Here is a 144,179-nt window from a genome sequence, read left to right on the forward strand (position 1 = left end):
CCAAGACATGTCTTGAGATCTCTCTTAATCTCCGACTTGTCATAGTTGTCATTAGCCAAATATTGTTCTATTAAATGTTGTATATTGTATTATTTGTATCCAGACATGTACCTCTAACATGTATTCAATAATATCGTTACTATTATATATATATTAGTTAAATTCCAATTGATTTTTCTCCTTTATATAAATAGAAATTTTATGGGAAGCAATCAAATGGAAGAAATTTATTTAGTAGAAAGTTGTACTACTGATGAAATTTTCTAGGAGCAAATATATTTTCACACTCTGAAATGTGAAAATGCTATAACTATTTCCAAATACGATGCATTTACTGTGGATTTGGATCGAGCCATAATTATTCTCCCTATGGATACATACTTAGTGATCATGGATACACTCTTGTATCCTGATTCAATCGTATCTTTCTCAGTTATAAAGATATCAGTCTAAATGGTTTTCATATGCCTAACTGAGAACAATAATAATATTTATTTCTCACCAAATCCAATGGTTATGACAAGCTAACACTTGAGAAAATTTCTTCCTTATCATCTTGATTGTATCATACATACATCAATCCCGTAACACATATTATGTATACAATAATTTTTCTGCATCTTAATAAATTCAACATTTGGCATGCTTTCCTTAGCTATCCTGGTTTAGGGATGATGACGAGAAATTATTGTCAAGTTTTTTTATGACGACATAAATGTTACAAAATCATTAGATTTGATGCCTTTTTGTGCCATATGAAAATCAATTCTGAGTCCCTCTTACCTTAAATTAAACACGAGCAACTTATTTTCTATGACCACATTCAAGGTGATATATGTGGTCCCATTCAGCTATTATCTGGACTATTTATAGTACTTTATGATGCTCCACTAAAGCATCTACAAGATGGCTACATGTGTATCTATCCTCCATGATAAATTATGCTTGTGCCAAAATTAATTGCTCTAATTATTAAATTAAGAGCAAAATATCCTGGACGCGGGATAAACTCCATTCAATTGGATAATGCCATGAAATTTCCTTCACGGACATTCAATACCTCTTGTATGGCTCTAGATATCAATCTAGAGCATTATATGCCTTATGTCCATACTCAATTGATCTCGCCGAATCTCTTATCAAGAGAGTTAAATTAATTGCACGATTACTCCTAACAGAATTAAAATTTACCAACCTCTTGTCGAAATCATACGTTATTGCACATACCAACCTCTTGTTGGACTCATGCGTTATTACACGCTATTGATTTGATCTAAATCCGACCAACTGCATATCATGCAATTTCCCCATTGTAGTTAGTATGTGAAATCAATCAAGTATTTCTCATATGCAAAAATCCGTTACGCTTTCTACATACCGATATCACCACCATAGGGTATATCTACGAGTCCCTACAGGAAATTTGGAATATGAGTGAGGAATAAATCTCCGTCAATGATATAATACCTCAAACTCCTAACATGAGACTTAGATACAACCAGGTATGATGATTATATTTTGATACAAACAATTATTCTGGTATTAGGGGAGATATGTATCACAAAGAATGCCTTCAAACTTAGATCCACGTACTAAAGAATCTAAACAAAAAATTTAAAGGATTATAAATTTGCAATACTTTGCAAATACTTTGCTAATTGCATTTACTATTTACAAGGGTGTCATGAATCTCTGCAATGCACCAAAAATAGTAGAGGTCCTTATAAAATCACTCATCTCACAAATGAAAATAAGGGGGGAATCTAGGCACAAATAATGCTTCTCAAGAAGCCGCAGAAGCAAATGAAGATATTTTCTAAATTAGTATATTAAATTCAAACTGTTGTTGAAAGACACCTAATGTTGTTCTACATCTAGTACCTAACACAAATGTGCACACAAACTTATATGCTGGGACATTGGAACACCTAACTACATTGTTGTGGGAAATCACAAGGAGTTAGAAGGGTATGAAATATCCACAAACTATATAGAATTCCCTTGAATCATACAATAGAAAAACTACAATTGTTGACATTATATTTCACCTCGAAATTTGCCACTTTCAACTGGACCTACGCCAAAGTCTATGGCCATGATAGAGTGCCTATAATACTCAGACTAGACCAAATAGAAGGATGCAATTGAGGTAGAATTACACTCGCTTAACAAAAGAGAGACATTTATACCTGCAATACCTATAGTTCATTAAGACTTCCAACTGGAAGCAAAATGGGTACATTTATTCAAAAGAATAAGGTGGTGAGATACAAAACGAGGTTTGTAGCGTAAGGGTTAATGCAGAGATCCAACATCGATTTTCAATGAATACATAACCTCAATTTATGTGTGTAATTAAGTTTTGATACCAAATGTTTTGGCAGTATAAATGGATTTATCCATGCAGTTGAAGTAGTGACCACATACTCTTATGAGTCACTAGATTCAGATATCTATATGAAAATGTCCCTGAATGGCTTAAAATTTTAAATCCAAAGTAAATCACAACATGTATTGTATATAATTAGAAAGATACTCTATGACTTCAATTAGTCAGATAAAATGTGGTACAACTAACTGGATAAGTTTCTTCTACTGAAGGGTTATTCAAATGATGATTGCCCATTTATGTTCATTAAGAAATTACTGGATTTTCTCACTACACAAGATATATAAGAGGCAAACAATCATTTTAAGACAGAGTTTGAGATGAAATACTTGGTCAACACCAAGTTTTACTTAGGTCTACAACTGAAGTACATTCTATCATTAATCCCATCTAAAACACCTATGATCATTCAATCTCTTGACATGGAATAATGTCAATTCAAACCTAGAGGTGATGATGAGGTGATATTAGAACCTGAAGTTCCATATCTTAGTATGATTAAAGTACTAAGATATCTTGCAAATTGCATTTGACCCAACTGTGCATTTGCAGTCGAGTTATTAGCTAGACACAATATAGCTCCAACAAAAGGACATATGATTGGCTTATGGAATATCCTCAAATATCTTCAATGTACAAAGGATCTTGATTTATTCTATCAGAATATTAAGACATGGTCATGATATGACATACCAATGATGGCTTATTGTCTGGTTGGTTTCATTTTCCTATATGGTAGTACAATCTTATGATTGAAGTCATCAAAAGCAAACTCTAGTTGCTACTTCCAATAATTATTTTAAAATAATTACATTATATGAAGCATCGCGTGTGAGTGTATTATATCGTGGAATGATTAATCATATTCTAGGATCATGTGGTATATATTTATTAGAATATCCCACAATTATCTACCAAGATAATACTGCTTGTATTGCTTAAATACAACCTGTTATATAAAGTGCAATATCACAAATCATATTGCCACAAGATATCTAGCAAATGAAATCATGTGAAAATCTAGCAAATTTATTCACTAAGTCATTGCCCACTTCGATACTCCAGAAATGTATTCATGGAATTGGCATGCAAAGACTTGGAGAATTGCAAAGTTTAGGGAGTTAATTCCTAATTTATAACATGTTCATGATCATCATATATATATATATATATATATATATATATATATATATATATATATTGCACTCTTTTTTCTTTTATGAGTTTTGTTCACTAATTTTCTCATATAAGATTTTTAATAAGGCAATATCAATACAAGCATATATGCCATATGATTTTCTCCTAAGATTTTTCCTTACTAGGTTTTTCAAAGAGTTTTTGAATTGCATATTGCAATCAATATTTTTCTCCTCATATTTTTTCCACATGGTTTTTGGAGAAGTTATTCATTGATCAATATACAAAGGATGAATCAATCAAGGGAAGGTGTTGTGGATTGATCTACTACCAACTGTTCATGGCAGTTGCTATGTCCATTCCTGAATAGATCTCCTCAACAGAGAGACACCCATTCAACATGTATATATGTACATGAAATCAATGAATGAAAAAATAAACACATTTCGATCTCTCTTTGCTTCAACATGAACAAAAGAGCTTTAGCTTCTCTGAAACTGACGCCAAGATTCGAAAGATCGATCATACTCGGAGCTAACAATTGCATGTTGAACTGTCGTCGCATCCATTTCAAGAATCCTTGTACCCATGCCTGCATCACACACATCAAATTATTGTGAACATGCTTCTGCCTCTACTTGAAAAGCATTCTATAAGTTCTGATTATTACTAGCCCCAGCTAGGGGTGGTAGTGGGCTGGGTCACGTCAGGGCCCCACGTGTTTCAAACCTAGTGAGGGCTTGTAAAAACCGCCCTACGGAGCCATCGGGTCAAGGCCCTGACCTGAGTCGGGTTCGGATTCGAGATTAGTTATTCACTCGTGGGTGCCCCACAGACCCCAAAATCCTAAGGCCCAATACCACACTTATGACCCATTTGTGACATTCCCAGGCTCCCAGTGCTTACGACCCACACTTATGGCCTTATCACTATGGCGCCACACGTAGTCACGCACTATCACTCACACTCACCCACCTACCTGGCCACAGGCCACCCCTCATGAACCCTCACCCTAGGTGGCGGACTGGCTCCTACATACGGCGCGACAGTGGTGGCTACGTGTGACGCAACGTGGCTACTACATGCGACAGTAGCAGCTACGTGTGGACTACTAAGCTCCTCGATGGTGCCCCCCCAACCGGCAACCGGGGCGTGCTCGACCTCGCCTTCATTGGTGCACCCACCCACATCGCCAAGTACGCGCACTGCCTCACCTCCATCGACAAGATGAGATCTCTTGTGGCTCAAAAAGCTCTCGGGTTTTAGGTTGCCCCTCCAGGGCCAGGGGCGGCGGTGGTTTTGCACTTGGGATTGATTTCGGGGCCAGGCCGGGTTTGAAGATTTGGGTTTTGGGTCAAGTGCGCTCTTGCTCCACCCGACCTCGACCTGACCCGTTGCCATCCCTAGTCCCAGCTCATATTTTTTTTTTATACTAGCTAAGTGATTGTACGTTGCAATAAAAACATAAATATTGGACATGATAGCATCAAGCACAAACTCAAAGTGGAAGATGTGGATGTGTTATGGGAGTACTACTGAATGAATACATCAAGAGCTATGACATAATTTGATTTTAGATGGTATCTGAAAAAGCAAGAGATTATTTTCTAATTTCCCACCTAATGTTTTATTATTTTGTTAGTAAATAGGTACCATATCCATAGCTGTTAATAAGACAAGGAGGCTAGAGGATGAAGATTGATGACAAAAATGAGTAAATTATTCGAATTTTAGGATTTTCAATAGATGGAAAGAGAGTAAGGAGCAAAACTGATCTAAAAATCAACTCGTGTTTTATACGGGACATATAACTTTCAAAAGGTCTTTTATGAATGGGCCTAGTGAAGAGTCGGCCCAGCCCAATTCAGTTTAGTAAAAAACCCAAAATGGGCATCCTAAAATCCAATTCGGCCCACATGAGCAAAACAGAAGAACCCCCCCCCCCCCCCTAGGGCTTCACTACATATAACCCCCTCCATGCACACGCCCTGTCTCTCCCACCGCCGCATCCCTCCCGCCCTCCCGCGCCGCCGCCGCAGCAAGCAGCCGGCCTACCGCAGCCATGGCGGACACGAAGGCCTCCACGGCGGTGACCCTCCGCACGCGCAAGTTCATGACCAACCGCCTTCTCTCCCGCCGGCAGTTCGTGCTCGAGGTCATCCACCCCGGCCGCGCCAACGTCTCCAAGGTCAGGGATATCCTCTCGTCCCGTCGTCGTCCTCCTCGTTTCTCGGTTCCTGGATCTTGAGGGTTCGGCATTGTGCGTTTCTGTTGGTTCGCAGGCCGAGCTGAAGGAGAGGCTGGCGAAGCTGTACGAGGTGAAGGACGCCAACTGCATCTTCGTCTTCAAGTTCCGCACCCACTTCGGAGGCGGCAAGTCCACCGGCTTCGGACTCATCTACGACAACCTCGAGGCCGCCAAGAAGTTCGAGCCCAAGTACCGCCTCATCAGGGTACGCAAAAATACACTATTTTCCCATTACGCCGCGTTGCGTTGCACTTTGCGACTTACCATGCATCCTCTAATCCAATCCGGCGCTTGAATTCCGTTACGTCTGTATCCTAATGTAGTTTAATGTGTAGTTGATCGATTTTAGTATCCCAGTGACTTTTAGCTGCTCCTTCAGCGTTAAAAATTAAAATGGCACAAGCTTTTACCAAGATTGTGCTTTGTGCTGCGCCCTGTTTCAATGTTATTTGTGGATGCGAGGCTGTATGCCGAACTGGCGATAGGAGCAGCTAGTATTGACCGATGCTGCCTGCTATGAGTTTTGTTCATTCGGTGCGAAAATTTTAAGAGCACGCTTTTCTTTATGAAATTTGAGTCAGTCATGCCACTGATTTAGCGGATGCCCTTTTAATGTCAATAAGTGGTTGTTGTATCCTTATCGAGGTGACTCCATTTCCGGCCTCCGGCTCCAGTTCAAAGTGAGCTGACACAGTATTGCCAGTCATCACCTGTGAGTGTGTGACACTCTCCCCCTTTTGAGAGGCTGCTTGCCCCCAAGCAGCTGCACTTGGAAACCGGTTCTTCAGTGCATAATAATCCTCCCAAGTAGCTAATGTAGCTGGCAGATTGTTCCACTTGACAAGAATTTGAGTTGCTGCTGCATTTCCTCTTTTAATCAAACATCTGTCTAGGATGGCTTCAGGTTCTACAGTAGATGTATCCAATTCAGGCAGATTTGGAATCTCATTGAGCGTGGGGGTAAAATTTAGAACGAATGCATTCAACTGAGAAACATGGAATACTGGATGGACTTTATTGCCAACAGGGAGTTCCAATTTGTAAGCTGCAGATCCAATCTTGGCAGAGAAGGGCCAAAATATTTCAGTGCCAATTTAGGGAAGGGATGATTGACAACTGAAGATTGTGCATGAGGTTGGAGCTTAAGAAAAACTTGATCTCCAACTTGAAACTGTCTTGCTGTTCTCTTCTCATCTACAGCTGTTTTCATTTTATTTTGAGCTCTACCAAGCTGCTCTTTAAGCAATTCAGTAAATAGTTGTCTTTCAAGCAAAGTTTCAGAAACTTCAGCGTTTTCAGAGTGTGCCAACTGCACCATATGAGGGCTCTACACCATACAGAGCTTTGAACGGAGTACATTTGAGGGCAGTGTGAAAGGAAGTGTTATACCAGAATTCTGCAAGGGAAAGCTATTTAGCCCATTTAGTTGGTGTAGCATGAATAGAACACCTGAGGAACATTTCAACACATTGATTAACCCGCTCAGTTTGGCTATCTGATTGTGGATGATAAGCTGAACTTAATTGCAGCTTGCTATCCAGTAGTTTGAACAACTCTTGCCAAAATGAACTTGTAAAGACATTGTCCCTGTCCGAAACAATTGACCGAGGGACACCATGAAGTTTGACCACATTGTTCAAAAAAACTTGTGCGACCTGAGCAGCAGTGAAAGGATGTTTGAGGGGCATGAAATGGGAATATTTGGTGAACCGGTCCACCACCACTAGAATCACCGAATAGCTATCGGATTTAGGTAGGCCTTCAATAAAGTCCATGGAGATATCTTGCCAAGAATTGTTAGGAATGGGCAAAGGTTGCAAGAGCTCTGGACTTTTGCAGTTTTCATGCTTGGCCTGTTGGCAAGTTTGACATTGTTTCACAAAAGATTCAACATCTGCCTTTATGCCAGTCCAGTGAAATACCTTCTTCAATCTATGATATGTGGCGTGTATACTAAAGTGACCCCCAATAGCTGAAGAGTGAAATGCTGTGATGATTTTTGTGTCCAGAGCAGTGTTGTCAGTTGTCACCAACCCAAACTGCTTTTTTAAACCTGATGAGACCCTCATGTAAGGAGTAGCCTTGAGCATTTGGATTCACAATAGCCAATTCAGCTAATAGTTGTTGAGCTTTGGGATCAGTTGCATATGTATTCAACACTTCTTGAATCCAAAGTTCCAAACCGGTATGCTTGCAGAGACAGCAATGACTTGAAAATATTGCCCTACCCTGGAAAGGGCATCAGCCACTTTGTTTTCAGAACCCTTTTTGTACTGAAACTTAAACTGTAAACCAGCTAGTTTAGTCATTGATTTTCGCTGTAACTCAGTAGAAATTGATCTTGTAAATGGCATAGACTCTTGTAGTCAGTTCTAATAATGAATAGGCCTCTTTGTAAATAGCTCCTCCATTTATCAACTTCCATAAAAACTGATAGGAATTCTTTCTCATAGGTTGGCAGTTTCTGATTTGATATGCTGAGAGCTTTGCTATAGAAAGCAATAGGATGGTCATTTTGAGATAGGACTGCTCCAACACCTTTGTCACATGCATCAGTATCTAGTTCAAATTGTTGTTTGAAATCTGGTAGGGCCAACACAGGTGTAGTGACCATAGCTTGTTTGAGTTTGTAAAAAGTCAATTGAGCATCTTCAGACTACTGAAATTTTTTGAGTTGAAGGAGAGCAGTGAGTGGTTTGGCTAGAATGCCATAATGTTTGACAAACTTCTGCCCAGTCAAACCTAGGAACCCTCGTAATTCAGAGACATTCTGTGGAACAGGCCAGTCCAACATCTGATGTAGCTTATTGTTTAGGACTTTATTTAAGCTTTGGAACTAGTTTAATCTTTGATAATGTGGCTTATTGTTCCGAATGTGCTCTCTATATCATTATTATATAACTTAACTTCCAAGTACAATTGGATATTTAGACCTAGCCTCTTATAGTATTATCAGCATTGACTATTTTTCCTAGGTAGTTCAAATGCTGCTTGCTATCTAAACAAGCAGTGTTCTAGTATTATGTTAAAAAAATGTTAATATATATTATTATGGAAACATCTGATGACAGTTTTATTATGATCATTTTCATGGGACCAACTAGATACTTGCTTGCATACTGGTGACAGTTTGCTGCATAAGTACTAATACTATTGCTATTTGATAGTTGCTACCGAAGCTTTGTTGTGCCTAACTGTTTTGACTTACATGTTCATGATACCATTTTACTGTTTGCCTTTAGCCTTCTATGAAAGAGCAGGGTTAATGTACTCGCGTGTTTGTAGTTGCTAACATTTTTTTTTTTTTTGGCAGAATGGTCTTGCTACTAAGGTAGAGAAGTCACGTAAGCAGATGAAGGAGCGGAAGAATAGAGCAAAGAAGATCCGTGGTGTGAAGAAGGTTAGTATCAATCCACCATTGCTAACATTTATCTTGTTATTGTTATTCCAACTGCTTTGGTACTTACCACATAACCGATACTATTTGCTGCGCTAATTTTGCAGACAAAGGCTGGAGATGCTGGCAAGAAGAAGTGAGGGACGATCCTCGCCTTGCTGCTGTCTTTGTCTTATCAACATATGTTTTGTTTAGGATGGTCTCCTTGTGGCGTTGCTGAATGTTTAATTAGAACTAGAAAAGATTTTGCCAGTTATGTCATCATGAATGTTGAGGCGCTCGTAGGACCTTGTGGTCAGTTTTGAGGAACATTGTCAGACACTAGCATATATTCTTGGTTGTCACGGCTCGTTCTGTTGTCTTGATTGTGATTTTGTTTGGACACTCTGTGCTCCAAAGGTAGATGGCATGCCCCGGTGGCACTGAACTTAGCATCTTGCTCTCGTACCAGGTTATTTTTGTTAGCATAAAATGACATTTTTCTTTCCAATTAATGGCATTTTTTTTGTTTTTAATTTTCTCAGAGAAATGACTGTTCTTTCTACAGCGAAATGTACGAGACCAAAGAGCTTCAGCCCTGTTTTATTATATTCAAAGCAAAATGTCACTTCAGCCCTGTTTTATTATTATTCAAAGCAAAATGTCAACTGGGGATGCTAATTTTACATGATAAGTACGAGGTTCATCACACCCATAAAACAAAGTCAACTGAACTGAAACTAAGCAGCCAAAATATTGTTTGAACACTTGTAACATTCAAGATCATTTATCAGCATCGGTTGACTTGTCGCAGGCACTTGCTCACGCAAAGCAATTGCCACAGGAGAAGTTACCAGCTTGTTCTGAAACGCGAAGTTCATCGTCTTGCAGAGTGCGCAACACACCCTGGGTAACAAGAGCAAGGTAAATTTGTTCTTTTCACGGAAGCACATTAAGTTATCGATGAAATCGTGTGAAATCCTCCTCGGTTCTTGGTCAAATGAAAGCATCTCTGATTCAACACTAAACAATGATAGAGATTGACACCAGAGTCTGCATGATGATTGATGTGGTCGTAAGTCTCATCTCCTAGACAAGCCCTTAAGCATTTGTTCTGTAGCCTGCAATGTGTCATGAAGCAACTCATCACCCACAAGAAAGTATGTATTTCTCTGCCATGAATCTCAAAAAACAAAACGAAAGTCTGTATTTTTTGAGGTAGTACCCTGGAAGTCCAAATACCTCCACCCTCATGTCCACAACTCTAGTTAAAGTCATAATTCTATACATGAGGGATTCGTTGCTTGCCTCAATCTTTCTTCCACTTTGATAGCGGGATATATAATACTAGTGCAATACACACTTTTATGACCATGAAAAATTTCTCACGATGTCGTCTGACCAAAGTTAGAGTACTAATCGAAGGTTGCATCACACATGTGACGACTACTGCTCCTAGAATCTTAGTCCTAAACTATATAAACCAATTCGATTGGGCACTACTTCTGACTTTGAACACCCTGGGTGTGTTAGCTATATTTCTTACGCACAACCACGTTCTATGTTCGAATATAGCTCCAACTCCTAGATTCATGCAGGATCTAGAGTTTGTAAGCTAAACTAAAAGGTTTAAGCCTTCAATTTTTGTCTACAATGTGAACAAGATGACTGACTCAAATATCCTCAGTCTACCTACAGTTTCAGCTCTAAGAATTTTTTGAGTTGAAGCTCTGCAAAACATGTTGTATATGCATGTTATGCCACGCATAGTGTTAATAGGAAATATAACCGTAAGGCCGACCTCAGAGGACCAATATGGCAATGCTATTCTACAGTCTCCACCCAAAATTACTGGAGGGCTTGGATTTACTGAAACGTAATGACTACATCGACTATCAGTAATTTTCTTACCAACTGACCAACAAATGTTGTGAAAGACAAACTCAGAAGCCCGAGCTACTTGATATTTCATACCTGTGATTGAGCAAAGGGATCAGAACTCCTCATCAGATGCATCTTGCAAGGGATGGAAACAGCATCATGCGGCAACAAGGCCAAGCTATGTTAAACATAACAACCGCTCCTTTTCATTGCTGAGAAAACCATAGACTTGTTTCAAGTTTCCTCTAGATGGCCGTGCATTTACAGCAAATTTGCAAATGAATACTAGCCTCTTCCTCATCTCCAACTTTGTGATGTCTCTTTTCACAAAAGAACTGCCGTAGTCAAAGCACCCTTGAAAGAAACAATTAGTTAATAATTCACAATGCAAACCATACTTGACATAGTTAAAGTACAGATAAAAAGTGGGACATGTTCCTGCAACAAAAAGAATGGGGGACATGGTAATCTTCATATTCATGATTATGCTTACCGCTGTCATCGAATAACAGTGTCACTATTGCCAATGCCACACAAATGCTTATATCTTCTCCTGAAGGGAAGTAAAACAACAAATCAGAGCTCAATTAACCACAAAAAGAAATGCAGGAAAGCACGTCCATTCTTATTTGTCGCGCAAGAAAAATAGATGAAACGACCATTTCTTTTGGTTCGGTGAACTTTGTTAACTTACCATTTTGGCAGCATACTAGTATTTTTCTCCCAGCAATCAAGTTCCTCTTTGCAAAGTCAACTGCTTTTGGAAGGTTTTTCATCAATGAAAATCGATCCTCCTTTGAGCCCTACCAACATTACCAGCATGAAAATAACAAATATCAGGAAATCTTACATAAAGGAAAACACAAAAGGTCATAGAAACTTAGAAAGGTGTCACTTACCACAATAGGTAGCTCGAGGTAAGAATTTTCTGATGAATTAGAAGGTAACTTTGACGTGCTGTCACAGTTCAGTATGCAGTCCACACCTACTAAGGTGTCTGCAACTAAATAAAGAAACATAAGGGGAATAACTATCATCGATTAAGGAGCATAGATAATTAACTATCATCAAGGACTTTGCCTTCATAATAGTAAACTTAGTTTCCTAACAGAACTAATCGAAGTGCAGAACAATTCCAAGGAGGTGACTGCTTGCCACATGATTACAAAGAATTGCATATCAGAAAGTGAGCATCAAGACATAATATTTGCAGTCACGTATGAAAAAACGCATTACATGCACAAAATAAAGACAACCGTACCATTTTAAGGTAAAAAAGATCTCCAAAAGATTAACTCAGCACATGACAAATAATTGACAAGAAAACAAAATATGCTATAAGAAAACTTGCAAGGGTCCAATAATCATCATACCTTGGAGAGTAGATGATACTGCAAGGTTTGATGTTCCAATCCAGAAAAGTAGACGGCCATTATTAGAATATTGTGCATCTGTTGTACTGGTACAAGGGTCCGAGTTCATAGGCCATACGTAGGTTATATGATCATCATTGTACTTGGGGCCATCATGGCTCTTCAGAGGCTTAACTGTAATTTGAGGAGAATGTTCACCTCTCTGTGCACGATGAACCCTATCTTTTTCAACGATGTCAACAACTAAATGATTACAAAGATCTGGTCCAGCGTCAAGAAGGTCGTATGAATGTTTCCAGAATAAGGTAGGAGTTAGACCACGTGCCCAACTCTCTTCATCATCCCCTGCTCCGGGAATATAGTGCCAGCTGAATTCTGAAGACATCCTTTGTGTAGCTACTGCATTAGATGCAGATGCCGAAATTAATATAATAGGAGTGAAATCCCATGACTCATGCTCTGGCACTTCATTTAACCATATGCGTGTCCTTTGTGATATCCATAGTGGACGTAATGGCTTTTGCAAACGTAATGCAAGAGAATTAATGTCTGCACCACATGATTCAAATTGGTCTGTCCATTCCTCGACATGTCCCTCTATAGCATTTTTCTCGGTATCTAGAACCCATACAGGAAGATGCACTGAGCTATCCCAATTAGATGACCCGGAGTTTTTTTCAGTATCCCCATTCCACATAGCAGGTGACTAACAGAAAAAAAATTATGAAACATAAATAAGTACGAGTGAACAAATAAATCATGTAATTCTTACTTCAAACAAAAACATCAGATTATGTTAATGATCAAATATGAGCAACAGAGATAGAAGATCAGAACATAAAAGGAGGATGTGTCATATAAATGTATAATCTATTAACCCAAGCACCCAACTACTAGCAAAAGGTACTATGATATCCAAAATAATATTATTGGTCTTTACTAACAGCAATGCGAATGATATGCTCCTAATTCCTGAATTTAAGCTTGACCTGAGGATAATAGTAAACACAATATGATTCTTTGACATAATGTATACTGTGCAAAATTTTAGAAGAATGTAGAATAAGCATTTCATACACCAACCACTTCAGAATTCACTGTGCTGCCATTGTTGATAGCCTGCTGCCGTTGCCTCTCAATAGCTCGGTTCAAGACACAACACCAAATGGGTATGGTCTTCGACATACTATCAGGGAATCGCTTCCCTCTCCTTGTTGAATCAACTATTATGCACCCACCTCTCTCCCCTGCCCGAAGGAAACAAACAACATAAACTGAGGTCATTCAAGCCACCCCTCCTAAGTTCAGGTCTTTTGCATTCCCTAGATCAACATTTTCAGCCCCAAAAATAGCGATAAGGTGATCAGGATATCCACACTTATATTCACTCAAATATTCGAACATTTTAGCGATGGATATATGCACTTCAATTCACTCCAAGCATGCAAAATTTGAGCATGGAGAAACCAACGAAGCAGACTTTCTCCAACGTCTTGGACAGGGAAAAGGACAACAATGCCAAACCCTGAACCTTGGTTCAAGATTCCTGAAATACCTGAACATATGAACATATGCTAAACCCTAAACCCTACTTCGAGATTCCCGATATACTTTAACATATAGCACAGCATAGAATTATTGCAAAGTTCAAAACGCCCCCAATTTACTATTCAATGCACCTAAAAGGGAAAACTTCCCAGATCAATTTGAGCAACCAAACCAATATTTTTCCAATACAGGGGATGCGAATATTGATGCCCCTCCCCCCGGTGTGCGCAACTGGTTCGCAAAGAAGAAGAGAAAAGAAGCGTACCGGCGAGGAGTGCGAGGTGGAGGTTGAGGCGGGATGTGGAGAAGGACCAGTTGCCGGCGTGGCCGTCGGTGGACTTGAAGTAGCAGGTGGCAGCGAAGGCGCGGGGCGGCGCGTACCAGAGGCCGCAGCGGAGGTTGGCCACCAGCGGCAGCGCCGGCCACAGCGCCGCGACCTCCGCCACGAAGGCCGCGTCCTCCGCCACGCTCCGCAGCGCGTTGTACAGCGTGCTGTCCCGCCGCTTGATGCGCCGCGCGGCCTTGTAAATACTCAGCGTCGCCGCCGCCGCTGCCGCTGATGCTGCAGCGGGCTCGGGCTCGGGCTCCGGCGCCGCCGCCGCCGCCGCCATGGAGGAAGATGCGGGCTGCGGTTGCGATCAAGCAGAGAAGAGCCACCAAACTGGCCAAACGAAGGGAGAAGAGCCACCAAATCGATGAGGAGCACGGAGGAACGGCGGCGCGGAGTGGATTGCGGAGATGGAAGAGCGTCGACGGCGGGGGCCAACGATGCGCGAGAGAAGTAGCGTGAGGGGAAGAGTCAAAAGACAAACGGGCCGGAGTCAGTCTTATTCTTTTGAGATGGGCCGGAATTAGTTGCATCTATCTATAGATCGATGGTGCAACCGGCCCGTGATTAGTCGTAACATTGCTGATTTGCTGTATTCGGATCGAAAATAAACCACTTACAGTAATACTACATCGTTTCTCTTTTACCTATCGTTTAAGATATCTATATAATCTCTAATAAATATATTTAATTATTACTTTTGACAACTACCTTTTAATAAAAATTAGATAATATTAAAGTATTTTTTATGATAAATTCATTACTATCATTTTAATGTGTCAAATTCTAATAGTTGTATATTAGTGATCAAAGTTTCTAAATTTAACTATATGTATTTTAGAATAATATCTATTTTAAAATGAAGGTAGTATGATGTGAGTCGAACATGTAGATAAATCAAAGTTAACGAGTGGTGTTTCATCGTGTCCACAGGGGAAACTTAAAATAATGGATATTCAAAAGTGGACTCTCTTTGTTTTTTGTACTACGTTCTAAGGGTGGGATGCCATTATTTTTTCCCCGCTTTGCATAAGATGGTGTGTAGGCGTGCAGCCCAAGAACACCCAGTAGCTGTTTGGAATAATAACATCGTCCTAAGCCAATGAGGCCAGAACAGGTCTACTAGGCATAGGCATGTACACTCTGGTTTATCTGGATCACGAAGATGACTAGTGACTACCGCACATATATATGTTCTCAACTCTCAACAGTTCCTCCCTACGTTTCAGACTTGTGGATACAAATCCAAACAATCAGTATAGGGCCACGAAGTCCGAACCGTAGGAAGGGGCTTCGAAGGCTAGAGAGGATCTAACATAATATAAAGAGAATGCATATATTGAGTGTACCACTTAGAGAATAAAATATTTATTATAATTAAGATTGAAAGTATTTATAGTTCATACCTAACCACTCATGAATTTTTACCAGAATACTCTTATATGGAGGCATATTTCAGAGGTACAATAATCTTTTGTAGAATTAACATTAAAAACTAGTTATAGGACAATTACATAGTATGGAATGTGGTTTGGCCCCATCGGCACATGTTCCGATGGGTGGGGCCTAAATTGTTCTAGGATCTCTTTTGAGGAATTCCTTTGCACCTTTGTCACCTAGAGCTATGTAAAAAAACTCATCTCATCCTTTTGTGTGAAATATGTCCTCGCCTCACTCGGTGCTTCCGGTTCTACATGTTGTTCTATCTTTTGGGCTTCGTACTTTATACAAATTTCATCGACTCTTAGTCGCATGGGAGGCGAGGTACTGACACCCCAATATAATTGTTTGTTCCTCTCGAGTCAAAGGTTTCTTCATCTTTCATCTTCTTTTTTTTAAGTGCACAATAAGAGAGTTACCATTGATGTACTAATAGAAGGAGAAAAGGAACATAATATTTACCAAACAAGCCCCGAGATAGGAGAGACGCAAAAATGACTACACCACAACCATGCAAAGGCAACACAAATGAAAAAACAGCCCCCTCCCCCTGCAATAACTTCCTAGGAGCCTACAAACATTAGTCCAACCTCCCACAATAAGGGAAACACTAAATTTGGAAAGGCAGCTAAGCCCACGCGAGGTTTCTCTGATCAATGTCTTCTTTAATCAATCTTGCAACTGACTCCGATCCAGGGCTTTTCCTTAGAAAACCCGATGATTTCGTTCTTTCCACACATGCCAGTAGAAATAGATCACCCTTTGTTGAATTCTTTGTGCTTTTCTTTGCTAACTTTGTGTTGTGCTTCTTGCTACCACTTCTTTACCATGGCCCACAGTCAAAAGTCTGGCACATGGCTCCACCCTAGCCAATGCGATATATGCTGCCAAAACTGTCTAGTAAAGGTGCAATCTTTGGCCAGGTGCCTGCAATCTTCATCTGCCACGTTACATAGCTTGCAAACTTTATCATGAGGCCAGTTTTTCTTAGCAAGGTTTTCCACCGTAAGAATCTTCCTTTGTATGAGGAGATAAGCAAATATTTTGCACTTAGGATCAGTCTTTGTCATCCAAATTGGCGTCATGTTGTATCTCTTCGAAACCCCCGGCAAACTGAATGTTGTAGGCACTCTTCATGGTGTAGATCCCATCTGGTGTCCACCTCCATCTGATCGAGTCTTCTATTTCAGGTTGCAGGTGGATCTCCTGGAGCGCATTCCATAAGTCAACAAACTAATGTAGCCCTTCTGTTGTGGTCAGCGGCCTTAAGTTTCAAATCCAGTCCTTGTTATGTAATTCCCTGCAGGCTATTATGTTCTTTCGCCTAGCCAGCTTGTATAGGTTAGGTGCAACCACCCTTTGCGCCATTTCGTTCAACCAGCTATCATTCCAAAACTTAGTTTTGTTTCCATTTCCTATTGAGACCTTAGTGGACACCATGAACAAGTCTTTGCCGATGGGATCGCATGGCAGCGATAGGTTAGCACGTGATCTCTTTGAATTAGTCCACTAACGAATACGAAATGCTGTGGCAAATCTTTTGATGTATAGAATTCCCAGCTCGCTAAGCTCCTTTGGCCTTGCAGTGGAGTTATAGTTGATTAGGGAGTGTACACCGTTGACCTTCTCAGGCTCCTCTCCTCTCCAAAGGAAGGCCCTTCGATACGATCAATTTGATTCACGAGCCATTTTTGCAGCGGGAAAACCATCAAGTGATAAGTGGGCTAGGATAAAAGCACTGACTTGACAAGCATTTTCCTACCTGCAAGCGAGAATAGACAACCCTTCCAACCTGGCAATCTTCCTCCCAACTTGTCTAGTAGAGGCTGATGATCAATCTTCTTCAGCTTTCTTATATGAAGAGGAAGACCGAGGTACTTTCAATGGAAGGATTTGATATTTCTGGGAAACTTAGTGCCGACCTCTTGTAGGTCTAAGCCCTAGCATCTAATTGGATATATCTCCGTCTTTGACAAGTTTGTCAACAACCCGGTGCACTTACCAAAAGCCAGGAGGATAAGGTTCAAAGCTCACATTTCTTCCTTATCGGGGTTAGTAATGATGGTAGCATTGTCCGCATATACGGAGCACTGGAGTTTAGCCTTGGTTGGGAGAATAGGACTTAGGATGCCTTGTTCCTCGACCATTCGTACAAGTCGTTGCAATGGGTCAATGGCTAAGATGAACAACATTGGGGAGAGTGGATCTCCTTGACGAAGTCCACGCGCGTGGTTAAATAATTGTCTCGGATCCCCATTAAGCAACACACGAGAAGACGCCAATGCAAGGAGTTGCGAAATCCAGTCACGCCATCTTTGGCCAAAGCCGAGGGTAGTCATAACTTCGAGCAGATAAGCCCAGCTGACTAAATCGAACGCTTTTGATAGTCTAATTTCACAGAGGGATGGCATGTTCTTCCTTTGTAATTCTCTGACAACGCTTTGGATGTAAACAAAATTGTCATTGATGCATCGTCTTTTGATAAAGGAACTTTGGCTCCTTGACACAAGATCATTTAGGTGGGGGCGAGCCGATTGGCCAAAAGTTTTGAAATGATCTTTGAGAAGCTGTTAATAAGGCTTATTGGCCTGTAATCAGCTACCCTAGTCGTGCCCCTCTTTTTTGGGATCAACACTGCATTTGCGTCATTCAGGTAGTGTAGGTTCTTGCATCGTAGATCTTAGAAGGCTTGGATCTCTTGCATCAAAACCTCCTTGATAAAACTCCAGCATTTCCTGTAGAACAAGTTGATATAGCCATTGGGCCCCAGTGATTTTTCTAGCGGTATCGAATTTGATGGTGGTGAGTACCTCTTCCTCATCAAAAGGATCTTCCAGGCCGTGTAGGTCGGTATGCTGATAATTCAACACCTCCCAACTTGATGCCAACTCTCATGGTTTGGCCGTGCCGATGTGGTCCTTGAAGAAGGTGTATAGTTCCGATGCCTTATCCTCATGCGTGGTGATGAGGCCACTTTCTATTTCCAAAGATTGTATATGGTTTTTTCTCCTTCTTGAGTAGGCTTTCAACTGAAAGAACTTTGAGTTAACATCACCTTTTTATATCCATGTAAGCTGTGAATGTTGTCTAAGCCAGGTTCACTCAATGGCCGTCAGCCCAATGTTTTGTTTTTAAGGTGCTTCCTGAACTCAATCTCGTATGTGCTCAATGGCCCTTTTCTTCTGCTTGATCAAGCCGCAGAAACATGTCTTGCGTAATGGCTAGTCATAGTCTTATGTCTCCTATCGATCTCTACTTCCATACACACAAATCTTTCTGCAGTCGTATCATCTTGAAGTGAAACTTTTTCATTGTGTCGGTCATATCTCCCAGCTTGTTCCAACTCGCTTGCACCGTATCCATGAACCCTGGCATGTTGACCTAGAACGATTCGATCAAAAGGAGGTGTGCTTCTGGACAGCTCATTTCCTTCGATCAGGAGCGGTGGTCTGATCCGTTTGATGACATCGCGTGCATGATGGTGTTTGGAAACATCAGTTCTCAGTCCATGGTGTGGAAAGCTCTATGGATGCGGGTGAGCACTGGGTTTTCCTATTGGTTGGACCGCGTGTAGCATCTCCCATTTATTTTTAGTTCTCGTAGCTGCATATTATCTTTAGCCTCTCTAAATTTGTGCGTTAGTCTTCTAGTGAGCCTTCTGTTATTTCTTCTATTGAGCCTTCCGTTATTTTTATCTTCGGATTTGTATATCAGGTTGAAATCACCGTAAATCAACTAGCAAGGCCTCATGCGTTGTCTGAGGTCCTGTAATTCTTGTAGGAAAATAGTCTTCTCTAAGTCCCCTTGTGGCTCGTAGACCACCGTTAGCGACCAGCAGCAATTGTCATTCAACATGAAGATAGTGGACGAGATAGAGTGATCGGACATTTTGTATGTCCCCTTGTGGCCCATAGACCACCATTAGCGACCATCAGCGATTGTCAGAAATAGAGAAAAATGAGTCAGAGCAAGCAAGCAGTATGGCACCGGCGGCCTCATTAGTAGGTAAGAAAGCGCAGTGCTGGGTGAAACGGGGGCCAAGAGTTTCTATCACCAGTTGTTGAGTCCAGGCCGAGATTTTAGTTTCCTGGAGACATGCGATGGTCACACCTGACGTCTCAACCACTAAGCGGACATTAGCTCTCTTCGCTACTGCATTTAGCCCACGAACGTTCCAACATATCAGGCCGCAACTATCTTGCGATATTGGCAACGGTTTGGTTCGACTTAGTGCATATGTGGACTGCACCCTCATACATTACAACCTGCCCATATAGACGCTTGCGATCATGGTTACGGACTCTGTACCGGGGATGACACTTGATGTTACTAAAGACTTGATTCTAAATGCAACTTGACCTTCTACTAGGTGGGTTTGAGGTAGGATCTTGCTCAGCAAGATCATCACGGCAATGCCTCCCACAACGTGTGCCGTCGGAAAGACAACACGCCATGGCTTTGCTTTCCATGGTGATGGTTGGTTGACCAAAGTTCTAGACCCAGTACGATACATTGAGACTACTTATTGAGCGACTATAGCGAAACACATGGCAGGGGCAATTAGGCTAGCTCCAACCTCTCCTGGGTGGCCCGGACGATGCGCATATTCTTCTTCTTTGGTTGCTTGGTGCCTTTGTCCACCAGGGATGTGATCACCACCATTGTTGATCTGTCCAGCAGTTTCTTGAACTTCCGCATGTATTCCTGCATCAATTTTGATCATTAGTAGCATGGGGTGAGAGGTCTTCTGGTTTCTTTTCTAGAACTTCGGTAGCATGTTGCATAGCAGTTTTCCCTTGGCTGTTTCTGGGTTTTAGGCGCTCACTGCTTCTAGTAGGTGTGGCCACTGCTTTCGTGGTTTCTATCGGTCTTGCCATGGATGGCTTTGGGCTGCTAGCAGGGGAATGATTGGCTCATCAGGTTGACGTGTGACATGTTAGATGAAGGACGAGCAGTCTTGTACCTTGCCGATTGCGTTGGCGTTGCTGAGGCTCAATGGTGGATCCTGCACGGCTGATGATGGGCAGTCCGCCGGGGGGCAGGGCATTTGATCCAGCATCATCTCCACATCTCCATCTGGCTGGTCAATCTGCAGCAACAGCACCATGGGGGTGTAGGACAGTGAGGCCGCCATTGGGCTGTCCATTGTCGGTCTGGATCCTCTAGTACATGCAGCGTCACAGATAATGTGGCACTCATCTAGCATTGGGTCGTGCTATCGGCCCAATGTGTAGTCCACCGGTGCACCTAGAGTAAAAGGGAAAAGATCAACATAAGACAACGTTTTCTTCAGACCACTTGTGGCCACATGCGGTGCAGGATTGTCGACAGTGGTCTTGCGTCCATCCTTGATGCAAGGATGGGTTTGGGCTTTCACCTTCAGTATCTTAACTCTGCACAATATCCTGCTCAAGCTTTCTGGATCATTTATGAGTCAGTAAATGTCAGGAGTTATCTATCTTCTCATTCTTTCTGCAGCAATAATTTTTTCCAGCAGAAAACGATCAGGATCCTCACTGTCATGTGGTGTATCAGCTTGCGACTCCTGGGTATCGCCGGTATGTCTGTTTCACGAACTCGACTTCGACGTGGTTTATGTGCTTAAAAATGGAATTTTCCCTTGTATGTGGTTGTACCAATTTGGTTCTCCCCATACTATTGTGACGTCTAACCAAATTCAAGACGCTGCTGAATGACACATTCTCTTGAACTCGTATGCGTATATATATTGATCATTGTGCTGGACTATATATGACAAAATGCATTTTCTTGACTTATATGCATATATTGACCGTTGTCTTGGAGCATGACAAAATGGTTCATCCTTTTATCGTGCGCACTCCCCGAAGTTTTTTTTTTAAAAGAACTACTACCCAAGAATACACGTACACAACAAATGTCCAAAGAGGCCAGATATGAAAAGGTCGTAGCATCCACAAGAAACAACATAAGCAGCGCACTAAAGTTTATATTATTTAATACCAGTCCGTGTGTTTCTTAAGCCTTGATCGATCCGCGCTTGTCAAAAAAGCTTCAAAAGATGTGCTTAATGCCAATCCGCATGCACATCAAGACAATTAAGCAGTGAGGTGATGATCTGTCTGGGCTTGTGTTCCTATTTTGTTCATATAAATGCAATATCTTTCGTAAGCCAGAGACGGTATTTTGTTCATTTAATGCCCACTTCACACGTTTCTAGCGATTTATGTGGCATCATCAAATGATATAAGCTTTGGATAATATTCGATCTGGTTTAACAACGGCTACCTAATATCCGGGATCCCTTTTCGGAGCCCATATGTGTTTCTGTATGCATGTACAGCACACTATTCATATACTTTAGTATGGCCAAGCTAGTTAAGAATTAAGAACATCCACAAAGGTAGCACTACTGGCCTGACCATATTCAAGAATTAAGAACATGGAGTGGACTCCACATCTTGTTGTATTCGGCGTCCCGGAGCCTCGCAAATCCGGCCAGATCAATCAGTCGCCCGATCAATGATGCTTCACAGAGAGGTTGCAACTCCTACAGAGCCCTACAATCATTCGCCATCCTGGAAGTACTTTTTTACTGGGCTCATCGACGATGTCGAGAGATCACTGGCAAACGGGTGTAGCTCTACCTTTTTTTCCTAAAAAGAAAAAAAGAAAAAGTCTATATCATCCTACGTCCGGGTCCACTTGTCAGTGGCTTATTCGAGGGAAAAAAACTATTTTCACTTGCAAGAGCACTAAACTAATCTAACCTGATGCGTGTCCCGATTTGATGCTAATCGTCCCGATGAATTCTGTCGCTTTTAGCAGTTAACAGGTGTGTGTCCCGGATTTGCTGTGCCTGTGTCCACCCGCGCCCTGCCATCCTGTACAGTTAACAGGTCGTGCGTTTTAGCGATAGCACTCCACAAGCCAGGCAGTGGCGTTGGTGGTAGCAACAATTGTACCCGCAATAACGGTAGTGGAGTACAAACGCTACCGATATGAGTTAGCGCTTGTAAGATCGTTTTAGCGGTCGCTATTTACTTATATAGTAGTTTATTACAAACGCATTATTTTTTAAAAAAATTAAACTTTTGTTGTCTTATTATTTTGTTATAGTTATAAGTTATGCTCTCAATTCTAAGTTTTAATTGACTAGTCTATTTTATAGAAGACAAAAATTTCACATACCTATGTATACACAGGGCTTTATCAGGATCATTTATTTGTTTTGAGATTCGTGTTATAGATAGGTAGAAAGAATTAAAGGTAGGTGAGAAAAATCAATGGATATATGAATATATAATAGAGAGGTAGGTAAAAGGAATTAAATGTATGTGAGAAAATTCAATGGATATATGAAGATATAATATTGGATGTCGGTAGTAAGCCATATGTACATATGGACATGTGGAAATGTAGACTTTTATGATGGGAGAAATCCATAATATATACTGTGGAGATTCTGGTACATTTAAATTCAGTGAAGGAAACAAATGAATAATCAAAACGTGGATTCAACAAAGGAGATTCCTTTCGCTGGCTCAGTACACATTTGATTCTGAGCCGCATTTTGACTGCCCATGCACGTGGGCAGCAGCCCGAACCCAAAGCCTTCCAGAGGTGGACGCGCATCATCTAACTCATCAAAATACAGAGTAATATAAGTGTACGTAAATATCACCATACCATTATCTATTATAGCAAATTACTGTTGTAAAATAATGTATCAATTCTACTGTTTATAGAGGCACTGTAGTAGATAATCTGATACGTTCGTTCCAGATTTAACAGTTCAGAAAAGTTAATGTCACGGCATTGTTCATCCTCTAACTTTGCTAAGTTAGAGGATACGATTCCTCCCGAGGTCGATCGGACACGCGCTTTTTAAACTGCTTTGAGGGGTGAAGCCGATACGATACGACCACCGTACCTCGGCGTGCCCCTCCTCTCACCTTGCCCGCGTCTCGTCCATAGAACAACCGGCCGTGGGGCTCTTTGTCTCGGCGTGCGGTTCTCTCCCCTTGTAACCGGCCGATCAACTTGTCCCAATCCCAATATTTGTGGCAGAGATGACGCAGGACCTTGAGATGGCGACAAGATACGGGAGCGACGCCGGCAGCGGGCCATACCTCCCTCTGCCGCGGGACGGCAGCCTCGACGACGACGGCAAGAAGAAGCGCACCGGTAAGCGAGCAACTCCAAACCCTCCGTTCTCTCTCTCTCTCAAAACGCAGCAGTGAGTGGCGTTCTCTTCTTGCGCTGAACTCGAAAGCAGTAGTAACAGCAAGCCGGTTGGTTCCCACGGAGGAGTTCGGGTGACCATTCTCCTGCGGGGTTTGCTAGTGGATTCTTCTTACTCCACACCAACCTCCGGTAACATTGAGTGCAGCTCGATCAGGGTTGGGCTTGCCTTTGGGTTTCACAACATTACAAGGTGAGGTGTCAATGCTCCAAGACTGCGACGTCAGATGGAGATCTTGATATGTGCATCTATAATGCATAGTATCTTAATGTTATTTTTTAAGTACCTAGGATAATTAGTTGTTTGCATACTCTATGAGTAATTACGTCATACCATATATTACATGGTTTCTTAGTTTTGGATTTTGTGCCCAAGCGATACTCCCTCCGTCCCATTTTATAAGGCGTGCACTTATTTCAAGATTCAAACCATATAATCTTTAACCAATAATTAGCCTTATATAATGTAAATTTTGTTATAGAAAATGATATCATTAGATTGACATTTTAAAATAGATTCCGATGATTATGATTTTGTTGCCACAAAGATTATAACATAGGATAAATTAAAAGTTAAAGTTGAGTTTTGAAGACTATGCCAAGTCAAACCGCGCCTTATATTTTGAGATGAAGGGAGTATTTGCCTTTGGTTTCACAACAGAACGAGGTGCGGTGTGTTTTCCCGACGTGGGTGCATCATCCATCCCCTAATGTGCACGCTCCAACCAATGCCTTTTTTTTTTTGTCTCGAGACGGATGCTGCTGCATTGCCGCCTCCGCTCCTCACTGACACCACGCCACGTTGCCCCCCCTCCAAGCCGACGAGCACCACGATGAGCTTCCCCTTCACCTGTAGATCCTCGCGCGCACCATCATTTGGCCTCGGCCCTTTGCCGGCGCGCTGCTTGTCATGCTCTCGAGCGCCGCCCTCCTCGTCGTCGATCGTGCTCTGGCCGAGCCTGTCAGTCGAGGGGCCCCTAGCCGAGTTTGTCTCATCGAGTTGTAGCTTTTGGCGCAGTTGGCTAGCTAATGCCATCTTCTCCCCCTCTGGTGCCATCTTCTCCCCCTTTGGTGCTGATGAGAGGAGGGTGGAGAGAGAGAGTCTGTAGGGGAGGAGAAGAGAGAGAGGAGAGATTCTAATAATCTGGTGCTATTTGTTTTAGATTGTATAATTTAGACTCTAACAATCTAGATTCTAAATTGTAAGAATTAAAATTTAAATTGTTAGAATCATAATAAAAAATAAATATACCCTTAAAAGCACTCCAAATAGCGTTGTGGACCTTAGTACATGTGCGTTTCTGACCTTAGTAGTATATTTGAACCTGAGACTAGGATTTCAATTTTGTTTTACAATTTTTCGTTCACCGGCAAAAAGACCAATATTTTTCGTTCACCGGCAAAAAGACCAAAATTTGTGGAATTTAGCTGAAATTTCAGTCAATTTTTTGTTGTCTGTCCTGTTGGTCTTATATGTCAGTGACTTATTCTTCAAAATTAGGTATGCAAGTTTCTGACATGTGCGTTCTACTTTATATATAGATTCCTTCTTCTGCACCTGCACGTGGTGGGAAAAAAATGTACCGTCGTGCTTTTTGACACGAAATGTTTAGCACTTACCTTTACGCTATCAGGGTCTGCGACCAACAGTCAGCCTGGATGAGGTCATGATGTTGGGCATTTGTGCTGCAAGGGGGGCAAAGTTTCAACAAATCATTCCGGCCTGAAAGCCCCCCTTTGGCTGGTCTTCCTGGTGGTTTCTTATCGAGTAGAATATGCATCTTTGACGGGAGATATATGGAATAGGAGTAGCATCAGATACGGGCATTGCCGGCGGCTTCTGTGCAAGTGTCGTTGTGCCTACGACCCAGTAACCCAGAAGAAGAAGAAAATGGCCACAGCCACATCTTTTCATCCGAGCTGGTCAGGGAGAAGATACCAGCAGGCAAGAGCCTCCGGCGATGAGCTCACAACTCAAGATTAGAGGCGCCGTAGGCCTGCCGTCTCTGAACTTGCGGCACACACCCCTACAAAAGCACCGGTACCTTTGCGCCCCTCTGTTTTCAGTTTTCATGGAAAATTTTGTTGCACAAATCTCTGTCCATTTTAACAACTTAGGATTGTGTTTTCGAAATTTAAAAGGGTAGTTTTTTTTTCAAGTTTAACATTAATTGTGCAGTGATTAGGTGTAGCATTTGTCATCATTTTCTTTTTAAATTTAGCAGTGCTACCCAGCTACAGCAAACAAGGATCAGTGTCTGAAACGCCAAATAAACGAGAGTAATGCTAATGCTTAGCATGGTTGGGCACTTGGGTGCATATACTTGGTCATTTGCTAGAGTAGCTAGGATGAGGTAGCCTTTCTGTGAGTCAGAGTTTTTTTTTTTTTTTTTGAGTCAGATGTTTTAGCACACCGGACCAAACGCAAATCAAGGGACCTTTGTTTTCTGTTGACCAAGGGGCGCCTTTTGTTGTTGACTTGTGCTGTGAACAGGCCCAGCCCGAGATTAAAAATAAGATTTTATTATTAAATATAAATCGTTCAGATCTAATTTTTCAGTTTGCTTTTGAACCGATATACATAGTATATATATATATATATATATGGGACCTTTGAATTTTAAGGGTCTGGAGCGGTCGCACCACTCGACCCCCTCCGGACCGACCCTGGCTGTGAAAGGGTAACGTAGGTGTCTAGTGTGTGTGGGTGTGGGGGGGGGGGGGCTGGGTCAATGATTCAATTATACTTGTCTGTGTGACTGTATCTGCTGTGAGTGTGTCTGGCCATAGAAGGGACTAGGGAGTGACATGGATACTGGATAAGCATTAAAATTCTGTCTAAATTTCCTAGAGGAACAAAATATCTAATTTTGGAAAAAAAAATTACTGATATATAGGTTGGCAAAATTTCAGGAATTTTGATTTTTTTTTCACCGATAAAAAAAATTATAAAACGAAATTGAAATCTGTTTCCGCGATCATCTCCGAACGCGTGCACGTGCCTATCCATTTTTGTTTCAGGTTAAAGCAGCAGGTCAAATTATTGCTTATTTATTAGTAACGTGATCCTACACGTACAAACATGATTCCGTGTTTGGCGTACTCTGACTGTGCTCTGCTTGTCGTTTTACTCCAGTTTAGGGACTGATTGTATCTGTAATCTGTGCTTGCCTCTCCCCTGCATGTTCACACGGCAAAAATTAAAAACATGAACATAAACATTCGAAGCAAATTTCGACGATGGGATGACAACAGTTTCAGAATGGTTTATGGAAAACTTACAGCCTGTGCAATTTGTTGCTGGTCTCAGGAACGGTATGGACGGCGAGCGCGCACATCATCACGGCGGTCATCGGCTCCGGCGTGCTCTCCCTCGCCTGGTCGACGGCGCAGCTCGGCTGGATCGTCGGGCCGGTGACCCTGATGATCTTCTCGGCCGTCACCTACTACACCTCCAGCCTTCTCGCCGACTGCTACCGCACCGGCGATCAGGTCACCGGGAAGAGGAACTACACCTACATGGACGCCGTCGCCTCATACCTCGGTACTTCGTCCTGTTCCTAGCTACCTGAAGTAGAACCAACGCATCATTTCAGAATCCAGACATGGAAGATGACATATGTATCGATCTGCTATGTATATGCAGGTGGCTGGCAAGTCTGGTCCTGCGGTGTTTTCCAGTACGTCAACTTGGTTGGAACCGCCGTTGGGTACACGATTACGGCGTCGATCAGCGCGGCGTGAGTAATTCACGCAGCCTCGGTTCATTCACTGTGTGATTTTTCTCGATTCGATCTCATCTTCTGAGAACTTTTCTTGGTTGGATGATGGTGAGCAGGGCCGTGCACAAGTCCAACTGCTTCCACAAGAAGGGCCACGCGGCCGACTAAGGCGTCTACGACACCATGTACATGGTGGTCTTTGGGGCCGTGCAGATCTTCTTCTCCCAGCTCCAAAATTTCGCCGACCTGTCGTGGCTGTCCATCCTCGCCGCCATCATGTCCTTCTCCTACTCGTCCATCGCCGTCGGCATCTCTTTGTCGCGAACCATTTCAGGTATAAGCCCATAAGCTTCATCAAGAAGGTGGTCTCGCAGTGTGTATGCTGTCCGATCATCCTCTGATACCACATTGTGTGCCGTGATATGTTCTCACAGGTCGTACTGGTAAGACCACTCTGACTGGCACTGAGGTCGGAGTAGACGTTGATTCAGCCCAGAAAATCTGGCTCGCGTTCCAAGCTCTCGGCAACATCGCCTTCGCGTACTCCTACTCCATGATTCTTATTGAAATCCAAGTAAGCATTACATAAAAATGTTCAGAGTTTAGCAATATGAACACCAGTCGGTCACTGAACTCTGGGCCTGAAACTGAAACTTCAGGACACGGTGAAGTCCCCTCCGGCCGAGAACAAGACGATGAAGAAGGCGACCATGCTCGGCGTGACGACCACCACGGCGTTCTACATGCTCTCCGGCTGCCTCGGCTACGCGGCGTTCGGGAACGCCACGCCGGGGAACATCCTGACCGGGTTCGGCTTCTACGAGCCCTACTGGCTGATCGACTTCGCCAACGTCTGCATCGTGGTACACCTGGTCGGCGCCTACCAGGTGTTCAGCCAGCCCATCTTCGCCGCCGTCGAGACGCGGGCAGCCGCGCGCTGGCCGAACGCGAAGTTCATCACCCGCGAGCACCCGGTCGCGTCCGGCAAGTTCAGCTTCAACGTGCTCAGGCTGACGTGGCGGACGGCGTTCGTGATGGTGAGCACGGTCCTCGCCATCGTCATGCCCTTCTTCAACGACATCCTGGGCTTCCTCGGGGCCGTCGGGTTCTGGCCGCTCACCGTGTACTACCCGGTGGAAATGTACATCCGGCAGCGGCGGATACAGAAGTACACCACCAGGTGGGTGGCGCTGCAGGTCCTCAGCTTCCTCTGCTTCCTGGTGTCGCTCGCCGCGGCGGTCGGGTCCATCGAGGGCGTCGCCGAGTCGCTCAAGCACTATGTCCCCTTCAAGACCAAGTCATGATGAGCAGATGACCGAGGTTTTCCATGTCACAAAAGGGTAAGAATTGTATACGGCCATGGGCCATGCAATAGCTCAGAGGCTAGCAGTTTACGAAGCCGTCGCTACGGCGTCGTCGAGTAGTTGTTCTGGAAAGAGAGGGGGAGAGAGATATCTCCGGTTGTGTTTGTGTAGCTTGTTGAAGTAAATTGTACAATGGACAAAAGAGAGTAAGTTCAAGTTTTTTTTAATTGCACATATGTTTGATTTATATAGAATGAAGGGATAAGTTCAAGTTTTTTGGGGGAGCCATCTTTTCTTAATAGGTGTCTAATTTATTATTAAGATTTGTTTCATAACACTCATTTTGATCAATTTGATCATCTGCATATAATGCAATGAAATCTCCTCTAAAACTCTGTTGAAAAAATATGAGAAATAATCATAATATGCTATCGAAAACTCCTTAAAAACCCAGTGAAAAAAATTAGGAAAAAATGACGTGGCATATATAAATGCTTGTATTAATATTGTCTCATTAAAACCCTTATATGAGAAATCTTGATAGAAAAAAAACTTATAAAAGAGAAGAGTGCAATATTTATGATACGATGATCATTAACAAAATATATTTTAGGAGTTTACTACATCTGAACTTTGCAACACTTGAAGTCGTCTCTTAACAATTTCATAAATAGAATAAATATGTTGGTTAAGATTTTGTAAATAAATCCATAAGACTATCATATGATATTGTTTGCAAAGTATCTATCTCCCTATTTTTCTGTAATTCATGTGGATAAAATAATTTTAGGCAATATGCTATGTGGTATTGCACTTTTATAACATATATACATTTGAACAATACAAATAATATTATCATCATAGATAATAGAAGATGACTCTGATGAATCAATACAACACGATTCTTGTATGTGGTTAATCATTCTGTGAAGGTATACACATTCACGTGATGCTTATATAATTGTAATTATTTCAAAATGATTAGTCAAAGTAGCCACGAGAGTCTGTTTTATTGACTTCTATGAAAATATTATTCCACCATAAGTAGAAGTTTGAGTTCCTAAAAAGCACTTTTGGCCGTGGGGGTCCAGACGAAGACAACATGCTTCTTGAGTAATTCGGTCAGAGATTTGCAGATCAACCCAAAATCTCTGACGAACTTCCGATAATAGCCATTGAGCCTGATAAAACTGCGCAATTCTTTGACATTTATTGGTGCTCGCCATGTCATTATGTCTTTGATCTTATCACCATGTGCAACTCCATGCACCGAGATAGTGTGACCAAGATAAGAAATTTGTTGCTGAACAAAAAGTACATTTATTGAACTTCACTTTCATGCCATGTTGTCGTAACAACGAGAACACATGTTGTAACAGTTGCTAATGCTCATCTAGAGTGTGACTGTATATTAGTATATCATCGATGAATACCAAAACAACCTTCCTCAGCAGTGAAGCTAGAATTTCATTCATCGCAGTTTGAAACATAGCCAGAGCGATGCACAGTCCATACATCATAATGTGAAATTCAAAATGGTCATCTGAAAAGCAATTTTCACTTCATTTTCTTCTCTCAGTCGGAACTGATGATAGCCCGCCTCATGTCCAAAAACCATGCGGTACTGGCCAATTCATCAAATAGCTCCTCGATAATAGGCAGCTGATATTTGTACTTCACTGTCAATGTGTTCAAATGAAGAAAATCAATACAAAAATGCCACGTACCTTCTTTCTTCTTGACTAATAATATTGGCGATGAGAAGGGACTGGTCCTAGGTTTAATCAATCCCTCCTGTGGCATTTCCGAGACCTACTTCTCTATATCCTCCTTCTGCTCAGGTGTATCCGTGTATATCAATAAGGTCGAATACTAACTGGATTATCCCCGGCATAAGAACAATTTGGTGATCCCAAAACCTATGTGGCGGCAGTGACTTGGGCTCTTCAAAGATGTTTGAGAATTCTTGAATCAGTGACTTCACTGTAGATGGTAAAGTGGTGTCACTTGCAGTGTCAACAATTTAAACCAAAAAGACAATATACTCCACCGAGTTATGCTGCAGTAACTGCTCCAATTGAAGCACTGACAGTGAGTTGCGGTGGTCCAATTTGGGAACAATGCCTTGCAATGATATCATCTTCCCCTTTGACTGAAGATATCATAACAGCCTAATGGTAGCACTCTGAAGTCAGTGAGAAAAGAATGTCCATGCACCCACCACTCACATTGAGGTAGCATAGAATTGCAGGAAATATATCCCCCATTTGCAATTTTTACTTTCATCTCACTCACTGGCACTGATTTATGAATGATTCTGGCAGCAGTGCGGGCATTAACAAAACTATGAGAGCTACCCGGGTCTACCAATATCAACAACTCTTGATTCTCAATCAACCCCACAAGTTGGATTGTGCGAGCACAATCAGCTCCAGTCACTGCCACCAAAGATATTGCCATCAGACTCCTTATCCATACTGACAGGTTCCTCCACATTATCTCGATCTTGAAGCAACTCAAGCAATTCTTCTACCACATGAATTTAGACTGTGGGTGCACATTTATGCTGCTGATGCCACTTCTCGCCACATTTAAAACACAAACCATGAGCACAACGGTAAGAATGGAGTGTCGTAAACTTATTTTCGGCCTCACAATGATCCAGCACGCGAGCCTTGTCCAAACCCCGCCTATCGCTTGCCGATCCATCGGTCACATCTCACCCTTGACATCCGATGGTTCAAATGATGTTCTCCCATCTGGTCATTTCTACCACGGGAGGGTGCTCCAATGTTTTTCTACAAGGAGGCCAAAGCATACGCAGTATCCAAGTCCTTTGGGCGGTGAAGAACGATCATGTTACGAATGTCATCCTGGAGCCCATCCACAAACCTGGTGGTGAAGAACACTGGGTTGAACGCAGTGTTATGCGTGAGGATGGAGTGCATCACCGGCTAAAATCGAGTCATATAGTCTTCACTACTTCAAAAAATGCTGAGATATATGTTATTGGGAACAGTAAAAAATAAGAATAATTGGCTGACTGACAAAATCTTTCCAAGAGGCTATACGTTTTCGCAACTGAGAGACTGACAACGAAAAATTATGAAACCAATGGTTTACTCAACTATAGGAACAAATTGGTAAGAATGGTAAGAAAGGCATCCCTTCCCTTCTCCGAATACTTTTGATACAATTCAATATTTCTTTGACCATTCTCTATCTGTTTCTTTTTCTATAAAATAGATTATTTCTCTTAATAATAACAGCTAAATTATCATTTTTAGAATCAAACGTAAATGATTCTTATTTATAGATAGCAAATGCATGGTTAGGTTATAACGGAATCAGCAGACAATACTTCCAAAAACACCTAGTGCGGTATCTTTAGCAGGCAGTTAAGATCTAAAAAATTAGTAGTCTAATGCAAGAGAATCTGTCACTGGTTGTAAGATTTAACATGGTTTCAACATATGAAGCTGGTGAACGCAACATATAAAGTCGTCTGAGTAAGCAACTCATTCACCAGCTAATATGATCAGCTGCCTGGAACATGTATCTAAGGAAAAAAAAAACTGAGCGCCTTTAATACACAAACCAAAATAATAAACAACTTGATCAAAGAAAGCCATGAAATTATCTGAACAAACAGAACCTAATTTGAATTCATGGAACTTTATAAGAAAACATATTCCAAAATTACTTGCATGTGAGCTGGCCTCGAATTGGCATCTTCTTTGTAGTCCTATCTAAATGGAGCTAAAGCTTTCTCAGTGAAGAAAGCAAAGGAAGGCAAAAATTGCATAGCAGGTTTATCTTAGATGTGTGGGTCTAAATTCTAAAATATCATAACATAAATAGAATAATTGGTCCTGCATGTTACGTATGCATACATACAATATGTCAATTTTTTACCACAAATAATGTCTTTCATGTCTCAGAAGTTCGATTGAATTAAATGTCAGCTTAATGCTTTACGAAACTATCATATAATATTGAGAGTAGGTTCAATATATCATATTGAGACGTGAATTCCACGTGCACGTGCACGCTCACTATAACTCTAAATAAGCATCAAACTGAAAAGCAAAAGCATGGTTAGGCCAGCTCCAACGGGAGCTGCAAAACGCCCCGTATCACTGTGCTGATTACCACGTTCGTCCTTTTACCGATCAAAAGCAGAGTAAAGCTCTCCAATAGTGTCTGTATCTACCGGCACAGGGATATAGGCACGAGGCCCTGACTGGCAAATTTGCGGAAGCAAAAGTGAGTCTGTATCACTGTAGCTAGAGGATGACGATAGGTTCGAGGAAGGATAGAAAGTAATGGAAGGTAGGAAATATGGTAGCTGCTGAAGATGATAAAAATAGAGGATGCTATAATAGTATTATAGAGAATGAATTTTTAAAGTATCTGCTAGAGATGACCATAAAATGTAACGGAATCAACAAACAAATGCTAGCATTTGGACGTGCAGCTGCTGCAGCTAGCAAACAGAAAGCAGAGCATGGCTGCCTCAACACTCTGACTAGGGATGCAAGTTTTTTTTCCCAATCCAAATCCACTAATTAAACTAAAAATGTACTTCCACCTAATAGCTTGTTCATTTTCTATTTTAATTTAGAGGCTAAATGAATTAGAATGGTGTCAACGATTGGTGAATCGCCGATCTTACGAATTTATATGAAGGATAGGGATATTTTGAGTAGATGAATCATACAGTACACACATGATCTTATACAGTTTCAGACCTCCCTCAGAATAATAGTCCTACATCATGTTGGTCTTGTATTATACTTTGAGACTGTTTATAGGGGATACTTGGCTAATGTAGATGGATCTAAACCTAGTCAGAGGGTTTCGTTGTATGTAGTCGGGGAGAGTAGCTAATACAGATCTAAGTTACGGAGGGTTTGAGAGCGCAGATCTTTCGTAGGCTTGAATGGCATCAATGAAGTTGTGTTGACTTCTAATGACTTGCCCTCCGCAGGGTCCCCTAGCCCCGTATATAGGGGGTCGTCATACAGCCTCTGAAGTCCTTCCTTCTTACTCTTGGAGATAAACTTCCCTATTTACTGAATGTCTTGAGCATATGCAGGTAGTTTACATGCATCCAAAGATCCCCTTCCAAGGGTAAAGATATACCCTAAGAATGATGGAAAACTCTAGGGTGTCTGGATATGGTAGTTCTATACTACTCATCGTCAAATGGTAACCCAAAGTATCTATTGACTATTCACTTGCATCCCTAAGACTCGACTGTCATGTGGAAAAATATCGTGCTTCCAAGATCTCGGCTGCGCCATCGCCGCTGGATTAGTGCATGAAGCAGAGGCGAGTTGATTGTGTATAACAACAGAGCGCCATAACCAGATGTGGTCTTTTACAATAATGAAGATGAAGATTGTTGAAACGCCATTAGGTTGTCATGACTCAAAAGTCAATCTATATATCTAACTCATACATAGGTTTTCATGCTCGATTATCAACTCTCGGCATCCCTCTAAGGGGCGGCGCGAGGGGCACTATGACACCCCACCCAACCACCATCGTAGCTCAACCCTAGCTGGCGGCGGCTAGTGGCAGAGCCAAAGGGCTTTCATCTGCATCCTCCTTCCCCTCCTTCTCCTTTTGCTCGCTCCTCATCTAGATCTGGTGGTGTTCATGATGGCTATGGGAGTGATGGTGCGGGCGACAATGTGGTAGCAGTCAATCTATGTTGTGATAGTTGGATCGGCATGGGGGTGACCAATTTGTGTGATCACCTTGCCTCGATGACGTCCAATCTTGGTGGTGGCGGCTGGATGCTCGTCACAGTAGTAGCCCATGGGGCTCCAACTCAAACCACGCCATGTGGGGGTCGTGACGCTAGCTACGTTTCATGCGTGCGTCGGTGCCACATTATGCCCCTCTATGATGGATCTGTTTGTCTGCTACGGTGGCGACTGAGATTTGGGCTTGGCACGTAGCCACTTGTCAGGCCATGCCTCCTTGCCGAAACTAGCAGCATGCTATGTGGACAGGGCCTACGCCTAGCCATGGCCATGGATTGTGGGTTGGCTTCATCTTCTGCCGTGGTGGAATAAGGAGGGGTGTGTGATGCCAATCTCAGGTGAAAACCCTTGATCTAACTCCCTATTCAGATCTGGCGACGATGACGCCTTTGGACGTCTCTCCCCTTGTTGGAAGCGTTGTCTTGAGATGTGGCTTCGTAGTACTTTTAAGGTTCTATTGTGGGGTGTTGTTTCCTGTATTAGAAATGACATCTTTTATAGTGTCGTATCCCTACTTGGAGGCATTGTTTCGATGCCACGGACCTCCTCCTTTTCATCATTAAGACAGTTTATGGTGTATGGATGTGGATACTTGTATGTGTTTTTTGGCGGTGTAATCGTTTATTCCTGTGGAGATAGTTGGATCTTGGATTTTCTTTGGCCAACTGGCAATAAGGCCCGCGTCATCTTCAAGTTGGTTGGCATTAGCATGGTGCCCTATTCTCTCCCCCCATTAGTGATGTGGATGGTTCAGAATTTTGGAATGTCACTTAATCTGTAGAGCAAGAAAATGGATGTTACGCATGGAATAGCAAGCAACATCTGGGCATCGAGGAATACATAGTGATGGTGAGCTAGAAGACGGATGCACTCTTATAAGACTAGACAAATCACAGTGATGTGTCAACTAGAAAGTATAACAAAAACAATAGAACCAGTGTTACCTAGACACATCTATCTACTTTTTTTTGTCAAATCAAACACCTCGAATTCGATACGGATTCTGACATCCGTGTTGGATCCTGAGTTATATTTTGCGTGTGTCTTTACCTAATACCTATATCCAAATCGGATTCCAATACTATACCTATATTCAGGCAACAATGAATAGAACAAATGTAGTGCAAGGATACAGTTGTAAATAGATGCAAGAGAGTCCCAAAAGTGGATGAACGTTGGTTTCCACCCAAACAGTCAGCCCGTATAGGCCCAAAAAGGGACGCATGACCCAATTAATTAATTTTATGTATTCTTGTTTATTTTTCATTCCTTTTCTAATCCCTATAGATTACTAAGAGAAATGCTAAGCTAATCTCCGTGATTTAGATTTGTGTTATTTTCGCCCAAACGGTGGATGAACGTTGGTGTCCACCCAAAAACTTGATTCACGGATTAGTGAGCGCATGCTCAACAATTAATGTGATTTATTTAAACAATATATTCGAATTGTTGGGTCTTGTAAAACAAAATATATTCGATATGGATATAATTGTTTTTAATATGGATCTTACTATGTTGGTTGCTGTATTAATTAACCGTAAACAATCTCATGGTTGAAATGATTTTTTTAAGACTTACCGATCGATCAGAATCCTAATCTGACAAGACTACTGCTGCTTCATCGGTTTATACATGCAAGTCGAAGCAAGTTGTGGTTTCGCATTGACACCCAAATTTTACGCGCGTCTCGACTCGACCCGCGCCGCTGCCTCATTTCCGTCGATAGCGTGGCGCTCGACGGCAAGCCGGCCTCCTGACCTATATATAGCGACGGCATTCATTGGCCCTCCCCTATTCCCTCTCCAGACCCACCACCGAATTCGCCATCGGAGGAGCGAGCGAGCACGGCAGAGAGGGAGCGAGCGTACCAGTTCATACGTTGAGAGAGAGAGAGAGAGAGAGAGATGCGCGGCGGAACAATGGACATCGACGCCCGCCAGGCCACCCTGCCCCGCGTCCGCGGCGACATCGACGACGACGGCAAGGCGAGGAGGACAGGTAAACACTCATCGCTCACGACACCGGCCGCCTCGCCGGCATGCATGCATTAATACCTGCTTTTGTCTGTTCATCTTTTGCGCCTCTCTCGCTCTCTCTCCCTTGTCCATGTGAAGAACTTTGAATCCTGATTAGTATCGGTGGACGTCGATGGCGAAACGTGAGGGTAATCGAACATGCAGATATTTTTCAATTCTTTTTCTTGGGACTGCGGCCGTCGCGTTCTGTGAATCGCGGCGTGCAGATATTTGTACGGCACTAAATTGAAAGCCGATTCGAATTCCCAGGGAATTAAAGCATGCAGGAGTATCATCTGAGTATCTGATGTCCTATATAATTAATTACTATCTCTTTTTTTACTTATCGTTTTAGAATCTCGGTCATCTTCCATGCATGTATTTGACCATTGTTATTTCTAAGTATTATTATACAAAGTTATTAAAAATATAATAATTTGAAAATACTTTTATTATAAATCTACTAATATTATTTTCATGTAACAAATCTTAATATTTTTTATATGTTAGTGATAAAATTTCTGAAGTTTGATGTACATATCCCTAAATATAATGTTATCTATTGGATCATTGATCCTTGTGGCTTGGATCTTTTTTTTTCTCTTTTTTGCTATGGAATCTAGGATTTATAAATGACTAATTAAATTTGCCAACATGTTATGATTCTTTTTAAAAAAAAAAGTGGTACAAGTCCTGACAGTCGCTAGAGAATGAAATGAACATTAGTAGTATCTGTTCTAGGACTCCGAACTCAAGTGGACGAGCAGTCTCCTAACACAAGACGATTGGGATATAGCCCCTCCTGATAGGACGATTTTAATTTGTAGAATCTTTTGTTTTAAAAAATATTTTGTAGAATCTTCATGCATTGAAATCTCCTTAAACGACAATGGTAATATCTTACTGAATCAAATATGTTAGAAAGGAAATAATGATCGGGTGCCTGACTCACTGGCTCCCTGCATGCGTGAAGCACAAACCAGCACATCACGTGTTGAGGTAATTTGAAGCTACCAAAAACAGGAGCAAAAGCTAGAAATGTGGTTCGTGTTTCCACTTACACTAGCCCTTTCCTAATTCCTATTATTTTCGTGTATGAACTGAAAATTTCCGCCTTTTATCTGCGAGAATATTCCTTTTCACATAAATGTACAATCCTTACTGCAAAAAGTGTCTCGTTTTCTACCTTTAGATTGATGCAAGGAAAATCCTTCAGCTTAGAAAAAAGAAGATCCACTCTCACCGGGTGTGTGACCTTCTGAGAGGTTTCTATGGGTACTATATGCTCTTTAGGAGGTCTTAATTTTTTTGTTTAACTAAACATCCTATTTTCCAATAAGTTTCTTTGTAATGCTTACCATGTCCAATCATGAAGAATCCCTTTGAATTACCATCTTACCGTGAGAGCAGTGGAAGCATGATTTCCCTTTGTCTGCTTGGCTAGTTCATTCTGTACATCCAACACTTGTGGCTTCTCTCGATCGAGTCCAGCTTTCAGACAGAGGCGGAGCTAGGTAGAGCTGGTTCTGTATTCATCTTGGTTACATTGAGATATTTCTACACTAAATGCCAGAGTTGCGCGTACACCTTTTCGATCCCTACCTATCCATATAGGAGTATCCATGGAACTGGCACGACTTCCAAGAGCAGTCACCCCATGGCCCAAGGAAGAAGAAGCAGTAGGCTACTACGGGCTACCAGTAGGCTTTGTAGATCAGACAGGGAGAAGAAAGAACGGTGGATGCAGAAGCTGCATGCAAAGATGGCCGGCTTCTCGAGCTTTCAATGGATGTCGCGCCAAATCCTGCGGCGGCGGCGGCGGCGGCGGCGCTACACGTTGACTTATCACGATCGTCGTCTATCTGTCGTCGTAGCGTACGTAGCTGCCATGCATGCATCCTTTTGATCTCTGCGATGGTTTCCAGTAGCTTTCTCGCAGATCCTTGCCCTATGGCTCACGCACGCTGGTCCCTGCCCCCTGCAGCCATGCTATCGTGAGTAGGAAGAGGTGTATGTGGTTGCTGATCTGCTTTTGGCATGGCACTCGCCGAAAGGGAAAGGGTGTGAGAAGGCTCCATCTTGCTTTCGTTTTCTTTCGTTCCGTTTGTCATTTGTCTACTGTGATTCTGTTATGAATCGGTTTGATGTATGCGTCGGCGACCCGACGATGGCGACGACGGTCTTGTTCGCATCTTGATCGCGTGCACGTACAGACAGATTCCTTTTCTTTTAGGGTATAAGATTCTTATACGGCATTGTTACAAATCTGCAAGCACCTTTGGACCCATCTTAGCAGGTAACGGTGTAGGTAAAAAGTGCAGTTTTCTGATAAATTTGTTCAAAGTATGTGTAGTCGTGTGCTAAGGGTGTAAATAAGTGTGGTTTTGTGATAGTTTTCTCACATGAGTGTGTGTTTTTTTAAAATTTAATACAATTCCTTGTTGATCTATAAAATACCGCTTTAGAGAAATGACCAGACTGTTTCCTCCAGCTAGAAATTGACAAGTGAAAACCAAAATTGTATAATGAATTTGTAGGGTAAGTGAAGAAATTTACGAGGAAACAGTTCAAATACCGATAGTTGACCTTGCAGCATATGTGAATTTTTTGTTTGAACTGTTGAGGACAATAACTCTCTAGTTACTCAATTGTGCCTTCCACCAACATTCAACATTTTTTTCTCAACCCTTGTGCATCAGAAAACCGAAGAATGGAAAGAAAAAAAAAACTCATCCATTCAACATGCAACAAAAGGCTTTGATAAATTTTGTCGTAATGGATTTGGGTCATTTTTTTTTATAGCAGAATGGTCGAATTCGGACCACTTGTGAACTCTTTGTTTGAGATTGTTCAACATTTGTCTCCATCTCTTGTGCATTAAAATGGGCAAAGGATGAATGAATTTCACAACATTGTGACTTACTGTGTGCATGGTACAGGGACGGTATGGACGGCGACGGCGCACATCATCACGGCGGTGATCGGTTCCGGCGTGCTGTCGCTGGCGTGGGCGATGGCGCAGCTGGGGTGGGTGACCGGGACGGTGACCCTGGTGCTCTTCGCGGCCATCACCTTGTACACCTGCGGCCTCCTCGCCGACTGCTACCGCGTCGGCGACCCCGTCACCGGCAAGCGCAACTACACCTACACCGAGGCCGTCAAGTCCAACCTAGGTGCGTTACTCTCGACAGCGAGATCTGATCATCACCACACGCCCAGATTAATATATGTGAACTTGTTTGTGATCAAGAACTTGTTTGCATCTGCAGGCGGGTGGTACGTCTGGTTCTGCGGCTTCTGCCAGTACGCCAACATGTTCGGCACCAGCATCGGCTACACCATCACAGCCTCCATCAGTGCCGCGTGAGTCCGGCCGATCCCTTTCGATTGACCAAATGGATTTAACTTGCTCTGGGCTGGGCATGCATGGCTGACCTTGGGTTGGAACTGGACGCAGGGCCATCAACAAGTCCAACTGCTTCCACTGGCACGGGCACGACGCGGACTGCAGCCAGAACACGAGCACGTACATCATCGGCTTCGGGGTGGTGCAGGCCATCTTCTGCCAGCTCCACAACTTCCACAAGCTCTGGTGGCTCTCCATCATCGCCGCCATCATGTCCTTCTCCTACGCCGCTATCGCCGTTGGCCTCTCCCTCGCGCAGACCATCACAGGTCCCATGGGGAAGACGACGATGACCGGCACGCAGGTCGGGGTGGACGTCGACTCGGCGCAGAAGATATGGATGACGTTCCAGGCCCTCGGCAACATCGCCTTCGCCTACTCGTACGCCATCATCCTCATCGAGATACAGGACACGCTGCGTTCCCCTCCCGCGGAGAACAAGACGATGCGGCGGGCGACGGTGATGGGCATCTCGACGACGACGGCGTTCTACATGCTGTGCGGCTGCCTGGGCTACTCGGCGTTCGGGAACGGCGCGCCGGGGAACATCCTCACCGGGTTCGGCTTCTACGAGCCCTACTGGCTCGTCGACTTCGCCAACGCCTGCATCGTGGTGCACCTCGTCGGCGGGTTCCAGGTGTTCTGCCAGCCGCTGTTCGCGGCGGTGGAGGGCGCCGTGGCGGCGCGGTACCCGGGGTCCACGCGCCAGTACGGCGCCGCCGGCGTGAACGTGTTCCGGCTGGTGTATCGCACGTCGTTCGTGGCCGTGATCACCCTGCTGGCGATCCTGATGCCGTTCTTCAACAGCATCCTGGGCATCCTGGGCAGCATCGCCTTCTGGCCTCTCACGGTGTACTTCCCCGTGGAGATGTACATCCGGCAGCGGCAGGTCCCGCGATTCAGCACCAAGTGGGCGGCGCTGCAGAGCCTCAGCTTCGTGTGCTTCCTCGTCACCGTCGCCGCTTGCGCCGCCTCCGTGCAGGGCGTGCTCGACTCCCTCAAGACCTACGTTCCGTTCAAGACGAGGACGTGATCGAGGCCGACCGCGCGAGCTTGTGCTGCGCTGCGCTCCGTGCACGGGCGCCCATGATTCGGCCGTGTGATACAGCATCCTCGTCTCTCTTTTTTAGTGGTGATCGATGCGTTCTGTCCAGGGTTGTCAGTGGCCTGGAAACAAGTTAATTCTCTTTTGGCCACCGAAGAAACTGAATTTGCGACGAATTTGATTATGCGGCTTGATTTATGAAGTGACACTAGTACTTGTTCAACAGATTATGTATGTGGTGGTTTGAAGCAACAGTGTTAACTGGAGGTATGAGTTCAATGGATTGTTCTTCGATTGCCGTTTGATAGGGTGGAGCTGTGCAAATCGCTTTTGATTTACGTCTTTGCTAGGCGCATAACCGATACATATGTTTGGTGACTGCTTTTCTGGGTCACGACAATTGAGAACACAAATTGGCTTGGATGTTTACCCTCTGTTGGTCATTTGGTTATGCCGTGATGTATCTATTGTCTTTGACAAAAAGAAAGTGAAAAACAAATCTATTATTGTCCTCGTTCAAAAGTGTAAAACGTATTTGTTTTTTTAAAAATCAAACTTTATAAGTTTTAACCAACAATTAGTTAAATTATATGCATATTTGGTATAAAAAATTGTTTCAACAGATTTATATATAAGATTGATTTTATAGCGATTGATAATATATTATAAGATAAATTAACAGTAAAAGTTTACTTTTGATGATTTTGTTTAAAACAAAAATTGCTTTGGGCAATTCAATCCCAAACCCTAAAAACTAGGTCTTGAAGGTTAATCGGTTGCTGGGCTCTTTATTTTTCAGAATGGCAGCGGCTGACAGGGACCACACCGTTTGGTGAGTGACCTGGACCATGTGGTTTTGGAGCTTTGCAATTCCGGGCAACCACCAAACCGATTTTGGAGCTTTGCGCTTTCGTTGTCCACGGGCCGCACCTACCTGGTGCCTAGTTCTTGCCTACTTCTCTGGCTCTAACGCTAGAATTTTTTATTTTTATATTTTTATTTTTTAAAATATTGTATATTTAGGCTACGGACGCTAGTTGAAAGAGCAACAACGCTCATCTAACAGCGTAACGGTCAAAAATTAAATAACTTAACCCACGTGATATCCATGTCAACATGTCGCCCCACCAACGAGCAACATATTTAATGTCGCTTGTTGGAATGACGACAAGAGCGTCTGCGCTCTGCTGGTGCCTACTAAAAAAGGAACGGACGACACCTCTTCCTACACATACACGGTCGTACACATCCGCATCTTGTCATCAAATATAGGTTGGGCCGTACACATATGTCGCCTTGTGACCTACGATTGGATGTCAACATACATAAGGAAATTTTTTTTCCCGAATGCAAGATTTCCTTGAGTCCTGGGCCTGCAACAAAAGCTCTCGCTGGGGTCCCCTAGTGTGAAATGCGAGTACCAGGGTGTCACCTTTTGATGGGGCGTCAATAAGGTGTCGTCCATTAAATGGACGATATCTTCTGCGTTATGTCATAGGGCCGTCATGCTGGTCTATCACGTTTAAGTGCCGTTTGTTAGATTAGCGACAATAAGATCTCACGAACGACGATAGTTTAGATGTGCAATATTTTTAAATAAATATATATATTTGTAAATGTTAAAAAAATAAAAAAATTCTCTAGTGCGAGTACCGCTTTACATATCCCACCGGCCCACTGTCTATGGTATGTGCCTCACCTAAATCTGCTGAACCTGGCCCATGTACACACATAGTATGAGGTGTCGTGCTCCGATTTGTTTGAAATATATTTCCTTTTTATTAATATATTACAAAATTAGATCTCTGTTTGAATTTTTTTATTAATATATTACAAAATTAGGCCCAACCAACCAACGGGAGACAAGGCCTTATAGCTTGAATATTGGACTTCTTTTGCAAAAAAAAAAATCATCCATTTGTTAGACGACATTTGCAAAAATCACAAAAATAATACGTATGGTTTGGGTTCATACGTATGGTTCTTTTTGATATTACTCTGTCCATCCCACAAATATAAGCCAACTATCATGACATACACATATTTAGATTATAAACTGGTTAGTAATGTTAAGAGCGTATCTATTGTGATATTTCTACTAAAAGTTAACTTCATAAAATGCTGTAAAAGTGGATGAGTATTGTATTTCAACCAAAAAAAAAACCCCAATACATCCCCTTTCAACTCTATAACTCTGACAAAAAAAAATGACAGTGGCTGTGAGTGAAACCGAGAGCGGAAGTGGCTTCATGGGAAGCCAAGGTTCACAAAACCGTTGAAAACTGTTCGATTTTCACGAAAACCGGTTAATTCAGTCCACACTGTAATTTTCAATTTGAACCGGTTCTCGAATTTGAATTCAAAAATTCAAAAAAGTAAAAATAAATAAGTAAATAAAAAAATCTAAAAACACTAGAGGTAATTCTAAGACCTTATGTGAAAAACATAAAAAATAATACGGTTTGCATCATATTTCATATTGAGGAAGTTTGGGAAAAGAAAAAAGAAAAATGTAAAGTGAGCCGTATGAATAGGATGATTTGGTCCATCACGTTAAGGAAAAATTTAACATGTAAATACATTTTTTTATATGACGTATCTTAAGAGGATCTTTAAAATTAGTTTTACTTTATTTAGAGTTTTATTAATTTCTCTATAATTTTTATAAAATTTACAAGCATAAAGTGAACATGTTAAGAAACAATATTGTAATTAACTTTTTCATGTCTACCATTATTTTTTCTACATAAAGAATAGTATAAGTAAACTAATAAAAGTGGTTTAACTAATTTTGGAGGTATGATGGGTGAGTTATGAATTAATCTAGTTGCAACATATTTACACAATAATGCATTTTACAATAACTATTTTATGAGTTAATGTATTTTTAAAAGACATATGATCATGTAAGAAGATTAACAAAATTGATTTTATGATTTTTGGATTAACAAAGAATTAACTATATATTTAACTATATTTAGCAAATATGTTTTCTCATAGAAAATATATAACTTTTTTATGAGTATAAATACTTTAATCATGTAGATCATGTCACAAGGAAAATAATTTATTTTACTTGATTTGAAGATCAGATGAATTAGTTATCGACTTTACAATATTGAACTATTTTTTATTTTTTTCTTGAATTTCACTGAAATTTGAGAAAACTGAGCGATTTTCGATAAAACCAAGCGGTTGTTATAGAAAATCGAGCGGTTTCGATCACAAACGAAATACGAGAAATACGATCAGTTTTCGGTTAAATTCGAGAGGTTACCGAATGTCGGTTCGGTCAGATTTTTATCTCCGATTTACAAATTTAACCAAGTAAATTTGATCAAATTCTCACTAAATTTTAAACAGTTTCCACGATATTTGCGAATTTCAAAAAATCGCCAAATCCCGATTTTCAATCATCAACGAATTTGTAAACCTGTGGGAAGCTGCCAGCCCCCTCCAACAACCAGATTCCACTCCACCACCTCGCCTCCGAACAAAGCCCAAAACCCCTCCCCTCCTCCGCGGCTCCCCTTTTGGCTATAAGGCTCAATTTCTCCGCAAAATCCTGCTCTGCTGCGAGGCGGGTGTGCCGGATTTCCCGCTGGAATCGCTTGTCGTGAGTACGATTCATCTCCGCCCACGTTTCTGCTCTCCGCTGCATTTGTTGTAATGGGGATCAGATGAGCCCAGGGCCGGATCTACCGCGGTTGCAGGGGCGGGATTGGAGCATCGGCTCCACACTCTGCGCCCCCTGGGATCCCCTACTGCGGGTTCCCGGGCATTGGGGGGATAGGGGAGCTACCACCCCGTCTACCCGCTGTCGGCAGCGCCATGCGTGACTTGCCAGCCGAGCCTATGCGACTGGATCAACAGTTCGGTCTCTACTCGCGCGTGCTCTGTAAACCTAGATAGTGGCGGCTAGGCGGGGAGCCTGTGGGCACAGCAGGGGCGCGAGGCCAGCTCGGTGGACCAGCGTGCAACTGAGTGGTGTCGGTGAGCTCCGAGGGGAGTGAGTGCTGCTTGCCCGTTATTCTTCTCCATTTCGGATTCTCCTGTGACGCTGTGATGCGTGCTTTGTGTGGGCTAAATGTGACATCATGCCTTGCATTTGCGCAACATCACAAATAGCACTATGGGAAGGTTTCTTGTGGGGGTAGTATGTGTAAGGGTCAAACATAAATCTATCCTTGATATAGTAATTGATTTGTGTCATAATCTGTAAGTTCTGAAATTGTTTTAGGAATTATTGACAGTAATTGACTAAAACTGCCTTACAAAATGCCAATTATGCTGCAGGACTCTGTGATTCACTTGCCCTGATTGTTCATTTGATATCAGTGAAGAATTTAGGATGGAATGCGAGATTATTAGGACAGGGAGATTTTTTGAATTTTAAATGCACTTGAGCGGTCGGCCTTGCTTGCTTCATTTCAGTCCTGCTTATGCCACTGGGTGAGTCTCATGTGCAATCCTTCATAGAGCCCCTGATGTGCTCGTTGTTGGGAAGATGAGCTCACATTGCTTTGGTATTGTTTGGTAAATCTCCTAGCTTGCAAGATTTGATGTGTAGATTGATGGCATACATTTCGTGGTCCCCTTCTTTTAGGTCTTGTATTTGTCTGATTCTTTTGTCCCAATGTATTGTAGATACGAGCAGCCGAGAAAACGATTTTTAAGGCAATTGGGTACTGTCAGGAGAAGTGCATTGATTGCCTGGCAACTTTAGCTTGTTGAGATGGCTACACAGTTGCCATGCTTCACGCAGCTCAGTCCACCATCTTCTAGTTGGGGAAACGAAGCTGGGAGCTGCAAGGCTACATCTGGTAGGGCATTTGTCAGAAGTATTCGAGCTTTGGGTCACTGTCACTTCCGGTGCTGTGCAAGCCCCCGCAGTGCTAACTCTTTTCAGAAGAAAGACTCGTTCCTTGACCTCCATCCGGAGGTGTCTCTGCTACGTAGTGAGAAGAATGTTGAGGTTGTTGACCCAACGAAAGGCTCTTCTGATGGAATTCCGTTAGAAGGGCTTGGGGTGCTGCTGGACCGGAACGATTATAACGAGGCCAAGATCAAGGTCGTTGGAGTCGGTGGCGGGGGTTCAAATGCAGTCAATAGGATGATTGAGAGCTCCATGAATGGTGTTGAGTTTTGGATTGTGAACACTGATGTGCAGGCGATAAGAATGTCCCCTGTGCTTCCCCACAATAGGTTGCAGATTGGGCAGGAGCTGACTAGAGGCTTGGGTACTGGGGGAAACCCTAATATTGGGATGAATGCGGCAAAGGAGAGCAGTGAGTCCATACAGGAAGCACTTTATGGTGCTGACATGGTTTTTGTGACGGTAATTGCCGCCCCATAGATGACTTAACATGTGAGATTATTATGCACTGAGGTTTGATAATGCTCTTTTGATGCTCTAAATGCAGGCTGGAATGGGTGGAGGAACTGGAACTGGAGGCGCTCCTGTAATTGCTGGAATTTCCAGGTCCATGGGTATACTGACTGTTGGTATCGTCACAACACCTTTCTCGTTTGAGGGGAGGAGGCGGGCCGTTCAGGCTCAGGAAGGAATAGCAGCCTTGAGAACTAGTGTGGATACCCTCATTGTCATCCCAAATGACAAGCTGTTGTCTGCTGTTTCTCCAAATACTCCTGTAACAGAAGCATTTAACTTGGCTGATGATATTCTTCAACAAGGCATTCGTGGCATCTCTGATATTATTATGGTAATGTGAGCCTGCAATTTAAAACCACCATGTCAGAAATTATGACTGAAAGTCAGATGAGTAAAGTTGAGCATTGCAATGATATCTTTTTACAGAATTTAACTGCTGCTTCTCCTTTTCAGGTTCCTGGATTGGTTAATGTTGATTTTGCTGATGTGCGTGCTATCATGCAAAATGCAGGGTCATCTTTGATGGGTATAGGGACTGCTACAGGTATTGCATTTGGAGTAATTTTTCTTCTATAAAAATACATTTCTTGGCTTGTAATTGACGGATAGTAGTGTATGATCCAACTCCATTCTTTCTGCAAGTTGAGTTCGCGTTTTTTTTGCACCCTGTCCATTGGCCAAATTGGTTAAATCACAAAGTTAGGAGAAAACACTGCTAGAGAAAGAAAAGACTGCTTCATATTAGTGTGATGATGAGATGAACTGTGTGCTAACATAGTAGAGCTTGTACATGCTATCATAACATGAATCTGTTGGTTTGGTACAGCTTCGGAATTGTTATGTTCCTCCTTGTGGCATCAGCTAAATAGAACTGACAGCCTCCTTCCACTGTTACTATAAGCGAACATAGAAAATTAATTGCCTGCGTATGCTTGACCCCTTTATTGTCAAACATTAATAGAATAAAATGGAATGCTAAACTAATAACCGGAACTTATTTGATATATGTACGGAAGCCAATCTATTTATGATGCCATGTAGATAGCGATGAGTTAAGTTTTATTTGATATATATACGGAAGCCAATCTATTTATGATATATGCCGTGCTAAACTGGGTTTTACTTGTCTGCTTATTTATCACCTTACTCTAAATTTTCAGGAAAGTCAAGAGCAAGAGATGCCGCTCTTAATGCCATTCAGTCGCCTCTGCTAGATATTGGAATTGAAAGAGCTACAGGCATCGTGTGGAATATCACTGGGGGAACTGACCTGACTTTGTTTGAGGTTTGGTCCATCTTTTTTTTTTTGGCTCACAGCTTGGATTATTTTCTGACCTTAGTTTTATATGTTGCTGTTCTCTGCAGCTGTATCGTATGGCTGTCATACATCTTTTTTTAGGGAAATATAGTAGGGGAAACCACTACTGTGGTATATATTATATATAAGAAAAAAGAAAGAACAAAAAGGAGAGTAGCAACAACTACTCAAACTAGAAACAAACAAAGCTGTACAAGCTAGGAGGATAGCCTACAGAAGAGAAGCAAATATAAATTTAATCAGATAAGTTGCCACTAGGAGAGGACAGGTATTTTTGTTTGTATGCAAACTTAACAACAATAATGAAAGTGGGTGTTAGAATGGTTTCATAGCATGCAGACAACAGGTTCTTCTGGCTGATCAGCTAGAAATCCACTGTGGTCCATACTTTAAATGCTTTGTTTTATTTGTGGGTGCATCTTTCAGGCTCCTGTTGATCTATTTTGAGATATCCCAGAGGACAGACTGAAACACTGTTTCCACAGTGTACAATACTATGCATACTCGAGGGGTTCAGTGTCTTAGATTTGAACTGTGTTCTACTTGAATTTCACCACTTGGGTTGACTTTTTGTAAGGTTGTATGTGACATGATAAAAAGAACTACATATGTTAGATTTTTACGCCATAAATATTTTACCTATATGTTAGATTTTTACGCCATAAATATTCTGCCTTAGCCATGTTAAAAATGTGCATCGCCTTGTTTTACCAAGACAGTTCCATATGCCTCTAACAATAGGTTTATGAAATTCAAGTCATTTTTAACTTATATCCACTAGGTGAGTAAGAGCAAGTTAACGCAGCAAAGTGTCAAACCCTATGAATATGACTTTAAGATCTATCTTCTATTTCCCTAAAAAAAGACCTATCTTGTAATTGCCCTAAAAAAAGACCTATCTTGTAATCCAAAAGGTGTTGAAACAAATCCTACAGGGTTGAGGGATATTTTTCATGAGATTATGAGAATAGTGAGGCCAGTTTGCTGCATGATGCCCCCAAGACCCTGACATGTACTCTTTCAAACTTATAAATGTTAGTGTATAAAGGCTCAATGCCATGGATTTGGCATTTGTTTCCAAAAAAGAAAACAACTTGCAATACGTGCTTGGAAATTTTGATGCCACAAGCAGTGACCATATACATGTTGACATGAGGCAGATTCAACACTCAACATGTTCCATCTTTTCAATGGTATATTGCCAACAGACCTTTCTTTTTCATAAAATTACACATATCAAGCTCCTGGAACCGATTCAATTCTTACTTTGTTTAGATGTGATGGCGGAGCTTATCTCCATGCTTCGTTGTCTTGATGAACTTACTAACAAGAGCTGTGATTCTCTTGAAAACAATCGTAGCACTATTACAGGCCTTGCATTTAACTTCACATGTTCTTGTTGTCCTGATGCTACTAACTTGTTTCAAAAAATGGTAGAAGACTTCCAAGACCAGCTTATTTAGGCACCGTTTTGTTCAATCGTCCAGGTTAAGCACTTACCTTTTTAACTATTTGATTATTTCAGGTAAATGCTGCTGCTGAAATAATCTACGACCTTGTTGATCCAAATGCTAATCTGATATTTGGTGCTGTTATAGATCCATTACTCAGTGGTCAAGTAAGTCGTAATCCAATGTATATAGAACTACTTCATAAGTTTGTTGCAAATTTGGCAATAGAGATGTGATTTACTTCATTATTTGGATTTTACTTAAACATGCTTATTCACATAGTTTCTGTTATGCAGGTGAGCATAACCTTGATTGCTACTGGCTTCAAACGGCAGGATGAACCTGAAGGTCGCGCCTCAAAGGTAATTCTTGTCAAATAAGTAGTGCTTGCCAAAGTTCTGTGAGGAATTTCTGACCCAGTCTCGCATTTGCTTGCAACTAAAGGGTGGCCAACAAATGCAAGTTGACAATGGCCGACGCCCGTCCTCCGCAGAAGGAAACATGGTGGAGATCCCTGAGTTCCTTCGAAGAAGAGGACCTTCTCGCTTCCCACGAGTTTGACTGTCCAGGCTCCTCCCTGCTCCTGTATGATACCTCTCTTAGGTCAGAATCAGATGGCTCCTGTAAGGCACCAAGCCTTTTAGGCTAGGTGTTGTCTCTAGTGTTTTTTCTTTCTAGTTTTGTTTGCTCCTTTCTGTGCAATATTTTTTTCAAATGTTACTGTCAATAATGTGTAGCTGCTCTGAGCTTGCTAGTGCTATAGCCTATAGAGAATGTGGTTTCCTTTCCGACTTGCTGTTGGTTAGCCCTGTGACCTTGTCAGCACGTTTGCTGAAGATACCTGTTTGGCTTGTTAACTGTTGTTAGCGGTTTGGTTTGATCAGGTGGGTCAGCAGTAAGGAAAATAAACTGCAACTTGGAGAGATCAGTTGTGTGGCCTGTTGGGTTAGCGACTTCAATCATGCGTTAGGATGGCGTAAGGTTAAACTTTACCCAACCCAGCAGAATGGTTTGGCAGCTTGGATTGGTACCGTGTTTGGAAAGTTTAGGATTCAATACCAATTTGAACAACATTTGTGCATTTCAGTGGAATACCATTCATCTAAACACCCCCTAAGCCACATTTTTTTCTTGTTTGTAAGAACATGCCATTTCATTAACGAAGTGGCATAGATAAATCTCTGGCCAAATAACTTTATACAGAATTCCAATGTCCTAATCCAGCACCATGTTCAGATACCACATGTGCAACTCTATTATATTCTCAAACAGAAAGATAACTGAACTTCATCAGAGACTTTTATTTTCTCTAACCAGGATACCTACACTTGCAAAATCAAGAGCGTTGCTCTTTAAAGCATTCATCAGATTACACGAATATGACTCCAGAACAATCCTCCCAATCCCCAAGTTAGGGGACAAATCAATCCCCAACCTTCCATCTTGGTAAGGTCATCAAAATTAATCTTAAGGCAGCCGAATCCACTAACTTAGCTTTGTTTGGTAGAGTTTTAACTTCCAGCGCCATATCAGGTTTTGAGATTTTATACTAAAATAAAGTGGTTTATGTCTATATTTTTAATCTAAAATAGGAATAAGATAGCTTAACTAAATGCCCTCAGTGTATATATAGGTTTAGCTTTATAAATTTCTGTAGATAGTAATATGTAGCTTTAGGAATTTTTAGAGCTGGAGTTTTGCTAAACATGTCCTTATAACACGTTTCTACGCCTTATTATCATTAATTTAACCCTGTATCAAATGCAATCTGATACCTGACCAGTCAATTTGAAGACTGCATTTTCTTGATTTGCGTTGCCTTGTTTGGCTGGTTCGGCAAACGGGTTCAGGAAACGGACAATAGGGAGAGGACGACAAGGGAGAGCATCAGCATCAGCATCACCCGAGAATGGCATCAGCGATTGGGCCTTGAAGCTTTGTGGGCCGTGATGCTATAATACGGGGACATCTCAAAGACCCTGGGAGAAAAAATGGTCGCTACGGTCGTAGAGTCAAAATGAACTCAACATTTTATCACCATAGTTCGAACGGATCACAAACCAAACTTTCTGTGCAACAGATATCTGAATTTTGAAACTATCCACAAATCAAACTTTCTGTCTAAAAGATAACTGAATTTTCAAACTATCTCTCTTTTTTTTTTATTTAGACAAAAGATAACAGCTCCGTTTTTATTGAAAACTGACACAGAATACATCCGACAGTATCGACTGGGGAAACCAGTTTAACATATAGCAACACAGACAGACAAAAGAGAAAAACTACAGGTGCTCAACATACGAAAAATTACATCCAGACGCTTTGAAGTTCTCAAACTATCTCTTGGATTGGCACATGTTGATCTTAGTCCAAAAAAACTTATTTGTCCAAACCTCGAGTCACAACCTAACTACTAAAGTAAGTACTACGTAGTAGCTAGTAGCTAGTTAGGTTTTACGACTGGGCAAGTGCGTGCTGATCATACTTCTGACCGCGGTCAGTGCAAGTAACTGCTCGCCAGCACTATCGCTTCTCGATTAACGTGGCTTCTGCCCACCCATGAGTGACCATGGCCCAACCCAACCCAATCCTCCGCTTCGTGCTATCATCACCTCATGCATGCGTTCGTCCTCACGACCGAACCCAAGAGAGAAGCAAGTGCTGGCTTGTCTCCAGTGGTTCCGTTTGATCATCTTCTGATGGTGACACCCGTCTTCAGATAGAGACCAAAGCTAAGTTTTCTCCTGGTGTCTACCCAAGTTATCCGGGTCGTCGATCTTTCAGAGAAGGGGTGAAAAGGGTTCTCAAGTCTTGACGTTCTTTAGACTGAAGAAACTGACGGAACTTTTGCCACTTTGTAGTCGACCAAACTGAGAGGACTGGATCTGATGTATGATGCCGTTCACAACGCTTTATTAGATCGCGATTGTAACGTTACAAAATTCTGCAGGATTTTATGTAAGAATTGTATATATGTTCCTGAGAAAATTATTGTGAAGTTTATTTCTATGTACCAAACAGACTTGTGAAAATGGAAATTTTTGAAAGCCGGAAGCTATCTCAACCAATTTTAGAAATTCTCTACAAACCTAGCGAAAAGTTGGCAAAACTTGGCTCAAAGGAACGCTACGTGCTCTAGTCTCAAGGTATAGGCAACCCCTGGTACACGCAACATGAATATACTCTTTACCCTATTTTCTAGTAAAAATGGAGCAAAACTCAGCTCTAATCGACTCCCTATCCTGCTCACTAAATTTGGTGGCTAGCTATTTTCTCCCCTCGCTCGCCACATGTAGCCAGCCTCAACCGCTCGTTATCGGGCAGCATGGGAGGCCAGCTCTAGCACAGGAACGAGATGACGATTCCCATGCAGATGATGCTTGTGCTTGAAAAGAGCTATATTTTTTCTTTTCATTTTCTCAATTCATAATAGTATTTTTCTGTTGCTCTAAAAACCTAGAATTTTTTATATGTGTTCATAATTCATATGCAACTCATTTTAATTGGATTCACCAAAAAGTCAGTGTAGAATTTAAACTAAAATTTTTGAAAAAAAAACTACTTTATAACTTCTAGCAATTGTTAGTGCCTCAAATAAATTCCTAAAAATCTAAAAAAAATCACTAATATTCTTCTTATGTGATGGAATAATTTCTAAAATTATTTTTAGCCCTAGGTTATATGGTGAAAAAATATGTTCCTTTGTAATACTTCATTTATATGTATTTTAATCATTTTATGTAATACTTTTCTTTTAATTCAATTTGAATTCAAACATATACAAAATTTAGTCATTGAAAATATAACCGTTGCAAATATTTTTTGTGTATAGGATAAGATTGAGCCGAATTTCATTGCAATCAATTAGAATAAAATATAAGTTAGTGAAATTTAGGAAGCTGATTGGTGCGCCGACAAATAGGAAGTGAAATCTAGATAAAGAGTCATCTATTTGGTAGAATAAAGAATTAAATTTGAGGTGTCGGTTGAAGTTGCTCTAACGGCCAACTTATTTTTTTTTTAAAAAACGAAATGGTCAACTTATTCCTCACGTGCCCCAAACGCAACGCATTCGTTGATTCCTCTATGGAAACTTACAAATCACTGCGAGAGTCGGACAACGATGCCAGCGTCCGTTACTTTGACAGCAATGTTTTCATGCAAGTGTGCAGATGTTCACAGGGTTGGTTAATTTCATTTGCTTGCTAAGCCATGCTACTTTTATTCTCCTGCACGCCAACTTTGAGGATGCAATGCGCGCCAACTTTTAGTATGGTTCATGAAAAGGAACCAGCGATTTTCCTTGTTGAAGACAGGGTTTGAAAAACCAAACTTGATCAGAACTGGTTCCTAGCAGTTTCATCGGTTTTCATGAATACCGCTAGAAAACCAACGGAAACCGGTAAAATTGGGACAAATTTTGGCAACACATTGAATTTGATCGAATTATACCGAATTCCTCACAGGTTTTGGTTATCAAACCGCAGCGAATTGACTGAAATTCGCGAATACCGACCGGTATTCGACGAATTGGTGAACCCTGGTTGAAGAGCAGCTCCAACTAGGGTTGGAAATAAAGTTCGAGGCTTGTGAACTAGCTCAGACTCGGAAAGGCTTGGCTCGGCTCAACTTGAAGGCCAAACGAGCCGAGCTCGAGCTGCCTCTCCAGCTCGGCGTTAAATCAAGCCGAGCCCGAACTGGCTCGCGAGCCGGCCCAACCCATTGGAGCCCAGGCTTACCCAGCACACGCATGCCACCCCAGCCCACCGTTCGACCAACAATCCAACATAACACTCAATCCAAATCCGCCAACCACACTCCTTCTCTCCACCAGAGATGCACAGTTGGCCACCGCCGCCGCTATCCTTGCTACCACAAACGGGATCTCTGCCACTGCCTTCCCGCCTCTCCATCAACCGTTGTTGGCACCTACCCGCCACTGCTGCCTCTTCGCCCGCCCGCTGCTGCCTCTCGAATCTAAGCCTGAGCTAGGGCCACCGTGCCATCACTTGTCTTGCCAACTCGCCTGCCCGCCTCTCCGCCAACCGTTGTTGGCGCCCACCGGCCACCTTTGAGAATCTGATCGCACCGACACAGAGCTCAGTGTGTGGGGAAGAGCTCGGTATCTACGGTGTGTGGCTCATCTCGACACTTCTTGGCGAGGGAGAAGAGGGCCCTGGACGAGCTACCATGGAGAAGGAGGAGCCAGCGTAAAGACTAGGCGTGGGCTCGCGAGCCAGTTGAGCTGGCTCGTGGCTCGGCCAAGCCTAAGCCAAGCCTGATATTCAACTCGAAAAACTGAGTGAGCTGAGCTTGGTTCGACTCGCTCACAACCGAGCTCGTTTGAGCTGAGCTAAGCTGGGCTTGGCTCGGCTCGGCTCGGAAAGCCCAGCTCGTTTCCAACCTTAGCTCCAAGCTCCAATAAGGTCACGTATGCTATGGATAGTAGATCCACGTTGGTTTTTTGCGCATGTGGAAGAGAGAGAAAAGTTGATCTAGCGCTAGTCTAAAGCGAGTGGTTTGAGCCAGTGTTACCTAGACACTTATGTTCAATTTTTTTTTTGCCGAATCGAACATTTCGAATCCGAGTCGAATTCTGAGTTATATTTCGTATGTCTAAATTTTTTTTGCCGAATCGGAAGGAACATAGCAGACTCAGCACATCCTGCAGGGTGGCCCGTCTCCTCCGCGCCTCATCATCGTCCTCGCCCACCACCACCGCCATGGCTGATCTCCACGGCGCCGCTGCGGACTCAGATAGAGAGATCGTCATGAGCATGGCCGTGATTGTTGACTGACAGTGACAGTGACAGCTGACAACACCAATTAACAGTACTGCATCTGCATGACTGCATGCATATGGTCGCCCTAGTGCCCTCGGTCAGCAAACAGCAACGACTGTGATGCACATGGGCCACTATTTGGCCGTTTTTCCTCGTGTGGCCAAGCCCCAAGCATGTACGTCAGAGAAGGGTTAAAGCCGTCCGTTTCAATCTGCAGCTAATAGTGTTCTTCGCGATCTCGCTGATCGTTGATATTACTACTTTTCAAGCAGAAAAAGAAGAAGAAGAAAAGAGGCATATATGCAGATTAGCTTTGTTTTCCAGATTAGCTAAAGCAACCTTTCACTTTGTTCTGCAGATTAGCTAAAGCAACAGCATGGTATTACTTACTTTTATCGATCATTAGCATGTGCAGTAGGTGATTCCATCAATTTTCCCAACATCTTTTGTTATTTTATCCAGGAAAGAGGAAGAAGGAATTGAAAGCTCTGGCAGCATATATATGAATGCGTTTGTTCAACGAACCGTGACCGTCCACTGGTCAGATTAATCGATCACTGCTAGTAGCTAGTAGCTAATCTAATCTACCCGTAGACCGTATCGATGCATATCTATCTCGCAAATCAATGGGTTGGTATCGAGCTTAAAAAAATTCACCACTTGCATTGGCTAGTGCTACCTGGAATAATCAGATAGTAATAATCCCAGCTCGGTGTTCGAATATTGGAAAAGTGGTGCAAGATTAGAATTGACGCTAGCTAAGCATCCATTAATCCTATAGTTAATCCGGTGGGCTCGATCGTGGATCTCCGCCGATCGGTCGTCGTTTGGCGCCAACAAACTAGTCCAGTCAATGTTCGGTGAGCCCCACTGCGAAAGAGACGAATAATGCATGCGACCAAATAAACTGAGTGCCTTCGATATTTCAGGTCACGTGATAGAGGAGTAAAACGGAAGAATATGTCCCCCTGCCACCCCCATTGAATTGTTCGAGAGTTGAACTGTTTATGCGAAATCCTGCAAAATCTCATGAAATTGCGTAATGATGCATGTGTGATAATTGGAGAATAACCTGAAGTGGCCGGGGAACAAGATACCAATTGTGGAGCCATTCAAAATCGATGAGTATAACACACCATGGCCTCATGCCCATTTGGTGGTTTTGATATAACACTACTCCAACGTGGCGCTTCGGCACTGATGAACATGGTGATATCCTAATCTATGCGGTTGTAATGTCACTCCAAATATGGGCACCAAGCCCACACACTGGCTACCGTCGTTCCATGCACTGAAACGATGGCTACCGTTGCTCTACGAGGAAAGGACTCTGATGGGCGTGGGTATGCATGAATGCAGGCTTAGTGAGTAAATGGTCAATTTTTACAATAAGTTTCTTCGATGGTTCAAATATAAAATTAGTTTAAACAAATAAAGACATAAAATTAGTCGTGTGTCTCGTCACGGGTTGCATAATAACGATTGTTTAAATAATACTATTTTAAAAGAAAATTACAAAAATAATATCTGTTTATAGAAAATTACCAAAATAGCACACTGTCGGCACTCATAAACGGATATTATTTTGCAATTTTCTATTAAAATATTATTATTTAAAAAAGCATAATAACACGGTAAAAGCAGGCAAGGGGATCTGATCCTATCGCGCCTACATCTGGGTTCCCAACATTGGATTCGCCCCGCACAAGACAAATCAAGTTTATGATTTGCATTATTTTCTCTAACGGTGTGTACCTGAAACCCTGGGAGTAGTGTATTCTATTCTACTCCAAATAGCATGTGCTTGTTTTGCAAAAGAAATCAAGTATGCGCGCGAAACAATTCATGGTAAGGCAGTCGTCCGGAAGCCGTGCATGAGCCGATATTCCTGCTTTACGCGTCGTAAAAAGGTTCACGGGGCGTCGAAACACCACACACTGTTTTTCTCGTGAGTCCTCGTCACATTTACGTGTTGTTCTTGCTTCAGAACACACGCTACATCGACACGGCGACGAGTGCACTCATCTACCATGGCGAAATGAACTAGTGGTCTTGTGACAGCATGAGTTAGAAGCTTCTGCTACCGATCTGATTGAGAAGTTCCATCGAGAGCTTTCTTTTCTGTTAGATCTCTTTGAGAAGTTCCTTCGAGAGCTTTTACACGGATCTGATTTGTTTGTGTTTGGAAGATAAAACCCAGAAAAAAAGGGGGAAAAGGCACGAGTGCCGGTGGGGATTGGATAAGTGAAAGACCCCATTTTCTCAATTGAACGTGAATCGAGTTGTTTCTTTTTAAGTAATTAGAGGAGGGGGAGGGGGCATTCCGTTAATAAGGATATTTTGATTTATTTTGTTATGTAAAAATTCGGTTTTTGAAAACTGGAAATCAATTTACCTTAAGAAATATAAAAAATGAACCTAATACTTGTTTTGGTTCGGTTATTTCATATTTTGGTTTTTAATCAAAATCTTTGAGGGAAGGAGCGGAGGGTTCAGCGTGCAAGTGAAGAGTGAGAGAATAGGGCCACATGAATGAGAGGCAGGGACGAGGACAGTGCACCACGAGCTACAGTGGTGGCTGTGAGTGGAAGGGGTTAAAGGGATTAGAGTATAGCTATTGCGTTAGTAGGAATGTCAATGAGAAAATTTCCCATGAGAGGGTCGATAAACGTACTCGTCCTCGCATGAAGAAAAATATCTCCATCTCCATCACTGCCCTTGGGGGGCATTTTACCCCATCCCCGCCTCACGTGGGGAATGGGTACCCAATGGGGTCCCTATCCCCGTCACATGTGAGTGCGATAGCGGGCACAACGGCGAGTGCCGTCGACGCCACCTCACGCTGTAGCTCTAGAAATGCATAATCCCCCTTGATGCAGACATCCTTCTGCTTGGGTAGCCCTATAGCGCCAGAAGCCTCAGTCATAGGAACGCAAACACCTCCTCTGTGACGCTGCCATTGCCATTCATCGTTGCTATCAGAGCTCAGGGCGTGGAGGGCGACATGGTGATGGTGTCGTGCAGGATTGCTCTGGATCTAGAGGTGGAACATCGGACCACATATCACAAGAAGGTGCGGGCAAGTGAGTGACGGTCACAGGGCAAGTAGATGTGTGCGTTTGTGGCTCCGTGGCTGGTGACGGCTACTGCTTGTGGTTGGGGTTGGGAATAGGTTTATGAGCCTATTAGATACTTAGTTGGATTCCAGGTTTTCCTCTCTTTTCTTTTATACATACCTTCTATTTGCATCCTCGAGGGAAAGAATGATTGCCATCTCTGTTTCCCAATAAGTGAATTCTTTATCAGTGAACAGAGGATGAGACCCATCTGACATCTCTATGTATTGAATTTTTTGGTTTAGACGAATGTTTTTTTAATGTATACATCAATTCGGTTGGAAATTAGGTTGGAAACCAATAACCAAATAGTGTCCTTTTAGAAACCAAACAAACCGTAAAAATTAGTTGTTTCGGTTCCTCAAATTGGTTTTCGGATTATTCGCCCATCCCTAGAAGTAACTGTTCTCCAAACAGACCCTGAGGTCCTGAAGAAAACCATGATATTTCCATTGTAAAGAAAAAACATGTACTGAGAAGATAAGTGGCATTTTCCGCACAAGTGCACCGAACAAAACCAAACAAAATCTCTTCACGTCAATGTATGGTAAACTACTCGATGGTGGTGGCAGCAGTTAGTGTAAAGTAGGCTCTATAAATTTGAGGCGCAAAGCAGAGGAAGGTTGGTATGGACAAAGTGGATAGGCAGCGCCGAGCAAATTCAATGAAACCTTGGGGCGATCACCTGCTCCACGAAACCACCGGCTTGAATAGCCCCACTTGGTGCTGGCTTTCAGTCCTACACTTCATTGGGTGCTCTGCTCTAGCTCAGCATTGGATCAGGATCTCATCATTTTGTACCGAGATATGAGTACTCCATAAAAAAATCAATGACCCTCAAGTGTGGAATTAAAACCTACAAATAAATTTGGACTTGATGCACCGGGGGCAACACCCAATCGTCATTTGCACTTTAGTCAACTTCTGTTAACGATGCATACAGTGACAGTTTTTCTCGAAGAACGAGAAACTATCGTCAATGTAATCTTGATTGGTCAGCTATATATTTTTAACAAGTACTTAATCCATCACTTGGTGACACCTTGGACGTTCTGTCAGGCACATGATTTCCTTTTTTTCCTAACAAAGCAACGAGTTAAATATGCCGCTTATGATAAGATGATGACATGAGGAGCTGTTCCGTTGCTTACGCATGCAGTGGATGGGTGGATTAATGCAGTACTCTACCAAGATCATGTTTGGAAGGCAAGAATGTCACGATAATTTCGCGGAAATCATACGGGCTCTCGCAACCCTTTCTTAGGTTACCCTGTCTTTCTAGGCCCGAATCCGGAGACCCACCTCGAAAGCCAGAGCTCCTGACATGATTTCTTTTCTAAAAAAACAAATTGCTAACCAATCGTGTACTAGCAAAGGTGATTGGTTCAGTTACCAAGCCACTAGAAATTAGCTCCTGAACACTGGCCTAACTTCTAAGGCTTTTTATTTCAGACGAGCCATACAAGTGTCTACATAGTCATCAATCACTCATGATCATAAAAACAAGGAAACAAAAAGAAAGAGCAAATACAAGCACCGAGATGATTAACTAGCTGGTCTCTAGTAAAAGACACAAAGAACAGTTAGGAAATCTGAAGTTTTATAATAGAATTTAGGTTTATCTCGATCTTTAAAGATTTAGTCTTTTTAAATAGGTGTTGTCGGTGTAAAGAATAGTAGAGTCTCCTCGCAGGCGGATCCACGCCGATAAGATATCAGTAGGTATTGTATGCCACGTTTTGTTCGGAACCGTGGTTCTCCCGCACGACCAGTCAGCAACCGCGCGACTAGCTAGCGACCACGCAACCAGACTCTCCGACAGAGCTCCGCGACCAGTCCCCAGGTCACAGGAGCAAACCACACCACCAGTCTACTTTGGTCGCGAGACAGGTATATGTCCAAATAGTCTAATCACAATAAATATTTTTTTACTTGAGTAGTTCCCTTCCCCAAGTCCCATTTCCGGTCGTCCACGGCGTGGTCGGCGCAGAGCGACCGTGACTCGTCCCGTAGCATTAATCACTACGGGACGACCTGACAGGCGTGGCAGGAGTTCTTTCGTAGGTGCACAGGTGGCGCGTGGGGACGGGATAGGACAGTCTGGGTGATCAGAATGACGCAGGCGGTGGAGCGATGGGACAAACTCTGTGGCACCATAGAGCAAATGGGATACATTCGCTCTTAGTAATGATGGGCCTAGGTAGAAAGCTCTAGCTAGGCCTGGGTCTATGTCTTAACTCACGTGTAAGTCCTTTCTCCCTCTGATATATAAAGGGAGGAGTACCAGGCTCTCAAGGAGATGTGGGATGGGAGGGAAAAAAGAGAGGCCTAAAGGCGAAAGAGGCAGAGAAGAGGCTTGGCAAGAACATCATCTGTAACTGGTTTAGACCACAAGAAAAAGAATACACAGGATGTAGGGCTATTATCCTGAGGGGGGCCTGAACCTGGATAAACCCCGGTGTCTTGAGTTGCACATACACAGCCAGATCCAACAGATGCATCCCGAACAAAGATCACACACCCATTGTCCAACATACCTCGGAATCATTGTCAGGGATTACCCTTGACATTTGGCGCACCAGGTAGGGGAGGCACGTTTCCGAGTTCAGGATTCAAGTTGCTGTAAGGTGTTCTTCATTAGGTACGACCCAGACGGAGCCAATATGTCCCAAACTCAGGATATCGGATCAGGATTCGAAGGCTCCGGGAGGCAACTGAGGCATCCATGCTCCTGGCGCCAAGGAGAGCTCACAGACCACAAGCTCTGGGGGAGTGGGTTTCTTCGGTGGCAGGTCCACCCGGAGGATCGCTCACCGCGCAAGGACTGCCACCCCCAGCCCCGTGACGTGAACCGAAACCATTGGGCAGGTATGATTCGATCTGGCAAAAGAATATCAGGGAACTAATCACGTGTGTCGTTTCTCCGAGCAGGCTCAACCCCAGGACGAACAGAAGGGTCTACACCTCGAACTTTGGGCACGAGTAACGACCACTCTCCACATGGTATTAGTAAGGAAGGCAACCTACCTGAGTCTCAGAAAGGTAACCCTCTCCTTTTCTCGATACTGACCACCTTCGATCAGAAGGGGGAATCCTTGTTCTACCTTGCAGGATTTCAAAGGGTCACGGATGCAGTACTGGTTGCTAAGTGGGGCATGCTTCCCCCCGACCATGAAGGAGCAAGCACATGACCATGCATCATCAGGTACATGGTTCAATTCCATTTTTTCCAATTATTAAATACGAAGCAGAGTATGAGGGCCTCTTAACCGGAACACGAGCATCACCCATGTGCGGAGAAACACATACTAGCGATGAGGGACTCGCTACTAGGTGAAACCCCATCGCTAAGGGGTCTTCAGTGCTCAGACCAGACGATGGCGACATACCTCTCCGAAGTGAGAAAGCTAGAGCAACGCTCCATCGGCTGGGAAGTCACACACGTCCCTCGCAAGGATTTCTTCCCCAGCCGATGGGCTGGCCCGTCTAGCCTTTTCTTGCGAACCTGTCCCGATTGGAGTCTTTGAGAAAAAGGAACACCAGAGACAATGCCTCCCTCAGTGCCGTCGACCTCGGGTGGCCATTATGTGATCGCCCTGCTCGATTCGGGTACGACCTGGATGGATCAGTTCTCGAACTACCTTCAGAATCAAGCAACCCCTGATGATGATATGTCAGCAGAAAAGGTCACGCGGGCTAACCAGAGAATCCTCCTTGGTAGAGGGATGCCTCTATCACCAAGGGAGCAACGACCATTTACTGAAGTACATCGCTCAGGATGGGGGGAGCATAGCGCTCCCTAACATCTTCAGAGGCAGACGTGGAGGCCGGACCTCCCACTGCCCTTTAGGATGCTTGCAAGTAGGCGAAAAGGAGCGAGTCATGCCAGCACCACGACCAGGATACCAACCTACCAGCCCGGGCACTGCAAACCATACCACTCTCTCAGCTTTTCACTGTCTGGGGGCTGGACGTCGTGGGACCGTTCTCTAAAGCCCTAGGCATCTCTAAATTCCTAACCTCAGGCATGGTCATGACCGCCACACGTGAAACTGGTCACAGGTCACTGACGACCTCCAGTTTCCCGGCCTCACAAAGTCGGGTTGGCTGGGGCTGGTCGGCCGCTGATCATATAGCTCGTGGTGTGCCAGCTCTATATATGAGGCTGCTCGGAGACAAGCCTGTTTGACTATTTTGCAGGACCTTCCAGATGAGTGTGGACATGACTTATAAGTTTTTCTAAATTAAAGTAATCAAGCTCTTTATGTTGCAGGACTCCATGAACAAACGCAGTTTCCCGCCAAGTTCCGAGATTTGTTTAGCCCGCTTGCTCGTAGTGATGGGACGAGATCCGAAGCTAACCTGCTTGCACGATGACAGGGTAAAGGGGCCCGAGGGATAACGACCACATTGTTGCAAGTCCTAAATTAGGTTGAGCGCTGGTCACCACCGAAAGGCTCGTCGTGCTAAGGGTCTCCCTCAACACCAGGAATGTTGCTTGTGAGCAGCTTAATGCGATCCTCCCTAAGCGATACAGGCACTCCAAAGACTATTCATCATCCAAACACGGAGAAGACCCACATAAGGGCCAAATGCCTATCATTACAAAGCTCGGGGGCTGGATCCAGACAAGCCTATGACATTCTTCCTAGGACCCAAAAATACCCCTAAGAGGGTCGAGCCAGGTGGTCCATAGATAGGAACGAACGGCATACAAAAATGAATGAGCCCGGGCATCGAGTTCCTCCACGGTCATCTACGTACCTTCAAAATCGACGCCGACTGCCGGCAAGAGGTCCAAGTCGGGGAAGTGTATGCTGACGCATGCGAGGGCCAGGCAGGTGCCAGAGACTTCAACCTCGAAAAGATGGTCTCTAATGATCTTGCGAATCCTCTGCTCAAGGCCACCTGCCTCCTCGGAGGCCGCCAGAAACCACTCGACATGACCGGACACTGTGTTCCCAGGGGTTGGACAGACTTGGACGCCGGCGGACCGAAGCAACGAGTCGAAAGGGATGAAGGCTTAGATGAGTTGGTTGTAGAACGCCACACGTCGCTCGTCGCTCTCCTTGGTTAGCTGCTCGAGTTCCTTTCGTACCGCATAGAAATCTTCTCGGTAGCGGTGAAGGCGGTCGTAGAACTCCTCCCTCTTCTAGGCGCTTTCCTTAGTCACCCATTCCAGATCCCTCTTCGCCCCTAGTAACTCCTCCTGGTAGGCTAGTAAAAAAACAGAGCGCAAGCCACACCGGTGTCAGCCGGACGAACCCTATTGGTGTAACCTAGGACCATCACGCGGTGCGAGTGGTCGGTGCAACGCACCTTGAAGGTCACTCGAAGTACTCGACCGCTTGGCCACAGACCCCCGCACACGTCTGGTCGCCACCTCCAAGGATTGTCGGTCAGAAGGGTGGTCGACGGATATGGTCAGGGATTCGATGAGGGCTGGGGGGCCAATCGGCGTGGGCAGCAGATCGGTTTGGGCAGAAGGCTCAGACACTCCGGGAACTCTACAACCACAATGACACAATCTTGTCAAGAAACAAAGGCGTGGGGGCTCCATTCAAAAAATGTTACATAACAAAGGTTACAATCGAGTTTTTTTACTCCTCGGTGGCCTCCACCCAGAAGATGGACGTCACATAGTCCACCACCCCCTGGCACTCCCGCTGAAGTCTCTCCTCAGCTTCTGGACTGGCAACTGCGGCCCCTTCTCGGACCAAGTCCAGGTTGAAGTTAGGGTCACAGCTGCAGTAGCACCGGAAGATGTACACCGTGGTTGCCCTCACCACCTGCGAAAGGTCCTCCGCCCCCCTCAATGCCAGGGTGGCAGGGAGCTAAGAGAAGTGCTCCGCAAGGACCTGGAGGGCGTAGGCCCAGGCTTGGGCGGTGCGGCCATCCTTCGGCTCGATCGCCCCCAGCTCGAGGCTACCCAGCGGATCCGCCAGCGCTCTGAAGGCTTCCTGGAGGATGTTGAGGGTAGTGTGCTCTTCCTCCTTGAGTTGGGAGCGCTCGGCGGCCAGCGCGACCTCGGCCAACTGCTTCTCCAGCTCGGCGCATCTGCTGGTCGCCGTCTCCTTCTCTTCGACCAGCTTGCGGATGGTGACTGGGAAACGGGCGACCCATGAGAGCAAGTCAGGAGTCGAAACAGACTCCTCGACCAAGCCTGTGTGGCTTGGAGCCACCGTCGATACACGGAGGGGCAAAGCCAACGCTGGCAGGGGCGTCGGGGCATCAGGCCAGGGTACCATAGGGGGGGGGGGGGGGTCACGGTGGTCGCCGAGGGTCTACGACAAACCAGCAAAGTTGCCGAATCAAGAAGAAAAGAGCAGTTCAAAGTATCCACAACTGCCCAGAAAGGCTTACCTCTACGATAGAGGATGAAGCACCAGCTTGGACCTCACAAACCTGCCAGATCGACCGGTCGGAGAGGACAACCCCGCAAGTGGGTCGCCGGTGCTCGGGGTCTCGTAGGGACGTTTCGACGCCCCCTCATCTAACGATCCTTTAGCCGCCCTCTTCCCGTGCCGTACAGATGCTAGGTCCCCAGCGATAGGGCCGGACCACGCTTGGCCAGGACGGATCTGGTCATGGGGCACCGGGTCGGTCCCGGACTGGTCGTGGGGTGCTGGGTCGGTCTTGGAACGGTCGCGGAGCACTAGGTCGGTGCCAGACTGGCCATGGAGTGCCGGATCGGTCCCAGTTGGGTTGTAGGACGCCGGGTCGGTCCTGGATCTGTCGTGGGGCGCCTGGTCGGCCTTCTACTGACCGACACCACTCACGTGGCCACCACCCTCGACCACCACTGGACCCTGCGGTGGTTGACCGCCCCCCGACCCAGTTGAGTGCGAAGCGCAACCAGAATGAGGGACGTCCAGGGCGGGGGTAGACGCTTCCTGGTCGATCTCTCGAAGGGCCTCATCAACCTCGTCGAATATTGGCCTCAGGGCATCGACCTCGGGAAGATGCTGAAGATAGCGCGAAAAATAAAACTCTGGCCAAGAAAAAAAACTTTGAATAGGGAATTCGGGAAAAATATCAAACATACCAGCCTAACTCGCGTCCTATCCACCGAAGGGAGCTCGCATAGAGGGATGCACGGAGGGCCTCCTTTCCTGGTGGCCGCCGCCATCAGCGATCTGATCCGCAGATCGATGACCTTGTCGAAAAGATCTGAAAACAATAATGGTAAAACACAACTCGATCAAGCCTCCCGAGGCTAGGAGACGGTTGTAACACTACCTGCGGAACTCTCCCGGGTATCATCGTCGCTCCCGGTATACAGGTAGGCCCGGTGCGCCCTTCGCCGTAAGGGGCAGAGCCGGCGCTTGATGAAGTCGCTCACGACATCCGACCCCGACAGACTGGTTTCGCTAGCCCCCTAACCCGGTCTGCGAGGGATAGTAGCTCGACGGTCGGTGTTGGAGAGCTTGTCCAACTCTCTGCAAGATGTGCCAGCACTTCGGGCACGTGAAGGTTGTCGAGGGAGTCGTCGATCGTAAGGTAGAACCACTCCTCCCTCCAGCCCGACCACGGCAATTTAGGTTCATCTCCAAGTAGGAGTTGGCAACACTGTCTCAGAGATGGAAACCACAGCTCCCGGTGGCCGGCCCTGGCTGGAACTGGGCCACATAGAAAAATCTGAACAGATCGAGACATGGCTCGGCCCCTATGAAGTTCTTGCACACGTGAGCAAAGATGCTCAGCATGATGATGGAGTTGGGGTTTAGATGAAGATGGCTTTTCCGTCCTCCCATTTATAGGATCGGCTCAGTTCCGCCGCCCGGCTCCCAAGGATCCGTTTGGGGAACCAAAATTCACTCGTAATCCAGCGCCCATTAAGGTTTCTTTCTCCCACTATCCGTTTTCTATGGACGGTTAACCTCCCCTCGGGATGTAGTTTTCTGGGGTGACCACGAGAATGGATCGTATCGCTGATCACCCCCCGGGTGAACTCATGTTCACCTAGGGCCCAAGTGGTTCGACTAAGTCTAGCCACGATCATCTGACAGACTATTCCGTCCACCGCATCCGCGAAGGAGCTTGGGGGCTACTATCGGTGTAAAGAATAGTGGGGTCCCCTCGTGGGCAGACCCACGCCGGTAAGATATCAGCAGGTACCACATTCCATGTTTTGTCCGGAACCGTGGTTCTCCCGCACGACCAGTCAGCAACCGCGTGACCAGCCAGCGACCATGCAACCAGACTCTCCGACTGAGCTCCGCGACCAGTCCCCAGGTCACAGGAGCAAACCCCGCGACCAGTCTCCTCTGGTCGTGAGGCAGGTATGTGTCCAAACAGTTTAATCACAATAAATTCCTTTTTCACTTGAGAAGTTCCCTTCCCCAGGTCCCTTTTCTGGTCGTCCACGGCGTGGTCGGTGTAGAGCGGCCGTGACCCGTCCCGTAGCATTAATCACTACGGGACGCCCTGACAGGCGTGGCAGGAGTTCTTTTGTAGGTGCACAGGTGGCGCGTGGGGACGGGACATGACAGTCTGGGTGGTCAGAATGACGTAGACGGTGGAGCGATGGGACAGACCTGTGGCACCATAGAGCAAATGGGATACATCCGCTCTTAGTAATGATGGGCCTAGGTATAAAGCTCTAGCTAGGCCTGGGTCTATGTCTTGACTCACGTGTAAGTCCTCTCTCCCTCTGATATATAAAGGGAGGAGTATCAGGCTCTCAAGGAGATGTGGGATGGGAGAGAAAAAAGAGAGGCCTAGAGGCAAAAGAGGCAGAGAAGAAGGCTTGGCAAGAACATCATCTGTAACTGGCTTAGACCACAAGAAAAAGAATACACAGGATGTAGGGCTATTACCCTGAGGGGGGCCTGAACCTGGATAAACCCCGGTGTCTTGAGTTGCACATACACAGCGAGATCCAACAGACGCATCCCAAACAAAGATCACGCACCCACTGTCCAACATACCCTGAAATCACTGTCAGGAATTACCCTCAACAGGTCTCTATCTCTTATAGGCTTTTGACACTATATATACGTGGCAATACCCCTCATTATAAGCATAGATGAATAAAAAATAAACAACTTTTTCCCTATATTGTGTCTCTTTTTGTAATTGTTTTCTCGAAGGATCGCTGGATTACACCTGGTAGTAGCGGTTTCTCAACATGTTATCAGCACAAAGCTCTACCGGAGACCAAGCTAGAGGAACGGATCTACACTGCATGGAGCAGGCAGGTCAACACCTAGCCTATATGCCATACGCGACATTAATATATTTGCAAGGATCGAAAGGTACGAGACCGTCCGGTACGTTTTCATGGAACCAGCGGCCGCCCCTCCAACTCACTGCCGCTTGGAAAATCGGTGGTCACCCTTCGCTGTAGAGATCCAAAAGAAAAAAAACAAATGGCAAGGGGGCGCGACACCTCACTAATACGAAAGTTAGCAGTTCTTTTCCCCACCTAGGCTCATCGCATAGCCCCAGGCCCTCGGTCGAATCTGGCGGCCAAGCATGGTACGCGCTGGCTCGAAGGCCACCTCCACAAATCGAGAAAAAAAAAGGGGACAAGTGCCATATCGGCCGCTTCCTTGATGTGCGCCCGATCGCGCTAGAAGCGCATCGACGCCAGAACCACAGGATGTCGCGTCCCCTCCGAGCACGAGCCGCCCGAAGCGGCACCAATGGGCCGCCGCGCCGCTGCCTTGAAGTCGTCGCACCACTGAATCCTTGCCTGCATGTATACGCCGCCCGAAATGGCGTTGCAGCACAACCGCACTTCGGATTCGGCGACCCCCCGCACTACCGGCCATCGCGTCGCCCGAAGCGGCCGCCACCTCGCCGCCATGCCTAGCGACCCGCTCCGGTCGCCACCATGTGCCACTGCCCGAAGCAGTCCCGCATCATGCACCACTAACCATATGCATCATTTGAAGTGCGCCGCCACCGTCCCTTGAAGCCGACCACCACCTGTCGCCCCCCGGACCGTGCTTCGCTACAGTCCTGCGAGCTACGCTGGTGCAGCCCCCGCACGGGTATTGAGCACCGTCGGTGTGGCCCCGCACTGGCCCTCGTAGGCACCTCCTTGTACCGGTTGCCGGTGCCACCCCACACTAGCCATCGTGTTGCCTCGCACCATGCGCTACCGGTCGCCGTTTGGATTGAATCGGGGGTGGCTAGGATTTCCAAACCCTAACTGCCCCATATAAGCTGGGCGCATGGGCCAGATGGGCCACGCCGGCCCAGATGTAAGAAGGTCGGCCGATGGGTGAAAAATAGTGGAAATAAAAGGAAAAAGAAAAGAAAGGAAAAGAAAATTCCAAAATTTTGCATTTACCCCTGGTTTTCCTTGTAATTAAGCATAGCCCCTATCTTTTGCATTTAGGCTCCTAGTTGTTCTAAAAATTATCTAGAGACTATGATTTTTTCATATTAGACCCTGTGGTTTTTGAAAAATACGCAAATCCTAGAATTTTGCATATAAACCCTAAGACTATATGAAAAACCCCAAGAATACCTTTTCTTGCAGAAAAGTACCTCTTGAATTTGAATTTGCATCTATTTTAGCAATTATGCAATATTTATTTCTATGTTATTGTTACTGTTTAAATTGCCTATTATGCGTTTAAATTCAGTAATATTCATATAATAGCATAGAAAATATCAGAAAATTTGCAGTAATCCAATTTAGCAACATGATGCAACTTTACTAGTAGTAATGCTTGCATTATTAAATATGTAGATGGCTGGCATCATGAACAAGGAGTTCACTAAGCTGAGTGTTGATGGTCGCAACTATCTCAGTTGGGCATCGGATCTCCGGATTGCACTGGGAGCGAGAAGACTCCGCGTTGCAATTGGCCTGGGAACAAGTAGTGCAATGGTTCCCATGGAGGATAAGAATGATTAGACACTTCATTTTCTCCACCACCATCTCTCTCCCACTTTGAAGGATGAGTACATAGCAATGACCAGCTCTAAGGTACTATGAGATGCACTGTAGGAGCATTTTGAGTACCTTAAGTACATCATCAAGTCTCTCACAGAGCAAAAATGGGTCTGGCTCTGTTTCTATGACTTCAAGCATGCCAGATAGTACAACTCCGCGTTGTATCATATTTGCACACTACTGTGTCTCTGTGGGAAAGAGATCATGGAAGAAGAGAAAATGGAGAAGACTCTCTCCACTTTCCACTCGAATGTGGCAGAATCTGCATGCAATCACCGTCAATCAAATTACAAGAAGTATTCTGAATTGATTTATGTGTTGCAACTCCATGAAGTTCATGATGAAGTCATAAATAAGAACTTTTTATCCCAGCCGCAAGGGAAGAGCAGTGGTGTAGAAGTCAATCACAGCTCTTTCAAAGCACGCAAGAACTGCAATAAGAAGCGGGGGAAGGAAGGAAAGAAAGTGGTGACAGACAAAATCAAGCCTGGTGATGATAATGGCAAGACAAAGAAAGAAGCCAAGCCGTATGGTGAGTAGAACTAAACATGCTATAAGTGCGATGTTTGGGGCCATTGATCCTGAATCTACAAAGCACCAAAGCATGTTGTGGAGGCATACCGGAAAAAGAAAAAGGAGCAGCCAAAAGCACAACTCACTATTGTAGTGAGGATGGAACTGGACAAAGTAGCAGTAGTTGAAAGGGAAGCATCTCACATGGAAATTAATGACGGTCCCGCACTGGCAGTGAAAGACCTCCAAATGAAGGATACGGAGGCCACTACTTTGCTCTTCTCCACTGCTATAGAAGATGGATGAAGGATGAAGCGGAAAAGAAAGACATTGAAGATGAAGTGGCCAGATATTTCACAGACTCTATCTAGAATTAGAGTAATTAGTCATTTACTTAGTTGCTGAATTTAGGAGGATTGAATGAATAAATTTTAGCTCTAGAAGAGCAATCTTAGCTGCAAACAATATTTTTCGATAGTTAATGAATCATTTAATTTTGTTGCTACTTCCTCGCATGTGAATGATTGAATGCTTTATTTATAGAATATGTGTGGCACACGTATGGAGGAAATACGTATTATGGACAGTGGAACCACAAATACCATCTTAAGAGAAAAATATATTTTCAGTCTTTTAGAAATAGCTCTGAAAAAGTGATGACTGTCACTGATAGTGATAAATGCATAGTAGGTTCTGAAAGAGCCACAATCATACTACCTATGGGAACTACTTTGCATATCGAAAAAGCATTGTTGTACCCTAAATCTACAAGAAATCTATTAAGTTTTAAAGACATTCACGCTAACGGTTTCCATATAGAAACTGGTGAAGAAGATGATAGGGAATACCTACACATCACTAAGCGTGATAGTAAAGTTAGAATAGTAGAAAAACTTCACTCCATGAGCAACGGCTTGCACTCGCATTAGAGCACCTGAAGTGTTCACTACCTTGAAGACTATGTTTCGCAGTGCAGAATTATTCTCCCTATGACATGATAGATTAGGTCACTATGGTCTTAGAATGATGAGGAACATAATTACTAATTCACAAGGTCATGGCATAAATGTGAAGAATTCCCCGAATCATGAAGATTTTGTATGCCCTGCATGTGCTACAGGAAATTAATAATAAGACCGTCTACCTTGAAGGTACAAGATGAAATTCTTGCATTCCTGCACCGAATCCAGTGGAATATTTGTGGTCCTATTCAACCACTTTCTGACCCGTTTTGGTACTTTATGGTATTAATAGACACATCCTCGCGTGAAATCCATTAGAATGGATAATTCTAGAGAATTTACTTCTAAAGCGTTTAATGATTATTGCACTGGTTTGGGAATTAAAGTTGAACATTCTGTATCTCATGTCCACACTCAGAATGGACTAACCGAAGCACTGATAAAGAGAATAAAGTTCATTGCTAGAAAATCGTCGAAGTTGTATCTACTTCAACGAACCACTCGAAAATAATATCTTTATATGAAGCCATATGAGAATGTGAATGGCTTAGAAGAGTGATCAATCATATCTAGTAATCATGTGGTTTGAACACTACTAACACCCTCACTATTATCTATGAAAATAATACTGCATGCGTTGCACAAATGCAATCAGGATATGTGAAAAATAACTTAACGAAGCATATCAACCCCAAGTTCTTTTATGCTCATAAATTGCATAAAATGAATGAAATAAGTGTAATGCATACCAAGTCATGTGAAAATCTTACAGATTTATTTACTAAGTCTCACCCCATATCTACTTTTGAAAGATGTGTTTGTTGCATTGGGATGATGAGACTTAGAGAGTTGCATATTTTAGAGGGAGAATTTTTATATAATCATGAAGAATATTCACTAAGACATGAAGAATTAAATCTTAGTCAAGAAGATTAAATGCACAAAGTTAATCATGAAGATTATTTAATGTATTTTTTTTCCTTAGATGAGTTTTCTTGAAGTTTCTCATGTTAAGATTTTTAATGAGATAATTTGTGTGACTATGTCATAAGCTATATATTTTTTTTCCTAATTTTTTATTAGGTTTTCAGGGAGTTTTGATGAGAAGTGTCAAATTGAGAGTGTTAAAAAACCTAAAATTTTACAACAAAATTTAGACCTATCTCGATCTCTCAAGATTTGACATTTATGAAATAGATCTCTATCTCTTAAAAATTGATTCTATCTCTTAGAGATTTTTAACACTATATATACGGAGCAACACCTCTCATTATAAACACAGACAAATAAAAAATAAATATTTTTCCTCTATATTATATATTCTTTTAAAATTATTTTATAAAAAATCATTGAAACAACCGCATTGGGCGGCAACACTTTAACGGTCGGCGAAGACTTTGACCTGTTGACTGACGAGCCCTTTTCACACGGTATAACAGCCCCGCACGCCACTCGTCAGGCGCCACTCTCACAGCGTTCCACCTCAGGTCAGTGCCTCCTCACCCCTCAGCTCAGCTCACCCCCACTGGAAGCTTGGGAGAAAAAATTATGTCAGGGTCGAGCACCAGCTGCCGCTTCCCTCTACTACTCGCCTTGCTCCTCTTCCTCCTCGCCGGCGAGTGCCGCTCCCAACCCGGCGGCGGCGGCGACCGCGACACGCTGCTCGCCATCAAGAAGGACTGGAGCAGCCCCCCGCAACTCCAGTCCTGGGACCCCGCCGCTGCTGCCAACCACTGCACCTGGAAAGGCGTCACGTGCGCTGTCGGCGGCGGTGGGGTTGTCACGGAGCTCTCCCTCACGGGCCTGAACCTCACCCGTCCTGTCCCAGCGTCCGTGTGCGCGCTCAAGAACCTCACCCGCCTCAACCTCTCCTACAACAACCTCACCGGCGCCTTCCCCGCCGCCGCGCTCTACGCCTGCGCGCAGCTCCGCTTCCTCGACCTCTCCAACAACCTTTTCTCCGGGGTGCTCCCGGCCGACATCGACGGCCTCTCGCCGGCGATGGAGCACCTCAACCTCTCCACCAACCACTTCGCCGGCCAAGTGCCGCCGACGGTGGCGCGGCTCCCGGCGCTCAAGTCCCTGCTTCTCGACACTAACCGCTTTACCGGCGCGTACCCGGCGGCCGAGATTAGCAAAATCACAGGGCTCGAGATGCTCACGCTGGCCAGTAACGCGTTCTCGCCAGCGCCCGTGCCGCCGGAGTTTGCCAAGCTGACCAACCTCACCTATCTCTGGATGTCCAACATGAACCTCACCGGGAAGATTCCGGAGGCGTTCTCCAGCCTCACGGAGCTCACGCTCCTCTCCATGTCGTCGAACAACCTCACCGGCGAGATCCCGTCGTGGGTGTTTCAACACGGGAAGCTTGAGTACCTCTACATGTTCGAGAATGGCCTCTCCGGCGGGCTGACGAGCAACGTCACGGCGGTGAACTTGATTGAGCTTGACCTGTCGATAAATCAGCTCACCGGAGAGATACCGGAAAGCTTGGGGAATCTCAAGAACCTCACCTTGATGTTTCTTTACAAAAACCAGCTCACTGGTACAATCCCGGCGAGCATCGGGCTGCTACCGAAGCTCAGAGACATTCGGATATTCAACAACCAGCTCTCTGGTGAGCTCCCGCCAGAGCTCGGTAAGCACTCGCCGCTCGCCAACCTCGAGGTGGGTAACAACCACCTCTCCGGCCCGCTGCGGGAGACGCTCTGCGCCAACGGGAAGCTCTACGACATCGTCGCCTTCAACAACAGCTTCTTCGGCGAACTCCCGGCCAACCTGGGAGACTGCGTCCTGCTGAACAACCTGATGCTCTACAACAACCTCTTCTCTGGCGACTTCCCGGCGAAGATATGGTCGTTCCCGAAGCTGACCTTGGTGATGATCCAGAACAACAGCTTCACCGGCACTCTACCGGCCGAGATATCCTTCAACATCTCACGGATTGAGATAGGGAACAACATGTTCTCCGGTTCCTTCCCGACGTCGGCGACGGGGCTGCGCGTATTCCATGCGGAGAATAACAGGCTCGCCGGCGAATTGCCGTCTGACATGAGCAAGCTCGACAGTCTTACTGATTTGTCAGTGCCCGGCAACAGGATAACTGGTTCCATACCAACATCGATCAAGCTGCTGCAGAAGCTCACTTCACTCAACCTGAGCGGCAACAGCTTAACCGGCGTGATACCGCCGAGGAGCATCGGGCTGCTCCCAACGCTGACGATGCTTGATTTGTCCGACAATGATCTCACAGGCAGCATACCGTCGGACATAAGCAACTTGTTCACCATACTGAACCTGTCATCAAACCAGCTCACTGGCGAGGTGCCGGCCGCACTGCAGAGCGCGGCGTACGACCGCAGCTTCCTCGGCAACCGGCTCTGCGCCAGGGCGGACTCGGGCACAAACCTCCCGACGTGTCCAGGCGGAGGCCGGGGCGCCCATGACGAGCTGTCCAAGGGCCTGATCATCCTCTTCTCGATGCTAGCCGGCATTGTCCTCTTCGGCAGTGTCGGCATCGCCTGGCTGCTCTTGCGGCGCCGGAAGGACAGCCACGACGTGACGGACTGGAAGATGACGGTATTCACCCAGCTGAACTTCACCGAGTCGGATGTGCTCAACAACATCCGCGAGGAGAACGTGATCGGCAGCGGTGGGTCCGGAAAGGTATACCGCATCCATCTCGGCTCCCACGGTCGCGACGTGGAGGGCGGCGGCAGGATTGTGGCCGTCAAGAGGATCTGGAACTCAAGGAAGCTGGACGCGAAGCTGGACAAGGAGTTCGAGTCGGAGGTGAAGGTCCTGGGCAACATCCGGCACAACAACATCGTGAAGCTGCTCTGTTGCATCTCCAGCCAGGACGCCAAGCTGCTTGTCTACGAGTACATGGAGAATGGCAGCCTCGACCGGTGGCTGCACCACCGGGACCGCGAGGGCGCTCCCGCGCCGCTGGACTGGCCGACGAGGCTGGCCATCGCCATTGACGCGGCCAGGGGGCTCAGCTACATGCACCACGACTGCGCACAGTCGATCGTGCACCGGGACGTCAAGTCCAGCAATATCCTGCTCGACCCGGACTTCCAGGCCAAGATCGCCGACTTCGGCCTCGCCCGGATACTTGTCAAGTCCGGCGAGCCCGAGTCCGTATCAGCCATCGGCGGGACATTCGGATACATGGCGCCAGGTTTGAAACTCAAATTCAGTTCAATTTGTGAAATTGCAATTATAATGCTAATTGGATACGAATTTTGCAGAATATGGGTACAGGCCAAAGGTGAACGAGAAGGTGGACGTCTACAGCTTCGGTGTCGTCCTGCTAGAGCTGACAACAGGCAAGGTTGCCAACGACAGCGGCGCCGAGCTGTGCCTGGCGGAATGGGCGTGGCGGCGGTACCAGAAAGGTGCTCCATTCTACGACGTCGTCGATGAGGCCATCCATGACCCAGCCAACCTGCAGGACATCCTGTCGGTGTTCACGCTCGGCGTGATCTGCACGGGGGAGAACCCCCCGGCGCGGCCGTCCATGAAGGAGGTCCTGCACCACCTCATCCGGTGCGACCAGATGTCTGCCGAGGCGGCGTGCCAGGTGAACTATGAGGGCGGCGGCGAGCCGCTCCTCGAGGCGAAGAAGAAAGGCAGCCAGCGACGGAGCATGTCGCACTCCGGCAGGTGGGACGAAGACGACGAGGACAGCGGCAACTTCGTGGTGCATGCGGTTTAGTCAGACATTCGCCCTGCAAGAGCAATTCAGGTCAGGTGCAGTGCCGAGTACATAGCTACAGCCAGCTCGTCCATGGAGAAATGACAGCAGGAGCCTCAGTCATTCAAATCTCCAGCTAGTACAAATACTTAAGTTATGCATTATCTAGGACTGCGACTCCAGGAGGCTGTAAGTTAGCAGCTGTACCATATGTCGATCTTCCATGAGGCAAGAACGCAAGTTCTTGGAGTTGTTTGTGACCACAATTAAGAGCGCGAATACTGCGCAATAACACGATATGTGAATCCAGCTGTTTTGAGCATGAACTGATAGCCGGGTTCTAAGGGAGCAAATGATGCGATCATATGATGGCCAAAACAGCTACTCCAAGATAACAGTGTCAGGAAGCATGTAATGTAGATTGTAGATGCAGGATTTTGGGATGCTTTTCGAAACTTCTGAAGCTTTGGGCGCTTGTGAATGTTGTTTCAGAAAACTTTAGACCGCCCAATGTATGGAAAGGCCAATGAGTGGCTTGGGCTATCTACAACTGTACTGCATGCTGCACTAAGACACGCTGAAGCGAATTTGCCTTGTGATATGTGATGACTGTGACATGGTGCCATTTTTTTCAAAGTGGGGAAGGTTGTCCAGCATAACAGAAAGAACAAATCTGGTGGCCGGCATGAACTGAGAAAACTGAACAAGGGACAAGAAACTGTGACCATGAGCTGGAAAATGCAACGACGACGTTTTGGAGATCTGGAGCATGTCGGTAGATTTCTTTGGATCACTAATATTTGTAGTGTTCATCCAGGTGCCACATATCAGAAAACGTGGCCCGAATGCAATATAAAATTCTGTGTACTGATTGTTACCTGTTTCACTTGGAGGTCTGTGCCCACCCAAACCATGTCGGTAGTACTGGAATAGGATGCGCTATATCAGTTTTTTCAGCTCAAATACGTAAATTAAGCATTAGCAATAATAGGAATAAACATGGTGAATTTTGATTTGGTTTGATTTACTTGAGCTGCTTTGGGTTCTTGAATTTGTTCTACACCCATACTGCAAAACTTCAATGTCATATCAATAAGGTTTATAATTACAGCCTAAAACAAAGGTTAATTGGTACTCACTAGTCAGCGATGAATATGACGACTGGCCCATCTTGCCATCCAAATCAGAGTGACTGCTCAGCTATTGAGAATTGTTTCAAAATTCAAAAGCAACATCCAGACACTTCTGTCAGATTCATATTATAATATGAATGATATTCATGGAATTTTAGATGTCAAAAGGATATATATTTTCAGAACTGGAGGTAGTTCCCCTGATTTCAGTTTGCAAAACCAGAAACAAAAGGTTCTTACAGAGTCTAGAACACATCAGGGCACAGCAGGCACCATCCGAGCAGCAAAAGGTTGAAAGCAGCAGTCGGAACAAGAACCAAGCAGACAGTTACGAGCCACATTCCCCAGCAAATATCAGACTTGGATCGCCTTCCTAGCGTTGTTCCATCCACCTTGGATCTCAGCAATCTTGTGTTCCATTTCACGTAATTGTCGAGCTCCGTCACGTAGCACCTTGGGCCTTCTTCTTTCTGCAGGATCGCCCATGATTTGATCCAGTGATCAATTGAAAAGTGAAGGTAAAACATGATCGTTTGGGGAACCTTTGTTTGAAACAAGCAGCATTTCGGGATTTTCAAATAGTTGAACAAAACGCCGCACAACCCGCAATTGGGAAATTCATCTGTTATTTTAGGAAATCGCTGTAATCAACCACGAAATAATTGGTACACTTTTGCCAGGAATACTGCTCATGGGGCAGTTTCTACCCCTCCACAGAATTAACAATGATTACTACAATACCATTCTCGTCAAAATAAGTTATCCTCATTAGAATGCTGTTCTGTTCCTCAGTATCGACCAAAACGAAAACTTTAATTCTTTATGACGATTGGTTTTATAAGGGAACTGAAAATTCTGAGTTTTCAGAGCAATGTAAGAGGATTCGTAGAAAATTTTCTTTTGGAATCCAACATCCAAATTACTTTATCTCTTTGCAACCATGTACCTCCCGCATGCAATTGTCCATGTTACCATAGTAGCCCCCACAGCATGGTGAAACCAAATGCCACTCCAACCTTCTTCAAAGCCCGGCGCCGCAGTGATATTATTTGAAAATGTGAGTTTATATAGCCTAGGAAATTGGGTACCTAATGTGATCCCATCCAGCTGCAAATCTTCCCAAAACCTAGTAGATTCCCCATTACCAACTTCCCTTTTACAGAATCCACAGACAATATCCTTAACTTGCAAAAATGAGAGACACCTGGTCTCTGCTCACATTGAGACAGAGTTTATGCTCTAAGGTATATTTTTTATCAGAAGATCTTGCCACAGAACATTTTCATTATTATATACCGTCTGAACAAAGACTCAATGATCAGGTGGCTGTAGTTGAGTCTTCACTTTTGGTAGAAACGCAATTATTAGACCCCAGAAACGCAATTATTAGATCCCCTCAATTGTCGCTGACAGCTCAACCGAAGTAGTCAATTGCCAGAAGGGTAGATAGAATTATTCAAAGGCAATTAGTCAGTAAGAATAGAATGACAAGGACCTGCTTTGACATATCTATCATGCCATGGCTAATCCCCACCTTGTTCATAGCACCGTCATGCTATCTCTGATCCTCCTCAATTTTCTTCTCCTCAAGTGCAATTGTGAGGTCATCACTAGGGATTCTGAGAAGACAGTGCTTCTAAACCTTGAGAATGACTGGGGCAAGCCTGCGGCTCTGAATTGGAGCTCCATCACATACACGGATCAATGTAACTGGCCAGGTGTCATTTGTATAGATGGCTTTGTAACAGGTATATCACTTGCTGGCTGCAACCTTGAGAAGCCAATTCCACCAGCCATTTGCTCGTTCAAGAACCTATTGTACATTGATCTATCTCACAACCGCATATCAGGTTCTTTCCCTACAATTCTTTTCGATTGTTCAAGACTTCAGCATCTGGACCTCTCATACAACACATTCAATGGTTTTCTTCCTTCAAACATTCATCAGTTGTCACCAAGGCTTGGCTATCTTGACCTTGCATCAAATCGCTTATTTGGCACCATTCCTAGTACAAGCAACCAGCTTCATGGTCTTCAATTTCTGTACCTTCAAGACAATCTTTTCAATGGCTTTTGCTCCAGGAAGGATGCATCCACAGTATGGAAATCTGAGAAACCTAAAATATTTGTGGATGAGTAGCATGAATATCATTGGGGAAATTCTAGACACCATGTCTAAGCCAACTTAGACTCCTCGACTTACCTTCTAACAGACTGAATGGTACGATTCCAGAGAGTATTGCACTGCTTACCATGCTCCATGATGTGCAACGTTCACACAACCTCCTGTCTGGTGTACTTCCCACTGAGCTGGGGAAGCACTCGATGCTTTCTAAGATAGAAATTTCATCTAACAATTTATCTGGGGAGCTACCAGAGGGTCTTTGCTCATTTGAGGCCCTTCAGTACATTGATTTCTCCAATAATAGTTTATCTGGTGAACTCCCAGAGCCTCTCTCGAGTTGCAGGAGTTTAAGGTCCACAATTTTGTACAACAAACAATTTAGAGGCAGTTTTCCAGCTAGCATATGGTCACTGCCAGAGTTATCCATCATCATGATCCAACAAAATGTTTTCTCTGGCTCACTGCCGAGTGAATTAGGTCCAAATATAATAGCAATTGATATCAGCAACAATAGACTCTTTGGCAGATTACCAACATCAGCTAACAATTTAACTTGCTTGGCAGCAACAAACAACTTTATCACTGATGAAATCCCAGCAAATCTCATTGATCATGCACCGCTACAGATGCTTATTCTTGATCAAAACAGGCTATCAGGGTTGCTACCTTCAAAGATTTGGTACCTAGCACACCTCACAGTGATCAACCTAAGCAGAAACAACCTCCCGGGGGAGATTCCAGACACTTTTGAGTGGTCAACGTCCCATGCAGTTGATACAATAGATCTCTCGGAGAACAACCTATCTGGTACAATACCAGCAAACCTTACACGATGGCAACCTGACTTCCTCAATCTCTCTAGTAACCAAGTTACAGGCCAAATTCCATCTTATTTCCAGATAAAACAATATAAGCGGAGCTTTCTATCCAATCCTGGTCTGTGTTCCTCTGACCACTTTGGAAACCTTCCTATGTGTATCAGACAGCCAGAAGATCAAGAAAAGCATCACAAACACTTGAAAAGGCCTCTAATCATTTTCCTGATCATTGGTTCAACCATTCTGATATGCACAGGGCCTTTTGGTTTCACTAAGATTAGGGCTTTCCGCATAAGGCAAAAGCATAATGCTCCATCTCCAAGGTGACCCTGCCGCCCCCGTCTCGCGACTCGGGGGGCGACTCCACCCTCCGCCAGCACCCATAAACTAGGCCAGATCCGGCCGACGCCGCCGGCAGGCGGACGCCGATGACGGTGGCCAGCGACGGCTCCCAAGCCGGAGCGTCGCGGCTGCGTTCCTTCCTCCCCGGGCTCCCCTCTTTTCCTTCCTCCCCCTCAGCCAATCTTCTGTCGCGGCTATTCCTGGCATTCCTCATCTCCGGCCAGCTAGATCCCCGCGTCCTAGGGCCGGATCTGCTCTCGACCGGGGTGGATCCGCCCTTCGAGGTCCGGATCTGGGCGCCGGTCCCGGCTAGCTGACCTTGGGTCGGCTGGCTCGGCCGGGGGAGGGGGGTTCTGGGGCGCTGCCGCTGGTTGGTGGCCCTGTTGCTCCCCCGTGCCCGCTGCTTCCCCCTCCCTCTGGGCCGTCTCACCCTGGCTGTGTGCTGGTCTTCGGCGGCGTCGGCTTGTCAATCCTCGTTGGCGCCATGGGCGCGTGTGCCTCTGGCCTCTATCTGAGCCGCCAAGGGGCGGGCGACGTCGGCGACAGCACCTGCAGCTGCCACCTGCAGGTCGCGCTCGTCTCTTCTCGGCGTTGTGTGGCTTATGGCGCTCGACGGCTTGGCTGGCTTGCTCGGCGCCGCGTCTCTTCTCGGTGTTGCGTGGCTCATGTAGCTGATGTTGGGCTGGCTACGCTGTCCTCGGTCGTTGCTTGTTGGTGGATGCATTGCCCGGGCCGTGCTGTTGCGCTGTGTTTTCCTGCTCTTACAGGTGTAGGGTCTAGTTGCTGCTCTTACAAGCCTGGTCGGTCTGTCGATGCCGTGGTTGGGGAACTATGGGCGAAAGCCCTGGCAGGCTTCATGCCATTGCCGACGACGGTGACGCCCAAGGGCGTCATTACCTCCCTGGAGTTGTCGTGTTGAAGCTTCCCCTTGGGATTTCTCTAGGTGAAAACCCTGTTCGGCTTCTTGGATGAGCGATGACAGTTCCTTTGTCACTTCCTTCCTGAAGGTGTCGTTTCGGAGAATCCCTCTGGCTTTTGATGTTACAAGCAGCAACATTTCTTACAGGGCTCACCGTACTCTGTTGTTTGTTCTCCTGTTCAGCGGGGCTTCTCGTCACCTTTCGGTCGTAGGACCCCATCTGTTGCTTGTGGTTTGGCGTGGGAGCCAGCGACCGAGTTGGTTGTCAGGCGTGGGAATAAGGCTCCGCCTGTTGAGTTGTCGGGATGTTCTGGTTGAGGTGCTAGCTGGGCACTGTTGCTGGCTGGGTAATGTTGTTTGGTGTGGCTGCCGTTGGTTTTTCAGGAGTGCCCGGTTGTATGTTGTTTGTTGTGTTTGCCGTGTGTTTGCTGCTTAGCAGTGCTTTGTTGTTTGGTTGTTTAGGGGTGGGGGTTCCTTTGTTTCTTTCTTTGTCTCGCGCGTAAGCTGAGCTCTCTGGGTTGTAATACTATGCTTGTTAGGTTTTTGGGTCTGGTTTCCCTTATAAACTGAGTCACTTTTCTTCTTAATACAATGACGCGCAACTCTCCTGTGTGTTCGAGAAAAAACAACCTTCCATCCTATGAACTACGATGTTGAAGACATTCTTTCTGATCTTACAAGCAATAACCTTGTTGGCAGTGGTGGCTCGGGAAAGGTATACAAGATATGCCTCGATAACAGCAATTGCAAGGCTATAGCTACAAAGAAAATATGTCATGGCCTAAGGAAGGATGATATGCTGCAGAAACAGTTTCAAGCCGAAATTGAGACGCTTGGATCTATCCGGCATGCCAACATTGTCAAGTTGCTTGGGTGCATATCAAGTTCTGAGTCAAAGCTCCTGATCTATGAATACATGGAACACGGTAGCCTATATGATTGGTTGCATCAGAAAGATCTGACTCGTACAACTGAATGGTTGAATTGGCCAACGAGGATGTCAATAGCAATTGATGCAGCAAGAGGACTGAGCTACATGCACCATGATTGCTCTCCACCTATAGCACATCGAGATGTCAAGTCCAGCAACATCGTGTTGGATCTTGAGTTCAAAGCAAAGATTGCAAACTTTGGGCTGGCCCGTGCACTTGCTAAAGCTGGCGAGCCAGAGTCAATCTCAGTGATGGTTGGATCCTTTGGATATAAGGCTCCAGGTAAGAACTTAGTATTTTTTTATCCATGTATTTTGAGTTCAGTTGTATGACTATATGACGGAGACGAAACACACTATTTGCTAGAGTTTGGAAGCACAAGAAAAATCAACAAGAAAGTTGATGTCTACAGCTTCGGAGTGGTTCTCTTGGAGCTGACAACTGAGAGGCATGCAACTGGTGAGGGTGGCGGGCATGAGAATTTGGCACAATGGGCTTGGCGGCAATTTCAAGAAGAGGGCTTTCAGTTAATTGATGTAATTGACAAAAATATATGAGATGCATCCCACTTCCGTGAGGTGCAACTGGTATTCAAGCTAGGACTAATTTGCACAGCAATAAAACCATCGTCAAGGCCATCAATGAAGGAGGTCTTGCAGGTGCTACAACGCTGAAGGAGGTCTTACAGATGCCAGTCATAATTCGTCAAGGTCATCGATGAAGGAGGTCTTGCAGGTGCTACAACGCTGAAGGAGGTCTTACAGATGCAGTCATATTTCATCTGAACTGGAAGGTTGTTGAATCCTAGAGACCAAGACAAATGCCAGGAAAATGAAAGGTCCTAAGCATCTCAAATACGTATCTCAGCTATTATCAAGGGCTCAGTAGACATTAAGTAGCCTATTTATATAGTTACCTAACACAACTTCTTTCCGGTATGCGATAATTTTACTATCAGTGTTTGATATATCCTTTGTTCAGTTGCAAGACAGGGCATCCAGGAACCACTATACCACACAGAGTTTCTGCGTAATCTGTATGTAATGTAGATGCATTTAACTGAGTAGTACAAGTTCCAACCTGGTTCAAAAGCAATGCCACACTAAATTACAGTCTGATCAACCATATCTGGAGGAAGTAATCTCAACGAAAAATGATGCCATATGAACAAGTAGCAAAAGTAGGGGTAAACATTCAGCTGATCTCCGCAACCAAGTAGCAAAATATCAGGTGGAATGGGCAATTAGATCTTCTGGAGTTATAGATTTATGACAGATTCAATGTACTGATCTAATTTAGTCGCATCAATGCCAACCATGGCTGTCAGAAATTCCCTATCGGCACTACGAACTCGATTCGGCACTCTCCTCCTAAGCGCATTCCACACCGGATCCAGAAGCTAATCGACGAATTCTTGTAACGATCGCAGCACGCTCATCGGCCACTGTATTTTCCCAGAACTAATTTTAGGTATTAATTCAACTAGAGACGCTACGGACGAGCTAAGCCATTACCTTGGTGTCTTGTTCGGCAACGGAGGGGAGGCGCTTCGACGCGGGAGGCGTCGTATCTGGAACAGAACTGCCACGGGCAGATGGGGAAGGGGAAGGGTAGCTCTGGTGGCGGCGGCGAGAGGCTCAGCTCGGACTCGGAGTGGATCCGCCGGCGCCCGGCGGCCGCGGCGGCATTGCTACTGCTTCTTATTTTTATTGGGGGAAGAGGATGAATCGAGATCAACTGACTTCACTCGACCGTTAGCGGTTGGATCTCAGCGGACGAATAGGATTCGATGCTACGTAGGGCTACAGTATTCTGTGACGCTACATTAATATTGATGTAGTATTTGACTACTCCAGTACACTGCTATAGTATCCACGGTAAGGCTAGCGTACATAGTCTCATGAATTACTGTTTATCTAGATTTTACTGGGAGGATTTGAATATATGAGGTAATACTCTGGATTGTTGTGAATATAAATCCTATAAATGTAAGGGTTTATTTGTTTTAGTTATAGATTATGAAAAATAATTTACAGATTATAAATTGTAAAATCTGCAGAAACTGTTAGAAAACCGATTGCTAGATTGATACAATCTGAGGACTAGATTATACAATCTACAAGATGAAGCAAACAAATCATAACTAGAGAGGTTATCGAGGCAATCTTCTAGATTTTGCAAATACAAATTCTACACATCTTGTAAAAAGATCAATAGAGAGGATATTTGGACAACCCTTCAAATCTTTACAAGCATAAATCCTATGGATCTAATAAAAAGGTTAGTGAGAGGATATTAGGTCGGTCCTTAGTATCTTTGTGAACATAAATCCTACATATTTAGTAAAATGGGTAGTAGAAAGGATATCAGGGTAATCCTCCACATCTTTTTGAACACAAATTTTATAGATTTAGTAAAAAGGTCAATAGCGAGGATATTAAGGTAATCCTCCAGATCTTTATGAACACAAACCCTACAAATCTAAAGGTCAGTAGGGAGGATATCAGGGTAATTCTCCACATCTTTGTAAACGCAAATCTTATAGATCTAGTAAAAATATCAGTAGAAAGGATATCGGGGTAATCCTTCGCATCTTTACAACACAAATCCTATAGATCTAGTGAAAATGTTGGTATAAAGGATATCAAGGTAATCCTTCGCATCTTAGCGAAAACAAATCCTACATATCTATAGTATAATTACTGTACCATAGAGTTTTTGAATAATCTGGTAGGTCATATAGACACACTGCTACAAAAACATATTAGTAAGACGACTAAAAAGTATAAAACGGATGGTTTCCTATCATCTGCACGAAATGGTCAAGAATAAACAAAGTATTACAGGCTACTAAAAAAACCATCTGCTTTGTAGACAATATTACAAACAGTTCTCCTAATGAACCGACAACAGTCGGTTCTATAGTACAAATGGCTCTCGTTGGGAACCAACAATAGTTTGCTCCATATTACACAAATGGTACACCTGGGAAACCGACAACAATTTGTTCCATATTACATACGATTGTCCTTTAGAACCGATGATAGCTGGTTCCATATTATAGACGATATATGGTAGGTTTGATTCCATATTATAGATGGTATACAATAGTTGTCGACGATTGTTAAAGTCAATTATGCAAATATTTATACAAAACAGGAATACCTAATCCTCAATTGTACATACAGAAGAAGGGGACATGGGATTTTATGCATGTTCATGTATTCTTTAGGATAATAGTTGTACGTCCTACTTCATCTTGATTAATTTTAAAAAAAATATAATTACAATGGGATGTCTCTAGATCTAATCCTAATTATCTCAGCGAGTTCTCTCGTATTCTAAATCCTAAATCCCTTATCGGATGAATCTCATCATGGTATGACTGTTGTGGATTTCAATGAGTTGTCTCTGCTCCTATCTAACTAAGTTTGCTCTATATTACTTGTACGACTCCTCGCTAGGAGTTCGATTGCTTTGCTTGGACTCTAATCTGGCTCAAGATCTCCCCTTGACGTACCCCTCCCCCTCCTTATATAGTTGGGGTACCACACTTGAAAACTTCGAGTGTAACTTTTCCATATTGTATTATTTCTAGATATCTGGAAGACTCAATTCTAATTTGAGGATGGTTTCCATGTAGAACACAATGAATTGGTTAGAATATCGGCACATTCACTTTTTACCCCTATGGTGGTTGTGAAACCTACCATATCGGATTAAGGATACGTGTTCGGTAGATACCCTTTCTTAAATTATACCATATTTTCTATTAAATATATAATTATTAATTATTTATTCCTCATCAATAGGAGCCATATGAAATAACTCAACTAATTCCATATGTCCCTTCCTTATAACCGTTTGGAATAATCTTGACACCATCTATGCATATTATTGCATACGGGCCACTAGCCTCAATAATGTTAGCCTTGCCCCTTACATACATACAAATATTATAGCACCAACACACACATACATAGATCAATCATAATATAACAAGAACATGCAAACTATCACATCACAAGTTCATTCAGTGTGTAATCTCCATTTGGATCAACTTATAGCAAAACATTACAATTATTAGACAAAGAAGAACAACGATATTACTTTTATATTCAGTCTTTGTGGTTCCCCCTTCTCTACCAGTGGAACCTCTGTCATCTGGATCAATTGAGTTGAACGCTTCCAAAGCATCCACATGATTTTGTTATCTCCTGAAGCAAACACTCGAGTAACCATGAACCTATTTATGGCATTCAGGTCAAGTTGAGTAAATCCTAGGCTTTTGATCGTAAAATACAACATACCACGCCATGGACCTGCATATAGTTACAATGTACCTCAGTTGAGCCAACGAAAATCATTTATAAGGAATTTCTAAAACTACTTAAATACAAGAAAATGGCAAAGTCCAAGTAAAAACTAAATCACCAATGTTCGTTCATCAATGAAGAGCAACACAATAAAACCCTAGAATTACACTAGGAACGACCACGTTTCATCTCACTAAGCAGCTTTCAACATATATCATTAAAAATTCTCCCACTAGTCATGCAATCACACCCAACTTATCATAAGTAGCGGATTGCGCAAAACAATAACGCAGGAAAGGCAACAATAATACTCACAATGCTTAGATTGTCTATGCAGTGGATGACATAGAGGCCACGGTGGCACGTGGCGGAGGATGTTGGCGCCAGAACGATGCTTGGAGAACGTCAGGGCTAGGGTGGCGTGGTGGATGATGTTAGTGCTAGGGTGACACGGTAGAGGACGTCGTGGTGGAGGACGTTAAGTAGCGTGATCCTGGACACCACACAACTCACGGTTCCAACAGTCCCGCCTGATCGCCCAAGCATCGCCAAGTCCTAGCCGTAGTTAGACACTCACTTTTATGTTGTTATTAGCTAGTTACAATGCTGACCAAGAGATCAACAACAACGATAGAACAATCTAGGTCAATCAATTACAAGAATAGTGTCAAACAATGAATACGTGCATTAATTAGAAGAGAGATGAATTCTTGGCACCACATTATAGGAGGTTTACCATTTTCCTCCACCTCCTCTCCCTTTTTCTCCTCCTCCACTCCTCTCAACAATGGAGTTGTAAAGCGGTCAGAGTAGCTCAACATTTGAGGTGAATGTGCTTCATACTGGAGCCTTACTCCATCGAATTTCCCTGAAACCGAAACAGGCAACTGTTATTATGCAGTAATTTCCCACTTGACAACTGCAAGAATCTGTGAGGCGTATTACCTTTATCTTCCTTTGTGCTATTGGACACCTTGAAGGATTTAACATGGCTCTCTAACCACGCTGCTTTAGCTATTTCATGAAGAGGTAGTCCAACTCTTGAGCACTGCAATTCTTGAACACATAGCTGTCAGGATGATAAACCATCAGCAACACCACAATCAATTGACGCACTTAGTGCATGTGGACCATGAAGGGAATTGCTTCAAAATTCGAAAGCGTCATCCAGACAATTCTATCAGATCCATATTACAAAACGAACCATTCACAGAATTTTAAATGTCAAAAAGATATATATTTTCAGAACTGGAGGTAGCTCCCCTGATTTCAGTTAGCAAAACCAGAAACAAAAGGTTATTACGGAGTCAACACAGACAAGAAACAAATGGACACAACAGGCACGATCCCAGCAGCAAAAGGTTGAAAGCAGCAGCCGAAACAAAAACCAAGCAGATATATATGAGCCACATTCCCCAGCAAACTTCAGACTTGGACCGACTTCCTAGTGTCGTTCCATCCTCCTTGGATGTCAGCAATCTTGAACTCCATTTCACACAATTGCCGTGCTCCTTCATGTAGCACCTTGCGCCTTCTTCTTTCTGCAGGATCACCCATGACTTGATCGAGTGATGAACTGAAAAGGAAAAGTAAAAGTAAAAGTAAAACATGATCTTTTGGGGAACTTATGTTTGAAACAAGCAGCATTTAGGGATTTTCAAGCAGTCCAACAAAACACTGCAGCTGCACAACCCGCAATCAGGAAATTCATCTGCTTTGTTTAGGAAAACGCTGTAGTTAACCACTCAATAGTTGTTACACATTTGCCAGGAATACTGCTCAGGCCAAAAGTGATGAATAGCAAAACAAACAAACTTAGCCAGGGGGTAGTTTCTACCCCTCCACAGAATTAAAAATGGTTACTACAATACAATTCTTGTCGAAATTAGTTATCCTCGTTAACTTTTTATTTTTTTATGGCAAATTGGTTTTCCAAACGAAATTATAAGGGAATGGAAAATTCTGAGTTTCCAGAGCAATGTAAAAGGTTTCATAGAAAATTTTTCTTTTGGAACCCAACATCCAGATTACTTTATATTGATCTTTGGAACGATGTACCTCCACATCCAACTGCCCATATTACCACAATATCCCCTCAAGTGCCCATGTGCTACTCCAGCCTTCTTCAGAAACCCGCGACACAGTGACACTCTTTGAATACCTAGTGGATTTCCCAATACGAACTTTCCTTTTGCAGAATCTACAGATGTCACACCCGGTTTCAAAAGAATAAACCATATGGTGACTTTATAAGTGATAACATAACAGTGTCATTACATAACGATAAGATTCATTACAAAAGGACCTGTAGGTCTTAAAGAAAACACTAAGATAACTTCCAGTTGTAGCGGATCTTCTACCCATCCATAAGCGTTGTCTGGGGGAGCACCACCCTAGAATATGGTGTTCCGGTCGAAAACTTCCTTCGCCTAGAACTCAACTCCATCGGCCGGGATGTCTTCGAAGTCCTCATCTTCTGAGCAGCATCAAGAGGTTAGGAGAAGGCAAGCGTGAGTACATAGAGTACCCAGCAAATGTGGAAAAATATGACATGGAGGCTTAAAGCAAGAAAGGCTTGATTCAGGTTTACTATATCTACGCCATCCTAATCTAAGACTCAAAAATAACTTAGCAATCCTATTTACTATGTGTGACGACACCAACATTAAAGGAACAACTCATTGGATTCTATGCGACTACCAGACTTACCAGATATCTCATATCCGGCTTCCAACTCATTGGGGTACCACCACCTGACTACCCAAAACCAACCATTCAAGATTCCTACTAATCATAAAGAAGTCAAAACCCACTCTTGACCATGAGCACGGCTGATCGATCAATTTTATACTCTGCAGAGTATGAAAACTTTACCCATGAGTCATGATCAACTCTTTTGCCGGTACCTGTCGGTACCTTACATACTTTCGAGGTGTGCTCTGAGAGATCACCACAATGCCTTCACAAGATGTCTCCAAATCTGTAAAAACCCACTAAGATTTCACCACTAATAGGGATTCCATCCGCTGCAAAGGCACCCTCTTGTGCCACTCAACCGTCCATTGGTGCGTATAGAATAAGGTGGACATCCAATTAATCGGCCTGGCTGCAAACTTGGCTACAAGTGCATGAGAAGAGTCAAAATAATGATATCATTCACATAAATCTGAACAAGTAGGAAATCATTGCCATACTTAGGAGTGAATAATATTTTATCTACCAACCCTATCTCATGCCCATGCTCAAGCAATAAAGGCTTAAGCCTATCATACCAAGCCCTGGTGCTTGCTTGAGCCCATACAAAGTTTTCCGAAACTTGTATAGTCTATTTGAGTATTTGGGGTGCTAAAAAATTAGGGATTGCTTAACATAGACATCTTCTTCTATAAAACCATTTAGGAAAGCACTTTTGACATCCATTTGATACAAATTGAACCCTTTGGATGCTGCAAATGTAAGGAGGGTCCTAATAGCTTAGCCTAGCTATTGGTGGAAAAGTCTTTCCAAAGTCTATCCCCTCTATTTGAGTGAAACCTTGAGCCACAAGTCTAGCCTTGTTTCTCACTATAGATCGATCCTCCCCCTGTTTGTTTTTGAAATCCCTTTGTGCCTATGGTGTGAATATTAGGGAATGGCTCTACAGGGACCAAACTTGGTTTCTTCCAAAGTTTTCTAATTCCTCATGCATTGCATTGACCTAATTTAAATTAGATAAAGTATACCCAATATCATAGGGCTCAAAGGAAGCAACAAATGCATAATCAGTAAAGTTAGCATGAGAAGCGGATTTGGACCGCATTACCCTTTCATTGATGTCTCCGGTCATCACCTGTGGAGGGTGTTGTCGTTGAATGTGTTGAGCAGCTTTGTACTGCGAGATGATCTCCCCCTCAAACACTGCTGGTGCAGGCTCGAAACCAGCTGAAGTCGAAGTAGATGTTGTAGGACCCTTTGTCGATGTAGAAGAGGCAGGAACCAACTCGGGAGAAAGTGTGGTAGTAGGAAGTAGTAGATCATCCTTGTCATCCCCGAGAGCTGGAAGGTCGCTATCTATAAAGATACTTCCGCTCATCTCCTGGTCACCTGCACACTCCAGAAGGTGACTAACATACAGGGTTGATTTATCAAAGGTCACATCATAAGACTCCTTGATGGTGAAGGTTAAAGACCCTGTAAGAATGAACATGAAGAGAGTACTCTAAGAAAATCCCATCAGAAGAATACGACTCAAACTTGTTAAGATTGCTGCCACGGTTTAGGATGAAGCATCAACAACCAAAAACTCTCAAATATGAAACTTTTGGCTTCCTCTCAAAATGCAACTCATAAGATGTCAAATTGATGCTCAATGCCATGTTCAAGACAGAAAGTATCAAAGAGACAGTTCTTGAACTCGGTGCCATCATCACTGCAAATTTCTTTCAATACACTAGGAAGTTCCTTGAACAATCTTAAAGCCAAGCTCCGAATGTGTGAGAACACTTTATCCTTGCTCACAAGAAAGAACACCCAAGAATAGCGAGATAAGTCATCAACACTGACAAGAATATATCACTTCTCACTCACCGAACAAACCCAGAAAAGACCAATAGTGTTCATATAGAGAAGTTCTCCTAGTCGTTAAGTCATCACCAGATTCACTGGTGGGTGAGAGATAGTAACCATCTTGCCAAGCCGACAAGGAGCATAAACAAGGTTCTTCTCAAACTTGAGCTTGGGCAATCCTCGGATCAAGCCTAGGGCACTCAAATGAGTAAGCAAATCAAAGCTCATATGCCCTAGCCTCCTATGCCACATCCAAAGCTCAGAAGAAAGTTGAGCAATCAAACAACAAGAAGAACCAAGAGACTTAGAAAAATCAGCTCCAAAAACTCTCCCAACTTTGAAAAATCCGGCAAATCAAAGCGCCTGAAGAATCAAGAACTCGAGAAGTATCGCTTTTGTAACGCACTTCCAAATCCTCATACAACAACTAAGATACGGAAACTCTCATTGACCCTTACCATATCTTTAGCTCTCACCATTCCTTTTGGATCATTCCAGAAAGTGATGTACTCGTGCCACTTCATTTGGGTGAGGCTGGAGAACCATGATACATCTCTGGTCATATGGCGTGAACAACCGGAATCAATGAGCCACTTGTTCTCCGGACCTTTGCCTACCATCTACATGTGAGTAGAATAATAGATGTATGGCTTAGTACTGGAGTTAGTCATAAACTTGTTCTCCAGACCGGAGTCAATGAGCCACTTGTTCTCCAGACCTTTGCCTACCATCTTCATGTGAGTAGAATAATAGATGTATGGCTTAGTACTGGAGTTAGTCATAAACTTCTTGGGAATCCAGTATTGGGTCATCCACACTGAAGCAGTAAAAGCAGGTGTATACAAATCAACACTAGCACATTGGGGACGAGAACCATGAAGAGAAAAATGTGATCCGCTAAAGCGTTGTAACTCAAGGTCTCTTACACATGAACCAAAATAATATGAGTCATGGTAAGATCCATGTCGGGCACCACCTCTAGGTGGAAGCTGAGGAGCGCTCGAGACTCATGAGTAAAAATGAGGAAAAGGATCATGTACACTAAAAGAGGGGCGGTACCACTTACGCCGCTCATCCCTCCTACGGCAGAAGCAAAACCCAACCAAGTGACCCTCTCTCTAGCAGTAGGTGCAGTGGTAGCGTCTTTCAGAAACTCGACTACCAGTCACTCTGGGCTCTCTCACAGAAACTCACCTTAGGTTGTGGAGATTTTTTGGGTTGTGGTGCAGGTTTCTTTTTGATGGGTTGTGGTGTGTGTTTCTTCTTGATGGGTGATGATGTGATATTAATCCTGGATTTTTCAGCTTCTACGTTAATAGATGTGGTGAACATAGTCTTACTCTCCCCATTGTAAGCCACCCTCTAAAACTCAAAGTACTTGATGTTGCCTAGAGGAGGGGGGGGGGTGAATTGGCGTTTCCTAAAAATTAAAAACTTCGCAACGGATTAAACAGTACCCGAATACTCCAATTCAATCCGATATTCTGGGGTCCGGAGTATGTGAGTTCACCCGGATTATCCGTCCTATACAGGAACTTCAAAATCAATGGAAACTTAAGAAAGTCTAGATTGATCTATGAGTTACCACATGTCCTAAAAGATGCCTAAAGATCTTTTTACCAATAACCTGCAGCCACAAACTCACGAGCAAGTAGATCGGAGCAAATCACTCAAATTCAACTAGAACAAAGGAAAAGCAACAAAGTAAAAGAGACAAAGATTTGTTCCCGAAGTTCGGCCACTCCACAAAGAAATGCCTACATCTTCATTGAGGAGCTCACAAAGAGCCAGGTTTCTTTCAACCCTTCCCTCACTCAAGCGACTACAAAGATCGAGGTAGGGTTGCTTACTCAAATCGATGGGTAATACAAACTTCCCAGAGCACTCCACAAGCTTGGGTGCTCTCCGGGCGACGCCTAACCATCTAAGAGCTCAAAGCTCCAAGAGTAAATAATGCAAATCAAAGGCTTGACGATGAACTCAAGTGCTTAAGTATTGGATTTAAGCTCTCTAGCTCTTAATCTCACTCCCCCAACCCTAATCTCCAAATCTTGCAAGAATCAAAGTTCTAGAGGAGTTAGGAGGGCTATTGAATGACAATGAATAAGTTTATCCACGAGTTGTTCAGCAGTAAATGAAGAATGTGGTGAGGGGGTATTTATACCCACCCTCTCAAAAACTAGCCATTACAGTATTTTTTGAATTGAATCCGGGTAATAGTTAGGCACTCAGCCGAAAGCACAGTCCGGAGCTTGCCCGGAGGGTTCAGATGGTCCAGAACCCGGAGTATCCAGACCAACCCATAGACTCTGTGATAAAAAATAAACCCATACCGAGCTCCCCGTCCTGGAGCTCTACCCGGACACTCTGGGCAAGACACCAAAATCCGGAGTATCCGGGCTAACCCGGAGACTTCGGGTTCACACAACACTTCCCTTTTTCCCAGTATCCGTGGGTGATTGTGTCTCTCAACTTTTGGTTAAAAAAGGATACTTTAAGCACTGAGACATCATCAAGACTATCATTACACATCCCTCTTGATAGTACAGCATTCCTAAACTCAAATTCAACAATAAAAAGAATTAAAACATATTGAGTAACTACATGCCACTTCTCTATTCTTTTCGAGGGACACCAACGTCATTTAACTTCTCCAAAGGGACTTAAAACCTATTCATAACCTCAGTAAACTCATTAGTCCCTTAATCGTTTATCATCAATTAGCCAAAACCCATATAGGGAGTCTAGATGCACTTTCAATCTCCCCCTTTTTGATGATTGATGACAACACGATTAAAGCTTACATAAGATAATTGGAATAAAGATTTTTAATTCTAAGATATATGGTGAGCTCCCCCTAAATATGTGCATTGATTGAAGTTTGATTTTGAAATCAAATGCACATATTTAAAAGAATTTTTGTAAGAGCTTCTCCTATATCCTAGCATCCGTGGGGTGCAAGTGAGTGAACATGATGATACGTGATGCATATGGCAACATATATTACAAAACATAAGAAAGAGAGAAACAAACATTATAAGTCAAACAACTCATAGCATCAAACTAACACGAATATTGTCTTACAAATTTAAAGGTTCGACTACAATCACACCACCACATAGTTCATCACAAATCATTACATAGGTCTTACATGTCCAAAGGAAATGAAACGATAACGATTAAGAGTTGAAACATGAGATAGGATATTGACAGGCCCGGAGACTCCGGGTTGGAGCAGAAGGAAAAGATATGCATTCTCTCCCCCTTTGGCATCAAGCACCAAAAAGAAAGAGAAGCAGAAATGAAGCTCTACTCATCATCATCATCATCATCGGAGATGTTATCATCTTCCGAAGAGCTTTCCTCGGCTCCTCCCAAATCCTCTTCCTCTTCCTTTGTGTTTTCATTATCAACATCTTGAGCTCGGGAGGTTCCCTCTGCAGCTGTTTGGGTCTCATCATACCAAGCCCAGGGGTTATCAAATACTTCTGACTCGTTAGCTTCCTCCTCGGATACAATGGGAGAGCCAGGGGGTTGAATCCCCAAATGAGTATGAATAGCCTTTTGCCTCTCCTCTATTTTCCTCAACCTCACATTGATCTTGTCTTTGTGCTCTTTGATCTTTGTGGCATTGTGGGTGCAAACACGAAATATGGCTTTGAGAGCCTTCTTAATGAAAGATGGAGAGCCACGTGAGGAAGGCATATACTTTGGAGCTGCCCTTTGAGCACTAGGAGCTGAGGGTGGGGGAGTAGATGATTTTATGCTCACCAATCTCATCCTATAGGGCTCATGCTTCACTTTCTTAAAACAATTCTTCTTTGTGACCGTTTCAATCATATGCATGATGTACGACGCACAGGCACAACTCTTGCTAGGGGTGTGAGATATAGTAAGAATTTCTTCCCAAAGAAAATCCACAACACTAAAGGGTTCACTCTCATTGGACATCCTAGCAAGAAGGTTCCTTGATATACCTTGAACCATTGTGGCGTCCCCACTTTTTGGAACCAAGGAGAGACGGAACAAGGAGTTTAGATATTTGTAAAATTGCCTCATGCCCGTAATCGTGCCATGGGTAACCTTTCCATGGTCCAAATACATGAAATCCATATCTTCGGCGGAGAGTTAATTTTCATTATGAATCTTGGTCTTGTGTGTGTCACGGACATCAAATCCAAATAAGCGACCAAAACTCTGATATGTGATCTTGTATTTCTCTCCCTTAATCATCCAAAACATAGTTTAGTTGTCCTCATGATCATACCAGAGTGTTGCATAAAATTGAGCAATGACTTCCTCACTCCAGTCATACTTCAATGCCATGATGTCCTTGACCTTTCTCTCCTCACAAGCTGAAATAAGTTCATTGAAAATTGGATCATTTTTCCTTTTCATGTAATCCCAATCTATCCACTCCATTGGGGGTGACTGGCTTCTTCTTCTTGAGAATCACCGTTTCATAAAAGTCTGCTTGGAATTCATTCCAAAAACGATAATCTGGTGCATTCTTCTCATAAACAAATGGATCTTCATATCTTTCCTTCTTCACTTTTTCGGCCCTTTTCGTGTAGTCAACCACGTGTCTGCTTAGCTCACCAAATCTTGCACCTTTGTAGGGCATGTGAAGCTTCAAAGGTTGCAATGTGGTCCTTTCTTCATCTTGCCTCACATCCTCATCTTTCTTTTGAGCTCTAGGACCGGAGGCCACATCCTTTCCTTTTCATCTTCCTCTCATAGCTGCCATCTTTGTTCTGCCACGAGACACATTGGTGGTTTGGGTTGGTTCATCAATGCGAAAGCCTCCTGATGAGGCTGACATCTTTCAAACAACCATACGAGCATGACCATGTCCACTCCCTTTGCCATTGCCGTTGCTACTGCCACTGCTCTTAGTTTGTTGTGGAGAAACATCACTTTGGGCAAATGGATCAAACTTGGATTTTGTTCTCCTCTGATAAGCATGACCGTTATCTCGTCCCATCTCAATAAGTTCTGAGAAACACATAAAAGATATGCTTGAGAAAGGATAAAGATTGCACAAAAAGTGGAGCTGTTGAACAAAAATAACTTGGCAGAAACTAATAGCCCGGAGTATCCGGGCCAACCTGAATACTCCGAGTAGTCCAACTTGGGGCAACTTTTTAGGGTTTTGATGATTTGATCAAGGCATTGCAAAACCCTTGAAATAGGTGGTTCTAGGATGGATAAGGAACATATTTACCAAAGGAATCTAACTCTAGAGCAAAACATTTAGAGATCGGGTGAATCATTCTTGATGAGTACCTTTAGGGCAAACGATGCACCAAGAGTCGATCTGGAGGGAGGGTTGGAGAATCCGGACAAGAGTTGATGTTGATTTGATGAAGAACTCCCAAATCCCACAGTGGAGGAAGGAAATTGCCAGAGAGGGGCTCTTCCACTGTGAGAGGGAGTGAGAGGAGTGAAAGGATAGAAAAAAGAGGTATAACTCCCACAGGTGGAGGTTATCCACTGGATGATCCGGAGTATCCGGCCGGACCCGAAGACTCTGGGTTGGAAAAAGAATCCAAACCGATACTCTCCCTGGAGGGTGACTCGGACCCTCCGAGTTGAGTGGCAGAATTCGGAGTGTCCGGGTGAACCCGGAATCTCCGGGTTCTGTCAACTCAACATAGCCAGCAGAGTGCTGAGGATGTCCAGAATCCGGATACTCCAGGCTAGGCCGGACTCTGCAGGTTCTGGAACTTGACAGGGACTGGATTTTGAGCTAAGATTTGAAAAGGAATTTTGAGAGAAGGATTGTTGGACATATAAGACTTTTTTTACCACTTGTGATCAGCCAGTAGCAAAATATGATCCAAAGATCAAAGAAACAAATCTTTTTGAAAATAGCACAAAAATGACATTTTTGCAAACTTTTAGCTACGAAGACTATAAAGCTAAAACAATCAATTGTATGCAACATATCAAGCCACGTTGCGAGAATCTAAGATATTTAGCTAACTTCTCAACTCGCAAAACTTTTGCTCATCTAGTGACTTTGTGAGGATATCGGCTAGTTGTCTTTCGGTTCTCACATGGCGAATATCGATATCCCCTTTGGTTGAGTGGTCTCTCAAGAAATGGTGTCGGATGTCTATATATTTGGTTCTTGAGTGTTGCACAGGATTGTTGGCTATTTTGATGGCACTCTCATTGTTACATAGAAGTAAGACTTTATTCATGTTATAGCCATAATCTCTCAAAGTTTGCCTCATCCAAAGTAGTTGAGCACAACAAGCGCCCGCGGCAACATACTCGACTTCGGCGGTAGATAGGGCTACAAAATTTTGTTTCTTTGAGGACCAAGACACTGAGGACCTACCTATGAATTGGCAAGTCCCCGAGGTGCTCTTCCTATCCACTTTACAACCGACATAATCGGAATCCGAATAGCCGATAAGGTCAAAAGATGAACCTTTGGAATACCATAAGCCAAGGTAAGGGGTATGAACCAAATATCTAAGAATTTTCTTAACGACCACTAAATGACACTCTTTTGAAGTGACTTGAAATCTTGCACACATGCACACACTAAGCATAATATCGGGTCTAGATGCACAAAGGTAAAGTAAAGAACCAATCATAGAGCGATATACCTTTTGATCCACGACCATGCCATCTTCGTTGAGATCAAGATATCTATTTTTCTTGCATAGGTGTCTTGATGGGTTTGACATTCTCCATGTCAAACTTCTTGAGCATATCTTTAGTGTACTTGGTTTGACATGTGCCTTACTTGAGTTGTTTAATTTGAAATCTAAGAAAGAACTTCAACTCTCCCATCATTGACATCTCAAACCTTTTAGTCATGATCCTATTAAATTCCTTACAAAAGAGTTGATTAGTAGAACCAAATATAATGTCATCGACATATATTTGGTAAATAAATAAATCATTATCAACTTTCTTAGTGAAAAGAGTAGTATCGGCTTTGCCTATTTCAAAGCATTTTTTGACAAGAAAATCCTGAAAACATTCATACCATGCTCTAGGTGCTTGCTTAAGCCCATAGAGCACCTTATGAAGTTTATAAACATGTTGAGAATACTTGGGATCTTCAAATATGGGTGGTTGCTCCACATACACCAATTTAGAGATTGGTCCATTGAGAAATGTGCTCTTCACATCTATTTGATATAGTTTAAAATCATGGTGAGTAGCATAGGCAAGTAATATTTGAATTGACTCAAGCCTAGCTATAGGAGCATAAGTCTCATCAAAATTCAAACCTTCGATTTGTGTGAATCCTTGAGAAACCAACCTTGCCTTGTTCCTTGTCACGATCCCGTTCTCATCTTGTTTGTTGTGGAAGACCCATTTGGTGCCAATCACGTTTTGTTTGTTGTGGAAGACCCATTTGGTGCCAATCACGTTTTGATTGGGCCTTTCCACCAACGACCATACTTCATTTCTCTTAAAATTGTTGAGCTCTTCTTGTATGGCCATCACCCAATCCGGATCTCCAAGTGCATCATCTACCTTCAAAGGTTCCAAAGAGGAGACAAAATAGTAATATTCACAAAAATTTGCAATTCTAGAACGAGTGGTTACTCCCTTTTGAATATCACCAAGGATGTTATCAACGGGGTGATATCTTTGAACACTTTGATGAACTCTTGGGTGTGGCACTTGGGATTGAGGTTGAATGTCTTCCACTTCATCATCATCAAGAAATTTGTTGGAGTCATCATGAGCTTGACCTTGATCTTGTACTAGATTTTGACCTTGATCTTGAGTTGATGTTGATGGCTCCACTTGAGTAGATAAAGATGGTTGAGCTTGATCATTATTGGCTATTTGTTGCTCTTGAGATTCTCGAGGCTTGATTTCACCTATTTTCATCTTCTTTATCGCCTCGCTTGGAATTTCTTCATCTCCTAAAACATTAGGATCAACTTGCTCCACTTGGAAGCCGTTAGATTCATCAAATGTCACATCATGCATAATTTCAACACAACTGATAGTTTTGTTGAAAACAAGGTAGGCATAGGCATTTGATCCATAATCAAACAAGAAATCTTCATCTACTTTAAGAGAAAATTTGGAACTTCTTACTTTCTTATTTAGAATAAAGCATTTACTACCAAAAACTCTAAAGTATGAAACATTAGGCTTGTTATCGGTAGAAGCTCATAAACGGTCTTCAAGATCTTGTGGAGATACCGGTTGATGGCATGACACGTGGTGTTGATGGCCTTCGCCCAAAATTGATCCGAAATCTTGTATTCATCAAGCATTGTCCTTGCCGACTCTATGAGAGTCCTATTCTCTCTCTCGACAACCCCATTTTATTGAGGGGAGTAGGATGCCGAGAACTCATGCTTGATCCCTTCTTCATCAAGGAACAATTTGGGAAATAGTTTATTCCAATTATGTGATTCCTGCTGCTCGCACAACTCAAATTCAAATCCAACAGTATGAGGCTAACAACAAGGCCAAAAATATTATGTTCATAAGTCTAAGTCAAAATGAGTTTGATAGAGTCCAGCACCTCCGTACTGCCCGAGAGATCTGGTCTACTATGAGTGTTTTTTATGAAGGCACTAATTAGATTAAGGCTGACACCAAAACACATACAACCAAAAATATCAAGGTGTTGTGTGAGTGTGATGATACCACCAACTTCAAGGTGTTGTGCCCCAAGCTCAAGAAGAGGGAATACCGCAACCGCGACCACAACAAGCATAAGATGAGGAACAAAAGGCTCTTCTTCAAGAAGAACCGCGACAAGATGGCGGAGAAGGCAGCAAAGGTGGCTTCTAGGGTGTTCGTGGTTGCTCTCAGTGACATCGACACATCTTCTAGCGAGGCGGAGAGCTCAAAGGAGGAGGAGCTACTGGTGAAGGACAACAAGAAGAACAAGGACTTCACAGTCCTCTACTTCATGGCTGATGACAACAACAATAATGAGCCTAAGCTTGATCCCTCCAAGGTGGCAAGTCGAGACCTGGAGAACAAGTGGCTCATCGACTCCGATTGTTCACACCATATGAATGGAGATGCATCATGGTTCTCCAGCCTCACCCCGATGAAGCGAAATGAGTACATCACTTTCAAGGATGATTGGAAAGGAAGAGTGAAGGTCAAAGGTATGGTAAAGGTGAATGAGAGTTTCACTCTCAAATATGTGGCTTTCGTTGAGCATATGTGATACAATCTTCTCTCTGTATCTTAGTTGCTAAATGAGGACTTGGAAGTAAATTTCAAACGCAAAATTTCTCGAGTTCTTGATTCTTCTGGCACTTTGGTTTACCGAATTTCCAAAGTTGAGAGAGTTTTTGGAGCTAATTTTTCTGAGTCTCTTGGTTCTTCTTGTTGTCTGATTGCACAACCTTCTTTTGAGCTTTGAATGTGGCATAGGAGACTAGGGCACATGAGCTTGATTTGCTTACTCATTTGAGTACCCTAGGTTTAATCCGAGGATCACCCAAGCTCAAGTTTGAGAAGAACATTGTTTGTGCTCCTTGTTGGCATGGCAAGATGGTTGCCGCTACTCACCCACCAGTCAATCTGGTGATGACTGAACGACCGGAAGAACTTCTCCATATGGGCACTATCGGTCCTTTCTGGGTTCTTTCAGCGGGCGGGAAGTGGTATATTCTTGTCATTATCGATGACTTCTCTCGCTATTCTTGGGTCTTTTTTCTGGTGAGCAAAGATGAAGTGTTTTCACACTTTCGGAGCTTGGCTTTGAGATTGTTTAAAGAACTCTCTAATGCATTGAAAGCAATTCGCAGTGATAATGACACCAAGTTCAAGAACTATCTCTTTGATGCTTTCTGTCTTGAGCATGGCATTAAGTATCAATTTTCTGCCTCACGCGTTACTCAGCAGAATGATGTGGTAGAGAGGAAGAATCGCACTTTGGTGGAGATGACTAGGACGATGCTTGAGAAGCATAGAACTACTAGGAAGTTTTGTGCTAAGGCCATTAGCGCGGCATTCTACATCTCCAATTGAATTTCCTTGTGCTCGATCTTGAATTTGAGTTCTTATGAGTTGCGTTTTGGGAGAAAGCCGAATGTTTCACATTTGAGAGTTTTTGGGTATCGATGCTTCATCCTAAAGCGTGGCAATCTTGACAAGTTCGAGTCACGTTCTTTCGATGACCTTTTCTTGGGGTATTCTCTTTATAGTCATTCTTACAAGGTCTTTAATCTTGACACTAACACCATCATGGAGTCCTGTGATGCGACCTTTGATGAATCAACCCATTATGCTAGCCTTGTCTTTGAGTGTGTAGGTGACCATGAGATGAGCGAAAGCATCTTTGTAGATGGCGGCCTTCCAGCTTTCAGGGATGAAGAAGATGATCCACTACTTCCTACTACTACACTTGCTCCCAAGCTAGTCCCTACCTCTTCTACACCGGCAGAGGGTCCTACAACATTTACTTCCACTTCAGCTGCTTTCGAGCCTGTACCAGTAGTGTTTGAGGTGGAGATCATCGTGCAGCGTGAAGCTCCTCAACATATTAAGCAGTGAGACCCTCCATAGATGATGGTCAGCGACATCAATGAAAGGGTATGGAGTCTAAATCTGCTCATTTCACTAATTCTGCATTTATTGCTTCCTTTGAGCCCCATGATGTTGGACATATTTTATCTAATTCAAGTTGGGTCCATGCCATACATTAAGATCTAGAAAAATTTGAGAGAAACTAAGTTTGGAACCTTGTAGCATGCCACATATTCAAATAACTGAGTGGAGGGGTATTTATAGCCTCAAACCCACCAACTAGCCATTTTCCCAACGACTCAGAAAAGTTGTTAACACCGGATGATCCAGTGAGAACAATAGTACTAACACCGGATCTTCAGAAACCAGCCATTGGAACCCCCACTCGAAGCCTTTGTAAACATCAGATACTCCAGTGTATACTTCATCTCCACCACTGGACTATCCAGTGAGTTATCCTGAGCCAGACCGAACCACTTCTTCTCTATGCAAAACACTCTGGTGTAAGCTTCTTGTGCACTTCTCTTGATATCGGACCATCCGGTCAGTTTATCTTCATTGTTCGTCACATGGAATCGCCTCTGCAAGAAATGCTCTGGTAAAGCCTCTGGTGCACTCACTTCCCATCACGGGACTTTTCGGTCTGTTGTTCTCCGATCTTCAACACATGCAATCCTCTCTGCAAGAATTGCTCTAGTGTATATGTTCTACTGATCACCAGACCTTCCGCTGAGTTCAACTTCTTCTATCCTAAGCAAATATACTCCAGTGTGCACCTTCTTCATCAACACCGTACTATATGATGACTTCTTCATTTCTGCTCTTCTCTGCAGATAAAGCTCCGGTGCTACACCTTATTGAGCACCATACTATCTGATGAAGTCTTCAGCCTTCTCTCCCCCTTTGTTAGAGATGCTCTAGTGAATTCAATTTCTTCTGTACCAGAGTATCCGGTGGCTTCTCTTCTCTAAGACTTGTCTAATTTAATCCATCTTTGTCCCGACTGCGGTGGATTCTTCATGTATTGCATCTATGAGACCTACTAAAGTATATACTTGACAAACATGTTAGTCCTAATGACTATGTTATCATTAATCACCATAATCACAATCATGACCTAATAAGGCCATTTTCGCTACAATCTCTCCATTTTTGGTGATTGATGATAACACAACAAAAGCAAGTGGCAAATAATAAATAATACTAATTGTAGAGAGCACAAAGCCTTACCACATTACTTGGATGCATGTCCTTACCACTGAGTCCCCCTTTTTTTGTGGCTCCCCCTTTCTCTATTGCCACTATGAAAAAGCTTCTCCATTGCATACTTTTGATACCAAATGTAGATGAGTCACCCTCTGTCACCCTTGGCATCTTGTGTTTGATTCTAGAGTGCTGGACTAGATTATTGGCTAAGCTCATTGCACTGGTGTAGTCTCACAAAAGTGACACACTCCTAAAATCTAACCCAAAGTCTCTCAAGGTAGCAACTATCCACAAAATCTGTTAGCAACAGCTAGCGACAACTATATATTCAGCTTTAGTAGTAGACTGTGCAACATTAGACTGCTTGTGATAAGACCAACACACAAGAGAAATACCTAAGAAATAACAGGTATAGGAGGTACTCTTCCTGTCAATTCTACAACTAGCAAAATCCGCACTGGAAAAACCTCGAAGAGAGAGAAGAAGATGCAGCAAACAAAAGGCCATATTCGAGAGTGTGCTTGAGGTACCTGAGTATGTGTTTCACCACTTGGCGGTGAGACATCCTTGGTGAAGCTTGAAAGTGCGTGCAGAGGCAGACAGTGAAGTGGATGTCTGGTCTTGTCGTTGTTAGGTACAGGAGGGAGCCAATCATTCTCCTGAACTCCTGCTGATCCACTACTTTACCATCTTCATCTGGATCAAGCAGAGTTGAAGTAGCCATCAGTGCCACCAAGGGCTTCACGTCGCTCATGTCAAACTTCTTCAATAGCTCCTTGGTGTACTTCGTCTGGTGGACGAATGTACCATGTTTGCTTTGCTTGATTTACAGTCCTAGAAAGAAGTTCAGCTCTCCCATCATCGATATCTCAAACTCCCTGCTTATAGTTTCTGCAAATTCGACCACAAGTGTGTTAGAACAGCCACCAAAAATGATATCATCCATGTAAATCTGAACAAGTAGGAAATCTTTGCCATGCCTGAGAGTAAATAAAGTTCTATCAACTGACCCCATGACAAACCCATGCTCTAACAAGAAAGATCTAAGCCTATCATACACCAAGTTCTATGTGCTTGCTTAAGCCCATACAAAGTTTTCTGAAGCTTGTATACTCTATGTGAGTATTTGATGTGTTCAAAGCCTAATGGTTACTTGACATAGACCTCTTCTTATATGAAATCATTTAGTAATGCACTCTTGACATCCATTTAATACAGCTTAAAACCCTCGGATGCCACAAAAGTAAGAAAGATCCTAATGGCTTCTAGCCTAGCTACCAGTGCAAAGGTCTCTCCAAAGTCTATCCCATCTATTTGAGTGCAACCCTGAGCCACTAGTCTAGCCTTGTTTCTCACTACAGACCCATCCTCCTCTTGTTTATTTTTGAAAACCCATTTTGTGCTATGGTGTGAACATTGGGAGGTAGCTCTACAAGGACCCAAACTTGATTTCTCTTAAAGTTTTCTAACTCTTCATATATCTCATTGACCTAATTTGAATCAGATAGAGCATGTCCAACATCATGGGGTTCAAAAAAAGCAACAAATGCAGAATCAGTAAACTGAGCATGAGAAGTGGATTTGGACCTAGTTACCCTCTCATCGAGAATTCCGATCATCATGTGTGGGGGATGTCATCGTTGAATGGGTTAAAGGGCCTCATATCATGAGAGAACCCCCCCCCCCCCTCAAACACAGCTGGTGCAGGCTTGAGAGAAGCTGAAGTGGATGTAGAGGCTGTAGGACCCTCTGCTGGAGCAGAAGCAAGAGCCAGCTCTGGAGCATGTGTGGTCAAGGGAAGTAGTGGATTATCCTTATCGTCGCTGAGAGGTGGAAGGTCACCATCTACAAAGATGCTCTCGCTTATCTCCTGATCTCTTGCACGCTCAAAGGTAGAACTAGCACAGGGGGTTGTTTCATCAAAAGTCATATCACAGGATTTCATGATGGTGTTAGTATCAAGATTATAAACCCTGTAAGCATGACTATGAAGAGAATACCCTAAGAAAATACCATTAGAAGAACACAACTTGAACTTGTCGAGATTGCCATGCTTTAGGATGAAGCACCGACAACCAAAAGCTCTCAAATGTGAAACATTTGGCTTCCTCCCAAAGTGCAACTCATAAGAAGTCAAATTCAATATCTAGCGCAAGAAAATCTAATTTGAGATGTAGCACATTGTGCTAATGGCCTCAGCCCAAAACTTCTAAGGTGTCCTATGATCATTGAGCATAGTCCTAGCCATCTCCACTAAAGTCCTATTATTTCTTTCAACCACGCCATTCTGCTAAGGAACGCGTGGGGCAGAAAATTGATGCTTAATGTCATGTTCAAGGTAGAAAGCATCAGAGAGATAGTTCTTTAACTCTGTGCCATTATCACTGTGAATTGCTTTCAATCTCAAAGCTAAGCTCCTAAAGTATGAGAACACTTCATCCTTGCTTATAAGAAAGAAGACCCAAGAGTAGTGAGAGTAATCGTCAAAAATAACAAGTACATATCACTTCCCACCCACCGAACGAACTTAGGAAGGACCAACAGTGTCCATATGGAGAAGTTCTTCCGGTCATTCAGTCATCACCAGATTGACTGGTGGGTGAGGAGCGACAACCATCTTGCCATGCCGATAAAGAGCACAAACAAGGTTTTTCTCAAACTTGAGCTTGAGCAATCCTCGGATCAAGCCTAGACACTCAAATGAGTACTAAAATCAAAGCTCATGTGCCATAGTCTCCTATGCCACATCCATATCTTAGAAGAATGTTAGGCAATTAAACACCGAGAAGAACCGAAGACTCAGAAAAATTGGCTCCAAAAACTCTCCCAACTCGAGAAATATTGCAAATCAAAGCGGCAGAAGAATCAAGAACTCGAGAAGTATCGCACTTGAAGCACACTTCTAAATCCTCATCAAGAAACTGAGATAAAGAAAGTAAGTTGTATCCTAGATGCTCAACTAAAGCCACATCTTTGTGACTGGAACTCTCATTTACCTTTACCGTTCCATTGGCCTTCACTCTAGCTTTCCAATCATCCCCGAATGTGATGTACTCGTGATGCTTCAATGGGGTGAGGTTGGAGAACTATGATAAATCTCCAGTCATGTGACGCGAACAACTAGAGTCGATTAGCCACTTGTTCTCCAGGCCTCCACCTACCACCTACATATGAGAAGAATAGAATGTGGATGGCTCAGTACTGGGGTTAGTCAAAAACCTATTGGGAATCCATTACTGGGTCATCCACCCTAAAGCAGAAATAGTAGGTGCATGCAACTTAACACCAACATGATTGGGGCAAGTACCACGATGAGGAAAATGTGGTCCACTTAAGAACTGGGACTCAAAGCCTCTTACGTGTGGATTAAAACCATATGAGTCATGGTAAAATCCATGTCTGGTAATGCCTCTAGGAAAAGACTGAAAAACGCTCGGTACATAAGTATCCTTTCGAATGAAGCCATTGTTCTCTTCTTTCATGTCAGTGGCAAATAGTTCGTATGGATACGACTCCACAAGGAACATGGGTAAGACAGAAATCTTCAAGCCCTTGTTATGCTAAACGGCCAAGTCAATGATAAGAGCCCCTATAAAAGAGCCTAGAGTGACCGATAGTTAAGATCTTGAGAGACTTTACCATTACACCTACTGTCAGAGGAAGGCTCACTTGGTTGGGTTTTGCTTTCATCGTAGGAGAGATGAGCAACATGAGTGGAGCTTTCTTGGGCTGTGGTACGGGTTTCTTGTCAGCACACATCTTAGCCTTAGCTAAGATCAAATTCATTTTTCTCTTGCCCTTTGAGCATTTTTCTACTAGAGAAAGGAGGTACTCATTCTTTGTCAAAAGCTTTTGAACTTTCCCTCTAACCTAGCTGAGTTTGTCTTGAAAGACTATGCAGGTGAAATAATTCAGCTACACATCCTTTGAACACCCATCACTCTCTAATATAGATTCTAACTCCTTAAGGCACTTGTCTTTTAGTTAAAAATCCTTTGCAAGCACTTAATAGAGTAGACCTAGACTCCTCCTTAAGGAGTTTTTTTTGGGCACTCTTAAGCCGATTGGTGACTTGAGAGTGCACATTCCGAAGCTCGACAAGTTCAGCCATGACAATCAAATAACTCTCACACTCCTCAACATCAGGACAATACAGAAGCAATGCAAGTTTAGTGGACACTGACTCATACTCAAGCCAATGATCCTTCAACTCACGCACAGATTTCTTAAGTAACCTATCATAGATAAGAAGAGCATCATTCAAAGTATTGATTTGGATAAAAAGCTTGTCGTAGGAAGGTAATACCTCAAAAGGATCAAGCTCGGGGTCGCTATCGTTATCGTTGTCATCTGCCATGAAGCAGAGGACAATGAAGTCCTTAGCCTTCTTCTTGTTCTTCACCTAGGGTTCCTCCTCCTTCGAGCTCTCCTCCTCACTTGATGAGGTGTCGATGTCGCTGAGAGCCACCATGAATGCCCTAGAAGCCGTCTTGGTCGCCTTCTTGGCCATCTTGTCGTGGTTCTTCTTGAACAAGGACTTCTTGTTCTTCTTCTTATACTTGTTATATTTATGGTCGTTGTCCTCCTTCTTCTTGAGTTTAGAGCACCCCGCCTTGAAGTGAGTGGTTTCACCATACTCAAAACACGCACGAGAACCCCCTCTCCTTTGGTCTCTTCTGCTGTTGTATAAGCGAGTGAACTTCACAATGAGCGTAAGGTGCTCATCATCCTGTACGTCCACCTGCTCCTCTATGATAGAAACCAAAGAAGACAAAGCAAATCCACTATGTGAAGTGTTAGCACAAGAAAAACTAGCTACATCATGATTTCCACCACTAGGTCTGGACACCAATGCCATATTCTGAGACACGGGGTTTTCGAGACTGATTCGAGCCTCCTTGGCTATCTCGGTAGATTTGGGCTTGTTGAAGAGTTCATCACAAGTTAATATGTCGTAACTTGATGACTCTTCAATACTTGAGATCTTAACTTCCCATATGCTACGGTCAAGAGCATAGAGAAGCTTGATCGCTCTCTCGTGGTTAGAATATGAAAAAATACTAGTGGATCTAAGGTTGCTAATAATTTTATGAAAATGAGCAAACATAGCATCCAAAGACTCTCTAGGGTTCTGTACGAACATCTGATATTCCTAGTTATATGTGCTTTGACGCCTGGCCTTGATCTGGTTAGTGCCCTCATGAAAGACACTATGAGTGGACCAAACCTCGCGAGCAATACGGAGCTACTAAACTCTGTCAAACTCATTACGACTCAGGCTAGTGAACAATATATTGTGAGCCTTATTGTTGGTCTCATATTGTCCAATCTGGGCCGGAGAAGAATAAGCAACTGGAATCACATAGTTAGAGTCCATAATCTCCCATATTGCACTTTCTTGGCTTTGGGGTAAGCTTCAATACGCACCTTCCAGTATGAAATTTTTTTGACCATCAAAGAACGGAATTTTCCTACTTCTCTCCATTGTCGCCTAAGGATCACAAAGATGGTTAAGGTCAACAAGTAATCAAACCAGCTCTGATACCAATTATAAGACCGAGAATGACGACTAGAGGGGGTGAATAGGCGTCTTACAAATTTCTTATGAAATAGATAGTCTACTCCTTATTCACCTAACACATCTTAAAAACACACAAACGAAAGCATAAATTTTAGAGAGACAAAGCAAGAAAGAAAGTTACAAGGTAATATAACTCTACGGATGAAATATGAATCATATGCTTTATTGAAGATCATTTCATGTGTTTTTGAGCATAAAAGCTTGAAACTTGAATGAAGAATAAAACAAAAAGACAGTCACCGAAAGAAACAACTCTTCAAGTTGATGGTCTAGACATAAGGGAATTCAAAAACCTTTCAAATATATAAGTACATGAACGTTTATGTCTTAGCAACAAAAATAATAACTTTCTAAGGTTGAAAAATTATAGCTCAAAGGTAAAAATAAAAATTAACAAGAAAAACACAACAAAAAAGGAAAACTTGCGAACCAATAGAGAGAGTAGAAGAAGAGGAATTCAAGCATATACAAAAACATAAACTTCATTACTAAAAAAATCAGCTCTATTTTAACAGATTGTAATGATTTTTGTTAAAAAACCTCTTACACATTACTTAGGCTGAGCACTACGAAGTTACAGTATGATCAACCATATCTGGAGGAAGTAATTTCAATTGATCCACAAAATATATGACCAAAATGATGCCATACGAACAAGTAGCAAAAGTAGTGGTAAACATTCAGCCGATCTCCGCAACCAAGTAGCAAAAGATCAGGTGGAATGGGCAAGTAGGCCTTCTGGAGTTCTAGTTTCGTGACTGATTCAATGCATTGCTCTAATTTAGTCGCATCAATGCCAACCATGGCTGTCAGAAATTCCCTTTCGTTGTGAAGGGATTTTCGTTCTCTTTAGGGATGATATTTCCGTCGTGAAGTGATTTTTGTTCCCTTCAGCGCTCCAACGATTTTCCTTTACGGTTCCCTTCACGACGGAATTCCTAGAGTCATTCCTTTCAGGACGGGATTCTCTCTTCTTTCCCTTCGTGATTCCCTTCGAAAGGAAGCTGTTGGAGATGAGAGAAAATAAAGGGAATGGGAATGAGGAAGTGAATCGGGAAGGGACGAAATGAAGGGAATATGGTTAGAGATGATCTAAGCGCATTCCACACCGGATCTAGAAGCTAATCGATGAATTCTTGTAGTGATCGCAGCACGGTCATCGGCAACTGTGTTTTCCTGGAACTAATTTTAGGTCTCAATTCAACTAGAGACGCTACAGATGAGCTGAGCCATTACCTTTGTGTCTTCTTTTGCAACAAAGGGGAGGGACGGTGTCATTTCTCGGCACAGGAATATTGAGGTACCGTTTGATTTAAATTGTCTCAAAGGAGTGATTCTAGGAAAATGATTTAGAGGTTAAAAATAATTCTTTAGTAGTTCTTTAGTATACACTATTCCTGTGCCCAGGAGCGACACCGTCGCTCCCCTCCGTTGCGAAAGAAGACATAAAGGTAATGGCTTAGCTTGTCTGTAGTGTCTCTAGTTGAATTAAGACCTAAAATTAGTTATGGGAAAACACAGTTGATGATGACCGTGCTGCGATCGCTACAAGAATTCGTCGATTAGCTTCTGGATCTGGTGTGGAATGCGCTTAGGTCTCAATTCAACTAGAGACGCTACGGACGAGCTAAGCCATTACCTTTGTGTCTTTTTTTCGAAATGATTCAGTGTAGAAAGTGAATTAAGATAAGTTACTATTTTTAAATTCTTAACATCTAGTTTATTTCACAGAATCATCAATTTGGATTATATTTATAAATCTAATAACTGAAAACTATTATTTAACAAAACTCTTGATGATACTCGAGACGCTGCTTACTGCCAAACAGAACATGAGATCGCCGACGAGGAGGCACTTCGACGGGGAGGCGTCGTCTCTAGAACAAAGGTGCCACGGGCAGATGGGAGCGGGGCAAGGAGGCCATCGCAACCGATAGGGTAGCTCTGCTGGCAGCGGCGAGGACCTCGGGATGGACCCCCAGCGACCAGTGGTAGCACGCCGCGGCGGCAGCATGGACGCTTCTTCTCATTTTTTTGGGCCCTTGGAAGGATATGAGCCACAGGCCTAGAAGATACTACTATGTGTTAGCCCATATTACTTTCTATGGCCCGGTAATTGATACAGATACCATGAGCCCATGAAGCTAGTCTTTTACGCAGCTGAGAGTTCCCTCAGAAAGAAAAAGAAAATCCAGCTTGTTCTTGTTCATTAATTTGGCAACCTACCGACCTGGCTACCTCTATGGGCCCCAGCTTGGTTATGCATGTGCTAGCTTGCATCCTCCACCCTCACACACCAAACACCAAGCAGGCTTCGGATTTGCTGGTTGGGTGAGAGAAAAATTGATGATTTGTCATCTAAAACTTTGATTCTTTTGATTATAATGTCACCAAAATGAATGACATATGGAACCATCCGTGTTGAACCAAAGTGGAAAATAAACGAAGCCTATTTTTAATCGTGGCAAATCATCAGTTCTCCACACAGACAGCAATGCATCCCCCAACACAAACATCAGCTGCGGCCAGGAGCCAGCCTAGCTGCCACAGTGCATTGCTCTTTCCCTGTGACTGGCAGCCCCCATGAGCAGCAAGTTAGAACTCTTACAGTATTAGTGCTGAGTATATTTGTAATGCTCTCTCTGTATCTATCTCTCTCCCCCTTAGATTTTCTTTCGGTGTGGTCCATTACTCCGATCAAGGGTGGTCTCAATCTCAGCAATGCTAGCTAGCTTGTACTCTAATTTCCATGCATGCAAGGCATGCATGCAACTACACTAATTTCCATGCATGCATGAGCACAGCTCGACACAGGTGGTTGAGCCCAACTTGGACAGTTCATACGCTCCAAAAGGGCTCACACCATTGCATGCATGGAGGCCCGAGAGCCAGGACCACGGAGTTACGTTCTAGCTAGAGGTGCACACCGGCCGGCCATGCACTGAAGGAAGGGTTCGATCGGTAAGGTTAGGTTGTCTGGCTTAATCCCTCGCAGAAATCATTAGAGAAATTTTAATTACCAAATGTAAGTAGGACTGTGTTGGGCCAGCTAGCAGCAACGTCTGTCGTTAAACAATAAAAAAACATTCATGCAAATGGTCTAAACTCGAAAACAAATTAACACATGTAATTTTCTTATGGTTCACGCGATTGAAAACACAGCAATTGCAAGCACACTACTGCACAATGGCTCAAAAGTAGTGTCCCATCAGTGCCTATTCAATACTAACCACGACAGAAGGCATATCAGTGCCAGTTCTTAAACTCCAGCGCACGAAGAACTACTGAGATGCTAAGAACCAGCACTTTATGGTGACTATCTGTGCTGGTTCATATACCAACCGGCACTAATGTGTTGCTACAGTATAAATGCCCACCTTCTCTCTGAGCGCGACCAGAATTGAGCCACCGCGAGCCCAAGCAAACATCATCGGCCGCCATTTTTTTGCCATCCTTATGGTTGAAAGATTCAAAATTTGAAGGAGTTAACACTCTCTAAGGTTAGTGAGACGATTTATATTTTATTCTTAGATAGATTTACTTGGTAGATTTCTTTAGGGTTAATGGTTGGTGCTTGTTCTATGGTTATGGATTTTGAGATCCAATTAAGATATAATTTAGAAAAACTTTGCAACTTTGTCAATGTTAGATGTATAGAGATGATCTACATTTCATTCTTAGTTAGATTTAGTTGCTAGATTGCTCTAGGTTTGAATTTAGGTGGTTGTTTCTTGGTGTTTAATTTTGGAAGGAGCAATTAAGATATAATTTAGGGAAAGATCGTAATTTTGTCATTGTAGATGTTTTAAGAGTAGATTATAGTCATATGTAAACAGATGTTGGTGCGTACATTAAAATTTAGGGACAATTGCAAAATTACCACTACTTGAACCATTATTGTCATTAAAAATTACAAAAATACCATTATAACTGTCATTCAAGTGGCATCCTTGCAAAAAATAAAAAACCAGGGAGGTATTTGCAAGAAAGATAGAATGCTTAGACACCCTGCTGATGGCATGCAATGGAGGAGAATCAATTTAAAATATGAGGAATTTAGAGATGAAGTGACGAATATAAGGTTTGAGTTGAATACGGATGGGATGAATCCTTTAACTAACACGAAAAGTACTCATAGCATTTGGCCCCGTGACTCTCTATATCTACAACCTTCCACCTTGGATGTGCACGAAACAAAAGTACCTTATGATGCCTTTGTTGATTAGTGGGCCGAATCAAGCAGACAACAATATCGATATGTACCTCAAACCATTGGTTGAAGATCTTCTGGTATTGTGGAAAGATGGCGTACAGGTATGGGATGAGTACAAACATGAGAATTTCACCCTGCATGCAATGCTGTTGTAATGATCTCAGATTGGCTTGCTCTTGATAACCTATCAGGACAGACTGTAAAAGGGCACAATGGATATTTTCAGTGCTTGGAGGAAACAGGGGGCGATGGCTGACGAACAGTCAAAAAATGATTTACATGGGTAATCGTAGGTTCCTTCGTTCGTATCACCCATACCGCAAGAATAAAAGAGCTTTTGACAGGACAATGGAGCATCCTCAAGCTCCAAAGATTCACACTGGAGAAAATGTATTTACGATGGTAAAGACATTTAGAGTTGTACTTGGAAAGGGGTCAGACAGTAAAAAATCCCAGCTGGGCAACATGCTCCTATGTGGAAAAAGATATCAATATTTTGGTTGCTGCCTTATTGGAAGTACCTTATGGTTTGACACACAATCGACGTCATACGTGTGGAGAAGAATATGTTTAATAGCTTGATTGGTAACATACTAGACATATCTAGCAAAACAAAAAATTCACTAAATACACGACTGGACCTTGAAGAAATGAACCTCAGGAAGGACCTACATTACATACAATTAGACAACGTCAAAAAGAAACTATCCACAGGTTTCTACACTATGAGCAACAAAGAGAAGATCAGCTTGTGTGGTTGCTTGCTTGATGTTAAAGTTTCAAATGGTTACTCCTCCAACATCAGGAGCTTAGTAAACATGAAAGGTAAAAATTTGGTTGGCATGAAGTCTCATGATTGCCACGTGATGATGATACAAATATTTTCAGTTGCAATTAGAGGTATTATGTCGGATAAGGTCTGAGACCCAATCATAGAGTTGTGTTCGTTCTTCAACATAATTTCATAAAAGGTCATTGATCCGAATAAACTAGCAAAGTTACAGGAAGACGTGGTCCATACTCACTACTACAGAAATAGGCTTATATGCCAGTTCATCACTACCAGTTTCTTATGAGCCGGCAGTGATGGAATATCACTGCTGGTTCGTATCATGGACTGGCACTAAAAGGCTATTCTAAAAGAATTGGTAGTAAAAATCCACTACCACTGTCAGCCATAGCCGTCTCGTAGCTAGAGCCGACAGTGATGGTGGATGACAGCTTATTTTAAAAATTCATAACCTTTTCATATGAAGTCGGATAGGGACAAACTTTATATCGAAACTATAGCCCTCGACGAGGTCCACAACTTTGTAGTTGAAAACCTTTTCATTTGATGTCATTTAGATGTCCAAATAATCGTTTGAAGTTTCAGATAGAAGATGTCAAAAGGATTGCATATGCTAATGGTATCACTAGTACTTATGTGGTGGGATGGTAAGAACGTATCACGCGAGTTGAGAGGTTCCGAATTCGGGTGCCATGAACTGCATGCACGTGTATTTTGTGCGAAAAATCACGTGACTTATGACTTGCGACGGTGCAGGTGTGGGGATTCCTCGGGTGCAAAAAATATATATATTTTTTCAATTTTTCCAGCCCCAAAAAGATCGATTCGGCGCCCAACTATCACTGCCGGCTGTCGACAGTGATAGTCAGCTATCACTGTCGGCTGAAACCTTCAGCCGGCAGTGATAACCCCTTCACTATCGGTCCCTGGACCGTCAGTGATATTCAGGGACTATCACTGCTCGTTGCCCACTACCGGCTCCAACACCGGTAGTGAAACCTCTTTATGGGCCAGCAGTGAAGGTTGTTTTTATAGTAGTGACTATATGCCAGTTTGAGTCTATCCCCCCCCCCCTCCGACATTTTTTTATATAATGCCCCATCTAATGGTTCACATTGTGGGTGACATAAAAAGCCTTGACCCCATATTTCTGCATCAGATGTATCCTTTCAAAAGGTTCATAGTGGTTCCGAAGAAATATGTTCGTAACTAAGGTTACCCAGAAGGTTACATTGCCCAAGGGTGGAGTACGAAGGAGGTCATTGAGTTTTGCATTGACTATATGAAACTAAATGCGATTGGTACACCTATGTCTCGCTATGAGGGGAGGCTAAAAGGGAAAGGGACGATATGTCATACTTGAATCCATATCAAAGATCGTGTTTCAGTCACTTAAGCACACTTTGCATTTCTATAACAATCACTTGTAGTGGGCCTGTATGTCAATATGCATGTGAGCATGCTACGCTCCACAAATCCAACTAAGCCAGAGGATTGGATCGCAAGAGAGCACAAAGGTAATTTCGGTAATTGGTTACATCAACACATGATGGTTAAGGATACCGACGATGCTCTGTTTGAACTGCTGTCTAATGGCCTATCAACTATGATTCGCACATTCCAAGTATACAGGATTAACGGCTATACATTTTATACGAGAGCACAAGACAACAAGAGCACTAACCAAAATAGCAGTATTTGTATTAATGCCTATCACCATGCTAGCAATAGGGAGACCTATTATGGATTCATAGAGTAGATTTGGGAGCTTAAATATAGCGAGTTGATGGTCCCTCTATTTCGGTGCCAATGGGTCAGACTCCCAAGGGAAGTCAAGGTCGACAAGTATAGTATAACTACCGTGGACCACAAACTCGTCGGATACAGAGAACAACCATTCATGCTTGCCAATGATGTTGCGCAAGTCTTCTATGTAAAGGACCCAGATCTAGCTAACAAGGAGGAGCGTCACGTGGTTCTTTAAGGAAAAAGAAAGATTGTCGGTATTGAAGATGTTGTCGACGAAGAAGACATGACAAATTTGACAACCTGCCTCCTTTTGGAGAGAATGTCAAACTGCCTCTTGATAACACTGAGGAAGCTACCTACGTACACCACAACCATAACGAAGCATTAATCGTTTAATGAAAACAACTTTCATGTATTTGTTGAAAATTTGTATAAATTTAGGATAAGCTTTAATTTGTATCGAGGACATGTATGGTGAAGAGTAATTTTTTGAAAGTTTTGATCTAAGTGCCGGACCAGGTGATCGGACTTACGTGACACCACTCTTTTCTATGGTTAGAAACCTATATTATTAAGTTTGTGCATGTTTGTATTTGTTAGAAATGAAATTGGATCAAAAGTTGAAATTCAAATGAAGAGCTAAAACTCACAAAGTTAGCCAAGAACTAGTGGTTAACGTTAATTTTCCTGTAAAGATTATGAAAAATTAAGATTCACATAATTGGTTTCACATGGTTTTTTGGATATGGGTATTTCATAATTTCATTATAGAAATAACAAATTATAGACTTGTTAATGAAATAAAGATAATTTAGTGCATATTTCATGCATGCAAGTATTTTTTATCATGCAGGCGACATTAATACAAACTCAACAAATTTGGTTTCATATTTTTCTCAAATCTAATCATTTTTCTATAAATTTTTCAAGTTTTCAGCCAAATTTAACAATTGAGCACTATTTTGAGAAAAAAAATTATTTAGAACCGTTATTGATACTTCACATATGAGTACCGGTTGGTACATAGATCTGGCACTGATACATGTATCAGTGCTGCTTAGTACCTAGAACTGACACTAATACATGTATCTGTGCCGGCTAGTATCTAGAACCAGCACTAATATTTCTGCTATATCTATATCCAACACTTAGCATCTCTCTTCTCGTTTGCTCCATTCAGCCTCGCCGCTCCTCCTCGCAACGCGCTCCTCCTCCTTGATGCGCCGCCTCCTCCCCGACCGCAGCCTTCTCACCGACCATTTCATTATTGCTCTTGTAATATTTGATTTGATTGAATCTAAGTCTACTTACGGTAATAATCATACACATACAGAGTGTACCAACAATACATGAAGAAGAGTGTTAGACACCAACTATACATGAAAGAATGGATAGTTTGAAATGCCTATTGAAATCAACGCACTTCAAGAATAACTTGTCGAGTTTATCAATAACCAAGTCATCAGTCCAACCGATGAGTTCTATGAAATTGGCTGCTCCCTCTTGTTACCTTCATACAACAAGAAAACGCAGAGTTTAGAACATTCGATTAGCAAGAAACCTTAAACTCTTTATTATTGTAATGAAACTTGACATGTATATGGCGTATATATACTGTGACGAGAGTTGATGTTTTATAACTAAAATTTATATGTGCTTGTGTATATATGCCGCAATTAAACTTGGTATCTGGTGAATTAAATTTATATGTGTGTGTCTATAAATATACCGTATACTATTAGTGGCAATGGCCAGCTATTGAAAATGGGCATGGTATTGATGTCAATTGCCAAATGTTGAAAAGGGCGGGAAACATCTATCACTACCGGTTAGTAAATACCAACCAACACTGATAGATATACTATCAATTTTTTTTGGCAATGAATACTCAAGGCCAGACCTGAGATTTTTGTGGCCCAGGACAAAACTAAAAAAAGACCCTCCATTGACTTGAAATATCAAAAAAATTAATATATAAATTTTAAAGATAATATTTGATGTATTAAGAAAATTGTTTCTGATAAAGTATATCAAAAAATAACGTTCACCTAAAACACTTTCTAGAGATCATCTTAAAGAATTTCTTCTAACATTTCTAGATGCGAAGTCATTGATGATGGTATCACAATTAATCTTATTAATCAATTTCTTCTCAGTGCATAAAGTTGCCAAACCATTTAATCTTTTTTGAGATATCGTGGACCTCAAATAGTTCTTCAATAATTTCAACTTTAAAAAGTTTCTTTCAGCTGATGTCATAATCACAGGCACAATAAATAAGATTCAACAAGTAATAGAAACAATAGGAGGAAAGCAAGTGATCTAAATAGGTGAATTAGGGTCTACAAATGGCAAACGCCGATCACCAAGTTGCCGAGTCACCGATTATGTCACTTACGACTTATGCTGAGTTGCTGACGTTGTTGTGTCCGTTGCTAAATCCGGTTGCCGTCGAACAAAGCAGGAATAACTACATGAGAGGAAGTGATCTCGTCGATGTCTCTGCGCACGAGAGGATTGCTAATTTGGGCTACTACTAACCTGCTATGATGGAACCTAAGTAGCAAAGCTGCTTCATTTAGGCTGGCCAAAGGCCAAAGCCCATGCACAATCATGTAACCGCGACCGCTAGTCGATTGAAATTTAGATTGTTGTGTTTTATTGGGTCACAAATAGTATACATGTATGCGAGGAGGCCCTTAGGTTTCGGAATATGGAGGGGCTTGAGGTGGCTGCCCCGTTTGCCCCCCTCCAAGATTGGCCCTTCGAACACTTCATATACATAGACTATATGAACCCAGCCTGCACTTCTACAGAAAAGGTCATCAATGACTGCTCAAAAATGCTATCAGTGCTAGTTTTTTAACTCGCACTGAATACTCGGCTATCAGTACTGGTCCATAACTAGGAACCAACATTGATACTCATTATTAGTGCCGATTCCTAAACTGGTACTGATAGTCAGTGCTGAGTAATCAGTACCGGTTCAAAAATTGGCACTGATAGCAACACTGCCGGCTGAACTCACTGATAGTGACGGCTAATAGTTATGGACCGGCATTGATACTCATTATTAGTGCCGCTTTGTGAGTTCAACTGGCAGTGTTGCTGTTTTCCAAAAAACAAAAAAAATACCGGAAACAAGCTGGCTCGATGCATCGAGCCAAAGCCACCTTCATTCCGATCATCTCACGCTAGTGATTATTACAATTATCTCACAGAGCACAAAAACAGAGCAAACCAATCGGAAGCATCCAATAATCGTATCATATTGCTATCACCTCACAAAAGAAAATCGAATAACATCAGCAAACCTATCGGAAGCATTCATGCACTCTGGCATAGTATGACATATTTGGTGCAAGCAAATAACATCAGCTAAATTCAGTTATCATACAACTTCTATCACACAGTCAACACTCAAAAGTAACTAAAGAACCTAGCACTAGCGATGGTTCTGCTTATGCTTTCAGCTCTCCATCTTCTCCTTCCTGGCCACACTCCTGTACCCATAGGCGGCCAGATCCTTGGACGAGTCCATGGATCTTGGTTGATCCATAGGAGACTACAAACACGAAGACGATGCACCATTGGGTCCATGGATCTCCTTCTAGGCCCGTACCAAAGACAAACATGACCGTTCCAACCAGAAACATGTCTAGAGGTGAAACAAGTAATGCAAAATGAAAGCCATTACTACAAGCAGGCACCTTGAGGAAGCATGGGACGGAGCCGACGAGCGAGCCATCGATGGTGAGGAAGGTCAAGAAGCGGCAGGTATAGATGACCTTCTCGATCCGCACCTCTAGCTCCGACCCGTATGCCGTAGCAGGCAACCCCACCGGTCGGAACTACAACCCGCGCCCACGGTGGTGTTCATGGTGACCTCTATGCCCACCCGCCCACCTGTCCTTGGCCTTGACGCCCACCCGCCACCCTGTCCACACTCCCGTACCCATGGGGCTCATGCGGCGCAGCGATATGCAAGTGAGGGAGGCTGGTGAGGGGAGAGACAGGCTGGTGAGGGACTGAGGGGAGAGAGATGCCGGTGAAGAGATAAGGGATAGAGAAAGGAGATAAGCCGAACCTGAGCACGAGCAAAAATCATGATGTATTAAAATTTTGGGTCCCCTGACAGTACCAGTGCCGCCTTGAATGATAAAATGGCACTGATACTGTTAGTATCGGTTTATAATTCGAGTTAGCACTGATACTGAGTATGAACCGGCACTGATCACTGATCGAGCACGAGAAGTTACGAACCAACACTGATATTTCATCAGTGCCAGTTCTAGTCTAGCCAGGGCTCGTGTGACCTATTTTGTTGTAGTGCTGTTATATATCTCTTAAAGTACATTTTTTTATATTATTGATCAAGAACTGAAAAGAAAGCGATGCTGACTATAGATCTTGCTATCTATGAAAGGCATTGCTGAGCAGTCATGCATGCATATAGAGCAAGAAGTCAAAGGATAGTATGTTAACTGTAGAGAGTTAACTGAATTAACACATGTCGTTCTTATGAATTAACTGACTGTGTGTTCTAGACTTTCTAGCTATCTTGATGTCCGTATTCAACAGGGTGTCCGAGCATGCATCCTTTTGTCTATTCCTTCTTGTATCGATGCATGGTACATGTGGTGTGCAGACATGCATGTTAAAATCTATACTTGTCAGAAGCTTATATATAAACTAAAGTAGAACAGCTTGTAGTCACTGATACGATCTGGTGCAATACAATGATATCATTGCCTCTTCAGGCTAGGCAAATCGCATGGTTTCCATTACAATATCCTCCCACGTACGTGTGGAACTTCGTCCAACTTTCCCCAACTTGGCCAAAAGATGCTCATTTGCACCTGGCAGGTTGTAAGTTTACTGCATGCAGTTCTGTCATGAGAAAATAATTGTGCATATATTTTGTACAGCAGATCTCATGGACGTACCTTTGCATGTGAAAGCTGCTCTCTGGATTTCACTTTTGATCTTTATTTCGATATATACAAAAAAGAGGGATATATGTGAGTAATCTATTTGGCTCTTTTCTCTGTTTACTGTACTCTTATGTCACCACTGACGTTAATTTGGAACTAACATGTTTAACACTTAGCGGAAAATGATTGTTTAAGAGGTCTGACAGGCAGGTTCGTGTTTTCTGCAGGAACATGGATTAACAATTGCATGGCATGTTTATTAATCTGGTGGACGACATTGATAGGGGATAATGTTGTTTATAGTACTCCCCGCTAATTCAGGCATAGAGACGCGCATGCATCCTTCCGAACAAGCAAGAATGGCGACAACACATGTAGAAGCAGACAGGCAGCTTTCTGGAGACATTGCATCGTTGCCATTTCGGTGGGCGGCGGCATGGATGGGCCGCAAGTGCATAGTACCTTATTAGGAGGAACATACAGTTCACTATTCTTTGATGTAGATCCGGTAAATTCTTTTTCACACGCGCTGCTTTGCTCATGCCGCTCTCCTGACAGACCCACTTTCTATTTTTAGAAAAAAAGTTCTAAAAACTTTTCCAAATAACTTTTCTAAGCAAACTTATCTTGATAGCTTGTCTTGATAATTTTTTTGAAAAAACTTTCCATAAAAGGAAAGTTGTGGAAGGAAAAAAATTTAAAAAAAGGAAAGTTATGAGTTACTGTACCAGCACGCGTCCGTAAAATAGCACAATCCAGATCAGACTGATGATAATCAGTGGTATCTTAGAAATTGAGATGTTCATATATGATTCATAGCAAAAAAAAAAAAAAAGTTATGACCCATCACTAATGACTAGGTTATCAGTGACGGGTCATCTTAGGTCAGTCATTAGTGACAGATCAAGTTGTGATATGTCACTAATGATAAGATTATCAGTGACGGATCGTCCTAGATCAATCATTAGTGACGGATCATAACTTGACCCATTACTAATGATCCATTCATTAGTGATGGGCCATCCTATACCAGTCATTAGTGACGGGTCAACTTGTAATCCGTCACTAATGACCAACTCTAGTCACTAATGATGGTATTCGCAAATATTTTTAATTTTATTTTATGTTTCCCTTATTTTTTCTCACCATAGCTGCACTAGAATATGAACCATTGTACATTTCTACTCAAGTTTAATGTAAGGTGTGGCAGCTATGGACACAAACGTGCATTCTGAAAATGATGCAGAAACTTTTGAGGGCGAGAACTCAATCTTCCAAGCCTTTTTTAGCCTCGAAAAATTCTCTAAACCTGACAAAGTCAGGGAGAAACGGATGTAACTTTTTTATAGATGTTCGTAGAGTAAAAAAACGTCAAAATCGAAGTCCGTATGCAAAAGTTATGCCCATTTTACCGAATGTAGTCCGGGTCACCTATCAAATTATAACCATCGATGAAATTTGGCAAATTTATTCATTAGTGACGGGTCATGGTTATGATGCGTCACTAATAACCTTTGTCAAAGAAGGTGAAAATGATAAAATATCCGATTTCTATCACAACTACATGATAGTAGAGGTGGTAAGGTGGCTACACACACGAGAAGAAAGTCGTAGGTTCGATTCCTATGAAACGCAAACTTGAAAACAATGTGAAAAAAATATGGCTTGTGAGGCATATGGGATGGCCGCGAGACTTCCCCCAATTAGAGATATTCTCAGTGATGGCTAGATGAGAGTTTTTGGCCTGGATGATAGCTTCCTTGGTTAGTCCAGTCACTGAGTTAATCTAGCCCTTGCCGTCAGGGGTAGTTAGATCTGCAGCGAGGGGTAGCATGAGGGTCTCCTGTAGGCCGTTGCGGACTTGTAGTGCTGAGGCCCCTATTGATGGTAAGGAGGCGTTAGATCCTAGACTCTATTAGGATTTGGGATATGAGGAGTTGTCATCAGCGGAGGTTGGCCGATGTCTCCCGCATCTGGAGCGACGAGGGCCAGTGTGTTTGCGGGATTGTTATAATCATGATTGACTAGGCCAGCACCCCCATCTCCAATGGTGAAGACTTCTCCGAGGGTAATCTCTACTAGAGGGGAAGTCTACATCCATCATGGATTTGTCATCAGAGAATTCTCCAGATTAGTACTTCGACAATCCATGTTGTCTGAAGCCACGAGAGAAGATCTCGACTTACGGCGAATGTTGCTCTCATGATCATCTTGGCAACTGAGTAGTTCAAAATTGGTGTTATAATCCTTGGCACACTAATCCATAAAGCGACTTACCTCATCACTCGAGTCTTCGCCAGTTAGATCTTTGTCGAGATCCGCCTGGTTGATCATCGTCTTATCATGTACAACCCAGATGGCATGATTGGGATCAACCGGTCCTTGGTGTAGGTTTGGGTGAAGCCAACGACATGTTTTGTTTAGTAATTTCAACACCTTTTGTCATCATCCTCACGGATGGAGCCAACTGTCACGATTGGTGAAGAACCAATCTTACAAACCTATAGAAAGAGAGGGGATGCTTATAGTAGATGAATCACACATAACACACATGATTTTATATAGGTTCAGACCTCCCTTAGGATAATAGCCCTATATCATGTTGGTCTTGTATTAATCACTTGGACTATTTACAAGGGGGTGCTTGTCTAGCATAGATGGATCTAAACGTAGTCGGAGGGACTCCCTTACGAGTAGTCGAGAAGATATGCTAATATGGATCTAAGTTACAGAAGGCTCTAGGGTTTAGAGCTCCTAGAGTCTAGAATGGCTTCAATGGACTTGTATCGACTTATCTTCCGTAGGATCCCCTGGCTCCATTTATATATAAGGGTTACCGTACAACTCATGGAGTCTTTCCTTATCATTCTTGGAGATAAACTTCCATGTGCATGAGATATCTTAGGTATCTGCGGCTAGTTTCCATGCATCTAGGGATTCCAATCCTAGGGATAGAGATATTCCTTGGGAATTTAGGAAACCCTAGGGTATCCGAATATGATAGTTTTATACTACCTATCTTCATGTGCTATATTGGATCACTGCTCCAGAAACCTTTGTACAGATGATTCAAAATCCTGTGCGAGATGCTTTTCCGAACCTTCTATAGCATGGAGTTTATAGAAATCATATTTGTACAGATAGTTCATGAACCATCTGTACAAATGATTTGTACATAAAGGTCCAAACTGGAGCTGTCTAAACTATTTCATAATCACATACAACTCCAGTATGGAATCATCTATATAATCGAGGCTTTTTGAGATTTACGCTTTCTGAGAGGTGTCGTTATGGTGGATTATTGGCCAGATTTGCTAGACAATTGTTGCTCATGTTGTGCAGAAAAAGATTTGACCATTGGCGTGCCGCAACGAAAAGACAAGTCCTGGAGACAGCGGCCATCAAGGTTGTGGAGGCGATAGAAGGGCAACCAAGGATATGGACTTCTTCGGCCATTGGATGATGGTGTGGACGACGTCCCTGATGTCATCACATCGTCCTTTAAGGGAATAGCATGCAGGAGGGACGTGCAATTCCCATATACCATGTCCGTTGACACCCTGGTGTAACTAGGCTGTAGCAGAACTCTATGAATCATCTGTTCTCCACCGCATGAAAGTGTCAAGCCTATGCCAGCCTCAATGATAGAATTAGAATAAACAGTGGTGGACAGTAGGGGCTTGCACTTGGTGGCCTCCTCTATGTCGTCAACAAGGAATCTGTCGCTAAGGACCTCTCGTGGATTGCCGTTGATGGGGAGTTCATGAGGAGATCTATCGATAATGAAGTCTTTCGGATGGAGCATGATTTCAAGGGAGCCAAGTTGAATGGATGCACAACTACTCTGATACCAAGCCAGTGAAGATTCTAGTGTCATGGCTACATCCTGCTGTCTGATAGCCCATACTCACTCTTTGACTCGTTGTTCCATCATTTTTATTCTTTGTTCCATCCTTTCTTTGAGATCAGCGTAGATCACCATTCTCATCCATTCAGGCTCGATTGCGTCATGCTCAGCCTTGTTTCTTGTTTGGCTCCTGTAAAACTGGCGTTGTTGGGGGATCTCAACTTTCATGGAACCGTAACCCCTACGCCATGCGTTCGACCGGGGTGCTAGCACAACAATTTGGCCTCTTTTGGATTCATAAATAAATTCTTCAGACGTGGAATTATAGGTAGATACCACACCACCTTAGGAGGAATTTCTTTCTTCACCTCACTGTTGAGATGCTTTGCACACTCAACATGAATGCAAGCCTGATAGATCTTTACGGTAGAGGATACAATAGTTCGAACATGGATATATTCTTTTTACATCCAACCCTAATGGATAAAGAACCTGCTTTGCTTATGTGTTATGGGCATCTCGTTTCCATCTGGAAGCATGTCCGATAGGAGACCTAATAGCGTCGTGAAACTCTTGTCTGACCAATCATAGCTTGTTTTCATTTAAGCAGTTCAAGCACGGATGACAACTTTGTCTATTCTAGCTTGCAAGTAGAGAACAACGATTTCTTCGAGTCCTTGATCAAGGACATGAATTTGTTAAATTCTCTCTGAGTACTAAAGTTTACATCTGCATAACACAATATCTGGTCCAACCTATCATCATCGTCTGCACCACCACAATCATCAACCTCCGTAGCACCACAATCATCATTGTTTGCACCGTCACCGGGTTCTTCAATGATACCAATGTCTTCATGTAATACAGTCTACTCCAACAGTAGGTAGAGGATGATATAGCCAATAGTACATATGGTTCCAAACTAGAGCCATCTATAATATTAATACAGACAGCTCCAATCATGGGTCGTCTATATTATTGGCATTTTTACATACAGTTCCAACTATCAGCTGTCTATATTAATAGTATAGATGGCTGATGGTTAGAACCATATGTGCTATTATATTGGTACAGACAGCTCCTATTTAGAGCTATCTGTAATAAAGCATCCCACATCATTTTCCCAGATAGGTCTAGTTTGGAGTTGTCTGTGGTGATATCTACATTCACATACAACATAACCAACTTAGTGTAGCAAAAATTGCCCTATTAGGTCATGATTGTGATTTTGGTGATTAATGATAATATAGTCATTACAACTAATATGTTTGTCAACAATATATGTTAGCAGGTCTCATAGATGCAGTACATCAAGAAGCCACCACAGCCGGGACAAAGTTTGATTGAATTGGAGAAGTCCTAGGAGAATTGACCTCACCGAAAGGTCCGGTGCAGAGAAGTTTGTACTCATTGGACTATTATGCACAAAGGCTGATAGGCTCACTGGATAGTCCAGTGTTCTGTGTGTTGAACTCAGCAGAGTATTTCTGATAAAGAAGGAGAAGGCTGATGACCTCACTGGATAGTCCGGTGATTTGCACTAGGTAACACTAGAGCATTTCTTTCATAGAAGAGTGCGAGTAAAAAAACTGAAGATCAACCCACCAAAAGGTCCGGTGTTTAGTTTGTGCACACCAGAGTATGGCAACCGGGAGCATATCCTTTGTGGAGCTACAACATGGATTAGGTGTGGTATTCATGTCATCGATACCACAAGATAAAAATTCCTTGTGCCGAGTTTGTCTCTCTACCTTATTTATATTTTTGCATTTACATACTTGCAATTTACCTTGCTAGAGTAGGTTGTAATCCTCTTGAGCGGTAGAGTAGACACACTAGATAAACTGAGAGCACATTTAGATATAAATTAAGATAGATTTATCTTGTATAGTTTTTGAGCCAATTTGATTTAGCTTTCTAAGTGTCCTAATTCACCCCCCTTTTAGGACATCATTATTCATCACAATTGGTATCAGAGCCTCACGCTCTTGATAGGCTTAACATCCTAGAGTTGTGACGTCCGGGGTTAGGATGGATACCCATAGAGCTCCACTTTTTGATGGCACAAATTTTCTTCGTTGGAAAATTCTAATGTCTTGTTTTTTGCAAGATAAGGGTCTAGATGTTTGGAGAGTCACCAAGGAAGGGATGAGATCTCGCATCACCAACAAGGAGAGGCAATTAGATGCATTAGCGAAGAGTATACTTTTATCATATTTAAATATTGATACATTTAATCGTGTTTATTCTCTCACCAATGCACATAATATTTGGCAAAGTCTCATTGAAATGCATGAAGGCACAAAGGATGTGTGCAATGAGAAATATCATGTGCATGTTACTAAGCTCAATGGCATCAAACAACTACCCTATGAAAATGCTAATGATATGTACTCACATTTGAATATTCTTGTCAATGAAATCAATGGGCTAGGTTTAACACCAATTGATGATGATCAAGTGGTGAGGAGAATACTTCAAGCCCTTCTTTCAAAGTACAAGTTGATAGTCTCCATCATCTACGACAACAATGACATCAAGAAGATGACTCTAAGTCAAGTACTCGGCAAAATCACTGCCCATGAGACGACTACAAACTTGGGGGTGGAAGCCTCTTCCTCATCCGACGCCAATAACCTTGCTCTCACAGGCAAGCAAGAACCATACCAACACATGAAGGCGAAGATGAGGAGGCAAGAGCAAGAGTGAAGCTCAAGCAAAGATGATAAAGATGAAGATGAAGATGAAGATGAGGAGAGCAATGAAGATGATAAGTAAAGCACATCAAATGATGAAGAAATGGAGTCCGAACTTACCAAGCTCATCTCTCAAGTGGAGAAGAACATCAAGAAGATCAATGCCAAGATTGATCATCGAATCTCCATGAAAGACTTGGTCAAAACAATTGATCACATCAAGAAGATCAATGCCAAGATTGGTCATCGAATCTCCATGAAAGACTTGGTCCAAACAATTGCTCACATCAAGAAGGAGAAGAAGATCAAACGCAAGAGGGAGACAAGGGGAAGGGCCAAAGCATTTGCAAGCATGGGAAGATGGTTTAGTGAAGGTGAATATTAAAGCTCAAGTGATGAGAGCTTTGCCACCCACTCATCCAAGAGAAGCTCTTCCTCAACGTCGTCATAACGTAAGCCATCATCACACAAATGCCTTATGGCCAAAGGAATGGAAAGCGATATGAGTGATGATGAATCCGATGAGGGTTCTCCCTCCTATGATGAACTCTTTCATTTGATCAATGAGCAACAAAGGGCCCTTAAGAAACAATAAAAAAAAGCTTAAAAAATTCAATGACCTCAATGATATTCATACTATATTTGTTTCTAATTATGAACAATTATTGAGCAAATTCAATTTGCTAAACAAGGATCATGATGAGCTTAAGAAAAAATTTGAGTGCATTGAATCTCAATCTAAGGCCCATTTGGAGCAATCTACCTCTCTTTTTAATTTTAATCATAAGGTAGATGTTTGCACTTCTTATGATGATTTAATTGATATATCATGCTCACCCCTTTGCAATGATATATGTGTTGAGAATGCTCTTGTAGAACCATCTAATGAACTCATTACGCAAAAAAATGATGAGCTTAAGCAAGAAGTCAAAAAGCTCAAGGGGACTTGGCAAGATTAAAGGGCAAGAACTATGTCCAACCTCCTCAAGATAACCATGCAACCATGGTGAAGAAGCTTATGGAGAGGTCCACCGTGACATACTTCAAATGTCATCAAGAAGGCCACAAGTCCTTCCAATGCAAATAAGTCAAGAAGGAGACCAAGGAGAGAAACAAAGTAATGAACCTCTCCAACAAGACCCTCCAACATCTACACCAAGCCCAATTACAAAATCAAGATCAAGAGTAACCACTACAAGCTCAAGAAAAAGAACAGTAGCAAGGTGGTTGCACATATGGTTGGAAGAAAGAATTGGGACTAGAACCAACCCATTTGGGTGCCTAAGGAAGTTATCACTAATATGAAGGGTCCTCAATCGGTTTGGATTCTAAAGAAGACTTGAACCTCGAGGTAGCTATGGGGATTTGGAGACTTGGCTCACAAAATGAAGTGAAGGTTCAAGCAAAGAAGCCAAGTGTATAAGATTGGGTGCTTTGATGAAGATCATGATCATCATATACCCAAATCTCCATCCAAAGGTAAAAATGTAAATGGTAGCTAGACTTTTGTTCATGCATTTCTTTTTGCATCTCACACATTTGCCTTGTCTAGGATTGCATGTGCATATTTTAATTTATTGCAATGCCTAGTTTTTATATGGTAGGGTGCTTGTGTTTCTCTTATGAGCAACTTATATGGTTTATTAGTTGTAAGTTTCTTTTATGACACGATTTTCACAATTGATATCTTTTATATGCCATGAACCAATCTATAGGATAAATCTCCATTATTATTAATAACAAGTACATATCTCTCACAAGTATTCAACACTTGTATGCACACATCTAGGGGGCGTATATCCTATGGGTTATTATTTTGAGACTAACATGTGTTTCAAGTAATATATCTTTTATTGTCTCATGGAGTGATCAATAAGTCCCCGGAGGTATATAATGCTTAAATGCTTCAATTGGTATCATTGTCAATTCATTTCTACATTTAAGCTACCTCCATGCATGATATGACTTAAACTTCCTACCTCTACTTGTTGTCTATATGTGCATATATTACTACATTCCTACAAGTGGTATTCACAAGTGCGTCTCATTATATGTATGCACACATAAAGGGAGATTTTAGGTTATATCATGTGAGTTTCATGAATTATGATTCTTTTTTGTCTTCTTCAATTGATATCAATATCTCACATCCTTACAATTGGTATATCTTTTCAATTGGTATTATTTCATTGGATCATGATTTATGAAGCTCTCTCTCATATCCTCTAACGCTTTTCCTCGAGCCCTTTTTGAGATTGTTGACAAAGGGGGAGAAGTTTTGATGACCAAAGCAAGAAGCAAGATACAAGATGACTAGGAATGCTGAAGTTGACAAAGGAGGAGAAGATGAAGATACAAGAAGCAATATGAGGTACCTAGGTTGACAAAGAGGGAGAAGCTCTTGCATGGGTCGATCAAGGGAGATAGTGGAAATAGAGAAGGGGGAGCCACAACAAAGGGAGTCTAAATGGTAAGAACATGCATCCAAGCAATGTGGTAAGACTATGTGCTTTTTATGATTAGTATCATTTATTATTTACCACTTGCTTTGATTGTGTTGTCATCAATCATCAAAAAGGGGGAGATTGTAGCGAAAATGACCCAATTAGGCTATGATTGTGATTTTAGTGATTAATGACAACATAGTCACTGAGACTAACATATTTGTCAAGAATATATGTTAGTAGGTCTCATGTATGCAATACATCAAGAAGTCACCACAGCCCGGACAAAGTTTGATTGAATTAGAGAAGTCCCAGGAGAATTTACCTCACCGGAAGGTCCAGTGCAAAGGAGTTTGCACTCACCGAAGCATTGTGCACAGAGGCTGATAGCCTTACCGGAGTATTTCTAACAAAGGGGGGAGAAGGCTAATGACCTCATCGGATAGTCCGGTGATCTGCACTGGGTAACACCAGAGCATTTCTTGCAGAGAAGAATGCAAGTGTAGAAAACTGAAGATCAACCTATTGGAAGGTCCGGTGCTTGGTTTGTGCACACCGGGGTATGGCGACCGGGAGCATATCATTTGTGGAGCTCCAACGTAGATTAGGGGTGGCATTCATGTCCGTGATACTATAGGAGAAAAATCCCTTGTGCTGAGTTTGTCTCTCTACATTATTTATGTTTCCGTATTTACATACTTACAATTTACCTTACTAGAGTAGGTTGCAATCCTTTTGAGCGGTAGAGCAGACACACTAGATAAACTTTGAGCACATTTAGATAGAAATTTAGATAGGTTTATCTTGTGAAGTTTTTGGAGCCAATTTGGTTTAGGTTTCTAAGTGTCCTAATTCATGCCCCTCTTAGGACGTCAACGTTCCTCACACTTAGCAAGACAGAATTGGAGCTTTTCACACAAACATGCACATGCACATTCACATTCACATTCACATCTGAGCATTATAACCAACTTAACAAATTACTAGATCGAGCATTTAACTAACTTCGGATTGATAAAGTTAGCAAATTAAACATTCACTGTTCAACCCTAGCTAGCTAATGAAACATTCACTATTCAACCCTAGCTAGCTAATTAAACATTCAACGTTTAACCCTAGTTAGGAAATTAAATATTTGGATCGTCACCATGCATGCACAAAAGAATAACTCTGAATCGCATGCAAAAGAACAACTTCAGATCACCGCAAAAGAAGTCGCTACACCTCCTCGTCTTAATCGTCGAAGTTGTCATCAATGCCATCATCCCTTGACTCCTCACCATCCACATCGCCATCGTGCTCCTCCTCACTGTCGTCATCCTCATCTTCCTCATAATCGCCTTCACCACCACTGTCCTCCTCCTCTGACTCCCACTCCTCCTCCTCCAAGATTGTGCTCCTTCTCTTCGACTCTCAGTCAATGAAGTGCTCTCTATCCAAGTCATGGAGGACTGGGAGTCATTGGATCTGGAGGATTGCTTCTCATCGAAAGACTTTAGCGCCAGAGCTACAGTATCATTGGATGAAGGAGCGGGGGTCAGAGGAGTGAGCATAGATGATGGTGGAGAGAGGCTCCGGGGAGTGGTCGGAGATGGTGGTGGATTGGGAGTTGCCATGATTGCCAATGGACCGACAAGGGAGATGGGGCATCAAGATACATGTGGGTGGGCGAGCACGGGTGTGAAGAAGATGTACGAACGGGCGGGCGCATGGTGGAAGACATACGGGAATGAGTCTTGTAAAGGAAGTGAATGGCCACACGAGAACTTAATTAAGGGTCTCCCTATTAATACATACGACTCAAAATATGAGCCGCATGTACCAAGGCAATACTACAGATGGCTCACATGTCGAGCCGTCTATATTAATAGTACAGATGGTTCCTTTTTAGAGCTATCTGTACTATTAATTTTAGTACAAACAACTCATATATAGAGTCATCTGTATTAACAGTAGAGATGGTTCCCTTTTGGAGCCGTCTGTATTAAAGTGTCCCACCACCTTGAGGCTGCTCCTCATCATTTACTTAGACAGGTCTGGTTTGGAGCCATCTGTGGTAATATTTTCATAGACGGCTTCAGAAAACCATTTGTACAGGGGTATCCTACTAAATTATTTCTGTAGTAGTAGATAGAACAAATAAAATGTCACTATCTCAGAACGGGTAATTATAGATGGATTTTAAACCCTATCACAAACGATTATAGGTTCCATCTCTGCAAAAGTGTCTGTGATATCGACCTTGTTATGGACGATTACAACTCCATCTATAATTGAGATACACACAGATGGATTTTCTAGAAAATCGTCTATTCATAGTAAAGATCATAGATGGTTTTTGATGAAACCAATCTGTATAAAGTGTCACAAACGAAGTTTTTTTAAAAAAAAATTGTGTGACCTTTTTGTCGCTATAAGGAATTTTGCTTCCTGGCTGCCCTTGTAACATGGAATACACACTTCATGATTCACAAATTAAACAACATGACATGCATTATTTACATATCACTCATTGACACATTGTTCCAAACATCGATCACACATTGTTCAGAACTTTAACACAGGCATTTATGTATCATAAAGGTTAAGAACATCATAAAGATGCACATCACACATTTTTCAGAACATATAAATCCGACTAGCTATACACAATCCTTAGCTATACATCATTGGCGACACTGTCTTACAAAATGATGAATAGATAGACATCATTGGTGTGCCATCTTCCAAAAGGATAAGATGCTTGACATAATTGGCGATGCCATCTTCCAGAAGGAAAAAATGATTGACGTCACTGGTCGGCGCCATCTTCCAAAAAGATGAAATGATTGACATCATCTCAGCCTCATACGTTTCAGCACAATGTCAACCCAAGCATCATCTTCAATCAGCATTTCACTGTCATCCGGATTAGGCTCCATCCTGACTAACCCAGCCATGTGCTAGAACTAGACTGCATTGCTGCCAAACCACCAGCAATGCTAAGTAAGAAATGTGCAATCAAACCAGTCTTGCAGTTCACAAAAATGTCTCCATTGTGACGAACATCAATAGAGAAATTTCCATCTGTAAGAATAGAATGGAGAAAGAGATTGACAGCAAAAACAAGATCCATGGAGGGGCCCTTCACAACAGCAAAGAACACAAAGTCCACCTGGCCGAAGTCGACGCCAAGCATCCCCACTGTCAAAGCAGGCATATGGACAACACCATCCTGCCACTGCCTGAAAGCAATGAACTGATACATTGTAGATATACGACCAAAACATGACATTGCCCTTTGTTATATAGATCTAAGAAAATCCTAAGAAACCCTAACAAAATAGCGATGGGAACCCTATGATACTCACCTTGATATAGTGTGGATTCGGCACCCTGATCTCGCTCCTCCGACGCAAAAAAAATCCATAGCTGCGTGTGTGCGGAAGAAGAACACTCGTATGGCAATGAGTAGAGAGAGGAAGATGGACACTCCTTGTCTCTTTATATTGAGGGGAGACAAGCGGGTTATGTGCGCGGGAAGCCAAAAGAGCCAGTGGAGACGAGCGGGTTATGTGTGTAGGAAGCTAAAAGGGTCAGGGGAGACGAGCGGTCAAATTTAAAATAGTTCCCAGGTCTTTACCTACAGATGAATTTTAACAAAATATGTCTATTCTATCATACAAACATGGATGAATCTTATAAGAAACCGTCTATGATAATATCACATAATTTTTTTTTTTCTAAACATCATTTGTATCTTTATGATAGTAATAGGAGGATTTGTAAAAACCTTCTATGAGTTCATACACACTAAGGTGATAGTCTTATTACAGATACGTCTGTCTTAGCAACCATATGAGGGTATTTTGTTAGTGACGGGTCCTAAGAAACCGTCTATCACAGTTCGTCTGCTTTTACCGATTATGTGGTAGTGTGTTGTCAAACTCAATTAGTTCACACATTCACTGAATAGAAGAAAAAGTTCATTGTGCTCGTAAATGTGGAGACTAGACATCATCTTTCATGAATCAAACAGTTGAATTAGACAACCGTTGATTTATCACTACTACAGAAAGGGTCATTAGTGTCAGCTCAAAAAGGTTATCAGTGGCGGTTTTTGAACCGGCACTGATTACTCGGCAGTGATAGTTATGGACTATCAGTACCAGTTTATGAACCGGGATTGATAATGAGTATAAGTGCCGGTTCATAACAAAGAACCGGCACTGATTCTTAGACTATCAGTGTCGGTCAATAAGAACAAACCCGCACTGATAGTCTGAGTATCAGTGCCTAGCGTGACAAGCCGACAATGATACTTCTGTAGGCACAAATAAATTATGAATTCAATAATACAACATTCAAATCCAATTTCAAATTTGTATTCAAATACATGTAGACACTCATCACAGGAAGATATATACACATGGACCACAAATAGTTTATCCACATCCACACATAATCCTGAGTTCATCAACATCCACACATAAATATTTTCATAGTTCACATCATAGGTTAAACACATTGCAAATGCACTCATCCCTGATTCTACAATGCACGTGGACTTATATAGTCTTCATAGTTGACATCGATGATATCAACTCAATATATCTATGCCATCCAAATGGCGTAGTCTATAAACAAGCGCACTATCTCGAGCAAGAAAAGGTAGATCCATCATAGTTCCATGAATAGAAAAACCTCCTCCACCGAACTCCACATAAGCATGATGCCTGCCTTCATGAACTCTCTTGACTTTCAGGCCAATCATTGTGAAACACAACCGCTCCATGACATAATGTAAGAGTGAACCTAAGCTTACATCCAAATGCATCCTGTTGTTCCAGTAAAAATCCTACAGGAAAAGAGCATAAATATGAAGAGAAAATTTGATAATATAGGAAATAATACTATAGACTAAAATTCGTGGCACCAACCGTGTCAAGTGCATGTAACTACGACAGACTGATAGTCATTGAAGCCACATCCTCCACATTTTACTCAAACCCTTTCAATTTGAAATAGCTGTAGTCAGGTAAAATGTACCCAACTTGATCTCAATCTCTTGCAAAACCGCTGCCACCGCGTTTTTTGAGCCACATGGATCTCAGGTGATTGGATGCCAGAGACAACAATATCGATAGATTCTTCATCTGCCGACATCTAAAAACTAATTGATATCTTCCTTGTACCACTATCACATATAGTGGTAGCCACAATAGGTTGTGTACAATCATTTCATTTAACCAAACTAGAGGAGGAATCACCTACATCAATACATGCATATCTTTAATAACTACATATTTTTTAATTATCAGTTGTCCAACCAAAATAGATGCGAGGTATAATATTTTGATCATCCCTGAGGGCATCGGGTAGGGTGGGTCATCGTGGAGGGCGGGGCGTCTAGTTCGTAGAGGAATATGCCGGGAGGACACAGGGGAGTACCATGTGGTAGGATGTAGATGCTACTTCATATGCATGCACGATACCTTTTAGATCCACACGGCATCTACAAAATGTAAGCATATGTAAACCAACAAATTTCACTTCTTTGGAGGCTGGCCCTGGGGCACGGGCTGCAAACGATGTGCTTTGAACGCAGTCTTGACATGGGTGTATATCAAGATTCAACTTGAAAATAATAATTAGGCACCAAATTTATATCCTAGTGGCTACCTATTTATAATTTGGAATGTGCTGGACTAGAAGGTAGGGGGATGCAAACCATGTTGTACTTAGCTAACTTAGAAAATTGGTTAAAATCATCAGGCCAGTTTACTCCTTCGAATAATCTTATCCTAAGAAAGTTCCAACACAACAATAACAAAATTTCAGAACCAACTTTTTTGTTCTTCAATTTGGTCGCTTTCGTTCTTCAACCAATTTATAAGCATAGAGGTACTTTCATGTTGAAACAATATAACATGTACACTAACAATGTCTAACATTTAATCAGATGAACTAAAATTCTCGCTTTCGTCTCTTCAATAAACCAAGAGTACAATTGAACTAATGCCATGTAAAGATCATCAGTTCCTTCAATGACCAAATTATTGTTTGATTACGCAACAAAGTAACTACATTTTTTACCGAATTTATGGTAGAGCTGCACGACCTTGATGATGGTGCGGACGATGGGGATGAGGACGGGGCTCTGAGGCAGCGGGAACGACAGGGCTGGTGACGCTCTAAGGATGATGATGGCACGTGGGCGACGGGGATGAGGACGACGACAATGGGGAGGTGATGTCGGCCCTAGGATGAGGACTGTAATGGAGGTGAGGACACTGTGCGGGGCCTGAGGACGATGACGGTGGGGAGTCAGCATTGGCTCCATGATGAGGATGAGGATGTGGATGAGGATGGTGTGCAGGCTCCGGTGACGATGACAGTGGGAAGGTGGCGACGGTTCTGGGATGAGGATGATGACGGGGATGAGGAAAGTGTGGTAGCTCTAGGGACATTGATGGCGGGGAGGCAGCGTTAGCTCTGGGGACAGTGACGGGGAAGCGGTGTCGACTTTGGGGACAATAGCATTGGTGAGACAACGGGAATTAGCAAGCGCGCATGGGAGGAATGGAGAGGCTATGGCTAAGTCCTGCTTATATAGGGATAGAGTATCAGTACCGGTTATGGCTAAGTCCTCCTTATATAGGGATAGAGTATCAGTACCAGCACTGATACTAGAATCAGTCTCGGTTATATAACCTAGCCGACACTGATAGTTGGACTATCAATGCCGGTTCTGAACCCCCATCCGGCACTGATAGTTGGACTACCAATGCCAGTTTTTTCCTAAAATCGGTATTGATATTGTGGTGGTGGAAAGGGGTGCTAGAGTTGGGGATGACAGCGCGGCGGTGAGGTGGCGGAAAGGGGCGCCGAAGTTGGGGATGACGCGTTAGGGAGAGAAGAAGGCGCCTTTTTTAAACTATAGATTAATGCTGCCTGTACTACGAACCGGCATTGATACTCAGTATCAGTGCTAGCTTATGGTTACCAGCTAGCACTGAAGTATCAGTGCCGGTTTGATCCAAGAGCCAACACTAATACCGAGTATCAGTGCTGGTTCAACCCGGCTCAATCGTTGATCGAGCATGGGAAGTCATGAGTAGCGCAACGGTTTGTTCGGTCCTACTTGGTGTAGGTCATGGGTTCGAGTCTCTGTGCACGCATGAAACTAAAACAAATTTTTTGCACCCTGTGACACCAGCAGTGAAAGGAGTTTCAATGTCGGTGGACATATTGGGCTAGCAGTGAAACTACTTTCATTGCCAGTGGATTTATTGAGCCAACAGTGAAAGTGCTTTCACTACTGGTGGTCCTCTTTAGCCAGCAGTGAAGGTACCCTTTCACTGCCGGTGAGCGTATTGAGCCAGCAGTGAAAACCCTCCCCGATAGAATGGCTCGACGCTCACGCCCTCTGATACTTAGAAATTTTTTCCCCTTCCCTCTTGTGCCCTCCGATGAAACACCTCCTGACGCTGAGGAGCCCACACCGCCGGAGGACCATGAGCCCGAGCACATTGTCCCTATCCTCCTCGACATTGTCGTCCTCGTCGCGGTGCCGGTGCTGTCCTCCTCCCCGACGCCATTCCCATCCTCCTCGACGTCGTTGTCCTCCTCCCCGGCCCACGCTCCTCCTGACTCTGGCCGCCTCCTCCCTGACGATTGGTGAGTAGCCATCTCCCTCCCGGTCGAGTTGTGTGATGCCCCATCTTCTCTGTGTGATGCCAGCCATCGTGCCGCTGTGATGCCTGGCCATCGTGCGGCTATCACTTTGTTCCTAGTGAGCTAGAAGGGCTTGATTATACAAACTTGAACAGAATGGAGACTAAACCAGTAAAACTAAATTATAGTGGCTTCCATGCAGAAATTTGATAGCTTTATGGGCTTACATTGGTTCCTTTTTTCTAGTAAGTTGTGGAGATTCTTCTCTAGTTTATTGCTTTTTATGTTTTATTTGTTTCAAAATGCAGTGAGAATGGCATGTAGATATAGAATTACTGACATGGAGTTGTGCTAGGCAACCTAATTATTCATTAGGAAAGATTTATTTGTTTTCTGCATTTCAAGCAATTGGAGCTTGACTTTTTTAGTTAAGCTCAAATGTTATTGTTTGTTGGATGGTGTGACATGGTATGTTGTTCAGCCCTGGCATAGTTCAACTCCTATTATATGTTGTATTAAAAATTTCACTTTTTTCATACTTGTTTTACTTTTTTACAAATGATGAAATTGGAGGATTATTTACTATACATATGACTGCAAAGCTTGATTGGGATGGTTATTACACATGCACCTTGCATGTCTTTTCACTATCCCAGTCGAGCTTGCAGTCGTATATAATTATCTCCATAATCTGATGCGGATCAATCAAATAATAGACTCTTTGTTGGATAGTGGTTGCATATGATGCTGGTGACTGATTTTTGTTTTTGTTTCTTGCTTTTCTTCTTACACACCCTAATGTGTAGATATTTATGCTATGCTTATTTTAGTACTGATCAATGCACTGTCATGATGAGTTTGTATGAAAAGCACTGCCCAGTATATTATTTATGCCTATTATATAAAATTTAGGACTGCTATGACATGGTATGTTGTTCAACGTGGCCGGCGAAGTGGAGTGTTCTCCAGTTAGGAGGAATGCCACGCACAAGTTAATGAATTCAAAGAAGCATGTTACAAAGGATACAAGTCCAAACATGAAGCTGTTGCGGCATACAACAATCACGTTATCTAAACCAAGCTAAAATTGGCTAACTTCAAAAATAAGAAGAAGTGTGATTTCACATACAAAAATATCATAATCCTAGTTATGGTTATAATCATCATTATTTTACTGTGTAAGATGATGTGACTTATAAGATTAATGTGTCAATTGATAGTACCTTTATGCCTATTATGCTACGTTAGATGTGACTTATAAGATCTCTATCTTCCTCCTTTCTTAGCTCTCTATATGTAGACTACTCAACCACTCATCGTTATCGTATGTAGAACATCCTGGAAAAAATGGCACCACCAACCACCGATCCAGCCCAGGTGCCAGAAGGAGATGTAGTGCCACCACAAAACATTGAAGAAGGTAGCCCCAGCCACTACCTCAACCTGGAACAAATAGACGCCTGTGGAGGCGATGAGGTAATTCATAAGTAGATGAATGCATATGTTCTACATATTATCGTATAGGTTCCTAATAGTTCTTTCGCTTATGTGCAGATGCTTGATGCTCCAGAGGGTCATGACAATGAGTAATCCCAGGAGCGGCATCGTGTCCAAGGTCCCTCGAAGATGCCTATGGGACGATTTGTGATCACAGAGGTCTCACCAGTAGGGGAGCCAACTGCACCTGAGAGAGTTTTAGGGCCATTCAAGTCAATCAGTGGGATTGCTGTTAAGGATCGCGCCCATCACCTACAGATTGTGGACTGGTGAAAGAGGTGATCCGCATATGGTTCCTGATTCGATCAAGAATGATATCTTGTGGCCCAAGATATTAGAGAAGTTTGACTTCCTTGAAGGGACATATATGGAGTAGTTAAGCATAAGACGCTAATGATCATGGGCATTTCATTTAAGAACTAGAATGGCACACTGAACAAACATATGTGCAGAAAGGTACAACTCCAAATTTCTACAAGTGATTGCCACTGGAAGATCATTGGCAAGCCTTTGTGGAGTACAAGTCGTCGGAAGAAGCACAAAGGTTGAGTGCAGTGAACAAAGTGGACTCAAAGAAGAACCTCTACCCCTACAAAGTCAGCAGTAGTGGGTACGTGAGGAAAGAACAACAGTGGCAACAACAGCTAGATCAACTGTGAGAGAGAGGTGTCACGCTTGAGATAGAGGGCTGGAGCGATCGATCGATGCGCTTCCTTCTTGGGAGGGGTGCTTCTTACTCGTCTGATGGAAGCTTATGCTTTACGACCTCCAAAGACTAGGAAGTGACGCAACCTCTTGCAAAAAATCTTGCGAAAGCCCACGAGCAGTCTGCACAAGGCTCTTTCAAGCCAGACAGGGATAGGGATGAGCTCACCTTGGCCCTGGGAAACAAGGAGCACGGTGGTTGCACACGAGGCGTTGGGGTGATGGGTTGGAAATATGGATTCCCAGGTGACATCGATAGTTATAACAGTTGAAAGAGATCCCAAGCAGAGCGAGATGTAGAACAAGAGGCAGAACAAGCTAGGATGATACAAATGCTTGAATAAGTGCTACAACATGAGAGGGAACATACAGACGAAAAGATAGCACAAGCGGTATAACAAGCCCTCATGCATGAATGGGGTGCCATTGTGAGCGATTAGGAACGGCCCAGGGCGTCTCCTAATGTTGCACGATCCAGCCCTGGTGCTCGTCGGAGTAGCTGTGCATCCACGGGAGTTTTGGAAACTGACCCCATCACTTATCCCGTGGACCTCATCACAGCATGGACACTGTGTGATTTGCACATTGGTGCTAGGAACATTACCATCAAGGTGGCTTCCGGCATGGCTTATCCCCACGGCTCCCATGAACATTTGCATGGACGTCCGATACCGGAGGGCTATGCCATGGTTGAAGTAGACAAGGCAGTTGACCAGTACTGTCATATTGAGGTGGACTACCCCACAGAGGAGGGGGCGAACACTATAGGAGAGAATGAGCACACATTCATCGTGTGGGAGAAGGCCTACATAGAATTTTCACTAGGGACAGCTATTGAGAATCTCTACCCTCCACTATGCCCTGGGCCGATGTCACCTTGAAGATCTCCCTCTCCTCAGCCATCTCCCAAAACAAGTCCACCTCCTCAGCCATCGCCTCGAAGAAGTCCACCCCTTAAGAAACCAACACCATCAAAAAGGTAGTCATCAGCTCGGAAAACAAGATCAGGTTCTACAACATCCAAGCAGACGACATCATCTAAGAAGTCGGTGGCATCTAAAAAGTTGGCGGAACCCAAGGATGTCTATTCACTCACTGTTGAGGAAACCAAAAAGCTTGTGGAAGCCAGTGTCACAACTCATTTCCATCATCCACCACCTCCACCGAAGCCTGTTATGCCTGAAGATACCATGAAATTTTTCATGAATATGGCCAAATCAAATAGACGGGGGTAGCTTCAAGTAAGCTGCCAAGTGACTACGAACGTATCTTTAAGAAGCAAGCCAAGAGCAAATCAGCTCCAATCGTTCATGATGCTCCAAGTATTGGGACTTCTTAGCTACTTCTGGACTATTAGCAGAAGAACTAGTATGGCTTACTGTTGGAGCGGATATTGAAAAGTTGGATGTTACATGGCCAATTGAATTGACCAAACCTTCGGTCGAACCCAATATAGAAAGAAATCTTACAACTCAAATGCGCTGATTACATTAGTGGTACTTGGAGCAATCCAAGTAGGGTTTGCAGGCGTTCTCCATAAGATACACAGATGAATATTTCCTCAATGGGGATAGCTCCTTCTGGGTGTATTTCAAGGTCTTGTATGAACTGTATGAGAAAGATGCCCTCGACAACGTGGCTATAGTCAAAGTGTGGACTCTATAAGTGACTTATGTATATAAATCACATTAAATGATCTTGTACCTTGAAATTGCATGGCTAACTTCTCTATTTTGTAGAATGGAGAACCATGCATGCAGACAACAATTTGATCGTAAAGTAGGATTCATCGATCTTGGGCTTGTGAACTAGACGCTTGTAAGGGAGAGTCCAGACTTCACCAAGAACTAAATATTGAAGTGTCTGCTTCACCACCAATACAAAAAATTCATACTCTTACCCTACAACTATGAGTACATGCTTGCGCGTCAGGGCGTTCTACTTTTATGGGCAACTCGATTCTAGTACTATTTGCTATGGTGACATAATATTCCTGCAGCTTTCATTAGATTTTCCTTATCATCCACCCAGACTTGAGCAAGATCATTGTCTTAGACTCACAAAAGAGAGCCCAGACGACTTACCAAAACCTCATCGACATGATAAATAGGTAAACTTGATCATTTTATTGTCTCGACGATTGCATCTAAGTTTAATTGGTATTCATATTCAAATACAGGGCATACACAAGATACTGTAAAAAAGAGTCTTATTCACTTTCCATTCAAGAAGGAGTATAATATAAAAACTGACTTTCCGGTACGCACGGAAATTTCATGTCTTGCATTTCCTTTCGAATAAAAAGGTTCAATTCGTCCCACTGATGAATCATTTCCTCTTGTAGTGTATGAGGCAGCCACCCGACACGAATCTCTACGTGTTTTATGTTCTAACTTTCATGCACGGATTCAGCCCGGATGGAGACGCTATCAGGTTCAATGATCTTGCGGTATGAAATAACATATCGATGCCTTCTTTTCAATTTCTACACGTGTTCAAGGACTAATTCTTTCGATTCTTCAAACACAGCGCTCCAATCTATGCACAAAAGAGTTATAACATGTAGAAATAAATGCCCTTCAAGAACAGATTGCCATGTTCTTCATGGAACATGTTATCAACCCAAACAGCGAGTTTCATGAACCGATCGTGCCGTCGACTATTGACAAACCTTCATATTACACCGCACCTTCTAGTACAGAGTATGCAACAAGGAGGAAGTCTACTAAAGGGTTAGATGGCTTATATATCTCCAAATGACACCATTTTAATGAAGGATATTAATTACTATGTATTAATATAGGACATTAATTACTATGTATTACTCTTCGACAGAATGGCCTTCCAACGATGATGTGAAGGAGGTGCAAGAAGTAGTGGCCCATCAGTGTGCCCAAGAGGAGGAGGATGATAGGCTAGCTTATCAGTTGTGTGCTGTGGAGGAGCAAGAACCAGCGTCCTGTAAGCATGCCCAGAAGGAGGAGGATGAGAGGGTGGCCTGTCTGTGCGCTACAAAGGAGGCCGAAAGCTCAAACCGTACTAGCGTTCAGGAGTCGGACTTCGATGTCTTTGACACTCCAGCGAGCCTGGAGCTTTGGCAACACTACGGTCGATCAGGTGTGGTTGGGTCCACTGCTCCACCACCATCAGCCCCCCTGCATCCCCACATGTACACACGCCATTAGCTGTCTGTTCGAAGAGGTGGTCGTCATTGCGAGAGAGGTAGAGGAATACTGGACTGGTTAAACTCGACTGACTTTTTTAGGGGTAACCTGTCAGAACTATTATGTATATATGTGTAACATGAATTACTATGTATTAATGAAGGTGCCTTTATTATAGATTTACATTACATATGTCCCATTGTATGCATGTATTGAGTGGGAGAGAGACAGAGAGATCGAGGAGAGAGAGGGAGGACAAAGAGGACAGAGAGAGAGGACAGGGCTGGAGTAGGTGGGAGGCACAACACTGTCGGCTAAAGCTTTCAGCCGGCAATGATACCTTGGGAATCACTTTAGACTAAAACCATCAGCCGGCAGTGATACCCAGGGAATCACTACCGGCCAAATCCTTTAGCCGGCAGTGATAACCCCTTTCACTGCAGGTCCACCGAGCTGGCAGTGATAGTCCCCGACAATCACTACCTGTTACCCATGTTGGCTCCAAAATCGGCAGTGAAGGGGGTTTTAGAGCCGGCAGTGATGTACTGTTCTGTAGTAGTGTCCTCACGTGGACATATGATCATAGTAGTATGATTTTGATCGTTCTGCAAGCGCTTTTCGACCCCACCGTACCGAAGTAGACACATACTATCTAATGAAAATATCAGACGATCCTTAATCATCACGCCATCTCTGAATTGAACCGACATGTATTGATCGGCCCTCAATCATCATGCCATCCAGGTCCACCGAGCCGGCAGTGATAGTCCCCAACAATCACTACCTGTTACCCACTGTCGGCTCCAAAACCGGCAATGAAGGGGGTTTTGGAGCTGGCAGTGATGTACTGTTCTGTAGTAGTGTCCTCACGTGGACACATGATCACAGTAGTATGATTTTGATCGTTCTGCAAGTGCTTTTCGGCCCCATCGTTCTACAAGTGATGTACTGTTCACCCTTGCTTGCGTTCTGAAGGGAGCAAGATATTTTATCCTTTTAACCTTTTTGCGGAAGATCATAAGTGACAGGTCATAACTGTGACCCGCCTCTTTTGACATGTAATAAGTAACGGGTCACAGTTATGACCCGTCACTTTTGAGCTTTATACAATAGACACACAAACTAGTTGATTCGGAGTGTCTTCGGTTAAACGGGCATAAATTTTCCATACGGAATCTAATTTTGATATATTTTTTATTCTACGAACATCTACAAAAAAAGTTACATCCATTTCCCCCTAACTTTGTTGGTTTTGGCGAACTTTTTGCGGCCAAAAATGGCTTGAAAGATTGAGTTCTCGCCCCTAAAAGTTTCTGCACCATTTTTAAAACGTGCGCTTGTATTCATAGCCGTCATCCCTTACATCAAACTTGAGCAGAAATATATAATGGTTCTTATTCTAGTGTTTGTGAGATGAGAAAAATAAAATATAAATAAAAAATATTTGTGAATACACTACTATAAATCAAATTGCTTTAGAAAAATGATATTTGCTTTTACCATTTTACTACACATTTTATGGTTTGCAAATCAATGCAAATTTAACTATTTGATACAGGAAATTATATAGTTATTATTTTTAATTAATACTAGCTAGATTTATAATTGATACATTATGAAGGATATATTAGACATGTCACAACTACGTAAAAAAAAAAAGAGTTGATGGGCTAATACATATAATATTTTATCAAACTGGTTGATTAATACATCTAATAATGAACTAATTAAGATTTCTTCATCTGTTGTCATGGGTCAAAACTTGTCATTAGTGACAGGTCAAAATTTAACCCACCACTAATGACTCTCTTGGATGACCCGTCACTAATGAGTTAGTCATTAGTGACAGGTCATTACTTGATCCGTCACTTATGACTGGTGTAGGATGACCCATCACTGATGAAGAATCATAAGTGATGAGTCACAACTTGACCTATCACTTATGATTGGCCTTGGATGACCCGTCACAACTTGACGAGTCATTAGTAATGGGTCACAACTATGACCTGTCACTTTTAACATAAGTGATGGGTCATATTACGACTCGTTACTAATTTCATGTCTCCTTTGTCTATTTTTCACATAGTGCATGCATGCCCGTGCACGTACGAGCGCTGGCACACTCTCCACGCGTACACGGGATGGTCAACCCGCTTTGTAGTGTAAGAGCATCTAGACTATTAATAAGCTATCCCTAATAAATTGTTATTGGAGGAGCCTCAATAACATTTTCAGCACTATTAGAGACCCACTTCAGCAGGCTATTAATAATCCTCTCCCCCAATATTTCATTTCCTTCTATTTATCTTCCCTTGTGCATATGAACTCTATTTTAACTCCATTTTCACATCATAATAATTCAAACTATTATGTTTCTACTGCACACAATTCAACATTATTTCAAATCCAAATTCAAATTAGAACAAACCATAGGGTCAAAATGAAGCAAATAATCCAAATAAAATATGACGAAACATGATGAAACAATTGCCCATGGAGTTGCCACATATGCTCAACTAGGTCATCTCGAAGTTGTTCATGTGCCACATGCTCTTCGATCCTTCGATGCACTTCAAGAAATCTCCGGATTCGGTCTTCATTCCACTCGGTCCTCACATGTGGTGGTGCTCTCCCCAGTCCAAAGGTAATCATCCACTGATTCATCTGGGACACCATATGAGCTCATGCACATTGCCACCGTAATCTTCGGCAAAGCACTATGTCGAAGTA

General features: G+C 43.0%; 5 protein-coding genes, 1 long non-coding RNA gene and 2 pseudogenes across 16 annotated transcripts; 6 read left to right on the plus strand and 2 right to left on the minus strand.

Moving 5' to 3' along the window:
* The first annotated feature begins 5,509 nt into the window (after positions 1–5,509).
* On the plus strand, positions 5,510–9,602 carry LOC133926883 (small ribosomal subunit protein eS24z). Its single transcript, XM_062373029.1, has 4 exons — positions 5,510–5,714; positions 5,809–5,979; positions 9,088–9,174; positions 9,279–9,602. The coding sequence occupies exons 1-4, from the start codon at positions 5,589–5,591 to the stop codon at positions 9,309–9,311; spliced, it is 417 nt and encodes a 138-aa protein (XP_062229013.1). The 5' UTR covers positions 5,510–5,588; the 3' UTR covers positions 9,312–9,602.
* A 173-nt stretch (positions 9,603–9,775) lies between these two features.
* Positions 9,776–14,771, minus strand: LOC133926881 (tRNA A64-2'-O-ribosylphosphate transferase). 4 transcript variants are annotated; one of them, XM_062373026.1, is made up of 8 exons: positions 14,218–14,771; positions 13,482–13,651; positions 12,405–13,110; positions 11,931–12,028; positions 11,726–11,834; positions 11,525–11,584; positions 11,125–11,385; positions 9,776–10,271 (listed from the first exon to the last, which is right to left on the minus strand). In XM_062373026.1, exons 1-7 carry the CDS (start codon positions 14,561–14,563, stop codon positions 11,210–11,212), a joined length of 1,665 nt encoding a protein of 554 aa, XP_062229010.1. In that variant the 5' UTR covers positions 14,564–14,771; the 3' UTR covers positions 9,776–10,271; positions 11,125–11,209. The 4 variants fall into 4 exon arrangements, with proteins under 4 accessions (XP_062229010.1, XP_062229009.1, XP_062229008.1 ...); XM_062373025.1 differs by having other exon boundaries at positions 11,931–12,034; positions 13,488–13,651; positions 14,218–14,770; XM_062373024.1 differs by having other exon boundaries at positions 11,931–12,034; positions 14,218–14,770.
* Positions 14,772–27,141: 12,370 nt separating this feature from the next.
* On the plus strand, positions 27,142–29,161 carry LOC133926882 (amino acid permease 1-like; annotated as a pseudogene).
* Positions 29,162–36,647: 7,486 nt separating this feature from the next.
* Positions 36,648–41,336, plus strand: LOC133925926 (amino acid permease 1-like). The gene is made up of 4 exons (XM_062371666.1): positions 36,648–36,741; positions 39,698–39,931; positions 40,028–40,121; positions 40,216–41,336. Exons 1-4 carry the CDS (start codon positions 36,648–36,650, stop codon positions 41,195–41,197), a joined length of 1,404 nt encoding a protein of 467 aa, XP_062227650.1. The 3' UTR covers positions 41,198–41,336.
* A 3,342-nt stretch (positions 41,337–44,678) lies between these two features.
* Positions 44,679–50,227, plus strand: LOC133926884 (cell division protein FtsZ homolog 2-1, chloroplastic-like). 7 transcript variants are annotated; one of them, XM_062373030.1, is made up of 9 exons: positions 44,679–44,829; positions 45,506–45,745; positions 45,857–46,547; positions 46,633–46,932; positions 47,055–47,145; positions 47,762–47,886; positions 49,445–49,537; positions 49,667–49,732; positions 49,815–50,227. In XM_062373030.1, exons 3-9 carry the CDS (start codon positions 45,945–45,947, stop codon positions 49,929–49,931), a joined length of 1,395 nt encoding a protein of 464 aa, XP_062229014.1. In that variant the 5' UTR covers positions 44,679–44,829; positions 45,506–45,745; positions 45,857–45,944; the 3' UTR covers positions 49,932–50,227. The 7 variants fall into 7 exon arrangements, with proteins under 7 accessions (XP_062229014.1, XP_062229017.1, XP_062229016.1 ...); XM_062373033.1 differs by having other exon boundaries at positions 45,506–45,661; XM_062373032.1 differs by having other exon boundaries at positions 44,679–44,825.
* A 21,896-nt stretch (positions 50,228–72,123) lies between these two features.
* Positions 72,124–75,677, plus strand: LOC133926886 (LRR receptor-like serine/threonine-protein kinase HSL2). The gene is made up of 2 exons (XM_062373037.1): positions 72,124–74,839; positions 74,910–75,677. Exons 1-2 carry the CDS (start codon positions 72,205–72,207, stop codon positions 75,374–75,376), a joined length of 3,102 nt encoding a protein of 1,033 aa, XP_062229021.1. The 5' UTR covers positions 72,124–72,204; the 3' UTR covers positions 75,377–75,677.
* LOC133926888 (uncharacterized) lies at positions 74,854–83,438 on the minus strand. Of its 2 annotated transcripts, XR_009911197.1 has the most exons (6): positions 83,139–83,425; positions 76,729–76,958; positions 76,495–76,555; positions 76,384–76,423; positions 76,234–76,279; positions 74,854–75,389 (listed from the first exon to the last, which is right to left on the minus strand). It is a non-coding gene; the product is annotated as an uncharacterized LOC133926888 (long non-coding RNA). The 2 variants fall into 2 exon arrangements; XR_009911198.1 differs by having other exon boundaries at positions 76,234–76,431; positions 83,139–83,438.
* On the plus strand, positions 80,589–82,544 carry LOC133926887 (receptor-like protein kinase HSL1; annotated as a pseudogene).
* Positions 83,439–144,179: the final 60,741 nt, after the last annotated feature.

This window comes from Phragmites australis, chromosome 8 (genome assembly GCF_958298935.1).
Source record: "Phragmites australis chromosome 8, lpPhrAust1.1, whole genome shotgun sequence".
Taxonomy (NCBI): domain Eukaryota; kingdom Viridiplantae; phylum Streptophyta; class Magnoliopsida; order Poales; family Poaceae; genus Phragmites; species Phragmites australis.

Excerpts from the sequence above, each read along its gene's own strand:
- LOC133926886 (XM_062373037.1), top strand. The coding sequence starts at position 72,205 with ATGTCAGGGTCGAGCACCAGCTGCCGCTTCCCTCTACTACTCGCCTTG. Across the intron at positions 74,840-74,909 it reads ATTCGGATACATGGCGCCAG|AATATGGGTACAGGCCAAAG; the intron begins GTTTGAAACTCA and ends CGAATTTTGCAG.
- LOC133925926 (XM_062371666.1), top strand. The coding sequence starts at position 36,648 with ATGCGCGGCGGAACAATGGACATCGACGCCCGCCAGGCCACCCTGCCC. Across the intron at positions 36,742-39,697 it reads CGGCAAGGCGAGGAGGACAG|GGACGGTATGGACGGCGACG; the intron begins GTAAACACTCAT and ends TGCATGGTACAG. Across the intron at positions 40,122-40,215 it reads ACAGCCTCCATCAGTGCCGC|GGCCATCAACAAGTCCAACT; the intron begins GTGAGTCCGGCC and ends AACTGGACGCAG.
- LOC133926884 (XM_062373030.1), top strand. The coding sequence starts at position 45,945 with ATGGCTACACAGTTGCCATGCTTCACGCAGCTCAGTCCACCATCTTCT. Across the intron at positions 47,146-47,761 it reads GGGTATAGGGACTGCTACAG|GAAAGTCAAGAGCAAGAGAT; the intron begins GTATTGCATTTG and ends CTAAATTTTCAG. Across the intron at positions 47,887-49,444 it reads CTGACCTGACTTTGTTTGAG|GTAAATGCTGCTGCTGAAAT; the intron begins GTTTGGTCCATC and ends TGATTATTTCAG.
- LOC133926881 (XM_062373024.1), bottom strand. The coding sequence starts at position 14,563 with ATGGCGGCGGCGGCGGCGGCGCCGGAGCCCGAGCCCGAGCCCGCTGCA. Across the intron at positions 11,585-11,725 it reads ACTAGTATGCTGCCAAAATG|GAGAAGATATAAGCATTTGT; the intron begins GTAAGTTAACAA and ends ACTTCCCTTCAG. Across the intron at positions 11,386-11,524 it reads ACTGTTATTCGATGACAGCG|GGTGCTTTGACTACGGCAGT; the intron begins GTAAGCATAATC and ends GTTTCTTTCAAG.
- LOC133926883 (XM_062373029.1), top strand. The coding sequence starts at position 5,589 with ATGGCGGACACGAAGGCCTCCACGGCGGTGACCCTCCGCACGCGCAAG. Across the intron at positions 5,980-9,087 it reads CCAAGTACCGCCTCATCAGG|AATGGTCTTGCTACTAAGGT; the intron begins GTACGCAAAAAT and ends TTTTTTTGGCAG. Across the intron at positions 9,175-9,278 it reads AGATCCGTGGTGTGAAGAAG|ACAAAGGCTGGAGATGCTGG; the intron begins GTTAGTATCAAT and ends CTAATTTTGCAG.